The sequence below is a fragment of the Copidosoma floridanum genome, unplaced genomic scaffold (assembly GCF_036245765.1).
Source record: "Copidosoma floridanum isolate Cflo_tuat_1 unplaced genomic scaffold, Cflo_Japanese_pri ptg000007l, whole genome shotgun sequence".
Taxonomy (NCBI): Eukaryota; Metazoa; Arthropoda; class Insecta; order Hymenoptera; family Encyrtidae; genus Copidosoma; species Copidosoma floridanum.
Window position 1 is genome coordinate 1,573,896 of NW_028321884.1, and position 112,853 is coordinate 1,686,748.

At 43.0% G+C, this 112,853-nt stretch overlaps 6 protein-coding genes across 8 annotated transcripts; 3 read left to right on the plus strand and 3 right to left on the minus strand.

Annotated features, from left to right (window-relative positions):
* Positions 1-975: 975 nt before the first annotated feature.
* Positions 976-63,898, plus strand: LOC106636271 (Fanconi anemia group J protein homolog). 3 transcript variants are annotated; one of them, XM_014348626.2, is made up of 15 exons: positions 976-1,138; positions 9,242-9,542; positions 9,618-9,729; positions 50,514-50,558; positions 60,868-60,937; positions 61,024-61,116; positions 61,190-61,289; positions 61,387-61,584; positions 61,650-61,877; positions 61,961-62,296; positions 62,377-62,688; positions 62,760-63,092; positions 63,179-63,375; positions 63,453-63,498; positions 63,577-63,898. In XM_014348626.2, the coding sequence occupies exons 1-15, from the start codon at positions 1,053-1,055 to the stop codon at positions 63,676-63,678; spliced, it is 2,559 nt and encodes an 852-aa protein (XP_014204112.2). In that variant the 5' UTR covers positions 976-1,052; the 3' UTR covers positions 63,679-63,898. The 3 variants fall into 3 exon arrangements, with proteins under 3 accessions (XP_014204112.2, XP_014204113.2, XP_014204114.2); XM_014348627.2 differs by lacking the exon at positions 976-1,138 and adding an exon at positions 8,821-8,972; XM_014348628.2 differs by lacking the exon at positions 976-1,138 and adding an exon at positions 8,951-9,002 and having other exon boundaries at positions 63,577-63,897.
* A 90-nt stretch (positions 63,899-63,988) lies between these two features.
* LOC106636302 (coiled-coil domain-containing protein 86) lies at positions 63,989-64,760 on the minus strand. Its single transcript, XM_014348660.2, has 3 exons — positions 64,450-64,760; positions 64,179-64,383; positions 63,989-64,097 (listed from the first exon to the last, which is right to left on the minus strand). The coding sequence occupies exons 1-3, from the start codon at positions 64,659-64,661 to the stop codon at positions 64,017-64,019; spliced, it is 498 nt and encodes a 165-aa protein (XP_014204146.2). The 5' UTR covers positions 64,662-64,760; the 3' UTR covers positions 63,989-64,016.
* A 172-nt stretch (positions 64,761-64,932) lies between these two features.
* Positions 64,933-66,640, plus strand: LOC106636257 (co-chaperone protein HGH1 homolog). The gene is made up of 6 exons (XM_014348603.2): positions 64,933-65,123; positions 65,198-65,429; positions 65,518-65,751; positions 65,834-66,118; positions 66,202-66,363; positions 66,437-66,640. Exons 1-6 carry the CDS (start codon positions 65,039-65,041, stop codon positions 66,594-66,596), a joined length of 1,158 nt encoding a protein of 385 aa, XP_014204089.2. The 5' UTR covers positions 64,933-65,038; the 3' UTR covers positions 66,597-66,640.
* LOC106636167 (uncharacterized) lies at positions 65,914-72,423 on the minus strand. Its single transcript, XM_014348487.2, has 10 exons — positions 72,031-72,423; positions 70,503-70,742; positions 69,705-70,121; positions 69,352-69,621; positions 69,040-69,279; positions 68,766-68,977; positions 68,284-68,702; positions 67,838-68,224; positions 67,326-67,717; positions 65,914-67,264 (listed from the first exon to the last, which is right to left on the minus strand). Exons 1-10 carry the CDS (start codon positions 72,337-72,339, stop codon positions 66,869-66,871), a joined length of 3,282 nt encoding a protein of 1,093 aa, XP_014203973.2. The 5' UTR covers positions 72,340-72,423; the 3' UTR covers positions 65,914-66,868.
* A 6,756-nt stretch (positions 72,424-79,179) lies between these two features.
* LOC106636266 (uncharacterized) lies at positions 79,180-81,145 on the plus strand. The gene is made up of 6 exons (XM_014348615.3): positions 79,180-79,425; positions 79,508-79,618; positions 79,724-79,825; positions 79,946-80,062; positions 80,211-80,306; positions 80,389-81,145. Exons 1-6 carry the CDS (start codon positions 79,321-79,323, stop codon positions 81,055-81,057), a joined length of 1,200 nt encoding a protein of 399 aa, XP_014204101.2. The 5' UTR covers positions 79,180-79,320; the 3' UTR covers positions 81,058-81,145.
* Positions 81,146-89,271: 8,126 nt separating this feature from the next.
* On the minus strand, positions 89,272-91,172 carry LOC106636166 (uncharacterized). The gene has a single exon (XM_014348486.2). The coding sequence runs from the start codon at positions 91,135-91,137 to the stop codon at positions 89,272-89,274; it is 1,866 nt and encodes a 621-aa protein (XP_014203972.2). The 5' UTR covers positions 91,138-91,172.
* Between the last annotated feature and the right edge of the window lie 21,681 nt (positions 91,173-112,853).

Sequence of the window (112,853 nt, forward strand, 5' to 3'; positions counted from 1 at the left end):
TACAGCAACGAATAACGAATATACAACGATCAAAAAACAAGTAAGTACATGTATATCAAGTGTTTGAAGTCCCACGCGACAATGAAAAAAAAAAAAAAAAAAAAAAAAAAATTTGTCGATTGCAAAATCCTACGATATAATTTTTTCGTGCGATATCCTCACCGTAAATTTGGACGTTCGTATACAATGATAATATAAATTATTGTTTTGAGCACAATGTACTTGAATAACATGTATAGGTATACCCGTACGGATATCTGTATATCCTGTGCTCGATTTTTCAAAGAGTGTAACGCGTACGCGCACAATGTACAAACCATATGTTCCTCCTGCGACATTTTATACATAATACAACACCTTTGCGAGCCAAAATAAGCGAGGTCGAGCAAAGTGAGCTATAATTAAGTGTATATGCCTGTCTACTCGTATACACGTTGCATTGTATAACGACCGTACAGCAGTGGGTATGTAATTGACGAGTGGCATTACATTTGTCACGAGTATATTTCTGACGAAAGAAAGAAAAAAAATAAAAAGCGACAGAGACAGAGAATTAAGGACGACAGCACGCAACGTGAGCCGATCTAGTTAAATTGCACACGTACAAAATGTGTGATGCATGAATGTTGCATACACGTGCTGATTATAGAGTTAAAACGAGAACTTTTGCATCATACATGTATATAATACATAAGTGTACCTGTACTTCGTTCCTCGCACGAATGTTTTTCTATTCTTTCGAGTAAACTTACTCGATGTATACCAGAGGTCGACGACACCCAAGTATAGGTACGTCTATAAGTATAGTTGAAATGAAGGGTTGTCTCGAGGAAATTCAAAACAACGCGTCAATGAAAAAACATGGCTCAAGCAAATCTGAAATTCCAAACACGTGTAGATGTCACCCCAAGGTGGGGCGTGCCGAAGCATCGACTCAACGGGCTGACGCAGTATAATTACTGCAGTGGCAGAGGTTGCAGGACTCGTGTTAATTCACTCGTAAAATATTTTTCGACAGCAGCAGCGGTGACCTCGGAAAAGCTGAGAGGGAGATGAGGCAGTCAAAGGAAGCCCCGAAGACACCCGATGGGGCAAAACAAGCTGGCAGATCAGGCATGCGAGCAGCAGCTAAGCTCAGGTATGTGACAATCACGAATAGTATATATAGCTGCATGCAGATCTGGGGTCCCTGAGGTCAAGGTATACATGGATGCATTGTGACTCATGCACACAACTTATTTGCTAAGGCCTGCAGTCTCTCTCCCTCTATCTCTCATATGTCATCAATGCATGGTATACGACGTGTATACACCACTGTGCAAGGTGTATAGGTATACCTATAGGTGCCTTTGCTACTTCATCCAACTGTCCTGTGGTGACTTTATAGCAAACTTTTTAGTTTGTAAATTATGTTTAAAATCTACATACTTTACCGTGTCTATACCATATACTGAATGAACAAAAAAACTGCAAAACTATACGCTTTAAATCTTATTCGGTAGATTCTTATTCACTGATGTGCTGCATCAATTAAACTTTGAGTGCTGTTTACATAATGTTATCGTTTGTTTTCAACCAACTTGACAGTGCTTCGCTTGTCGTTTGAAACTAGTGACTTCAAGTATTGTATGAATTCACTGAAAAAGCAGTGACCAAATTTTCCACTCATTTACAGAGCACACTGAAACTACATGACATCGAATAGTAAAGTTTTCGTAAAATGCGATTCATATTATATGCACATAATACATGCATGGATCATAAAGCTGGTGTGACTTCCATCTGCCCCGTCGGACAATATCTCCAAATGGCAGGCATCTCGCGTCCGCAAAGTAATGACGCGCGTGTCCTAATGCTTTGGCGTCGTGGATGGAAAACAACGTGGAAAATACTTGCAACGATTAATCAAACCCGGGAAAAAGCCTCGTGGATAAAGAATATACATTAATGGCCCCTGCTGCAGTGAAAATCGTCCACTCTGAAAGTTTCACGGTGTGTCTAATCGAGCGTGGCTTATACGTGGCGCACTTATACAATATATATTATATTGCGTCAATATACAAGATCATATATTATATTTCCATATATATGTAAATACTCGCAAAACGTAGAGTATAGGTACGGCGTTTCTTTAAATTCCCAGAGGATTTCCGGACTTTCATTTAGTCGCTTGAGCACTTGCGGTCGTAACAACAATATACCTATCCCTTGTGTATGTTTACATTGGCACGCTGGTCTTTCCCTCCCGCTCTTTAGCTGCGCGCAAGCAGAAAACATATATATATGTGTGTGTGTGTGTGTGTGTGTGTGTGTGTGTGTGTGTGTGTATACATCGAAATTCGAACGAAATTCGTCCGTCACCGGCAATAACTTTACGAGTCGTTCGCGTGTGTGTTGTATCGAGAGGAGAAATCTTTAATTTCGAAAACCGTGCGAGTACATATAGGTATACGAGGCATTGGTATCTCCCGTGGCTTCGGACTCGCGTCCCGAAACGGATCGGAGGATGCGAAGCAACGGACCCTTGGCTCAGATGTAACTGCAGATAGTCGAGAGCCACGTTGTTCCGAGGGCGTTTATCGCTTCGCGGGGTGTGTGTATATATATATACATGGTGTACATATGTGTAAGGTATATGACGGAGGGATTTCCGAGGAAAACGGTCATCTCCGTGCAAAATTGATGCGGTCCCGTATCGCGCGACATCTCTCGCCGGCCGCGTCACGTCAGGGGGTTGGGTTGTTTGTTTTTCGGCGCTTTTACGAGTCCTCTGGCTCCCGAGTTTTCCCCGATAAGTAACTGGGATTCGACTCGGCCAAGATCCCGGCAATTAATCTGAAATTGGATAGGACCGATAGATGGACCACTGCGGAGCTCCGTTTTATTTTCTTCCTTTTTTCTTTCCCCCTCCCCCCTCTCCCTCTCTGCTCTCTCTCCTTTCCCCGTTTCAATACACATGTAGGTACGTCCGTATCTCTCACATTGCGCGTCCGATCGTTTCCTTCCCGATATATCAGCAGATACGCGTTTGTATATATGTATATCCATGTGTGTGGGTGTGTGTATACATGTACAGAGAGAGAGAGCACAGCAGCGGGGGTGGATCGGACACATCGGGGTCGAATACCCCCCAGCGCTTCGCTACTGTAACATATACATATACACACACACTGTGGGAGCGATTGTACGACAGTAACTTTGCTGCACGCGCTGATGCTTTCGGAAGCTATTTCATTTCTTTTTCTATTCTGCTCTTCTCTGCCGCCGTCGGGAGAGAAAAAAAAAGGAGAATTTGTGCATCGGGTATTACGCATGACATGTTGTATTGGATATAGTGTAGTGATTGAATAATCAACGCGTAAGTACCACTGCATGTCGGGCTCGCATGAGATACAATTTTCCACCCAATTTATCGGGCATATAATACATAGCTGTACGCATGAGTAATGAGAAATGGATAAAACGAAGAAAAGAAAAAAAAAAAAAAAAAAAATCTTGGTCAGTTGCGTGCCGCGTGTGAACGTGCATCATCGATGTTTGTACTCGTCAACGTAAATAAAAATGGCCCACGTAGTAATAAATGTAAGTGCACGAGTGATTCTTCATTGCTCGTTCTCGCAGATGCCTGCAGAGCCCAAAAGTGTCTGATCGCACACTACAGATGTATGGGGAAAAAATTGACAATTAAAATTAAAAAAAAAAAAGAGGGACAACAGCAGGAACACGTAAAGACTTTTTCTGTTTTATTCGGATGATTTGCATCATGTATGTCGTCTTAGCTTGTCATTCGTGGCACACTCTGCTGGATTGGTATAGGGGATGAAAACTTGACAAATACAGATATTGAGCCTACGTTGCAGTAACTGGTATTGTTTGGAATCGATGAGAAAAACATAAAACACAAGTGTATTATAATGACGAAAAACAAAAATCAGAATAAACAAAACGACAAAGTTTCCAAGGAGAAGAGAGAGGAAAAAAAAAAGTAGAAAAATTGCTGCTATGGCAGGGGGATGATGGTGGACAGGCGCTCGGGTCGGGGGAGGCGCAACACAACGGAGGAGTCAGCAACGGCAACGTTTAGTATATGTATGTACTGCAGAGGGGTAGTGTGCGTTCGGGCGAGAGTGCGATGATCACACGGGACATTGAACAGCGCGACGCCAAAGACTCTGGCTAAGCCAAATTATAACTTATTTTATGACTTTTTTGCACCGGTCATTTAACCATCTCATCCAGTTTAGCCGCGCGTCACCCCACTTATACACGATGCCTACAAGTATATATATACACACCTACACGACAACGGCGTATACCGTATTACAGCCATAAGAGGGAGTCACGGTGGTCTTGTAGCGACGTATTCGGAAATAAAATCTCACTCTAATAACTTCCAGGCGCGTGGAGAGCCGAGCCACACACAAGTGTATACGTTTAGCGCAGTAAGCCTCTCTCGACTTATCAAAAGCCGGGGAGCTTTGGGCTACGCTTACAACCCCCGCAAAACAGCAATCCCCTTAATATAATATACCCCATTAATCATATTTTCCCTGATTTTTCTTACTTCTACTTTCCATCTTTTTCGAAACAGGCTCGGATGTTTTTCTCTATGTACCGAATGCGTACACGTGCAATTGCCAAATTTCTGGTATGGACAACTGTACCGGGTTCTCCAGCAGAGGAGTAAGTATACTCGCAGGTAAACTTATCATGCGAAGTCTATACAGTCGTTTGTCAACCTACCCACCCTTCGGGTTACCAGATTTCCGCCCCGTTAATACTTTCTGCTTATATTGTAGGATAGGCATCGACAATCAGTTGTTAAAATTAATGTTTTGATTATCGGCCTGGAAGTTGCCACTTTTGGTTAAGAGCGCATTTACTATTTAGGCAAGACCAAGGCTATGATGGCCTTAATATTATGATATCAACGTAACAATGATTCATGTTAATCTGTACGCGCTCCGTTATTAGTATTGGATTATTTTTCAACAAAAAATAAAATGTCGTGTTGCTTTCATTGAGCAAAAAGTACGTGAAGGTAAATCCGACGCATATATCGGCCAAAATTTACAAAGTAACGTATTGTGTATGTAGGTGTACCCCTACGCGGCGGCGGTTCCTCTCTTCCCATCGAGAGAGAGAGAGAGAGAGAGGCGCCCTTTTGGCGAGCAAAAACAAGCGAAGAAAGAGAAATGGGTACAGCCAACGCTAGTGTGTGTGTGTTTATCGTCAGCGCGGGCCCGCGTGCACGGCCATTCAATGAGATTCCCACGGGCGAAAAAAATCCGACGAACTCGCGCGGGGCATTCTTGGCCCGGCATTTGCTTACCCACGTGAGAAGGGCTTTTTCGTCCTCCCCACCGCCACGGCATACCTACTTAGCGCAACTACCGACTGCCGGCGTGTTTATGAAATTTTTAGCCTACCGCTCCCAAAGGAACTCCCTTTTGGCTCGGCGCGCTCCTTCACCCAACAGAGACCCCCCGCACTTTTCCAGATGCCCTTTTTTTTCCAACCGGCCCAATTAACCGAGCTGGTCTACGTAACTACTACCCACTCACTAGCGTGAACGCTCCAATTTTAGATTTTTCTTTCCCATTGTACCTATACTCGCAGAGTCTGAACATTTCAAACTTTTCCCCGGTACTCGAGTCGAAAATGACTGGCGGAGAAAAACCAAGCAAAGGTTTCAAGACAAGTGCTTACAAAAATGGCCCTCGTAAGCTCCGAATGGTCCCTTTAACGTATGTATTGTTTCTCGACCGTCACACGTGACGCGTTGAAGTGAAAAAAAAAAAAAATACACGATTTCAACGGTGGATGCTATCGCTAATCACACTGCTCTCATTCCCTGGAGTATCCGCTTTAGCTTCGTGGATCGTCCCCATCGGTCCAACTTGTCTTCTTCAGCCTTTCAATAAGTAAGTGCACGTCTCTATATATGTACCATAGGTACGAGAGTCTCAAAGTTGGACTGCGACTATAATATGCGTATAGAATTTACCGATATCACCAACACGGGTGACGGGAACGCGTGTACGTACTCCAACAGTCGATTCCCCAGCCCCCGTGTTCTAAGCCCCGGGCTGTGCTACACTGCAAGGGACGGCTAATTCCAGCGCGACCGCTCCTGATCGATGTCCCGGCCGGGCGCCCCTCCATCCCTCCCCCCGCAGACCCTGACTCTCCTCGGAAAATTATTGTCCGAATCTGCGAGCTGTCTTATTGGATTGGCCGCGCCCGGATCATCCAAGCGTGAATAACAGCGCGGGCAGTGTGTGTGCGCGGGTAACTCACCGAGGAGCGTTTTACATTTTAATCGAGTCCTAATAGCTTCTTTTGCGCTCATACCTATAATATATAGCCCTGTACCTTGTGCCAGCTGTATACATATACCTATATAAGAAGCAAGAGTTTACAGGTATAGTACAAGGACGAAAATTTTGGACCAAACATTTCCCTTCCGTGCGCACGGTAGGTCTATGTATATGTATATATATAGCGTTCGTGCAACTATACAGAGGTGGGTTGGGGACTGCGCCGGCAGCAATTTCTTGGCGAGTGGCCAGCATGATTCTTTTGTTTTACTTGCCTTCCTCTCCTCGCGCATGGCCACCCCCATGTACTTCCTACTATACGACTCGTCTTCTCTCCAACTTCCCGCGCCTCGCTCAAGTGGACCTTCGAACCTTCACGTCCACTTACTTCCAGCGTCTTGTTCTCTCCCCCCCCCCACACTCTCCCTTATCGGCTCTATATAGCTCGTTCTTTCTTCTATCGGCTTTTCTGTAGTGTCCGAAAGTATAAGTATAGGGTAGTGGGAAGACAGGTCGCATGTGGCCCCTATCTTATCGGGTGGGCGATAGATTGATATACATATATATATGTGTGTATATGTACACCTACACGAGATCCAAAGCTATGGGGTGGATGTACCTAATTCGGCCGAGTGTAGGGGAGAGTCCAGGGTGACAGAAAAATTAGGTTGTTACTGTTGGCTTATGTCTTTTTCTGTGCTTTGTGTAGTACATCAGGTAAAGGAGGAACCACACCTCGATTAATCCGCGCGGAGTGTGGTGACAAGAGCCGCGTGGTGTATATATATATTTCATATAGATGCGTGTGACGGGCCAATTCAATTTCCACCCTGTACACGATGCAAGGAGGAGGTTGACGAATCCAACGTAAAAATATTCAACAGACTTTGTTAGTCAACGTCAAAGGGGCTTTTGGTTTTTTCTTTTTTTCATTTCAACATTTTTATACCGAGATATATCATCGAATGAATCGACCAAAGGGGGAAAATGAATGGAAAGTAGCGATAGTTCCTTCGACAAATGTACGTATATGTGTCAATTGTTGCCAAGCATTATTCATCATTTTTGTGTCGGACATCAACGAGTTTCACCCTCTTGTAGCTACTTCCTGAGCTTGAAAGTTAACAAATCTTAAAGTGGGTGTTGGCTATACCGATACACCTCGTAACAACGATAGGATATACTTAACATCAACTTCGCGCAACCCGTAAGAGGCTCGGGTCGACAACAGCAGCACGCAGTTGGCTACACACGCTCCTCCTCGCTCCTTCTTCAACTGACCGACTCCATGCACACGCTTTTATATTATAATTCACATCTGGTATCACGGGCCATCGCGACCACGACATGACGTCTCATACCTATCTACGTGGCCGTGCCTCCTTTTCTCTCTTCTTCGTCTGCACGTACATACACTTACCTGCTGCGTGCCCTCGAGAAGATCCGACACGATGAAATTCAATCACAAGGGGATCAGAGGCGCGCATATCATTGTGTGCAGTGTACGTATACGCGTACGCCCAGCATCTTCCTTATTATAAATTACCGGCACGTCACTGGGGCTTCTCGGAAATCCTTGCACCCCCCAAGAATGCATATATATATAGGATACGCGCAATTAATGTTAATTTTTCCCTCTTATTCCTGGTTCCCCCGTCGCCACCGAAACTGCTTAATCATATTATCAGCTCCCTATTGTGCTTTCATTTTTTTTTTTTTTTTTTTTTTTTTTTTTTCCCCCGTAGCCGCTCGACAAGGTGGCTTGCCAAGAGTTTTTACGTTGGATAATCATTTTCTGTATCCGTGAGGTTGGACCCAAAAAAATAGAGTGCAGTATATTGCCAACACCTGCACAATTGAAACATGAGGTATGATGTAGGTAATGGCTAGATATTTGACTCGCTGTTGCCACTTTACGCGACATATCTCTCACATGTACAGGGGGCTAAATATTTACAATGGCCCAAAGACGCGTTGCTGTGATTGGCCCCTATCATACGTACAGAGAATTCTTTTTTTTTTTTTTTTTTTTGTATTTACAGAATCGCCAAAAAAAATACGCGACAAGTAATAAAAGTGTTATAAAAACAATGTTTTCTTATTTTAAAATGTATGATTATTTTTTAATAATTCACGTAAACGCGTGTAAAAAAATAATTTTAGTTCACCTGAATTTTCTCTAATCATCAGGTTTAGGCTATTAATTTTTCTTTCTTTCTTTTTTTTTTATGTCAATAATATCAATATTGTGAAAATGATCGTGAATAATTGTATCCTATTCTCTTTGTGGTTTCATTATCAATTTTCGTATTCCATACGGTTTAAATATGCCGCCATGGCATAGGTACTGCAGATCGCGAGATTACCAGTGAGATGTACATGTAAAAGCGCCCATATGTTACTTGTATCCTTTTCCCACACTCTGTGTCGTTTCCGTCCTCTTCGTTTAAAGACCTTATTTGTTTTTTCTCTCTCTCTCTCTCTCTCTCTTATACTATCTCTCTCTTTGTGTACACAACAGGTCTGTACGCGCTTGTGCCGTTGAGATTTGTTTTTAAATTGTAAGATTAAAGCTTTCATGCTAATTTACTTGTTTATTGTACTACTATTTTGTGCTTATTACACCTACAAGTATCTGGACAATGACGAGCTGTAAGTTATCCGCACTTTATTCCTTTTGAGGTTAGCTTTTTAAAAAATATTTGAATATACAAGTTCATCCTTGCGTTTATGATGGATGTTAAACCCCTTTCCAGTACTTATTTCAAATGTAGAAAACGTGTACTGCAAACATCGTATCCTACATTTTTGAGCAGTTGATTGCATGTCAATTGTGTTGAAGATTTGATTCATTGTTTTTCAAATTATCCGTGTTTTTTTACTCAATCATCTCATTAAACTTGTGTACTCTCATGTTACAGATTTTCTCTAAAAAGTGAAAGCCCAAAACCAAGAGATATGAAGCGTGGAGGATTGTTTAAGTGGGAGCCTATGGAGCAGAAGCAAGCAGAGAAGAAAAGAAAGGTCGATCCTGCACCCATAGAAACAATAGATTTGTCAGAAGACGAACCAGACAACAAGTGGGAGGAGCGACCAGTACCTAGTCAGGTACTTGAAAAAAAAATACATACAGATAATCCTCTGCCTCCTAAAATGTGGGGTGGAGTGGCTGTGAAGTTTCCAGTGACTCCGTATAGTAGCCAAAAAACTGTTATGAGTTCGGTAAGCTTAAACAGTGTTGTACACTGTATCACCTTAATTAATAATGAATATCTTTTAAAAAATTTCTTGTCGTAGGTTGTCATGGGATGCAAGAATTCCCAGCACTGTCTGCTAGAAAGTCCAACTGGCAGTGGCAAAACTCTAGCCCTCCTGTGTGCAACTCTAGCCTGGCAACAGGAAGAGAAAGGTAAGTCTTTGATCAATTTAATAATAAATGTTCCTCGGGAGGCAAAAGGCCATTCCACTTGTAATGGCTAATCAAGCCATGCAGCAGTACGACAATGCGTCCCTCTCGTTTTCGCGATTGTCTCGTGCCAAGTGGTCGTTAGCGTTCATGGCTACCTTACCTGGCCGTTCTTTTTGCAGCAAACAATTTCTCTCGCTCCTCTTGGGCTGCTACGAATGCTACGATGGCCAATATCAGCGAGTACCTATATAGAGTTGAAAACGAGAGCGCGAACTACCCAAATTAGAAAGAGATCATCCGAGCTTGTCACGCAAAGCATCAGGTTTTTTTTTTTCTTTCTTTTGTTTAAATGATTCCCAAGCATTTTAGTTGTATCGTACTGTCTCAATTATTAATTTTCTTGTTTAATCAAATTACCACACTTTGAAAACTTGAAGAATAACATTTGGAAAACTATAATTTTTGAAGGAAAAAAAAAATCATACGCTGCGTGTTGCCGAAAGACATTGAATGATATCTCCCACCATCTTATCCGAGACATTAATCAGGAAAACGAGCCGTAGGGCAGTCGTTGATCGCACACAGCCGGATGGTTCCAGCAGCGCGCCAATATACTTACATTTCTTTTGATAAGGCGCCTCGCACACTCACATAGGCATCCTGTACGCGATGACTCATCGGTCAAGTTTCCCTTTGGCCCTGTGTGTGGGTGTCACTGTAACGATACAGCTAGAACAGTTTCCCCCGCATGTGGTGATATTTCGCATGATAATTTGACAGCAGTGATAAAGATCGCGGGGCGCGGGAGATAGCTCGGCGAGATTTATTATTTTATCACTTGGGCGTCGAGCGACGAGGCGAAAATCCAACATTTCGGGTGAACGTCGCTGGTAGAGCAGACGCATCGCGTGCGCGTGATTGCGCTTCCGGTAAATTGAACGTTTGCTCAGCGTTAACGTCAAATTTGCGTGAGCCATCTTGCGCGTTCAGCGTCGGAAATCAGTGCGACGACAGCTAAAAGTAAGTAGCAGAGCCGAAGAAGAGCACGAAAAGACGCCGAAGCGAGGGGTATACGGAAGATCCGGCCCCCCGACAGGGACACCCCGGCGCTATATAATATGTCGCGATGCGATTTTTCTGCTCCCGCTTTTTTCCGCTCGGCGCGTATAATGCGCAAGCTAGCGCGGTAGCTTTCTCTCTCTCTCTCCGCGTCCTGTCCCGGCTGTCATGACGTAATTTATCGCATAGTCGCGCGCCTCTCTTCTGTGGCACGCAACTCGAGCTCTCCTGTCGTTTTCCGAGGGTACAGTCTGGCTGTGCTCTGCCCAAGAAGGCAATCGGGCTTTTTGTGGTTTTTGTTGTTCTACCACTCACCATTAGGTATTTCGGCTGGTTGTGGACATACATTGATGAAATCGTCAAATTCGGGAAATTGACCACAATTGGAAAAAAAACATATTTATTATTGTTTACAGCAATAAAAATTCGTTAAAGGTAGGTGAAATTTTCAAATAATAATATTAACACAGTATAATTATAGATACATGAACAAGTTTTCATGAAACAGATTGGTTGTGCTTAAAAAAATTGTAGTTGAAGTCCGAACATTTTTGTTTTCTCCTTTTCTCTGTCAACGACCAAAGCGCGTACTAGTACTTGCGCATATACATTCAACCGAGTTGGGCACGCAATTCCTGTACAGGTAGGCTTCCCCGCGAGCGCCAACGAGATGTATAATTACGGGAGGCAAAATCGCGGGTGCGGGAAGAGAAGAAAGTCGAGCAGCAGCAGACACGGCAGACGGCACACACTCGAGCTGCAAAAATATACACCGCATGTTATGCAGCACAGTGATATAGTAGTAATAAGTAAGTATATAAGTAGTTGGGGCAAGTATATATATACCTGCATAACAGAAGGAGCGGTGCAGGCGGTAGCGCGTGCGTATATGATAATAATTTATGCTCGAAAGTCGACGTCACGCGCTGCTCGGCTACCCGAGCGTCCTTTTAATTTTAACAAGTCGGAGAAACGAGCCAACGGAAAGGGAAGAATGAATTAGCGTCACCGCCGCGGCCTCGGCGAGCTTCCACCGACCCCACGTTACAATATACATTAATATATACACAAAAATTGCCGTCAAAGGACACCGAGGCTCGGCTCTCGTTTAATCGATAAAACTGTTTTTCACTCCGTAGTCGTGATTTATCATGTACATCCCTTGCCCCGCCGACTTGGTCGAGAACACGCGTGTGCGCTCAAGTGTAAATTTGTCGTCCCGGTATATTTTCCATTGATATTTTACACTATGAATTGTTTTTTTTTCCCTTTCGATTCGCTTGGCGACTTGTTTAACCGAGTCCCTTCACCGCGATGCTCCTCTCATTATTCGGGTATCGGGTTGCAAACATAATTTGATGCTCAAAATTGCAGGTATACCTGGTACTTACAGGTACGCTTGCACGGAGAGAGCCATCACCCGCGTGACGAAAGTTCAGACGGCGTTTAATGTTGAAACGTCGTAAATTAGAGGGGTATATATGCACAAAAAAAAAAAAAAGAAAAAAAAAGAGCCCGCGACGCAACGTCATTTCAGCCCTCATGCAGCGCACGGCACATCCATCGGCTTTTGTTATACGCCTGCTTGCCGCGCAATGGTCTCCTCCTATTATGGCGCACGAATATAATAAATGCGAGTAGGTAGTTTATCGCGAAATCGCGTGGCCGGGGGACAAACGAGGGCACGTTCGGCAAAGCTCGCCCATCCACGACAATTAAGTATTGGCGAGGAGGAGGAGGAGGAGGAGAAAAAAAAGTGATACCTGCTGGGGTCGTCTGCATGCGACCGTGTGATTTTAAGGTTTGCATGCATCCGTTCTGCCGAGCAGGGTGAAGAGGTAATACCCATTGCTTTTCGTATGATACATATCGTTGCATTTAGAATCGCCTCCTCTTCCTCCATCCACCAAACATTTCACGTTCCCTTGTTCAATTAGTCGTGTACCTTCACTTGCAAGCCATTCTCGAAAATTTAACTTGCCGATGAGGGACAAATTTGTGCCATGAATAACGCTCTCTTCCTGTTGTCTATTAGGTATCATAAATACGATGTATATGACACGCATCACATAGTTTCTTGACTCCACATAGGTGTGTATGTGAGTACAAATGAGAATATTATAGCGAACTGTTCCCAAAAGACGCTCTGCTGGTCGTCTCGGGTCTTTCATCCGTCAGTGTAATATTCTCGAGTCGCGCGTATACGCGTCGGCTGTTGCTGTCAACTTGTCAACGTTGCTCCACGCATGACCTCCTGACGTTATTTGTCGTCGTAATGGACGAAAATTTGGTTTTCACTCCATCATTTACGGGTGGAAAACCGGCCCGGACTGGCTATTCTCGCTCGGTACTCAAAGCCAAATCGTGCTTTCAAGAGTCCCGCTAATTTGGCTAGACTCTCACATGTTTTTTAATTTTTTACTATATAAACCAAGTTTTTTTTTTTTTTTTTTTACCATTTGGAGAATGCTTTTCACCAAAGCTCGCAACTTGAAGAGCTTATTCCAAAAACAACTTTTTTCTTCTGTTTTTGCCCTTTTACGATCATCTTTAACTATTTTTGCTCGGCCAAAACGTGTACGTACAGGAAGTGAAGAAAAAATATGTAGGTAGTCGACTCTACTTAATAACTGATTAGAGAATGACTCGACACCTTGATTTTGAAAAATGTAAGTGTCCACGGACCTGATTATGAATAATTGTCCATATGATTGAAGTACATGTATAGTTAATCTGTGTCAACGAATAAATATTTGTTTTTATTGTTATTAATTGGAAAAAATGATAAATGTAACGCTCGGGAGGAAATATTTATTTTTTGTTTCCACAAGTACCAAATAATTCTCGAGGGTGAAAAAAATTGGCAAGCAGCCCCAGTCTTCCTACACCGTGTGGGGTAATGTATATATAATATTTGTCCTTGGAGATTCATGCCGTCCATCTATACCAAGCCGAGTTGAATAGCCAACTATAATCGACGGGCGACGAGCGTTTAAGGAGACAGGTATTGCGACGATTCGGGAAGGGCGGGCACTTTCACGCGCGATCTCACCCTGTCGTCTACCTGCCTGACCGACTGCACACCGGTGATCTGACCCCGTCGTGTATGCCCATCAAGTTTATACGGCGGAGGGAGGAGGCCGCGCGCCCGCGGTGTCGGAGCGGTTTTTTGTCAAATCTCGAATCTGGAGAAGCACGCTCGAGATCTCAAATGCGCCGCCTGCACCAAAGGAGCATGATGATGAGGGAGGGAGAGCCTCCCCGTAAGACGACGGAGAGTGGACGCTAAGCAAGGGGGTGACGGAGCGGGGTATGGGAAAATGTAGAGTATAGCCAAGCACGCGTTTATTGGGTGTGTATATATATATATATATATATATATATATATATATATATATATATATGGGTACACACATGGGTAAGAATACGAATCCGAGGAGGAGGAGAGAAAATACTCGTCTTGGGCTACCCGCAGAGCCGGAGAGGAGGAAGAAATAAAGCAAAAGAGGAAGGAGAGCGAAAAAGAGAGAGAGAAAGAGGAAGAAAGACAAAGGCCGTGGTGCGCTTTCATCCTCGCCGACGTTAGGAGTAGGGTCGCGCTACTTGCGCTCGTACATGACGCGTATGTACCTACGTATGGATCCAAAGATATACTTACGTATAGGTAGTAAGTAAGTAAGTAAGTAGTATATGGAAGAGATGATGGTGGTGGCAGTGGTATATATAGGTACACCCATGGATGCAACGTGCGCTCGAATCACCGCTGCTCGGGACAATGAGGTTTCCATGCGGGTCCAACGGATCACACTTGGCCACGAGAGATTCGCAAACTGGCCGTATAAGTATGTATACCTTGTACTCGCGCCGACGCAACTTTTTCCTTTTTTTTCCCTCCCTTTCTCCAATTCTCTGCCACATGAGTTGGTATATACACGTTGGCGACCTTCGCCCGTAAAAGACGCAGAGCGAAAATTGGTCGTTCGTTTATCACCACTGAGTAGATATAGACCTTGATTAGAAAACAAGGGAGGAAAAGCCTCGAGCGCGCAGTTGCAGCGCATAGCTGAAAGCACAATGTCGATGCTCGATGAGAGAATAAAAATGACGTGGCGCGAGTCAAACCGATCGGCGGATGTCGAATCGGAACCAAAGCCGATGCAAATTGAAGGGTAAAATTTTAACGAACAAAATTTCCCTCGCGAAGAGCGGCGGGGAAGGCCGTGGGTCCTCCATCCGGGAGGAGGAGGTTGGCGAGCGGAGAGATAAGAAGAGACCCCCCAAAGCCTCGGCAGCGGGCGCCAGCGGCTCGTACTCTCCGCCGCTCGCTCGGGTGGTCCGTCTCCAGGGACCCTCTCTCTCTCTCTCTCCTCCCTCCGCGGTTTTCCTCCTCCTACCCGCGTGGAGCCTCTCCTTGTCCTCCTGTACACCGCACATACCTCTGTATACGCGTGTATAAGCAGCCAGCTCGCTCATTCCCCCTTATCCTCATTTTTTAATCCTCCTCTCGCCTCGCGCTCTTCTTCCATACTTTCGTTTCGTTGCTCTCGCCTGTCTTCTCTCCACACCTTTTCCTATTTTGAATACAGCCGCTGGTTGTGGACCCATTTTTTTTTTTTTTTTTTCTTCACAATTACAATTCCATTGCCAATTCGAGTAAGGGACGATCGTTCATTTGAATGCACATATCCATAAAAGTCGGAGTAATGGAGAGCAAATACTTGGTCCGTGGCGAACGATTCCCTGAAAGTGAGCGGTTCGCGCTACTCCCCCCCCCCCGTGTGTACCCACCCGTTCGAAGAAGAACAAAGTCCATGCATCGGCCATCGACAAGGACGGACGGCAAAGCAAAGTTGGTATACGGTCTTCACCTCGGCGAAGGTCGTTTGCTCGAGAGGAAAAGAGAAGAGGATGGGCCCAGAGAAAGAGTAGCCTCTATACGCGTTCCGAGAAGGGAGCCGCGATGTCTCCTCGAAGGAGTGCACGCGCGCTCTCTCGTAATTTGCCCTGGCAGCGCCATCCCCGCGCTGACGCGAGTATTATAATGATTGATGGACGACCAGAAGCTATACTCCCCAAAGGATAATCACTCGGTGATATAGGTACCACCGAAGCTAACTTCTGCTTAATGATTACAATAATAATGATGATGAGCTCGACGGCAGTAGTAATTATTCCCGTGGACAGTGTTGTCTGTGTGTAAATATTGTTTGGATATATATATACACATATATATGTGTGTGTACTCGAGTGGAGGACAAGAAAATCGTGGAGGGACAAAAATGGCAAACATGAAAGTTAAGGAGAAAAGGGTACGGTGTAAAAAAGAACGGCTGCCGTCGGTGTTGGTCTTCCGATTCCCGGAGGAGGCGGTCGTTGTTGCTGGAGAGCGCGTTCCACAGATTCTGCGGGCGGACTCGACCACGAGGAAGCGACGACGAGATTCGGCCTACCCAATTTCGGGCTAATCTCGCGTGGGTTCCGGGGAGCGGCTTGCAAATTGCGAGGGGATATCGCACAAGTACACCTGGACGCTCCGAGGCGCGCGCCGGATCACCGAAAGCGACTCGTTGCCGAGCTGGTACAATTATATGTCATAAGTCCCGAGGTATAGTGTATAATAGTCGTACGTTACTAAATGGCTGCTATTAGCGGCGTGTAATTTGCATTGTCCAACGTACCTCGCTCCTCCTCCTTGCCCCCCCCCCCCGTCGTGACTCGGCGTTTTTCCGCTTCGTGTCGAGAGCGCGGCAATAATGAGGCTCAAATTTCTCTTTTATTGTCATCATTACCCCTACGTTTTCTGGAAAATCCCATCATCTCCATTGCGCTCCCCACTTTTTTTGCTCGCTCGCTCGAGGGTAGCTCATACGCCGAATCTTCTTCTTTTTTTTTTCTCTCTCTCTCTCCCCTTTTGATTCATCGAACGATCGGCCTTCCCAGAGTATAGGTACTTTTTACGTATACCAAACGAATTTACCCCGAACTTGTGTGCAATAAATTATTCAAAATTGACAAAATGCACGTGTATACAGTTACAATGTGATTAAGATACGATAGTTGGGTAATTGCGTGCTAAACGCACTGCTCTGTCCCCGCTATACGTACGAACTTTTTAATTGACGTGTCCCCCGAGTCCCGACGCTCGCTCGCCGAGAAATGAGTTAACAGTGTACAATGGGGGGCACGGAGCAGCGTCGCCGTGTCGTTGGCTCGTTTCGTGATGCAAATGTAAAATCCGAATCGTGAAATATGACAAGAGCAGCCGCACGAAGCTCACGAGCTCGGCTTGTTATAAAGTTTGCCGATGCCGATTCTCCCGCTTCTCGTTTCTCCGCTGTCTTTCTATACCACTTTATCACATAATGACCCGTGGATTTGAACGAATTTCTTCTTTTTCTTCCCCTCTTATTATTATTAGTACTTAATGGCACACGGTGTAATTATTATTGCCGGTTCGTTTAAACTCCGTTTAAAGCGCAGTTGAAACTAAAAAAACAGTCGACACGACCGTCAAGGCACTACTTGGCTAGTTTTTTTTTTTTTCCTTCGTTTTGCTTGATTTAGGGTTGAAATAATTTTAAGACAATTGGAGCTTGAAATCAATTCAGGAACAAAGGGCAAATCGAGGCAGAGCAGAGTATTAAGTGTATATATAATTACAGTAATTTATTTTACTATTGTTGTAGCGGGCCTGTTTGAAGAGGATCACGTAGTTTGAAAGAATAGCGTGTTGTCATTATTGGACAATCGGTTTATAATAACGGTAGCAATGGCAGACAGCTATCTGGGTGCGGTGTTTGGCAACTCGTGTGCCACATGAAAAACAACTACTTATACATTTTTGGCTGTATTTAACTACAATGTATGATAATGCCTATCACGTTAAGAGAAAAAAAAAATTACAGTGCTTAAATAGTAATCTGGTGTCATTTTGCAGTTTAGGGACTTTTTACTTTGGCCAAGCTCATTTTTACTATTTTGGATACTAATTTCTATTTTGTGTAGTAGTGTATATAGTATTTCTATTCAAATAGTAAAAATTACTGTTCTAAACATTAAAAATTATTGTTCCAATAGTAAAAAGTCTCTTGATGACCAAACACTATACCAGATAACCATTTTATCACAGTAATTTTTATTGTTCCTTTTTCTCAGTGCACGTACTATATCGGACGGAGATCATGAAGTAGTTGCGCGATGCGCTCGCATCGAATCCGATTGTTTCTCCATTGTTGACGCGCTTGCCATTTGGTCTTTGAGACCCGTAAACTGGAGTATTCCCTTCAGTGGCGCGTTTTTGCGGCTCGCTTTTGGAGAAGCGCAATTAGCATTCTCGGTAACACTTGGACGGATTTTTGCCAGGCGCGCGCCTAATGAATCGCCCGCGATTTGCAAGCCCCAGAAGCGCGCGGTAGGGTTTTGCGAAAAATCGGCCATTCGGGGCCCACTGCTTTTGTGGGAATCGCTGCGCCTCCCAGTTTTACGAATCGATTTCGCCTTTTGGCGTAAACACGCCCGGCCAGACCGTGTGTTACGTATACGCGGCTGAATTTAGTGGCCCCTCGTTCTACTCCCCTCGGGCCCACGGATGCGATTGTTTTTGCTCGCTATACCTAACCACCTATACCGTATGTGGTTACATTTGGTATATGTATACAGTGCGGCTCCGACTGCTGCTGATGTGTGCCCCGCTCGTTCGCATAATGAGTTCAGCTTAGGCTGACGCGATTCGACGGAAGAGAGAGGGCACATATCGCGACGTTTCGCATTTCAAATCGATTCCTCGGACAGGTAATGTCACCCCCCGCCTCTGCTTCGGCTTTCTTATTGGCGGTGAATAAATTCTCCGATGGGTCTACGACGAGGCCTTTTTTTCCATCCCATCGAATAGTCTCGCTCCTTGGCTTGCACGACTAGCTCATAAAATTTTTTTCGACACTTCCCATGATGGTTTAAGCTCGGCAAAAGTTGTTTTCAAGTTTTGTAAAATTTTTTCAGCGGCACTCTGCCAACCTTGGTCGAATTACCGAGTTAGAAATCCTTGGAAGCTCAGGTGCGACAATCAAATAAATCAAGTAGTGTTATTTTGTTAAATTGTTATTTTACAGCAGAGGACCTTAACCGAAAGATTGTATCAAACTTTTTTTCGCAGTCCCCACGCAACTTTGTTCAATACTGTTAATCGAAAGAAAAATTCCGAAGTTGCGAAACTTGGAAATTTCGACTGCACGTCAATGAAGTAACTATGGCTGAGACAACGATGCAGAATTGTTGTTATTGTTGTTATTGACGCACGGAAAGTTGATCGGTTGGGAACGTAGACCACAGAGACTCTCCCCAACGGTAGTCGGTGTCTCGATACGCGTGTGATTATTGAAAAAAAGAAGAAAAAAAAAAAAAAACGCGTTTCTATTGTACATTCATTATGCACGGGCAAAGTGGGAGAGCTCTGCTTTGCTCGCGTAGAAGCCAACTAATGCAATCCACAAACGCGCGCGTTTAGCCGTAAATATGCATGGCTGCGGTCAAATCGTTCCTCGGCACTTTTTTTTTTTTTTGTTTTTTTGTTTTGTTTTTTCTACTTCATTTTCGTCCGTTATCCACCATTCGGAAGACTCATTACGCGTGCACGGCGCGACTCGAATGTATTATTCCACGGCGTGTTGCAGTCGTGGAATATTTTATAGCGCAGCGGAAGGGGCGATGTAATGACTGTTTGACAAAGTTGGAAAAGGGTTGGTACAGTGTATCCCCCGCGGTACTTTGATGCATAATATACACAGGTGCAACTTTTATCATAAAGAAAAAAAAAACCCCAAAGTTGTCACACTCTGTAAATTTCATTTTTCAATTGTATTTTGAAAAACAAATCCCTACCATATGGTACGTTGTTATTATACCTGTACTTTCCGTAAAAACCTCAACAAAAGTATACCTTAAAGCTTGGTTATCCGCATGATGGTGCTTTTTGTCTGTACGGGTCAGCAAAACTGGTGATGAGTAGGTATGTATATGGATGCATCGCACGGTAATTTTTCACGAAAGTAGTGTTTACGGGTATAGCACGTCCACAGCGTGGCTATTGTTGCAATTCGCGGTGCAGGAGCATTTGCTTTCCCCTCTCCTTCCCCTTCAGCTATTTATGTATCACCCTTGCGTGCATACACGTATACTATTTTTATCCGATAATCCAATGGTTGTACGAGAAATATGAAATTAATGCAAAAAGAAAGTAACTATTTGATAGAGATTCGATGATGAACTAAATATCTCAGATGGATCATTATTTTCGAGGGCGATGAGGAGATCGGGGCAGTCAACAGGCAGGTATTACTCGAGATAGTGTAGTTATATTGAGAGTAGCAGGTTCTTTATGACAGTTGGGAGCGGTACGGCTATCTACACCCACACGTAAATCCACGCATAAATGTGGTACATCTGTAGAAATTTATAGCTCACTTTGAGCAGACGCGCGTAGAGCCACTATTATGGATAGGTATACCACTCGTGCTGTATACGTCGCATCGGTCAGTCCTGCAACAGAGCCATACGAATTGCTTCGCTGCTCACTTGCGGTAGTAGAGCTCACTCCGAGCGCGCGAGTGCACCCACGTTTGGGTGCGCGTATTTATGGGCGAATATGGAAGAGAAGAAGGAGGGATATTATATGGGAACAGTTAGAAGGGGAGATGGGCTTTGCGCGCGATATTCACGGGTATACCTGTGCGCCATACACGTATAGGTATAAATGTCCAGCGGCAGTATAGGTATACGCATAAAGAGTCCTTCCGAATCGCATATCGTGAAACTAGCTGTGTTTGCTCGTACCTAATATTTATACCTATAGGGGTACGACGAGAGAGAGAGAGAGAGCAAAAGAGCCTTGTGCATGCAGGCTCCATATACATACCGTGCAATAAGAGAAGAGAGTGGCTCTCTTTTGCTCTGTCTCGCGCATAACGTGTGGGCACGAGATCAAAGGAGCCGGCTTTCTTTCTTCCCCTTCCGCGCGCCCCTCCCTGCCAACCCCCTTTACCGTATCACCTCTCTCTCTCTCTCTCTTTGCCCATATACCCATACGTGCTCTTTCATGCCATGATTACATTTTTTTTTTTTTTAGTTTTCTCCTTTCTTTCCTAGACTCTTTCGCTTAACGCACGCGTGCGCGACACTATCGCAGCTCTATCCCCCGCACGTACGCGGCCGCTGCGGTAGCACGCACATATACCTGAACACGAGCTTGGACGTGTTTACGAGTTGTGTATAATACCTGTGTGTTATAATGTTTCTTCCATTTATCCGCGAATATATAAGTATAATAAACCCCTGCTTCGTTCGTTGCTATTTTGCGTGTGGGCGCAGCTGTACCTATACGTACTTTCTTCAACGGAATCAGGATTTTGTGATGAATATTAACACGTTGAAATAATTTTAGTCAAAGCTTGAAATCAAATCGGTGAAAATCTCAATTTATTTGATGAATTTGCACAAAAATTACGGGTATATATTATTATTGCCTAAGATTGGTTTTTACAGAAAGAAAGTGCAGCGAGTACCAATGTTTTTGGATCTTTGTACGCTTAAGTTCCATTCAGCGAGAGCACTCGTAGATACGTATACCTATATAAATATAAATTTTGTGACCAAAAATATACATCTTAACGTTGTGATGTGTATAGGTGAGCTCCCTTGAACCAAATCGGTAAGATCAATGAATGTTACATTTTATACCTGAGAATCGGTAAAACTCATCATTGATTTTTCTGTCAACTCTGATACCAATCATTAGTTAAACATTGAATGTACCACCGATTACACAAATTCTTTTGTAACTACTCTTTACCCCCCTCCCCCTTCTTCCCATTCATTTGTCTTCTCTGCCCTCTCGAGTGCATCTTCAAACTTGCAACTTCTATTTATTGCCTTTACATTTGTTTCAATGCGTATACATGCGTGCACAATGGCTGCAAATGTCAAATGAGATCGCGCCGGAGATGGACAAGAAAAAGAGAGAACAAATAGAAGTGCATTTGTAGTCCCGACAACTGCCTCGTACACGTATACGCAGCGTATATTTATATACTTGAGCATACAGTTCGCGAAATTCGGTATCGGCCCATTGCCCCGGGACGTTAATGTTTGACGACGGAGCTCGAGTCGCGCGACGACATATGCGCGGCGCGCGCGAGTCCGTTCTTCGATCTTCCGGTAACGCGTGCGTTTTCGATGATTTTTGATTGATCGGCCCTTTTTTTTCACGTTTCGCTGCATCCATTTAGCGCCCGTGGCTTTGTTTCATCCAGTCGGAGATTCAGCCGCTTTCAGTTTCCAAACTTCCCTTGAATGCGTCCCATTGCACGGGTTCGGTAAGTATACACTCGGAGACGTGCAGGACCTCTTTGTTTTTCTACCTACGGCATAATGGACGGACACTTTGTTCCACCGGCTAAATACTTGTAGGTACTGTTTACGAGCGACTTTTGTCTCGATATCAATACCACAACCCACATACTCACTCGTTTCAAGATCGCGTCGATCAACAACTTCGGCAAACTTCAGAAGAACCCGGTCTTATTATATTTCATTGGTGCATGCACTAAAGTCGAGCACCTCTCTCGATCGCGTTATTGGCACGGACATAAAAAATAAAAAAATAAATTGAAAATCTCTAGATTTTCCAAACGGAGGAAAGTAAGTCTTTACGGATAACAGAAGAATGCTCCGCTCGGGTAATTATTTAGGTGTGTATATATATATATACGAGGTACTCGCGGCTGCTACTGGAATATGCGCGCATGTATATTATATACCTGCGAGTAGCGCGACCTGCGGAAAAAAAATGGAGCCGAGATAAACTTGGGCTGACTGACTGCACTTTTACACGCCCGGAGTGCTCTACTAATATGCCTTTAATCAGCGAAATCCGAAGTATGCGCCGATGGCTCGCGCGACCGGGGCTTTGTCGGCGGCCGCCCTCCCATTGGATGCCTACCCGCGCGAGTTTTCAACTCTATATACATACGTACAATGGTTACAGCTCCCTCTCTTTTTTTTTCTTTTTCTTTTTTTTTGTCGCTGTGTGCCCTTCTATTATTCCGCAGCGACACTCTCGATCGGCGGAGGGGCGAAGCGCGGCGGGCCTCCTTCCTGGGAATACGTTTAAGAAAATTGCAGTATTGTGTACGGAATGGCCGCCGCCGATAAGTGCGCAGATAGCTTTCGCATAGGTGTAGCGGAGATTTTTTTTCTCTCTCTCTCTCTCTTTCTGGGAGCGCGTAAGTGCTCCAAACGGCGAGGAATAAGAGGCCCCGAGAATCGAAGCAGATAGGGGTTGGCTGGATAATTATACAATTAATGTATTTTTGAGGTATGAAATGCGCGTGAGACTGAAAACGGCCAGTCAGTGCTCATACGTGGAGGCCGCGGCGAAATATTCATCGCGCGCGGGTACAATGCGAGATATACCCATTGTTGCAGCCGGTGGAGTAATACCTCGCAGCCGTTCGCGCTCCATTGACGTGTACACGTCGTATCCAAGAGCGGAATATTAATTAATGGCTCTTAATTTGCTCTAATTGGTCCGGCGATGCTGCAATACTTGCGGGTCCCCTGTTCTCCGTCGACAATTCGCAATTCTTATTCTTCTTCGGTACAGTTCTAATTTGATTAATTCCGGCTAATTCGAGACGTCTTCGACGTACGGCGTGCATTGTTCGCGTATGCATAATATACGTCTGTAAGTCCGATCTAGCTCAATCAATTGTTTTTTTTTTTTTTTTTTTTTTCCTTGTACAATGGTTTATTTTTTACAAAGAAAAAGAGCTCAACGGTGATGAACATAAAATTATACAACACCATATTTGCCATAAGGTAAATTGAGGTGTATCGGGACACTTTTGACGGTGTGAAATTATCATCCTCGGTTTTTCAAAAACTATATCACAATAGTACGTAAAATCGTTTTCAACCGTTAGCGCACATTTTTTTCTATCAATTAAAAAAAAAATCATTGATTTGTTCCTTTATAAGTGTTTAAAAATCAAATTTTTAAACTTGTGTCTAATTCAGCTGTAACGGGACACATTTAATTTGTATTAAGGTAATTCGGGACATCGATTAAACTAATTCTGGACAAACGCCCAATTTCCAATTTAATTACATGTCATCCAGTCCATATTGCTATTACAGTGATTATTCCTAGATAAATTAACTATTTGTGGATAAAACAATAAGAACTGGAGCTTATTTTAGCCTACAAACTGATAAAAGTTGTTTGAAATGGAGAGAGTGTATCCTCACTTACGTTATGTATTGTCACGTTCTGAATCGAAATTTTAGTGATAAGTAGTCGAAAAATGTGAGATTCAATTTTTGAAATAGTTTTTATATTACAAATCCATATTTTCTCTGCCACTGCATGGACGACAATCGCGCACGAAAAATTTGAGGTTATGATTTAAATTCTCCGTGATATACATAACTTGGATTGATAATTCTACCAAACTTTAATGTTTGTGAAATCTCTAACTCCAGTAACATTAGAAAGTAAGAGAAAACGTTTACATTTGTGGAATTATTCGAAAAAAAGTACATACTCAATTTTGTCCCGGTAAAGCTGAAGGGATTTAACTTTTATGGTATAGTGGGACACATATGATTTGATCACCACATAAGAATAATTAATTTTTGTTAATTTACCACTTTAACACATACATTTTTTTTTGTTTTCCTTATGAAAGGTCTCGTAGAATAAAGAGAAATTTTTTATTTCAAATAATAATCTGTTTAATACTGTTTTCGATGCTGTCCCGAGTTAACTTAAACATTTTTCGTGTCCCGATACACCTCAATTTACCTTACTTACATCTTTGTTTCTCGAGTGAACTTTGTGGGTCTTTGATAACACCATAGATCGAGCACCGTAAACTGACTTGACGCGACATCTGTGCGAGTACCGTTGAAACCTGTAGAAACCGCGTGGATATGGGAGAACTTAGCCCAGACATGAACCCCTCTCTGTGTAACTTTTCTCCTCTTTATCTGCACTTGACAATTTTTTTTTTTTTTTTTTTCCTCAAAGAAAATCCACGTTTTAATATCCATGCACATTGTTGCCTTGAAAAAAGAAAATACGATTTATTTTGTTTAAAAAAAAAAAAAAAAAAAGTAACGATGTATAAAATGTAAAAGTAACTGTACCTACACGTTATTTTACATACAAACGTCTAATTTTTTAAAATAGATTTTCTTATTTTTTATGCAGAAATAACTTCTGTCAATATTAATTGTTTTATTGTAAAACAAATCTTTTTTTTTTCATAAAACAATGCAAAAAACATTCCACATTATTCTGCGTACACAAGAGTTTTATTGCACACTTGAGAAAAATTTTTATTACTCACTTTTTATTTTCAAATAATAAATGAACGATTTTAAAACAACGATTTTAAAGTAAAAAAAAAAAAAAAAAAAAAAAACAGAGTTCTCCGATTTTTTACAGCTTGATATAAAATCTGTAAAAATGAACAAGCAGATCAATCCACTAAAAAGCTTTTATTCCTTTTTCCGTTTGACTTCGATTTAACTTTTCCGTGTATTTACATTTTCTCAGTCTCGACCCGATCGAGTCAACAAGCACGTGGTTTTAAGTTTGAAGAAGAAGAAAAAAAATGGTAAAAAAACTGTATCGCCGAAGATCTTTTCAAGTTCCTACTCTTATATATAGATAGATACATTTATTCTTCTCGTACCATTTTGCGATATGTCTACATAGTTTATTAACTCAACGCTGGTTTCCCTTTAACTTCGTCTCAATTGAAGATCGTCTCAAAAGAATTAAAAAAATAATGCACTAGCAATTTTAAGTGTGCTATGATTTAAAAAAAAAATTATAACATAAAAGTAAGGAAAAAACTAGAGATGCTCACAAGGTCAGGCATACGAGCTCGATTAATTGCCGCAGGTGAGTTTTAATTGGTGACGCGACGGGCTCAACAGCAGCTGCCATACATCCTCTGACCACGGAAGAGCCTCTCGGCGCGTGGAGCCGCCATTTCCTTCGCGACTTCTCTCCTCGTGCCCAGTCCTATACCCACTACTACTACCAATGTTTCATAGCGCCTCCTCCTCCTTGGACTCTGCGCGCGCTCTCGTCGGCACCGCGTCGCCAGTCCCCGCGTCCCAATTGACCGGCGCTCATTACGCGAAGAAACGACGTCGGCGAAGAGGCGCCTCGCGTACGGGCAGATGCGTCTAATGAGACCACCGAGGTGACCCCGTGCAAGTACGAACAGCTTGGCACCACTTTGCATATACATGCATAGTTTTTCTTTTTTTATTCGTGCAAGCGTTGGATTTCGATTGCTTCCTATCGAAGGTTGTCCAAGTTGATGCGATTATCATAGATACTTATTTGATTTGCTGCAGTTTTTTGGATCATTTTTTTTTTTTTTTTAATAATAATAATTTACCTGCCTGAAAATACGTGCAATTATTTATGCAAAATTACGAAAAAAGTATTTTTAAATTAATGACGGCGTGTAACTTTTCACGCTTACATGATTTTTAGATATTTAAATAAAAATCAAAAAAACAATGAGAAATTTTTGTTGTTCTGCTGAAATAAGGTTTGATACTCTCATAAAATAAGCATAATCGCTTTGTAAGCGATGTACAATAATTATTTTTTTATGACAAATTTAATATGTAATTCTATTTGTTAGTATTTAAGCTTGCTCCTCGATTTTTTTTCAATGAACTATTATTACTTAATAGTTTTTAAATATTATAAAAATTACTTTTTTGCCATTAATTAATCCTTGTAGAGTTATGTTGTACATTCACAAAATTAAGATTTTATTCGTACAAAGTTTGTTTTCTCTTAAATTGTAACTCACAAGCTGGAACTTGAACAATTGACTTTTTTTTTTTTTTTTTTCATCAAAAAATAGTAATTAACTCATATAATAATGCATTTCAATAAAAAAATTTTCTTAAATACATCACACGTTTTTCTAAAGTTCATGTAAATACGTTCAAGATTTTTTTTTTTAATTTGGAGAAGATATTGCTTTTATTTAGTCATAATAGTCTTTGAAACGAAAAATATCTAGCTCTCCGTGATGCAAATTATAGATTACTCTCGAATTAATAATAATCATACGTGATACGATACACATGCACATATTGTATAACTAAATGCAAAATTGATTTTACCTTAAGAAGTTCTTGATTATGAATAAGTTATTAAAAATTAGGAGTTTACGAGCTCTCTGGATCCAGTATTTATGTTACTCACGTAATTTCACGTATCAATATTTTTAAATAACAATCTAAAATTTTAGAAAGCTTAAGCTTTCTTCGTAGGATGTTTGTGATGCTTTTTAGCCTACCTTCATGCTAATTTTGAATTTCGATTTCAAATTTTTTTATGTTTAGCGTGACATTATCAAAGTTTGACATATTCATATTAAAACTAATGTAATTATTTTAATGAATGAAAATAATTTATTTAAAACACGTAAACTCTGCTGCATATATTATACTGACTTGAATTATTTTTTGCAACACCCGTACATCATGCACTTTCTACTGCTAAAAAAAATTTTTTTAATCTGAAAAAATAAAAGCTTTCATATCTCATGAATACCTTCATCATTGCACAGTAAAATGAACGTTTATTTATTAACCAACGTTGCGTGAAAACGCGATAAACTCGATTATTCTCCGAAATTGATTTTACATTACATGTGGGTGCGGGTACCAAATATTTTCAATCCCCGCAGATACACGAAATGGATAATTTCGAATCAATGAGCACTTTATGTGCCCATCATCGACTCCTCTGATGTTTTAAAGCTATTTTCATTTTCGAATAACGAGTCAACAGATGTCATGTTTGGATTTTACAGCCGGTACTTTCGCGCCTGCATGTTGATATTCGTGTTGGCCACTGGATTGACAGTAATGATAACAAAAACGCGACAAATAGGTACAAGTTTTTATTCCTCGTAATCGGGTGAAAAGAAATTTTTACTTTATGAACTGTAAATTAACTTTCCTTGTACATTTATATGTTTTGTGAGAAATAACACAAATGGAGAAAATGTGAGGAACAGAGAGGGTACATTTTCAGGCAGCGGAAACAATTAAATTTTCTGGTGGAAGGGCTAGCAGTATTTTAGCAGGGCTCTCTTGGCTGAAAACAAAAAAAAAATGTCAATGAAAGAATGTTCATTTCGTCCCGACAACGACGATAACGACGATTTCTCTCTGGCTGCACGGCTTTTTTGTTTCCTTTTCTTTTTTTTTTTTTTGCAGCAACAGCGGCAGTAGTTCCATCATCCCTTGTTATTGGCTCTGTCGGGTTTCGCTCTCTTCACTCTGACTCTCGCACTCGGATATGGTGGTAGCGTTCGACGATCGAGTCTCTCTCCGCCGAGGGGTCGTACGTCATATATACAGACCTCTTCCGAAGAATATCTCGGCGACTCTCCGTCCCTCTCTGCCGGCGCTCTCCCCCGAGTCCCCCCCGGGCACATTGTCCTTCCTGGCCCGCTGGATTCCCATTGGACGCGCCCGCGCCACGCCCCGCCGACCCAAGCATCTATACAATCACCCGTGCACGACACGACCCTCTCTCTCTCCGTCTCGCTCCTCCGGCCCGCGTTACGTGGACCCTTGTCCCGGCGCCACGAGCGAGAGAGAAAATTGCCAGAGCCTCTCGCGTGCACCAACACCTACGCTCTTCGATTTGCCTTTCTCGACCGACTGCTGCTCTCGAGACCGAAACTCACTGTCGCGTCTGCCAAAACAAAATGACGGACAGAAATACATTTACATCTTTATATTTTTTTTTTTTTTTTCAACTCGTTCTACTCTTTTTTTTTTTTTTTTTTTTTTTATAATGCTCATTGTACCCCTTTCTACTTAAATTGACAAACGCAAAAAGGCACGGAGCTGTGCTCTTTCGGAGAGCCGAGAGAGTTGTGTAGCAGGAAAAGCTTAAAATAACTTTTGGATGAAAGAAAAGAGGGTAAGGAGTACTCGAGCAACTCCATCGTACCATGTACATAAATATATAGAGTATAACGCGTATCGCTTCACTTTCGCTTGTTTGCAGCGTATATTATTATATATATACCTAGTAACTCGCGGGGAGTAGTCCTCGAAGATTCACTTTTGTGCCTCTACACGCGCGATTCTCTCCGGCTTTTCAGCAAGAATATAGTATACGAGGACTTCTCTCTCTCTCTCTCTACGGTACTCCATTTTAATTTCAACCCTCGCTCTGGCTCGTCATTAACTCGCTCCTCCGTGATGCTATTTTTGCGCAAATGCGAACACGAAAGAGAAAGAGAGTAGGCACGGTACACCCTCCTTCGCATTAAATCGTACCATCGTGTACGTACATCTTCTTTGTTCTTTGCATGGCGCGTACACTCGTTGTACCTATAACTCTCTCTATACATTTAATCCTTGGATCCTGCCAGTGCTCGGCTGTTTTTTTGCATCTGAAATACTCTTGGCATTGTAAGCATTTGGTCTAATTGAACGAGAGGGCGGGTAATAAAAACGCTGTCGTGCACATTGTGGAATAACGAGTCAAAAGATGTACCCTCGAATATTACATGTATGTTGGTACTTTTCGTCTATGGGAGCTGGTTTATGTTTCATTTACGAGACGGCGTCCTCGAGTTATTTATGCAGCGGGGCATATTTTGTTCGGCCACTCCGGGCATCAACCAAGCGCCAACCGCTTCGTTAAGTCTCATGCGTCTTTGTGAATGAAAAATGCCTCGATGTTGCATGGTGCAACATATAACTTTGACCCTAATTACATGTGGGTGCAAAATTTTCATTTTACTGTAGTTTTAACTTTTAAATTACCATTATTGGTTTAAAGTGCCGGTTTTTTGTAAAAAGTTTTCAACGAAATATCATGTTTCTACTTATGATTTGCAGCCATTGGGTCAACCGTCAATTTTTTCCGATTTCTTTTTCTCATTGATTTTTCGATGTGTGAAAGTGCTACTTTTTTTCCATTAAAAATATTTGAAACTACTACAACGTAAGATAAATCGGAGTTGGTTTTCTTAGTGAACCGAGCGAGAACCGAGTATCCACAGATATGTATAAACCATTCGAAAAATTTGCAATCACTTTTTATCACCTTCGAAATAAATGGACCAAAAACAAGTATTTAAAAATTTCTTGAAAGTATAGGTGTACTGTTGAACGTCGAGGAGAAAATTTCCTTGTGACTTCCATTTGCCAAGTCTTAACATGCAGCCATACTCTCTCGCGCCAGAGAAGACGTCTAAGAGCGAAGTATCCAAGTTGGACCAGCGCGGGAGCTTCATTAGAGCTCGCTCAAAGTGCAGCGCGTGTGCAAGTTTTTCTCGTCTTTTTTCATTCTCCTCCCCTTTTTGGTCTCTCCCGTTGCTTCTGTCGCCGCCGCCTCCCATGTTGACGTAAGCCATACGCAGGTATATACGAGCGCTCGCGCGTAAGTGACGTGTGCGCGTATCTTTGCACAAGACGCGAGCTCAGCCAGTTCCGGCGAAATGAGTCGCAAAAGCCTCTCCGGAATTTAGTTGGCTCTACTTTGCGAACTGCTCGTGCACCAGTGTATATATAGGTATGCCGCCCACGCGACGCTATTTCGACTTCCCTTCTGCTTTTGGCGCTTAGCACCGAGACCTTTTCTAAACTCTTTTTATTGCCTTTTCGCTTACTTTTTTTTTTTCTCCTCTTTTGACTCGCTTCTCGCAACACGTTGATGCTCGCGACGAAACAGTCAACCCGCTTTGGCATCCCTACCCTCCAAGTCAAAATATGGTTACTAAAATGGTTGGATGCGAGCCTTCGTCATCAAATATTTTAACTTTTCATAATTTTTATTATGATTATTAAAAAAAAAAAAAAAAAAAAAAGTACATATGTGAATGTTCTGTCTCAAATTTCATTTTCATCATTTTCGTCTGGAAAGCGGTATACTTGGTGGGTTATCATGGCAAATGCGTGCACAACAACAATAGTAACTCCCTACATCTGCAGCTTCCGTTGGGAGGGTCGATTACGCGCTGCGTCCGCTAAAACTTGCGATCCTCGCGGCCGAGTAAGCGAAATCTCAAACTCTCCGCTCTACACCGCGTTGCCCAAGTTTTAATGTAATCCCGGGGGTATATATATCTCTCGTACATGCATTATATACGTGCCACGTGCGCGCGGAGCTATGCTGCTAAAGCCAAACTTGAGCCGTGGCCGTACCTATAAGAGTCCCCGGAGACATTTGCGATTCTCTCCGTGGATCGATTTTCGCCCTCCTTCGAGTTTACGCAAATTAAACGCTGCCCCCGTGCACTAATCTTTTTACACTCGGATTGCAAACAGCTCAATTACGCTACGCGTTTCCGCTGAGGTATCGTGGGAAACTTTTTTTTCTTTTTTTTTCTTTTTTTTTTTTTTTATCAATTTGAATTTTGTAAAGGAAATTATTATTGGTAAGTTATTTTATCCTCAGAATAACGGGCATACTTATTCATGTGCATCGTCGATGACACGAAGAAGTGCCCAGTTTGGTGCTGAGAGTTGCGAAGCGTCGCGACACACGTATATTAACATTTAAAAAAAAGGGAAAGAGAATAAGAGACACATGCGAGCCGAGCAGCGTTGTTATCCATCGCGTAATCTAGAAGACTGGGGGATCGCGGCACAGTCCGCATAGACATTGCGTGCACGCTCATCTGTATCTCGAAATGCAGACCGGCGTATACAATATTATATGGATCTCGTTTCTTTCTCTCTTTCCGGTATTGTCGGCGTAGCTGGGAGCTGTTCTGTAACACACACATATGTATGTATATATAGGTTTCCGTGAGCGTGTTTACGCAATAGCTGCCTCTGCTTTTGTCCATCCGGGCGATGAGCGGCATTGTCTGTTCTCTCCTCGCTCTTTCTTTTTCCTTTTTTTTTTTTTTTTCTTTTTTTTTTTCTTTCCTCCACTCGTGTACGTTCACTACCGTGTGTTTACCAAATAGATCGCCGAGAGGTACCTCTCTATCTTCTGGTGCTCGAGCAAGCGAGAGATGTACCTACTTTTGTGCTTTTATGAGAGAGAAAGACAGACGAGCGCCTCGAGAGCAGCTCGTTCCCTTTTGTTCTTTGCTCGGCTCTTCTTTTTTCGATTTCTCGGAGGCCCGAGAGGACGAGGATGTATAGCCTACAGATCAGTTGCCATATTAAAAAAAAAAAAAGTGTGCATACAGAGATCTCATACCTACACGCTCATGTAACCCACAGATAAAGAGCTTTAATTTACGTCTCCGAGTGTTGTTAGTGCTACTATACTTTTATTATATCATTATTACGCGTAGGCAGGATGAGGCACGCGTGTAAGGGTTGAATACCGAGCGCGAGAAGAGGTATGAAACGACGCGCGCGTGTGTAAGTATGAATTTCTTTGGCTGCACGCGCGTCGTTTTCATTATGTTTCTTTTTTTTCCCCCCCGAGTTGGTTCTTATGAATCGGGTCTCTCGCCACGATGCCCCTGCAGAGAGACATCTCCTTTCTTTATTTTGACAGCACAGGTGTAGCTAACTACTAGCTTCCTGAGGTACGTAATTGCGGCTGCAGATTATTCCTGGAACGACGGTACAGCTGTTTTTCCATACTTACATACATTCATGTTACATTTTCACGGTGACAATCAAATGAGCCGTATACGTTTACAAAGTATAAACCAAATTAATCGATTTAAAACGAAGAATAAATCAGTCCAAGAAAATATCGTACGTTTTTTGCAATCCGTAGCGCCTATCGATCGTTTCACAAAAAAAGCCCTTAAAAACCACACGAATTTTTTTTTTTTCTAGCACCACGAGCTTCGAATGGGTACTTGGGGATTGTACCGTTGACATAAATATCTTTGAGTATAAATGCTCATCCGCAGCGTGGGAATACTTTTCCGAAACGAATCATTTGGATTGTAAGTGATACTCTGTACTTGGAGTACCTATTCCTCTTCTTCTCCCGCCACCTACTTCTGTTTGTCCGTCTGTCTCCGCAAGGAAAAATTGATTTTGATCTGTCGTATACCGGCAGCAGCGCTTTATAGGGATACCGATGACCAGATAACCGGGTCGCCCGTCTCCATTCCCATGGCGATTCCGACGGATATTTTGGGTACATTGCGCCCTTCTTTGCTTTTCTTACCTCGGTTATTCGCCCTGGTGGAACTTTTGTGGTTTTTCTCTCCTTCCCGGCCACCGACGAAAATTAAATGCACGGGGAGCTAGTGAAATGCGATGCCGCGAGAGAGATGCACCCCGATTCGCGGCCTGCCTGCCTGCTACAGCCTTCTCGTTAGTTCGGTGCTCCCCCGGACAAAGCCCCGTTTTTTTACCCCTCGATGAGCCCGTTGTAGTTCACCTTTCCCCCTCTTTCTATTTTTCTATTTTTTTTTTGTTTTGTTTTTTTTTCCTCTTCGAGATAGCACGAGCGCCCGCGCTCTTATCCTCCCTGTATATATACCCAGTGCCGTGCACCGAACGAGAGAGAGAGAGAGGAAAACGCGAAATGTTGCGCTTCTTTTTTTTTTTTTTTTTTCTTTCCTTCCGGGTTGTGATTTTCTGAGAAAAACCCCCCTTCCCCTCGTTCCTTTGTTGGATGCGCTGCATACACGTACAAATACCCGATGTGTCTTGTACCTCCTGCTTTTTCTCTTTGGTCTGGGTACGAGTGCGTTAATAAACGGAAAATTGGAGTGCTTTTTTTTTTCATGTTTATTTCTTTCGTAAAAAATAAAGTAAACGAGCGAAACATCGACAGAAAATGTAAAACTATACACGATCGTCTCCTTCTCTCTCGTTTTGAACGAGAAACAGAAGAAACCTGTTTCCCAAGCGCAAATGGAAATATACATGAGATTTTTAATTATCTTTGCGGATGTTTTTCTTCCTCTAATTCTAGAACAATAATTATATTCAACATTGCACGAGAAGCAAATGTTATTTTCAATGTATAGCGATGGATAGGAGGAAGGACGCTCAGACGCCATTATTATACATAGTGGCCATGTTTGAAATTGCAGTGACGGAGCACTGTGTCAACAGCAGCAGTTGGTGTTGCGGACTAGTTCACAGGGGGTCTCTTCTCTCTCCCCCCTTTTTTTTTTTTTTTTTTTTTTTTTATATTCTGTACTCTGCGCTCACCGAAAGTGGGGACGCGAATGGCTGGCAACTAGTTTACTCTGTAGTGGCGTGCACACGGTAAAAAATACTAAATATTATTTTACCAGGGATCATTCAATAACTCTTAAAATAAAAACAAAGTGGAAATTGCGAAATAGTAAAGTCACCCGTTTTCACACCAAACTTTTGTGTAAGAACTTAATCATCCATAGAGCTTTTTCTTTTTAAACTAGAACTATACGTATAGTCCCATATTCTTCTTGAATTTACAATACTGATACCTACAACTTTTTAGAAATTGCCATTGACCTTAGCTTGAATCAAAATATGATTCCAGTTGTATTATGGAATTTCATGAAAAACTTATCTATTTTGTTTAGGAGCATCGCAAGGTGTCAAAATGCTTTCAATATTACTGACCACCTCACCCCTCCCCCCATTGCACTTTAAGTAATATTATGTATAGATGCTAAGTATGTAATTAATAGTTGTTTTATCTTCGAGTCTTGCTCTTTTGTCCATCACGGCGCGTACAACAGCCATCTCCAGCTATGTATATATAGAGTACAAAAAAACTACCCCCAAATCGCGCTAAAACTTGGAATAACCCATAAACTCGGGGTGAGGATGGGCACTTTGGCCAGTGCCTCCTGGTTCATGAAATATTTCCGGCACTCGCACTCCGCAAGTTTCCTTCCGCTATCCTGTGACGAGCCCGCGCCTGCGTGTGCGTGTTGTATATATATGTACGGCAAAAGGATACGTCCGACCTGGTTCTAGGTACACCTTAACACGCAATAGAGCCGGGCGTTCGCCATTAGAGCGACTCCCGCAACCCCGGCGTCGCCTATCTGATTCTATAGCTATACGGCCTTAGGGGTGTGTCGCGAGGTACAGTAATCTCTCCTCCAGCTTTCTCGCTCTGTTATCTTTTTATTTTTTCTGCCCGCTACTGCTGCAGGAGAGTAGATACGCGTAGCGTTCAAGCGCAGGGGAGGGAAACGAGGAGGTAACAAACGGACGCAGCTCGTTAGTGATGCTCGATATGCGCTATGCGCTAGCTCGCCTCGTTAGCCGGAGGTGGAGGCCACTCGGGGCTGTGCAGGGCAGCGTAGGTACACAGCGCGCTCGTGTGTACCGGCTGAGCAAAGAAGTCGACCCCTCCGGAGCCTAAAATTCATACCGAGCTCCGCTGGTTGCATCGTCCTAGCTGATGGCGATGCAGTAACGGCAGACAAACTCGAGAGCTAGAAACTTCCTTTTTGGCGCTCGAGCCTCTTGCCTATATGTAGCCGCTCTGCGAGTGGAGGACCGTAACGAGGCTAGTTGCGCTGGGGCTCTTCTCGGTATTAGGAGAGGAAAGCGCTGCCGAAAGAGACGTCGAGTGCCGGAGATATATGGGGAAGAGAAGTCGGCTTCTTTCGCTCTCTTCCCCTTTGCATGCCTCATCTCTGTACATGTATATATATGTACCTCTTTACGTCCGAGATGACGACGACGTAGCTGGCGTTTTTTTTTTTTTCTGTAAGGGTAGAAGAAGCATCAGCGTGTCTTTTGAGGGTCGGAACTCGACGCTTAGAGAGACCGGAGGAACTTTTCTTTGGAGCGCTTGCACGCGCAGCAGCTATGGGCTATTGGCTCCTCCTTTGTTTCCCGGAGCTCTCCTCTCGTGCGATGAAATTTTGAAGCTTCTCTTGCAACGCCGCGTGTACACGCGCAAAGAGCTAATGGCCGGCTGATGAACCCTTCAGATGATGATGATAATAATAGTTTATTTTCCGGGATGACGGTGGCGCGGGTCAAGAGGTGCTCCATACGAGCCAGTTGACAAAATTGGGTGGGGAAACAAAATTTGTAGGTACGTCGCGATGGACGATTTTTTACGTCAATGACGCTGAAACAATAAAAAAAAGTTAAAAAAAAGAAAAACACCCGGTCGAGACTTCCGATCGGCGTACTCTGAAATTCAATCGTTCTTGTACTTGCAGAAACAATCTGATCAAAGGAGAAACGCAGTGGTTAATACTCAAGTCTGGTGGTGATGAATGGCTGGGAAAAAAAAAAAAAAAAAACAGCATAGCGGAAGTTGTTGCAGTGTCTCGGTCGAGCGTCGATTTGCAAGGCGGCACACAATTGAAAGGGAATCCAAATTCGAATTGGCTCTCGTACATTTGCACAAATGGCCTTGCTGATGGGGATTCGATAATATTCGCAAGCTCGTAACGTGTAGCTAAAGTATATTACTATGATATTCTCAACATTAGTTTAGAGATACGGTACAACTTGGAACTTGGAGACACATTTTTCGAGTGGATACGAGTGATCGATAACAATACATTGCACGCATCGAATGCTCCGATTGGGCCCCATTGTTTGGCCCCGATCGAATTACTTTGCTTCCGATCGCAGATGCACCTCTTTTGTGTTCTACCGCGGCTCGTGTACAATACAGACCGAGAGTTGCAATCGGATTGGCGACACTGTTCCCAAGGTCCGTCTCTGTCATTAGCTCGTGCGACTTTGAGTGACATTTGCCATAAAAATGGTCCCTTCCTGCCCAAAAGATAAAACTTGAGCAAAAAAAAAAAAAAAAAAAAAAAGAAAGAAAAGAAAAAAAAAGGGACGAGGTAGTTTGCACATGTGCACGTATCGCGTGGGTTGATGATCACAGCGCGGCGGCGGTGTAGGTGTAGGTGGTCCCTGAAGAGTCGGGGAGGCAGAGAGCGGGGCCTATTAGCGCGCTGAAAGCGGCTAGACGCTTGAAACCGGAGATGAGGAAAAGAAGCGAGCCGCCGCGGTCGTGTATACGTGCAAGGCGCTTGCCCGTTCGCCGCCACCCGTCCTCGTCGGGCCGATCTACACACACAATTCGCAATTCAAAAGGCCAACCATCGCCACCGTCCGCGCCTCCCTCCCGAGGTATGAATTTTCTCATCTCCCGCGGCTAGACCAGCCATACAGAGGCTGACACCACCAAACAGCTCGACTGCTTTCAACCCAAGAGACGTCTTTTTTTGAATTTAGATCGAGATATGACTTTTTGATTTTTCCCCTCTTCTCATTGTTGCCGTGACTCATTCGGCACGTGATCCTAAAACCATGAACGTTTCCCTCCACGTCCGCGTGCTTCGATTGCCTGTTGAACAATCAATATTTTCGATATCACATACGGGGAAAAAGAAAGAGGGACACGAGAATGTGGAGTCGAAACGAAACGACTCTCGGTTATAATCAACGCGAGCGTTTCCCCGTTAACGGCTTCATCTCGCGTAAAACGCGTCGACGTACGAAAACGAATAAAAAAATTTTCTAAAAGCCGCTAAAAAAAAAGAGCGACAGGCAATGGTCAGTGGAAAAAAAAAAAATGGAAAAAAATAAAGCGAGCTCGCGATCCCGCGGAGCTTTTCGACGGGTTTTGTGTCGGCTCGCAAGCACCTACGCGAGAGCGAAATAAAGCGAAGCGCCCGTGTACAATGAAAGCGAGCACTTGTGTGGCACAGCTATATAGCCGCCTCCTCACCCCATCTTGTACAAATATATAGGTGCAGTATACGCGCCCACCTATACCCATATGTATCCGTTGTGTTGGTTATGTACATGGTATGTACTGGGCAAACTAAATCAAATTGCTCGGAGCGAAGGATTAAACTCGCGCCCATCGTAACAGAGTTTTTAGCAATACAGCCCGCGGTCTCTTTGTGCACCTGAGGTCGGCCCAATACAGTAGAGCTTTCAATGCCCGCATCCATACGCGCACACGGAAATAAATCCATCGCTGCCGTTGCGGGGGGGGGGGGGATTATTCCATATTTGGAGCGACATTGTCGGGTGTGCTCCCAATGCGTTTGCGCTGCCAATCTCGAGTGGTACAAGGACGCGAGGGGGTGAGAAACACGCATCATCTGTGCCGAAGGAAAGCACGAGCGCGCATGAAACTGTCAACCAGGAAATATTTATTCTTGTAGGTATAATATATTGTGTAGGTGAAGCGAGTAGCCGATAATGTGGTTATAATTGACGTTCGCGTGGCGCAAAATTAATTTGATGAAGTTCAACGTTAGCTCATCCGTCCAGTCACATATTATATATGCGAAGGTTATAATTTAATTTCGCTGATGTTTGCCGTGAATTTTCCATCTCGCCAACAAGTTGCGCGCGGTGTGTGTGTGTACAACAGAAAAAGAGAAAAAAGTCCCAGAGGGGAGGAAATTGAGTTGGCTCTCGCCGAGAGTTCGCACAGACACCAGCGGCCAAAGGACACGTGAGGGGGTGTCGTTGCGCGTCTGTCCACTATATTGATCGCCTCGAGTCGTCCTCTCTCTCTGTTCGTGTGTAAACGCGCAGGCACTCGTAGCTTCGGGATGGCTTTAGGTGGTTTCGAGCCTCGGGGCAGGAGGAGGTAGCGAGCGGAACAACAGCGAGGCAGAGAGAGAGACGAGAACGACAAAGGAGGAGGAGGAGGGATTCGGCTGGCGTTGGAGCCGACACTAGCGGGTGCCGGCGTTACCATGGCTACCCACCACCCTCGCTGTGAACAAGCCCTCGACGTTATATTGGCACACCTATAGGTATATATACATACATCCCTCACCGTCGCCACCATCACCAACCCTGCGTCCCACCTCTCCCCTTGCCCTGTACCTTTTGCTCGCAAGCCCGAGCCAAATGTTGCGTGAGCTAGGCCGACTTTATTACCGGACATTTTTAACGTGCTTTTATACAACATGTGTGTTGTATGTGCTCGATCCTAATGCGAATAACCCATACATTGTTAAGGTATATGTACGCTTTTTACTCATCGATAATATATTCACGTTTAATACAAGTTTTACGCGTGTAGTGTGACGAAAACGCATTCATAATAATTAATAGTTTTTGTGGTTAAAAACAAAACAAAACAAAACAAACAAAAAAAATCTCGTCCCCCAGCTGATGCGGAAAAGTCGTATCGTGCAGATCGTAAGACGAGATTAGATTTGCAGCACGTGTCGCGAATAATATTGCATCTCAACGATTGTCTTTGTTCGAGGCTTGAACAACCCGAGATAAGATCTTCATTCTGCAGAGTCAAACGTTGTACTTATTGTTCATTCCGAAATTGCATGTACCGTTTGGCCGATGATGCGATATGGCACGCTCCTCGCGTGATTTTTTTTTTTACCATTTGTACTTTACAATTTAAACTGTGCTCAAACCAATGATATGCAGGTGAACGTTGGAGTAATCCATTTTCATGAGTGCAGAGTTTTACAAGTTGAGAAATATTAATTGATCCTCGCACTTTGTGCTATCGGACTGGAATAATATTTCCCGACCCTCTTTTAAACAAGCAAATTCAACGGATTCACCGCCTCTGCGTTTATTTAGTTTATTTGTCTTCGCGCTTTTCGTGTTCAAACAGGTGCTCGCGCTTTCCGTTTCCGAATCATTTCCTGTAAAATCATTTTCACACGAATGTTTTAATATTAACATTTTATTGCCTGATGTCCATACATTTACGTGCTCCATTTGTTTTTTGTCATGAAAAAAAAAAGAGTCATCCAGTTCATTGTTTAACACTATCATTTTTCAATTGTTAAATAAAAAAAACACTGAGATGGCGCCTTTTTTCCAAAGAAATGTTTTGTAGACATCGTCAGCTGTATATCCTTTCTTGACTCGATTTCGACAGTTGTGCGAACGATAGGAATTAGATTGCAAGAACAAAGAAAAACAGCTATTAGAGAGGTAGCAGAGGTGCCCGTGGAATCAATAATCAAATGAATCGATGGCCCAGTGAGTTCCGTTCGACTCTACCATCAAATATCTGCTGTTAATTTTTTATTTCTCGTACAACGTATAACATATCGTGTGGAGGGAAAGGAAAAAAGCGACAATCCAAAAGCGCCGTCGATGGTACCTATTAGGTACATACCATGTGAATAATATAGGTACACTGCTGTCTCCGCACTGCATGGAGACTCTTTTGTTTCGACAACGACTCGTGGAAACCGAAATGAACGATAACAGAGCCACTCGAGCGTGCTTGGAAACTTTTGCTCGATAAAGGAGTGCGGTGCTGATTCGTTCGAATCTACTTTTTTCTTTTTCTTTAATTTCATCGCCAGATAACTAGTGCACTCCAATGTTAATGGTTAATAAAAAGAAAATGTCCAGAAAAGATTCAGAGATACGTCGTCATCAGCGACAGTGTTGTTCTGGTTGCAACCCGCCGTTCTTCTGTTACCACTTCTCTTGTAACTGCAGGTCGAACGAAAGAAGAGCCAAAAAAAGAGTATAACCCGGGAAAACTAGCGAGCAGCTATGGATAAAGGAAGTAAGCATTACAGACTCGGGTCCAACGAGCTCTCCTCGGTAAAGTTCTGCTCGCACTGCACAGAACAGCAGCAGCAATTGTACCGCGGGTGTATGGCGCGGCTGGATGAGCAGGAAGAGGAGAAGGAGCAGCGGAAAAAGGCAAAAATGAGAGCGAGTTTAAGGAGAGAAGAAGCGACGAGGGAGACAGCTCGTGCTGGCGCTGCGAAAAAGCTCGCAAGCTCCGCTCCCCCGAGAGCTAGCTGTATATGGCTGTGCAAGGGGTATACTTGTATGCAGAGAGAGAAGAGAGCGAAAAAAAAGGAAAGAAAAAAAAAAAAGAGAGCATTGCTGCAAAGTTGAGTCGTGAGAAAGAGAGAGGATCAGAGGGTGGATATTCTCCCGTAGAGAAAAGAAAGAAAGAGCCTGCATAGAAAATTCATCTCCCCGCGCGCCTCGTACCTTCTCTTCTCATTACTCCGGTGCTGCTCGACTACGTTCCCGAGGCCAGAGTCAGCCTCATCTCCACCCCGGCACAACCCCCTTTGCTTCTCCCTGGCGTCCCATCTTTCGGGGGCGTCTAATAATGTCGCCAGCCAGGCGTTTTACGTAGCGCGCCGTGCGCCACCCTCCTCCTCCTCCTCCTCCCCCATCCCAGCCTCGACGCTGGTGACGCTACTCTATCCTCCTCTCGACCCCCCGAGCGCCGGCAAAATGAGCCTCGCCTCACTGCCAGCAGCGGTATAACTCCTAGCCGTCCTTTCTTTCCGCTTACCTCGGCTTTTCTCCTCTTATTTTTCGCTCTTTCTTCCCGCGAGCGGTACCGTACACCACCTCCTACCTTTTCTTGTCTCCCTCCTCCCACTTTTCTTTTTTTTTTTTTTTCTTTTTTTTTCTTTTTTTTTTTTTTTTGTTTTGTTCGAGAGAAAAGACCTGCTCGGGGGGTGCTCGCCGCGGAGTCGGAGAATCGTTTACGAAACATCGGAAATTACAAATATAGCACGGGGGAGAGAGAGAAAGAGAGAAAAAAAAAGAAAAAACAAAAACTGTAAATCCGTTGCCTCGGCTGGCTCAAGGGAGGAGAAAAAGGACTCTTGAGTCTTGGAAAATTAAATGCCATCCATCCATCCAGCACTCGCAGAGGGGGCGCGCACATGTGCGAGCTTTCATTCGATTTGAAACACGAGCGAATAGCTGGGTGTATACGCATAGTGAGAAGGGGAGGCTCGAAAGGCCAATATTCCATCAGCAGGAGCTATATATACTATACAGGGGATGAAAACCAGAGTGGCCTCGAGGGGCGGACAGACCAACTAAAATGGCTGTCACACGCAGCGAGCGGCGCCTCTCTCTCTCTCTCTTTATTTGCCTGCACGAAGCCTGTGTATTTTATAACAAATACAGTGCCTGTATGCTGCGCGCTATGGTTGCCTCGGTGCGCGCGAACGAGCCGCACTTTTGATGAACTGCAAAATATTTTGCTTTCACTCCACAGACAATTTTTAATAATAATAATAAAATTGGATTTGTTTCGCAATGTATGAGGTTCAATCAAGGGTATAAAATTGCTTTCATGGCTCCGACGAATGATGATTAAAAAACGTTCCGAGCAAAAATAGAAAAAAAAAAAAGCTCTGTCGCGCCTCACGCGTGTGTTACTACTTGTTTTTTTCGGCGCGCCTGCTCGGCTCTCTGAATCAGTGCAAGGTACATACGTTGCACTGTGGCGTTGTCTGGGAGCAAAGATTAAAAATTCCGGAATAAAAGAATTTAGGTAGGAAAAGAGGGAGAACGAGGGAAATGCAGTATATAATGGGGTAGCCAGCGGCGGGCGTGTGTATTATGCAGTACACGAGTCGACGTAGGATCTCGGCAAGGATGAGGAGACAAGCTCGGGTTTGTTGTTTATTTTTTTTTCTCCCTCTCTCTCTCTTCGCGAGAGTGCCGCCGGCAGTGAGTTTTCAAACTGCAGCGACAGTAGCTACTTAATCTCGCGAATACCGCGCGCAACGCCCGGGTAGGGGAGAGATGGTTGCAAGCAGTATAAATACACCTACCTATATACCGAGGGTATACTTGTACACCGGAGAAGTGGAGATGCTGCCTTCGGGAACTCGAAATTAAAATGACAATGAGACTCGATCCGGCCGAAGGGTGCAAGCAGCCCGAGCCAGCCAATCGGGGGCCTCGTGCACGCTCGCCCAGCGCCATCGCGCCGCTTCCCCTTCCCCCCTGTCTTCGCTCGCCTTTGTACCGCTCCTGTTGTTGTCGGCGTCGTTGTCGCCCTGCCTTCTTCCTCCACCCTCCCCCCCCCCCCCCCGATACATCATCGCCTACAGCATCGCAGCCGAGCAGAACGTGAGTGGAGTATGCGTATGCCAACGCAGCACGGCTTAATGAAATTCTTCAGACCGAGATGGTACACTAGATAGGTACTGCCATTTAATTACGAGTCGAATGGGGCTGCAGGGACGCATTTTGCCTCCTGCGTGTCTCTTCTTTTTGTTCTACACGCTATACTTACCCCACGGCACGGCTTGACTATGGGTTGTTGGCTTCATATGTCGCCAATGGCTGCCACCCTCGATATTTCGAGCTCCATCGTAGGTTGATCTTCTTTTTTTTTCCTTCTTGGCGTATTCAAAATGAATACCCATCGTTACTGTCATATGTTTTTTTTTTTTTTTCTCAAATGTCGCTTTTGGGTATAAAATATCCCAAATTCATCGCTGATCTGGAAAATTTTGGCGCAGTTTAATCGTATACCCACGATTGTCGCAAAAATTTCGGGGTAATAAGAACAATGGATCAACTCGAGCCATTGTACATAACTTTTGTCACTTTTTTTACCGTGATATTACCATACCCATTTTTCTTCTTTCTTGGAAAAAAAAAAAAAAAAGGAAAGGAAAGAAAAAGAAAAGGGGAAAAAAAATCAGGACAAATGGAGCACAAACAGCCGCTTAGGACAGTTTAAGACGGTGAGAGTCTTAAGTAAGTAGTTCGGCAGCATAAAGATGGAAAAAAAGAAGAAGAAAAGGGGGTAGGTAAGCGCGCCAGAGAAAAGAAAAAAAAAAAAAAAAAGAAAAAGAACCAGCTGAGAATAAGAGAAAAGGAGGCGGAGAAGGTGGAGTTGCGCGCCGCTGGCGCAGATAAAAAACAGAGAAAACGGAGAATTCAATCTACGTGTGCAGCAGCGAGCAGTCGTGCTTTCAATTGTAACGTTTCGGCCCTCGAGCGGGAGGCCACGTATATATATATATATATATATATATATATATATATATATATATATATATATATATATATACACATACGCACGCACACACAGGCTCTCCTCTTTCTGTACTCCGGACTCGAAAAGAGACCGAGTCGGGGCATCTCGAAGTCCTCCTCTTCTCCCGCGATCCCTCGCGCTTCGCCCTACGCCCACTCGAAGCACCCCCGTCCCCAATCCCGTTCATTCTATTCGTTCTCCCAGCAGATACTCGGGCGGTTTTTCAAGTCCTCCTTGCACCGCCCCGCCGCGTCCTAATCAGCAGCTTCGAGTAGTATAATTACTCTCCCGAGCGCGCCGAGGGAGGATCGGTGGCGAAAGGGGTGCAACGCGGTAAATGGAACCCTTGAGACGCAGCCCCTCACTGACTGCTGCTTTTAATCCTCGCGTTCTCGCAGATATGTTCTAATGCACGGATTTTTAGTATTACTGTATATTGTGTATACGTATATACACAAATCGAGGGAGGTAGAGGGTTGCGTGTTTTTACGCTCAAATCGCTCGATTCTTTCAAACTCCTCTGATTTTTCTTTTATCCTTTCTTCCTCCTCCTCCTCCTCCTTTTTTTCCATTTGTCGAGTGCTGTTGCGACATTGCACAAATTGTAGGGGGCTGCAGCTCTCTCAACTAATGAAAATTCATCAGACCGTGATATCCTCGTAGTATAGATATGTAAAAGGTTTTTTTTTTTTTTTTTATTCTCAATTATTTTACTTGTGAGTATACCTTACGTATACGTCCCGTTTGTTTTGAATCAAAGTGCTCTTCACCATGTACACCTACACGTACCATGCTTACAGAAATATTTGAAAAGATCCTACAAGTCTTTTTTTTTTTTTTTTTTTTATTTCATTTTCGCTGGTGTCTTCCCCCGTGACTCGGTCTATTTTGCTTATCGTCTGAATGCTGATAATTTTTTTGCTCTTGTTCACAAGCAGCACTGCCTACTCGGCTAAAACGAAGCCTTACGAGTCGAAAAGGAGAGCCCCAGTCTACGTGCATCATGCTACAGCTCTTTCTCGGATGATATTAAAAGAGGTACTTCGGGGCTGCAAATGAGGATGAAAAAACCTTTTCGTCGCAGCCTATCGTTGTTTGCCCATTGCATTGGATTTCTGTCCTCATGTACTTTTTCTCTCCTCTATTCGCAAACTCTCGGGCTTGCAGGCAGCTCAGTTGAATTTCTCGAGGGGGTTTTTTTAAACAAGGACAGGAAAAGATTTAATCGCGGTAATCCAATACCCCATACGTTTTCCATGTTGACTTTTTTACAATTGGCTCGAGTGTTTTTTAATTTTTTTCCATGGCAAATGGCCCCATCTTTGGAGTCCACGGAGCGCTTGGAGTGTTTTCGAGACACATCAATCTCCGATCATATTTCTGCGGCGCGGACAAAGGATTAAAATTGAAAAAAAAAAGGCAGGAAGAAAAAACAAAAGGCAAAACGCGGGGGCGAGATCGAAGCGCGGCTGGAGCATCTCGGGACCGATTGCCACGGGGCCTCGCCCTCGTCATCGTCGAGTGGCGGTTTCTCTCTCCCCGTTTCCCTCTTGTCTGTCACTACGCCCACTCCGTGGCAATAACATGACGGAAACGTCAGTCAATTAATAAGCATACACACACGGAACCTGACTGATTTCCGGCTCCGGTGGCGCGGCTCTCGAGGGTCCGGTGGTACACCATAGCGCGGCGCGCAGGAGGCCCGGGTGGGCACGTGAAGTGGTCGTTACGATATAAATGTTGTACCGCGGCGGAGTACACTCGAGGTACCGGCGTCCACGATTGGCCAGATCCATATCTCGACAGCCGGCTCCGCGCTTTTCAATCGCGCCACAAACCACCACACGCGCCCGCGCTCGTAATGCACGTGCCGCGGCAAATCGCTCCTTCGCCGCTACACCCAAGTACGATTAGCTCTTTGTCTTTCTTTTTATATATACATGCGCACGCCGTGCTATCGAGCTCTGGGCACCAGGCTTTTTCGTCGACTGTTACGTTCATCGGTTCTTGGCTTTCTGAGTATTGCAGCTAAATTGCGGTATGCATTGTTTTAACAAAAGTTAATGCCATCGAACATTCAATCTGCTCTTTGGGGACGAATAATATGTATTGGAGTGTCTCATTATTTTTTTTTTTTTTTATAAGAGCAAAACGTTTCACTCCTTGCAATTAAAACTTTTGTATCGAGGTTGGTTCGAGATGTATCACGTGCGTTTGTGTAAAAAATCGGCTTCTTATTATTGCATTCCCATTAGGCTGAAATGTAGAAGAGAACTTCCAGTTTATGAACTTAAATTTGAGTACAAAAATTTGGAGAAACAAAACTGTATTTTTCTTTACTGTAGCGTTTCACTCGTACATTTCGTACAAGTCGTGAATCTTTATGCAATAGTTTTCCATTCCTTATCACAGAAATCAGACATTCTTGAACAAGGGGTTGAATATACAATTTTTAGATCTCAATAAATTCTTATTCAACATTTCAAAATAAAGTATAAGACAAAAAAGTTATGCATTTTATAACAAAATTTTTTTTTGTGATTTTCACTGAAGAAAAAAGAATTATTTGATAAAGTTATAATTAACACAAACTGTAAGATATGTACGAAAAAAATGTTTCACGTCCTAAATAATTTACATTTGTATTGAACATCGACATCGTAAAAAAACATTATGAAATTTGGTCTAGTTATGAATATGTAAAATATACATCGTTCATAAGAAAATCTCAAACGGGAAATATCCCCATTGTTCGGAAAAGAAAAAAAAGTACTTTAAAATGTTGCAAATTTTACTGTCACGATGAACATTAAGCAGAGTATTATTAATACAGAGTCGATTAAAAATTCCTTTAAAAAAATTAATGCAAGCAGTTAACTGAAAAAAAGAGTGGCATCCCTTTGAAAAGTGAAAGTTAGCACAGTTATTCCGCAGTGAGAGCTTACATGACCTTTTTTGAAATTTTTTTTCTTTCTTTAATTATATTGTCCTTATGCTACTCTCTTCGTAAATATTTGTTACCAACTTTACATAGCCCCACTATCAAAGGTCGAAATAATTTTAAATAATACCGCAAATAAAACACGTTGAATAATTAATTATTTAAATGCTCCACATCTTTTGAAAGAAACGATACTTTACAAGATTCAACTACAAACTTTGTCAACTACAGTCCTACAATGGCTGAAAGTTTTTTTTTTTTAAATTGAAATTATGTGTCAGTGCGCGTGAAAAAAAAAAAGTGACGTTTGACCAGTTGCAAACATGAGAAAAACTGTAATCATACCCACTAGTCGTTTGTTAAATATGCACAGAGCGAAAAAAAAATAGTCGATTCAGTGCGAGTCGAGAAATATAGATCGAGTCCATGGGGGTCGGTCGGCAGCGGATTATTTATGCGTATCAGCGAGCCGGATCACCCTCTTCTTCTACATCTCCTTTTATCGCTCAGCGCAGATGGAAAGAGAGAGAGAGAGCTGCTGATACCACTGCGCCATCATCTCAATCAATTATTGCCACTCGGGCGAGTGAGCGAGTCTTCCCTCGGGGAGTGGGGTGGCTTTCCTTAAAAAATGGCGAATGCACTCGCCCCGTCCCCCCAGCTGGGCCACTCAAAGGGTCCGACCAGAGAGAGAGAGTAGGGGCCGAAGCAATTATGCGGGGATTCGCCCGCCATGCCATACAACCCTCGCGTCCCTCCCCTCGATCCCGGCTCGCCCCTGGCTTAATGACAGGGGAGCCACCCTCTACAGAGAGGAGAGCGCATTGGGGGGGGGGTGCCATGGTGTTACCTATATGCGACGCGAATACACACCGCAACCAGCCCCCCGTGACAATTTCAACGTCCTCCTCCACCTCTATATATGTACACGTGACGTGTATAATACCTCTCCTTCCCGAGCGTCCGTCGTCTCCATTTCGCTTATTCGCTCTGCCATAGCGGATCATGCGTGCCATTCGTTGTTGCTATATACCCAGTGCAGTTTGGCCCTATAGCCATTGTATATTATGATCCCGTCAAAATAGCTTCTCGTGTACCTATATACATATCATTTGTACGGATAGGGCGTTTATTTGTTCGCTCGCCTCCGGCAAACAATATCTGCCAGATGTCGAATCCAGTGCCATCATTTTAATTAATCAAACTCATCTTGGGCATAGAGAATACAGTAGCTCCGCTGTGCTCGCGTGTCCGTCATCGAAAAGTGTTGTCCTCAAAGATGCAACCAAATTTCGTGCGCCAGGGTCAATTTCCTTGAATTTCCCTTCGTTGGCCTAATCGGTAGATCGATCAGAAGGATAGCAGGTTGGAAAGAAAGCACCCTTCTCGCGGTACACCTCGAGTGGGTACCTTATCCCCCCCGCGAGCACTTACCGTATCGGCGTATCTCATCCATCTTTTTCAGAGATTCCTCCGTGGAGATACGGTCCGGATTTTCAGCAGCTCGGAGGCCCTCGAGAAAAAATTAATTTCGAGCTACCTGCCCCATCAGGGGCTCTGCCCACCCTCGTTTGCTTGCGAGTTAGATCTAATCGGCGCTGCTAACGAAATCTTGCCCTCGCTTTTTCCCCTGTGATTTTTTTTTTTTTTTTTTTTTTCAAAAATCTTATACATGCGTACACGCGTGACACGAAATTATCGCGATACGAAAATACGCAAAAAATCGCAGCGATGACGACAAGGTATCGACATTTCCGCCAACTTCTCAGCTTCCCTGGCTAGAAGTAGCGCGTGTCGGGTTGCAAGTTACGTAGGTATTATATCCTATACCATCAGGCTGGATGGCCCATAGGAGTGCACGTGCGTGCAAATCGCAATTGGCGAGGTCAAAATGAAGCCGTACGAACAATGTACACCTACTTGGGGGAGGATCGAAATGGTTTCATTATAGGCAGCCTCGCGAGAGATAATGGCGTGTACATATATTGTTATCGCTGTATACCCAGCTCAGTTTGGGATACGAACGTGCGTGTGCTGTTGCGTAGTCAACAACTCTTGAAAGGGGTTTACACACTAACATCGGATTGTACCAGCAACGGCAAATAAGCACATTACAATTTATTTCTCACGGTTCTTCGACTGATTTTCTCGCTCGGTGATCTTTTTGTTAAATTTTCATTTACCTACTCTACTTGTTTTGGTCCAACCAATTCTATATAATACTCATTTTCATTATACTTTCACTTGAATGAGACAAGTTGATTTATATATAACGCGAGAACGCTTTGGTTGTATGAGCAAACAACTTTTGCCGCAACACAAAATTTCGTACAAAGTATATACATTGTACTCAGCAGACGACCACTGGGTTACCCACAAATGAAAGGCTGTTCATAGAGGTACAATATAGTGTGGGTATTTACATTAGTTGAATGTATATTTGTAAGTAAAGCACAAAAAGGCCACTCGAGGAAATATTTTTTCCTGATCGCGAGCGGCTGATAATCATACATCATAGGACGTTTTGAGCTGCTCGCCGCCCCCACCGCCTCTTGTCCGCATACTTGATTCTGTCGTGCCGGTCGTCGCAGTCCTCGTCCGGTGCACGCACGTGTGCTCTTTAAAAACTCGAGCGGCTACTACAATTCGCTATACACGAGCACAATATACAGGCTCCCTTTGAATCTACGGCAAGTGATAAACTTTGGTACAACAATGGGTGGTACAGTGGGTCCACGCTTACGTGACATGTGTCCATTTAACTTGAGCAGCATTTATTACACGATACAATTACATTTATACTACGCGCACTTACGAAGCACCAATACGAAGCTGTAATATACATGTGGATCGAGGATACACGCGTATGTTTATGAGTAACTTTGTATCGCTGATAGGTACTCGCGGGTATATACGATCAAAGTGACCGAATCGCTCGTGTCACGGCTGTAGGTGTATATATACGCGGCTATTCCCTTTGATCGGATCAGAGGAGAGGCACTGCAGCTCCTCCGGGCCTTGCAACTACACTGCAGGCTCTTGGCTAATACCTACACATCGTACAAACTTAGGTACATGTATCAAGAAGAAACAGCACCGTATTGGTAGTATAGAACTATACTTATATACATAGAGGAAGTGAAGAAGCTATACGGTGATTAGTTTGTGTATATATGTATGTATTATGCATACATACCTACGCGTATAAACCCAAATGCTGTAAGAATGAATATGCTGGCAGGTACACATTTATGAGCGACACACGCACACGCGCGGACATTCTTAAGCAGTAGAGTTTTGCAGCCTATCGGTATCAACGCTGCTTATGCTGCTGCTGTTATACTATACAGCGCGGAAGGAGAGCAGCAGCCAGTCTTTAAAACCAGTTATTAGGCCGGTAGCATGACAGGACCCATAATAATCCCTCGGCTCGTACTATAATGCCGGCTCTCCCATGTATAAGTCCTATTAACGGGCGCGGATCCTTTCAAATCGCCGTTTACGCTGAGCCTGCCCGCCCTCCTCACTTGTCTGCATGCCTGTTGGAAAAGTACAGAGAGATACAGAGGGTACTGCATCAGCCCGGGATATTATATATATATATTTTTTTTTTATTCTCCCACCCCACCCCTCTTTGATTCGCCTTGCCGGTATCGGATGATGCTTACAAACTTTTTTTACGTGTATAAGCTATAGGTGGATCTTTTTCCTCGTCTCTTCTGGTTGCGCGTCACATTAATTATTTTATTTTTCTCCTGCTTTTTTTTTCTTCTTCTTTTTTTGTTACATCGATCCCGTAGGTTTGACAATTATATTTCAATCAGATGTGCTTCGATTAATTAGCTCTGCTTCACGAAATACCCACACATCATGAAATTAATTGAACCGTGAATCAAACAGCTATTAAATAATAAAATAATAATCTACAATGTAATTATTAGGTACTATGTCATAAATATATTATTAAAATTTTGTGTTGGTCTATGATTGACAGTTCTCTTTTTTTATTTTTTGTTGCAGCGAAACTGTACGACGCCGCGTGCGAGGAATCCTTGAAAAACCAAGGTAAGTTGAACATTATGGATACATTTTTTTTTTTTTTTTATCGTCAAGTTGGTATAAATAAGTTATACCGGATGAACTGATAACCACCCTTTTCCTCCGATGCACGCACTCTCGGGCTTTTCGTCCTTTCTATAAATCATTCAAGAGCCACTCGCAGGCAAAGTGACCAAAATCAAACGAACCCATTACGCCGTTATCCCATTCCCCCCGTACATACATGTCTCCTGCTCGGTGTCGCCTTCATACTCTCTACTTCCAAAACCTAGTACCTTTAGTACCTCAAAGGCTCGGTACGCTAATCTTGACGTCTATTATAGGTATACCAAATATATGTACGTATAATACCCCCTGGTAAAGTGCAACGTGTATCGTATCAACAGATGTGGAAAGTACGTACATATGTACACAAGCGACCCTGAGATGCATAATTTCACGTCACTCGCATGAAAGGAGTTTTCCGTGGCAGCCATAATACGCAGGCTTCGGCGTAGCTGTAAATATTAGTATATCCCCAATAATTATCACTTCCAAACTGAAACAACTGTACCTAATTTTTTTATACGAAACATAGTTCGAGTACGAAATATTTGTACGCCACGTGGTGATTTTTGATTCGTTCACGCGAATTCGTAACAATCATCAGCTTTCCAGGATTATATGATGTAATACGTGAGGTAGCGTCATTTCAACGAGCATCGGATGAATCCAGTGGAAGCTCGAGCACACGCCACAGCTGGCGCGTAAAAAGCTCATCGTATCACGCCCCAAACTTAATTATCCCAGCATTGAGGGGCTGAAGGGGTGGAGGTAAATAACGCCCCGGCGAGCGTGAATACCCATCACTGTAACGCACCATTTGAGCGTACGGAGAGTGCGAGCCAGTGCACACACGCTGAACCGAACCGCCAGGTGCCAAATTTCGCGTCGGGCTCGGACGTAATGTAAACTGCCGAGGGAAAAGCGAGAAATTCGCTGGTGGGCCTCTGATGCGCGGCGTCGAATTTCCAGGCGCCCGAATCCATTGTGCGCTCGCGAGAGATGGACAGGCAGATACATATATATATATATATATATATATATATATATATATATATATATATATATATATATATATATATATACATCTAGTGTGCACACGCATATTTGAGCGTAAAAACTGGCGGTGGGAGGTTGTCCATATAATATATTGTACATAGGTAGCTGTTGGGAAAGTAACGTGGATGCGCCGATAAAGTTTGCCGCATTATGTCCGTCCGTTTGAACGTCAGTTCATGGTGTAGCTCTACCACCAAACAGATGAGTTATTTGTGTACTGTATACAATATTATGTTTAAACAGTGCCAGGAGGATAAACATTTTCAAAAATTAAGGGACATCCGTCCAGTTGCTACATTTATCAGTTGAAAAATGGTCAAAATATGTACAAAATAACTGTTGGTTATAATAAAAAAGTACACATTTGATACTTATTCAATGGTGACAGTTTTTTTTTTCATATAGAGATTTTTCAAATAGTTTTTCTACAATTGCTCAATTCCCACAGCCAGTGTATACGCGTTCCATGTATTCATGATTTATAGACTTGTTTCCATGTTCTTATATCGTACATATATATTTGCATAGAAACGTATTAGTTTGAGCAGTACAGTTTTAATGTATTCTGATGTTCGATACAATGAAGTACGGACATAGATGTAATTAAAGTGAAATTTCAATCTTCATCGCCAGGTCGAAGCTTCAAAAATCCTGGCACATATTTTACTTGATTATACCAATGAATATGATAGGTATAGGGTACAAAGTAAGAAAGTATTATTACCTCGGATAACACAAAGTACAATATTGACGTGGTTCACTTAATTAGAGTAAATTTATAATTGACCAACTGTTACAAGTCCCACGTTGATCCCGCGCGTCCCTATGCCTATATCAAGTGTGCTGTAGTGTAGGGTTACAGGAAATATAATCGTAAGTGTGGTTACAATCGTGTGTGCAAGTATTTATGTATACACTATATCCTATTGTCATTGGTACATCGGTGATTCTGCGCGATGACGGCATAATATGATATTCTCGGACAAAATTTCAAACGGAAAAAGACAAATATGAGGTACGTCGGGGAGAGTTTGGGATCGTCACCGAGATTCTCGCTCACGATTCACGTGACGCTCCAAAACCCCCGACTAATTATCTCATTCTCGTTTGCCGTAAAAATAAAACTCGAATGATCCGGGTGATATCTGCAGAGTCCCTCTTTGAAGCGTCGAGAACACAAGTACAGAGAGCGAGGAAGAAGAGTCGCTGCATACACAGGACTTTAAGGAGAGCCGTGCACACCTACACAGGTTGCCTATATATATATATACCCATAATGATACAAACGACGCGATTTCGCGTGCTTGGATCAAAGGGGGAGGTGGTGGTAGGTCGGGGGGGGGGGGGGTTAGCGCGCCCGAGCGAGCGACAGAGACGGTACGAGGGTCGTGGGGTCGCCATGGCGACAGGCAGCCCCTGGGAGCCAGCCGGGGTTGGCTCAAAGGGTGCCTCTCTCTCTCTCTCTCTGGTCTCCTCCACGGTATACATACATACATAAAGGTATAATACGCCCGTGCAGAATTGGTTGCCTCGCCCGTACTCTCTCTCTCTCTCTCTTTTTCATCCCCCTGGGAGTAGCGAGTGTCACCGCACACGGAGGCTATGGCGACGCTGCCACACGCGCAGGCGAGATATATGTGTATATATGGTCGTGGCCCCGCAGACACTGGAGCCGACACTCGCCAAGATGGCCGCCCTGACACCATCATGTCAATAACACTGCCGAGCCAGCTATATATACATATACGTATAAACCCTTCGGGGCACTCTTGTATACGTGCAGCCCATGGTTTCCTCAGAGCAGACATACAGGAGGAAGAGAGAGGTGTAAGACCGAGGGGCCGCGTTTGGCTAATTAACGTCCCTGTATAGCGCCCTCCGAGTCGATCGTACGAACGCGACTTTGGAGAAGCGACGGAAAGAGGATGCGAGCCAACATCGCTTGTCCCTCGCAACTTTTGGTTCAACACATTAGCACAATAAATAATCAATTGTGGATATACGGTGTAGGTGCATTGGCATATACATGTATGCCTTACGGGTACTATAATTTATTGTTCACATCGGTACAATTTATCTATACGTGGGGTATGCACAGGTTACGGATCATCATGTTTTTTGTTTACCCACGCTGGAGCGGTATGTGCTGCACGAGAGAGAGAAAGAGGTAGGTATAGTTGCGGGAGTTTGTCGGCAAAAGTTTCGAGTGAGAGCTCTGCGCGCTCATACTCATCTCAAGTTTGCTCTCTTCAAACTATTTGGAGCAGCTTTACGGACAACTTGTCTGTCAGCAGCTCTGATTATTCCGCCCGAAAAATAATGTTACCAGTTTCGTTGATTTTCAAAACTTTGGCGCGACTATATACTTGACTCGTGCAAGATGCGTACCTGCAGTATATACAAACGAGCCGAGACGAAAAACTAATTTAGGTGCTATGGACGATTGTGACAGTATAGGTGGATATAGAAGCTACAAGTTCCGCTGTGTCAAAGTATACGATAGGGTAGAGGCGCGGCCACCACACCACCGATGACTGAACACTATAGTAGACCCGGAGAGGGGCGCAATATTTCTCTTGATTAATTGCCACTCGATTTCTCTCGGCCAGACCACTCGACGGCCACGCTCCTCTCTTTCTTCTCGCGAGCCCCTGAATCAATTTTACCCCAAGCCTGCCCCCCCCCCCCTCACCATTATCAGCAAACTCTGATTTTTCTCGAGGGTATACATTTCATCGGCCGACACGCGTCTCTAGAACTACCACGAGCAATTGTCCAAGTCAAGGTCGATGTTGCTACGGTTGGATTTGTAAAAATCGTGTGGTGGAGTCTTTCGAAAGGAAACTTTCGTGCTCGTAGTGTCAATTTAACGGTAGCCGATTGCGAACCGATGATCATTTATGTCAAGCATTAGATGTTTTAGCTGAAAGTAATGGGAGTCGAAATGTGCCCTGCCATGTTATTATAAGTATATAGGTACGGTAGAAAGGAGCCGTCGGTGGTTCGCCAATGTTTATACATGGGCGCGTAAATTTTACACCCCGATGGCCCACGGCCATCAGAGAGAGGGAGAGTACGCCCGTGAGTGCCTAATAAGCAAAGCAAAATGGTGCGAAGCCTCGGGCGATCGATGCACAACTGTACGGGGAAATAATGTCGCGCAACGCAATTAGCGATTCGACTCGCGCCGCGGCACCGAATATGTTTGCCATCGCAGGTATATGCCTATATACATCACCTATAAATCTATACATTTATGTGCGTGAATGTATATGGGTATGCGTACAAACACAAATACGTACGCGCAGTGGCACCGAGCGAGCAGTGGTTTGCTCTTTCCTCTCTTTTCTCCTTTCGGCGCTTTTTTTTTGCAGCCAAAGCGCGGCCGCGCATATAATTGTCTCGAGCGCCACGGGCCGTGTGTTCGCAGAATGATGTGTGTATCGTATACGTGTGTATAGGGTGCCTGCATAATGATAATGTACGGGCTGTATAGTGCAGCGATGTTTGCGAACGAGCGGTCGTGCGTGTCATAAGCGCCACGTGAATAATAATGAAACGACACGCTCCCCCGCCAGTTGGACAGGTATATGAGTATATATACGCGTATGTGTGTCCGATTCGGGGCGCTCTTTTGTTCGCCGTGATTGGGTGATTCGGCCGAGTATTAATTAGTTACGCGAGATGAAAAAAAATGCTCGCGCTCGTTTTTTTTTTTTTTTTTTCCACTTTGCTGGAGAAAAAAAAATCATTCCGTTTTGGGTTACTGTTGCGATGCGGTTCTGGTGTACCATTAATTGCGACGAGCGAGTCGAGAGTTAAAAAGTCAGGCATTGTTTTGAAGTAGGGCTGCTCCACGGGAGCTCTTTCTACTTTCGAATGAGCTAAAAAAACATGCACCCAACTCTCTAAAAATCTACTACTTGTTTTAGGATTAAAAAAAAAAGAACAAAATCCGTGTTATGATGAAACTTGGATGTAAGCAGATGCGATATTTGTTATTTTTTTAGAATCACGTAAAGCTTTGGATTACGAGTTTACAGTTAGGAGACAATCGAAATTGAAGAAATCTGGAATCAAGAAATGTGACGTCTTAAACTCCGAACACGAGTGTAGGTGTGTAATTTGGCTGGGAGGCTGAAATAGTCAGTATATAAGGTCGGAGTTAATTTCTCATTTCTCAAATCGTAACATGTGCGCATATGCATGTAGGTGTACGCTCACTGCCCAAATGGTTATTATATCTCAGAAATAAAAATAAAAAAAAAATGATTATCAATCCAAGCCTGGAGTGACATCGTGCACCAACGGCCGATACTCGAATCGATTGGCTCGCACATCAACTTTGCAAATTGAGTCTTTCGTATACGCTGCATCCACACGCATGGACAATTGCATCCTACGTTACATGTGTATACGCACGAGTTGTGCGCTCGTCCGCCGATGCGGCAGCTGCGCGTCGCACACACGATGCGCTCCGGTTATAAACATATGTATAGGCACATAGCTATCCCGCGAATGTAATTAAACTCCTACCACTAGCCGACGGACAATGATACTCGAGCGAGAGACGCTCTCTTGCCTATATTAATTAACAGTATCAGCGACAGCGTTCGTTTGTTTGTCTGTGCTATTCCGCACTTTATATAATATAAGAACGTGCTCAACGTGAACGTGTATGTGGGGTAGGTATTATGGTACATACGTGCTGCGAGGACAAATTAATCATCGCGTATGATACATGAGAGTAATTTGCTGGTGATTTTTTTTGCTTTGCTTTTTATTAAATTCATCGTGCACATCAAAACAGGGGCGTTCGATCGGAATGGTATACAGAGCGAAATATGTGCGTACGAAAAAAAAAAAAAAAAAAAAAAAAAAATTAATTGCGCGCATGAAAGAGTCAAGCCCCGTCCCACCCCACCACGTTTTGATTGCTATTGATGCTTGTTGCGTGGCCTGGCGTGAATTTCAGGGAAAATTCGGAACATCGATCCTTTTTTTCATGCCTCCTCGCCCATCATTCGCGGAGACCTTTGGTTTTTATTGTACCTTCCCCCTGCCAGATGTAATAGACTGACGTTTTTACGTAAACTGTACCAATTTATCTTTTTTAAACATTGGCTGCTAATTGACGTGATTTGTATTTTTTTGTCTCATTTGTTCATAGACTATATACTTACTTAAACACTGTATGTACATATATTATGTATGTATTAGTCTCGTCAGTCACGTATTTGGTACACTTTTGACTGATTTGGTTTGGGATGATATTTTTGTACTTCGGATTTTCATTGTGTCCCTGTAGTTAAATTTCGTTCAAGTGCACCATCCACTTTATTTTTCGTTTCAATATTTTCTTTCCTTTTTTTCGTTGTGAACTTTCCGTTTTCAAATAGTTACACTTATAGTTCAGTAGTTATTCAGTCATTAATAATTATTATTATTTTTCAAAAATTCACGCGTCGGTTACTTTTCAATAAATGAAAAACTTTGGAATACGATCTCTGTCATGAGGCAATAAAAAAAAGTAAAGGCCCTCACACTCAATTCACCGCACGTCTAAGTTAATTTTCCTAGTACATTCGTTAAATTATAGAATACCTCGATTAGTTTAACATAACAATTATTAATGAGAATTTTTCATCCAAAAGGATTTTGTTTATTTGCTTCCTATTAAAAATGCGTGGAAATAAATAACGAAGCTTTGATGAAACTTACGATGAAGAGCATCAGGCCGATACCAAAATATTTACTCTGGCCGTTACTTAGCTCAAGATAACCAAGCCACTTAATCGTTCACTGCGGCTCAAGCTGTGAGCCTAAAAAATAACACCGATACACCTCGAAAATCAAATTGGACGTACGGTGTCGCGAGCATATAGGTCCCGTGGAATACTTATGAGGGTATTCGTTTTTTCATTGTAAAATATCTGAAACTATTTCGAAAAGCACCATCATCATTTACTCGTCTTGTTGGTGATCCGTTTGTTTAAAATGTTTACCAGATAAATACATGTAATGATGAAAGTTCAAATAATTTAATTAATATTTTTATAAGCGGGAAGTATCTTGTATATTCTTTACTGAGAGAGATTAAGATAATATTGGGGGTACAAAATCTCTTTATCAGAATGAAAACAACAAAGTAAAAACCTATACTGTTGATACAATTATTGATAAATTAGAAAAAAATATCTCATGTTGGAATAAAAAATGAAAAAAAAACAGCGTCAAACAAGGGTGGAAGTTTGACAAAGTTATGCCAATAGGGAGGACATGGTGTTTTTTTTTTTATTTATTATTATTTTCATGTTCGCTGTTAAGCAGTTGATTAGCCAAAAACTATGGAATAAAATGAAAAGTACGTAACATGAGGAAATAGCAGAGAGTTGGTGGGTATAGCTCCCGGGCACGACAAGAGTGTGCGCTCGGGTGTATGGGATGAGTCGAAGAGTACACATGTATACACCTATAGAAGTCAGCAGCAACGATGATACACCGTACATACATGCCATATACAATATAGGCGATAGGAGAGCGAGAGAGGCTCCACACGGCTCAAGGGAGAAAACTCTCCCCTCGGGTGTCAGGCTCTCTCTCTCTCTCTCTTTGCTCCTCTTGTGTGATGCGCGCGTGTGGCTCGGGGTTGCCAGGCAACGACACCCTCCGGCCGCGCGCCCATACGCTCACACTCCGATTGGCCCCCGCCCCCTATTCACTTTCTCCCTTTTTCTTTCATTCTTTTCTTCTCTCCTTCTCCCGTCCGTCCATCCATCACGCGCTGCTCTTGCTTGTACGTGTACACGTATATAGGCTGGTATACACACACACACACATATATATATATATAACCGCCCAAAGAGTACACGAGTGCCAATTCTACTTTTTCTTTTGCTCAACCCTGTCTCTTTCTCTATACGTACGTACGTGCACACGTGTGTGTGTGTGAGTTCCAATCAAGTCGCACATTTGCTGGAAGACTCGAGCAACCCCCTCGGCATTAGATCGGCCACGCAGAGCAGCCATGCCGAGACCCTCTTATTGCACTTTACCGTCGTCCTCGTCGTCTCTGCCAACTCGGCTCTCACCCCCTTTCTTTATTTATCTATTTATTCCTCTCTCTCTCTCTCTAGCCCCTTTTTCGTCCTCCCGCCGCTCTATGTGTGATGTCTTGCCTCCTTTTTCTCCTCTTCCCTAGGGTTATACAGGTATATATATAACCTATACGCAACCAACACAGCCAATATTATTTTTTGTCCGTTTCCGTCGAATTTTCTCCTCTTCGGAGGTGAGCTTATCGATAGCCCTCTCTCTTGCGTCTACTCCCCCATTCTCCCTCGGTCGCCGAGCCAAGTTCGCCCCCCCCTCCCCCCGGACTTGCAGCTTTCCTTTGAAGCCATGCATATTTCATTTCTCCTCCTCGCAGCTCCGCGTGTCGCCTCTCGACCTCTCCCACCCACCGCGTCCTCCTGAATCCACCTCTTCATCTCTCTCTTTGTCATATTTCCTGCCCTGCGAAGCACTTCATGCGTGCAAATCCTCGATGATCCGTAAGTCCACCCCCGCCCTCCCCTTCGAACGTGCATGTAAACGTGGCGCTATCCTCCCTTTCGTCCACCCGGTCTATAGATCTGATGTACCCGAGATGGAGGAGAGGTGTAATACACCACGTGATGCTTCGCTTTGAAATTCATGCATCGAAAAGAAGGTTTCTTAAATCGAGAGAATATTCAGTTTAATGACTCGAGGTTATTAATAGTATTTTTTTCAAACGACAATATACTTATTCACGATGTAAAAAAATCATAGCCTCTTGTTTCAAAGAAATATTAATACTTTGAACTATACACTAGTAAATGTTTTCTTGATTCTGAGCAATTTTTTTTTTTTTTTTTTTTTTTTTCATCGGGGTAAGATTATACGAGGCATTTGAAATAAGTATTTAAGTATTGTTTACCTGATGCTGAAAGCAGATCAATTCGCCAGTCGGTCTGATGCTTCTTCTCCTCTTCCGATCATTGCACTTCTTTCGACTTTTCCCAACAACTCACAACAATAAGTATTCTTTCGACCCTTGCCTCTTAAACTCTTTTTCTCCCTCCACGGTCTTTTGTACCTACACTTAAGATCGATGCACCGTGTCCCCATAATACTTGGAGTTACACACAGATGACACAATGTACCTATACTTGCAAGGATGATGCGTCCTTTTCACGGGCGGCTTTATCCCATCCGGGCCAAGTGGTGACATTTGACTCGACTAAAAGCGGATCACAGCATCAGCTGTCCGGAGAATGCACCTCCTTGCTCTCTCTCTCTTTCTCTACCCTAGAGCCGAAGCTTCCTCCAAAAATTTACAAACCATGTCCGAGTTTCATGTAGTTTTTTTTTCTTTCATTCGTAAAAGTTCGTACTTTTTCGAGGTCAACTTGCAAAGAGAGAGAGAGAGAGAGAGAGAGAAAATAGGTAACGAACGTTGCGGGTAGAGGAGATTGACGCGAGGTAACGTGTGGCTAATATACCTATTGTGTATCGTTTCAATCGTCCCTCTGTGTGCTTTACTGCAGCGTACATAGGTATACATAATACGAAGCCATTGAGCAAACCACGGGGCGATTAGCCTGCTCTCTTTTTTCAATTCCTCGCTTCTCCCCGTCGAGCGTCTTGGGCACGCTGCATCGGCGTCTTTTCTTCCCCCCCCCCCCCCGTCATCTTTTTCTCGATCGTTTTGTTCGCCCCGTGACAGCGGCAACAAACTCACAATGGGCCGACGACGTGGAGCTGTTGTTGAGATCAATGTTTTGACGTGACGAGCTGTTTTGGCGCTACCGAGCACACCTCCATCAGTACCTTATATATCTACCCTCGTGCACACAATACATCAAAATGTGGGTACTTTTTCCCTGCACCCATTACTCGCTTAGAGATTTTTTTTTTTTTTTTTTTTTTTTTTTTTCATTCGACTACTTACCTTCCCTTTCTGTCTTAAATAAGAAACATTTTTTAAATACATTTTTCTTCCTATAAATGAGAATACAGAGCAACCAGTGTTGATACTTGGTGTATGGGTCACTTCCTTTTTTTATATTTTATTATTTATTAGAACCCTTGTTTTATGATGAATTAAGAAGCTTTTCTCGAGCTTTTGTTCTCGTGTCGGCATGAGAGTGCCAGCAATCAATGAGCTCATGGATTAAAATTTTTGTTGAAGGAGATGCTGACAATTTTAAAGAGGATGTCTTCGACCCTGAAAAGTTTAATGTCAAACAGAAAGACATACCGTGAGTACTATCGCTATCATCGTTATTAATTCGTATGATTGTCGTTGTTTGCGTATCTAGTAATGATTTACTTATTTTACGCGCAGAATCACACCAAAAATATTTTACGGAACCAGAACGCACAAGCAGATCGAGCAAGTAATCAGAGAGTTGAAAAAAACCGCCTATTCCAACGTTGGGTCGGTATTTCCTGTATAAGTATTTTTATTGCAGAAATAAACAGCAAAAAAATAACTTGCTATTAATTTTCAGAATGACCATCCTAAGTAGTCGGGAGCACACGTGTATCCAGCCAAAGGAGAACGGCGTTAGTTTAACTCAGCTCTGCAATAATTTGCTCGACCCAAAATTGGTAAGCCGTCTATGCGAGGGATTGTACCTGTTCACATCAACATGTGCACGATGTTCTTTCATTTTATTTATTTATTTATTTATTATTTTTTTTTTAGAAAAAGGGTTGTCAGTACTACGGTAGTAAAAACTCAAGGTGGAACGAACTCAATTCGCCCTGGGACATCGAGGACTTGGTAGCTTTCGGTAGAGATGAAGGTTCTTGTCCCTACTTTGCTGCGCGGAGTATGATGGATACGGCGGACATTATTTTCTGCCCGTACAATTACCTGATAGATCCAGTGATCAGAGATACTGTGAGTTTCGACGACTCTTACAAATGGTTGTAAACGTTGTTTAATTTTTTTTTTTCTTTTTCCAGATGCAAATTAAACTGAAGGGTCACATTGTGATAATAGACGAGGCTCACAATATAGAAAATTCATGCAGAGATGTCGCGAGCACCAGTTTTAGGGAGGATCACCTTGAAGAGGTTTCTGAAGACTGTAAATTTGTATTCAGCGTAACAAAGCACGAGGCTTACCAAGATATCCAATATTATATCGATGCCCTGATCAACGTTATACACAACCAAACACTACCGTCTAATGTAAATATATTGAAAACAGGACTCTGGAGTTATAAGTTTTTGCCATTCGTCATCTAATCTGTTACGAAAAAAATTTTCTTTAGAATTTGCAGCAGCCCTTTGATGAGGTAACGAGTAAATGGTTGTGCGGTAGCACAGCCTGGATGCAGCTTAAGGAAATCCATAAATTGGGCCCTCCACGTTATACTCATTTCCATACGGCGTGCCAGTATGCCTTTAAAGCTTACAACGACATGAAAGAGAATGTTCCAGTAGGCAAGGAAAACCAAAAAAAAAAACATTCGTCAACCATCACCTTTGCGTCCAAAAAGCTTCTGGAAGAGCTACTTTTATCGCTCGAAGCTATCCAGAATGCGACTTATCAAAATGACTTTCGTGTCGTGACGGCTTTGTCGTACCACAAAGATGCTAAAACTAAGGTAAACATATTTAGCTGCCGCGTCTGTTTGTATTTCTTGTATTTCTAACTAAAAGTTAACAAAAACTTTATCACATTTAGACCAAGGAGAACGAGTGGATTCAGACTAAGAATAGAAAACCAGTAGCTCTTCGTACACTGAAATTTGAATGTATGAACTCTGCGATGATTTTTCGGCAACTTTCAAGGTCCTGTCGAAGCATGATCCTCGCCTCGGGTACACTGACGCCCACTTCGACTTTTGAAAGTGAGCTCGGAACTAAATTCACATTTAAGCTGCATGCCAACCACGTCATAAATCCCCAGCAAGTATACGCGCGCATTGTACCTCGAGGTCCTACGGGTCATCCCCTCAAAGCGATTTACTCGGAGATACAGACTCTGCCCTTCAAGGTATGCTTTTTTTTTTATTTCATCAACTTTTTCTCCGTAAATTATAAATACATGGCGTTTTCTGTTGGTAGGATGAATTGGGACGTCTTTTAATTGACGTGTGTCAATCAGTACCACACGGGGTGCTATGCTTTTTTTCTTCATACAATGTTTTGAACGAAATGCTAGAGCGCTGGAAAAGTACGGAAGTGTATGACAACCTCGAAATGGTCAAGCGAATTATTTTAGAGCCGCGTTTTAGCACCAACTATGATCAAGTTATGGACGAATTTCGCAGTGTCATTTTGGAAACGAGCGATGGACCCGTACACGGTGTGACCGGTGCTCTGTTGCTTGGCGTTTTTCGTGGAAAAATGGCAGAAGGAATAGACTTCAGTGATAACGAGGCTCGCTGTGTGGTAACAGTAAGTTGAAAAAAAAAAAATTTTGTAACTCATTTGTAGTTCGTGCTATTCTTGTAACTACATCAATGTATATTTTCTGTTCATAGGTGGGCATTCCATATCCTAATACTCTTGATGCCAAAATCAAAATGAAGCGGGAGTACAATGATCAGCATCAAGATATAGGTTTAATGAAAGGAAGCAAGTGGTACGATGTACAAGCTTACCGTGCCTTAAATCAAGCCTTAGGACGATGCATAAGGCACAAAAACGACTGGGGAGCAGTTTTGCTTGTAGATGCTAGGTTTGTCCATTACTCAATATTTTAAAATTATTTTATAAGCAACAATGTTCTCTACAATCTGTATGTTTCTACTTTAGGTTAAACGAATCCTCAGAGTATCTTCCAAAATGGATATGTGCAACAGTAAGTTATATTTTATCAATTCTCGTTGGAAAATATAAAATTTATATAAAATATTAACTTTTTCGTTTGTTATTACAGATGAAAAATCAGAAAAACTACGATCCTAATGATCTTAAAAAATTTGTTCAAAACCGAAAGCAACATGATGGACAGACAGCTCTGAGAATAAGCTCAAGCTAATTTATGCGAGGTAGTAAATTAAAATATAGTTTATTATACGATCATGCATAAGCAGATTTAGCCAGTTAGATTTAATACTGCTCTGTGTATATTTGACCGTATATAAGTCGGAATGTGCCTTTGGATGTTAATAGGATAGAATGTCTCAGTGTAAATTATGCATAAAGCATTTAAGTAGTTGACTAAAATTTTTTGTACGTTGAATGTCTTTAAAGTAATATTTTTTTATAATTTAACGATAGTACATCAATTAAGTAATATCAATCTTGTTTTACATCAATAAAACTATTTTTATTACGAAAAACCTGTACAAAAATTATCATTATTCAAAATCATAATCATGTCTTTATAGTGTCACGCTTTTCAATCATTCGTAGTTGTTTTTTCTTCATTCTTTTTATCTTGGCTGGATTTTTAATCTAAAAAAAAGCATTTTTTTTATTATACTAATAATGAAAATTATTACATGGTTTCATAAAACCTGTAGAATATATACTCACCACTTGTACGATTTCGCTCTTTTTTTGATTTTCCTCCTGTCTCTTCAGATTCTGCTTTCTTCTTTCTTTTTTTGCTTGTTTTTCAGCTTCTTTTTGTGCTTTTATTTCCCTTGACAGTTCCTTGGCTCTTTTTAAATCTTCTCTTAATTTTTGTTTTTTCTCGAGGGACAATTGAAGGCCCTTGGTTTTAATTATTGATTTAAACCTATCAACCAATACTTTAGTCAATGAAAATTACAAATACTTGTGAAATTAAAAGACAGGGCCTTACCTCTGTTTAGGTTCTTTCCATACTCGACCAGACTTTGGTTTACCTCTGGGAATCACTTTACTTGGCTTTGGTTTTCCATGTGTTTTGTTCTTAGTGTCATCTGCTGATGTAGACTTTTTATTGGAATCAGAATCACTTTTATCATTCTGTGAACCAGTGCAAACTGCTAACAAATCCTCGGCTTTTGTTATTTTTTCTTGTGTCTCCACCATTTTCACATGAATAAAACCCTGCACTCCAGATATTTACGGCAAGACTAACCGTTGAGGTTAGAAAAACAACGTGACAATTTGTTTATATTTCGTCAGCATTCGACTGATGTGTTATATATATATCGACAAAAAGCCCCGACTGAAGGTAAATTACTCGGTACGATCGGAGTACTGAGCAGTGAGCAGAGTTACCGATTATCGATAAGGCCGATGTCGGCTGTTTCCACAACTGTTACTCCGCGCACTGCAGAATTTGATTTAGAAAAATGAAAACGCGTGGTTCAATAGGTACTACTTATTAGTTTGGTGTATTTTTGTGTTTATAGAAGGTTTTTTATTATCATGCCTTCATTGTTGAGATATTTTTATTAGTAGTTATGGAGTCTCTAAAAGAGATCAGTCCCTTTTTAGACCCAACATCCAGATTAGATTTAAAAGCAGTAGCTCTTGAACACGTGTTGGGTAAGATTGTTCATAAATTTCTTGTTTAACACTAAAAAAGATTTTCACGTCTTGATGAAACGATTATTTACTAGGTGTAACTGGCACACCGGAGGGTAGACAGCTGTTGTTAGGAATCCCGGAAATCGTAAGACAGTTGATATTACTATTGCAAGACGAGTCCTTTGCGATAGCAAAAGATGCTTCTTTAGCTTTGATAAACATTTCTGGCGATGAGGAGGGAGCTAGTGCTTTGCTAATTATTTCTGAAACCTCCAAGTGCTCATCTGATAAAAAGACTGATAATTTAATATCATTATGTTTCAAGTAAGTAATTTATATTTGTATTCAGTAGCTATGAATTTTCTTTATTCCACTTCAAACCATGAATAATCATACAAATGGATGTTTTTAGATACATAACAGACAAGGGAAGCAAATTAGCTGATCCTTGCTGTATGATTTTGTCGAACATGACGCGTCCCAAAATTTTTGTTGATAGGATAATCATATTAGTAGAGAAATTAGAGTTAAGCTGGAACGATCTTTTGAATGCACTAACAAAAAACAATTACAATTCTGTTGGAGCCAAATTGCACTATTTGGGACCAATTTTTAGCAATATCACTCAATCAAGAAGAATGAGAGAGTATGATTTTTACTGCTTATATTTTAGTTTTATATTACTTTGATTATTCGGCTACTGTAACTATAAAATACAATTTTTTTAGCTTTTTATTGAACAAAGATCAAAAAATAATTCAACGATTACTACCTTTTGTAGAATATAAGGATAGCATAGTGAGAAGAGGTGGTGTTGTTGGGACTTTGAGGAACTGTTGTTTTGAGGAAGATAATCATGAGTGGCTCCTGAGTCCAGACGTTGACATCTTAACGTATTTACTATTACCTCTGGCTGGACCAGAGGAATTCACAGACGAGGAAAATAACAAGTTACCGATTGATTTACAATATTTACCAGAAACTAAAGAAAGAGAAAGAGACCCTGACATTAAGTAAAAAAAAATTTCGAGCTATTTTTTACAAGATATCGTATTATAATATGCATACTTAATGAATTAATGAAATGTATTTTCAGAACTATGCTTTTAGAAGCTTTAGCACAGTTGTGCGCTACAAAAAGTGGCCGAGAATTAATGAGAGAAAATAATGCATACATAATTCTCAGAGAGTTGCACAAATGTGAACGAGATAAGGCGATACTTCTGGCGTGCGAAAATGTTGTAGATATTTTAATCAAGTAAGGAGAAATTTGTCATAACAAGCTCACGTTATTTTTTAACGTTAATTTTTACACTTGTTTATTACCACAGGACCGAGGAAGAAATAGGATTGGACAATTTGAAAAAAGTTGAAGTTCCAGAAGAATACAAAGAGAAATTTCTGCAAATGGATCGGTTATACTTGGAGGATGAGGAAGGTGCAAGAGAGCAGGAAGATAACGAGAAGAAAGCTGTTAAAGTAGATAAGTAATAAAAAGATTTTACATGGAGCGTAATAAACTTTTGATAATTTTACACGTGTTTCTAGAAATTGTTTCATTTTATATAACGTGTCTGGATTATAAATTGACGATTTTCACGGACAATACCCACATCAGTACAAGTTTAACAGCTGGATTCAAATGAAAAACTAAAAGCGATATCATTATAGCGTCTTATAAATACTTGGTAGCAAATGGAATATAAAATTTTCAATATAAATACATATATATGTACAAAGTAGAGCCTTGGTTGAGCCGGGCATCAAGGCAAGTACCCCAAGCCGGCCTCGAGGCTAACCGAACTCCTGAGGCTCGAAGCGCTGCTAGTTTTCCTGCCAAGCCTGGCGAGAGGCCCTGCTCCGAACACCGCCGCTATCTCGGCGCTCTTCTTGATCGAGAGGGCCTCGTGGTGCCCAGCCGCTGCAGCCGAACCGCGCCTGTGCCTCCCAGCCTGCCCGTGGCGCGACGAGCGCTTACCATCCCTAATGCCAGGGCGCTCCGTGCCACCCACGTAGATCAGCCGACCCTGGGGATCGCGGGCACTGACCACCAGCACCTTTTCGCTTCCGGACGAGCACTGCGAGGATCGCCGGGCCCCAGGCCGGAAGAGGTCGTAGTCAAGCGCCAAGTTATCCGCGCTGCCCCGTGGCGAGTGCACCTGTCGTCACGAAAGAACCTCTTTACGTGGAAAGTATACGTCGCGCTTACGTTTATCGTACCTTGAGGTACTCGAGGCTCTTGGAGGTGGCGAGGTGGCTCCTGCTGGCCCTGGCACTGCGTCGCGACCTGTCGGGGCTGTCGTCCCGGCTGAGGGTGCTCTCGGAGGGCACGATGCCCTTCTGGCGCAGCTGCTCGAGGATGCTGGGCTGCTGCGCGTTGGGCTTGCGCGCGCAGTAACACTTGTTGCTCTCGGAGCAGCTGTCGGTGTCGCAGGAGCAGACGATGAGCGCCGGGGCCTCCGGCTGGGCCGGTCTGCGGGATAACGAGCAGTAGCACTTGTCCGCCGAGATGCACGTGCAAGATTCCGAGTCGTAGCTGCACTCGCTGCAACTGACGTAGCCGCTGCTGCTGCGGTTCGCAGCTACGACCAGGCCCCGCTCAGCCCGCCTGCCTGCACAGCATCAACAACCGATCCATCATTCGTCATGTGCGTCCAAGGCGAGATAAAAAAAAAATTGCAGAGATATACCACCACACAATAGGTGTATTATGATGTCTGTAAAAAACGTACAGGTGTCGCTGTCCTCGGAGGTGGTCTGGCCGAGCCTGCTCTTGGCCGGGTCGTGTTTCCCAGTCGGCACGGGAGTAGCACCGACCCTCACCACGTCGCAGGACGATGAGCTGCCGAAGCTGCTGCGCTCGTTGAGCTTGCGAGCTGGAAATATGACGGAGTGGAACTCGGTGGGGCCACTGCTGCCGCTGCGAAGCCGCGACACCGAGCGCTTGATCGCCCTGCGGAGGAGGCCACGGCTGGACCTGCGCCTCTGAGGCCGACGCCGGCGGCGCATTATGCTCGCCGAGCGCTGGTAGAGCTCGTCCTGGGTCAGGGTTGCCGCTAGTTTCAGAAGGAACTCCTTGTAGAGGGGCTTCAGCTCGTTGAACGACATGCCCTCGGGATCTGCGAGGTCGTCAATTCGTGTGAGTGTGGAAAATGCGAGGAAAGCAAGATCCACGTACCTATGATGGCAGCCAGGATGTCGTCGACGCTCGTGAGGCCTTCTTGGTTGCGAAACTCGTCAAAGAGCTCGGTAAAGCCGAGCGGGGTGCCGGCCCCTCCGCCTTCGGAGCCCTCCCTCTTGCGCACGCTGCCCGGCTTGTTGAGGAAGCTACTCCGTCTGGGCAACTCGACCCTCGTGAGTAGATCCCCCCTGTCCAAATCCACGTCGCTTTGGGAGCGCTTGAGCGCTGCCGCTGCCGCCGCCGCAGCCGCCGCCGCCTCGGTTCTCGTGGTCGGAGGCTCGCTGCCGGCCCTGCTACGGCGCCTCGACGTTACCTGCTGTTGGCGCAACGGCCGATCCATCGTGTCGACGCGCGTCAACCTACGGGTTGAGCGCTCTGATGGCTGATGCCCGGATGCTCTGGACACTTGCCTGCTACTGGAATCACAACCGTTAGCACAGGATGACTGGTGCTCTGTAGTGCACGTAGTGGAGGCTCACCTGCCGTAGGGCGGGTCGAGGTTCCGGATTTCGTCGACGTCGCGAAAGTGCTCGCGGTACCGAGCCGCGCCACCGGCCAGGGCCCGACGTCTCTGTTCCGCGTGGACGGGCTCGTTGGTCCGGCGCTGCGCCCTTCCGGAGGAGGAGCCCGTCGTCGTGGAGCTGCTCGGCGCTCGACTGCTTCCCTCGCAGGACCTCCTATCGCCCTCAACCTGTGCACGATTTGGGTTTATGGCGTTACATAAGACGTATACGCGCGTATATCTTCTTGTACCTTCTGGCCGATTGAGCAAGCCTTGGCGTAGATGCGGCTGCTCTCGTAGAGCGAGTTCTCGGTGCAGCACTCAAAGTCGTAGGAGCCGCTCGAGGACTTGTCGTTGCCCGCCCGGGACCGCCGGCCGTCGTAGATGCTCTCGATCACCTGGAGCCCACCCGAGACCGCCTCCTGGCAGCTGCTGCCGCTTGACCCGTACACCCGGTTTTTCGCGTTCATTCGCTTTTCCACGCTAGCCTGCTGTGGGACACGGAGCGAAGGGTCAAGTGAACGACACTCGGGTAGTGTACAACGTACAAGCCGCGCACCCACCTCTAGACGCGAGGACCCGGAACTCGAGCGGTTGTCCGGTCCCGCGCCGGCAAACACCCCGGGATCGCCGGGGCAGAGCCGCCGACCGCGAGCCTCGAGGACGTCGTCCTCGTCCAGCGCGTCCGAGCCCTTTTTCTTCTTCTTCTTGCGCTGCGCCAGCTTGTCCGCGCTGACCATCGCGCGGATGGACGAGCAGCTCCGGTTGTCCTCGGTGTTGGCGATGCTGCCGCTGCTCGCCGAGCCGATCTTCTTCAGCCGGGGTGGTCTCACCTGTCGATTCGCACACACACACACCATTGGTCCCTCGTGGGAAATAAAAAAGGAGGTAGGGAAACACGATGGGGTTAACTCACCGGCGGGAGGGGGGGCAGGGACTCGTTCTCCTCGAAGCAGCACCGGCTGCCGGTGGGACTCAGTTCCCTGGTGATGGCGCTGGAGACGACCGAGGCGAGGCTGGCGCAGCCCAGCCCGTTGCGCTGCAGCCTGGGCCTCCTGGCGGTGGCGTCGAGGTCGGCGAGTAGAGCCCGGTACAGGGTGGCCGCCGCGGCGATCGCGTCCTCGTCGCATTGGCAGGCGAACGCGTGGCACTCGAGTAGCCGGGCAGCGCCCGGCCGGCGCATGACCACCGCGAAGATCGGCGGGTAGTCGTCGGTGTCCCTGGGAATGCCTCGCATCGAGCGGAAGAGCTCGGCGTGTCGGTCCTCGCTGTTGCCCGGATCGTAGGCCCGATCGTCCGCGACCAGCGGCACGAACGCGTGCACCACGTCCTGCTGTGCATCAGAAGCTCATATATAGAGCTGATATATACCATAGGGTGGGTATAAACTGGCGAGAAAAATTTTGGCACTTTAAGCCCCACTGCATGGCCGGTGCGCTTTTCACCAGAGCGTTTTCTCAAAACATTTCTCTAAACCGTTTGCACAGCTTCTTTGCGAGGAAACGAAAGAACAAAAATAGAAATGTTCAAGAGCCAGCACTTTTGTGCACAAAATATAAATACTAAATGTAACGATTTATAAATAATATAAAAAAAGGGAAAAAAAAACTTGATTCTCTAGCTTTTTTGCTCCGATGAAAGTGTGCAGCGCACCGTCCTGGCTAAAAAAAAAAAAAAAAAAAAAAAAAAAAAAAAACATGATTGTTATAGTTACAGGGTCGGAGCCGTGGCGTCTCCGGGCCTGGAGCTTGAGGGCACTCCAGACGGCGATGCGCCGAAACGGATTGTTCTTCTCGTGGAGCTCGCTCGTGCGGTAGGTGAGTCCGCGCCGGGAGACCTCGAGTTCCGCGCCTACCGCATCCTGGATGTGCTCCAAGAGCTGACGCAGCGGCTCCTGGAGTCCGCGCACGGAGGCCACGCGACCGCCCACGGGCGCCGCGCCCAAGTACTTTACCTGCGCATTACATCCGGAGGACCATTTTATCGAATATTTTCATAATTTTTTGATACAATTATTCATCTTGAATTTTCAATCGAGTGTATGAAGCTGTCCGTGTGTACTTACGAGTGTAGCGCGTGAGCATCAGGGAAAGTCGATGGGTAAAATGAAAATACCATTAGAAACGGAACGGAAGGCGTATGTGTACGCGCACACGCATGGAAAATAAGTTAGCTAAGCTTAAAATAAGGTCGTCGATGACAATTGATTTGGAAAATGCATCGAATACCATATACGATTATATCTTTGCACCTGATAATCATCTTTTACAACGTTTCGTTTCTCTGATTGCTGCAGCGGAACATGTTCTCCGCGCGTATACATCGAACTGACGAGCATTTAAATTTCTAGAGCTGTTTTTTTTTTTACATTTGCAGATTTCGAATCGAGGATTAGATTCAAATTAATTTTACAGCTACTTGGATGAGCCCTCGCAAATTACTGAGAAAAGAAAAACAATACCCAAGATATATTATTCTTTGTCGAATTCATATATGAAGTATATATAGTCAACTAATTAAGGTGGAGGTGGATTTGTTTTGTTTACTCATACCCAAAGAATCAATATTTGCAGTGGCACCACGAATCACCACAAATTACTGGGGTACGATGCGCGAAGAGATAAGATAAAAGCCAGCAACACACGCTCGAGGTGCGCGTGCCGCGAGACTTTCCATTATACACAAATGTATACATCACCGAGGCCGATCGGCTAATTACACATATCTACTCTTGATTTCGATTATAAGAATAAAGAAAAAAAAGAAACACAGATGAACTTACCGGTCACGTACATCGCAAATGCCAATGTATGTATACATGTGTAGCGTATAATACGTGAGAAAAACCTCGAGTTTGGTGTATACATATACAAAATATATACCTAGGAAGTCAAGCGAGATGGTCACCCTTGATCTTCCTACACTAGATTGCAGTTATGTTCTTTATATGGGTATAGGTATAAGCTGCGCGCGTGCCAGCTGTCACGATAATATATGTATGTATAATATTAGACTGAATGACGGTGCACGAATAAGATTGACAAATAACAGGGTACTTTTGTTATTAATTCAATAGGAGCAAATAATATAAAAGCCACGCTCCATCAACAATCCTCTCCTCTAATCTGTATTGCCTATAATATAATATGTATATGTGATTGAAATCATTCGTACAGCTTTGGTGTATTATGTATGGGCGTATTTATTGTCTTCCACGGGGTAGTTGAAAAACTCCAACTCACCGGCAGGAGGGCAGCTGCGCACTCGCCTGGTGCCGCGCTCTCGGCCTCGACTGACGCGAACATGGCCTCGATGCGCGCCTGAACGGCGCTGTTGACCCTCCGCTGTTGGTCGTCGTCCGGCGAGCCGCAGCACACCCCGACGGCACCCGTCTCGGCCATCGCGCCCTGCACCGCGGTCCAACTGCTCGAGCATACGGAGCGCGAGTCCCCGAAGAGGGCGTCGATGCGCGCCTTGCTGTTGCTGCGTAGGGAGCACTCCGAGGCCGTCGCCAGCCGGAACCCGGCGCCGTAATTCTCGCAACACGACATCCTTCCTGGTGCTCGAGCGATCGATCGACGCTGTGTGGACCGTACCGCGATGTAGCTCAAGACTCGACGGTCACCTTCCTGATATTGTCCCTGTACACCAACGAGCATTTATTAAAAAAGGTTTTTTTTTTTTTTTTCCGCGAAGGGACGATTTATCGGGCGAAATGGACACTGCTTTCTAAAAACGCTGCAGTACAGCCGATCCGTTGCGTTTTTTTCAAAGATCTCTCTTGCTTTTTTTTTTTTTTCAAGCTTATCTCCTGCACGCACGCTGGTTTCAATGGCCACGCGTGCCCGATTTAATATTTGCAAACTCTCGCGCTTTGATTTACGGCTGGCTCTCGAGTTTTCTCCCACTGAACGAACACGACATATTTCATTTGTACCTTTGTTGCGAAATTGTTGGGAGTTTTGTCGATAATCTTTATACGCTTACTTTTCGTTTTTTTTCTTGAAAAATGGAAATACACGGTTCCATCGGAAGCATGTAATCCGACACTTTGCGTGTAAGCAAAATAAGGGCTTCTATTTGGTAAAACGATGCGACCCCATGCATGGGTCATGGAAACTATTAAAGTGTGTACCAATGGGCTTCATTGCATCCTTATATTTTTCACGCATACCAAGACAGTGTATATATATATATAAAGACTTGTTTCGAGTTTTCAGCCGAACGATTTTTAATGCAGGTATTCGGTACCGTTGGCGATAAAAAGAAGTTGCGAGAGGAATACCCGAGCCCCTATAAAATCTTACTCGCAAGAATCGGACTGGAGTCTGACGGCTTAAAGAAAAAAAAAAAAAAAGTGCGAGAAGTGTAACGAGCGACTGCGCCCGAAAATCCGAAAATAAAATGAAACTGGACCCCGACGTTATTACATTTTCTTCGAATGAAAAAAAAAAAAGCAAATGAACGGCCGCGTTATCTGGCGTAAAAAAAAAGGGTGCCAAAACGCTACTGCACTCGAACGGTACATATATACTGTAAATGTTACAGGAGCAGCAGCGGAAACAGAGTCGTAAAGGCGACTTAATTAAAGAAGCCGGGATCGTCATCATCATTATCACCACGTAAAAGTCGCCGCCACCTTATATATGTATGTACAACGTTAGATTACACATGTGCCGCGGCACGCGTGAGCGAATGAGCGACAGTTATGTAGGTATTATATATTACTCGGAAGTTGTACATATTATATCTGTGTAGGGATTACATATAAGTATAGGTACGTGGGAGATTATGTTGCGCGAGGGGGGGTTGGGGATAGCACTGATAATATAGGTGCTCGTAATGGAGCATCATCGGGAGGCAGAGGGATTCACCACACATACCAGACAGACCTGATCTCATCAAGCAAGCGCGCAAATCAATTTTAAGACGCGATCCTACTGACGCGGCCGTTCGAGCGCTACCGTATATATGCATAGGGATGCATATCACCAGCTACGTCTGCTCTTATGGCTCATTACACGTTCTACAGTAATGATTTTATCATCGCGGAAATCGTAGGTAGGTATATTACAACTCCCATAGAGCCGGCCCGCCAACAGTATATTATATTATATTATCTCACTACCTTATTGCGTGTCACGTAACTCTCGCGTTTTTTACGCAATGCCACTTTGAGGCTTACGTTATCTCCATGGTATATAATATTGTCAACGTCTCATGATATTGCTATACACCTACTGCCTCTCGCGCATATGTATATATATATATATATATATATGATATTATTAATGCATATAAATATACCGATGAACATTGATTGTGCATACATTGTGTTGTATGTTTGCGTATTCGGAAGGAAAGGAGGACGTGGTGTGTAGCACGTATGGATTGATCTATCGAACGCGTAGCGCGCGTGCACTTGTGGTGCCTCCGATGTATGTGTATACTCGCATAAACAGCGGGGGCACGGGGGCGTATCGGGCGCAGCGGGATGTGCCGGTGCATGAAAATCGTAACACACACACACACGAGGGGGGAAGGGGAGCTATACATACGTGGATGGGTGGAGGATGTATATCTGCAATGTACACGGTCGATGAGCGTCCGCGAGAGGATTTTCTAAAACCCGATCCGCGGCCTTGATTTTTACGCGTCCGCGTAAAGGAAAGTTGTAGACTTTTTCCAATTAAAAGCCCCCCACCCCCTTACGGATGCACGTGTGGGCACCATGGAGGCCTAATGTATACATCTGGGTCTCGAGTAACCATATAGTCACGGCTCTTTGTATACATGCGCGCATACACCCAACATATCACGCGCTCGTCCGTCTCGATTTTTCAAAAAAAGATTTCATTTAACGCAGCTCTCTCGCGCGAATAATCAACGTACCTACTTGTATCCACTTCTTGGCTTTTATAGAAATCCTGCATTGTATGGGTATACTTACGCATGCAACTCAAGCCCAATGACTGACGTAAAATTATACACCGCGACTCTGTTTGCTCTAATGGTACAATCTCGTTTGAGCGCGTATATTTTACATGCACGCGTTGGCGGACAATTTGGTTCATCTGATTTTAATTGGTATACGCGAATCGACCCGATCGTATGGGGTATAAATTTATACACATTACAGTACCACGGGATGGTTGAATCGATGCTGGTGAAAAGATCGTGCTCATCCGTACATGGACAATTTATAAGTGTACGTGGTGTATTTGAAATATTTGACGGGGGGGTGTTACTTCAGTGGAGGTACCCTGGTCCTCGTCCACGTGTTGGTGTGTAGATATAGTTTGCGCACCTTCACGCTTCCGGGACCACCGCATATATATATATATATATATATATATATGTGCAAACTTGTATGTATGTAAGGCGAAAGGCACTTACTCGATTTGGAGTCCGTGACGGCTGGGATTATTTTTTTACAGTGCCTCGGCGGGTGGTACACTTGAAACGATGAATCCTCCACCTCCTCTTGTTCCTCGGTCAGGCCCGGAGAGCTGAAATCCAACATCTCCCGAAGGCTCGTCCGCGGATGAATTAGCGCGCTGCATCACCGGGTGTGTGTATGATAAGCGTCGAGTGCAGGGAAACGAAAGAAAAAAAAAAAAGGAAAAGGAGACACAGCACACGGAGAAACTTGTTAATCGACTTTCTTTCGCGCTTCCTGTCGCCCCATCCTCTTTTCCGATCCGCGGACAAGGTAGAAATCATCGATCTCCCCCTGCATCGTGCAACCTCCTTCTCGAGCTCCCCTTTCCAACGCGAGCTCTGTCTCCTCGTCGCGATGACGGAATCCTTTAGAAAAAAAAGACTCCGGTCTCTTCTGCCTCGCGAAGTTATATACGAGTCCGCAGACACCGCCGCTCTATGTGGCTCTCTACAGCGCAGGGCCGCGCGCGTCTGGCGAGTCGGCTCCCGGGGAAGATGAGCAGCCAGAGAAGCGGGAGCGCATCTGCCGCCGTGAGTACTTGGCGCTTCCGACTCGCGCTTAACGGTATCGCGCCGTGCACCACTGTGGATGTGGGATGGTATAGGTACTTTGGTGTGCGGGTATATATATATATATATAAACACTGTTACGCTCGTGCACCGTCGGTGTGCGCGTCTCGTCTACTTCCACTCCGGCTGTGCCTACTCCGAGGTGATGGGTATCTCCTTCTTTCCCCGCACTCGGGCTTTTTTTCCAACGAGCATCGTCGTCCCGCGTATGCAGACGGTCCACAGCGCGAGTGGGAGGCTCCGAGAGGATTGGGCGCCCGATTTCGATTTTAACGCTCGAGAGGGAAACGCGCTCGCGTTGGGGGGAGATACATACCGAACCATCATGACACGGAGCTTACGATAAAGATGCAAGCTCGTTGAGGATAGGGGCTCATATGTGAACATTTTCAATCAACAAACGTAGATTTATGCGTAGAAAATTACCGTTTAAAGAGAAGAGATACAAATAAATCGGCGGTATGTTTGAATTATTACTGAGAGGAGACTCTGTGCATGAAAAAGAATCAATAAAAATATGTAATAATTTAATTTTTTTTTTTTTTTTTTTTTTTTTAATGAAGCAAGAAAAGAAACCCAAGTTCACTGTATTCCTGAACACGAATTAAATTAATTTTAAACATTTTAAAAATTCTAGACAAGCTATATTTCTACATCGAATATATAATATCTCAACGGTCAATTTTTATTTAAAAAAATCATAAAAATCGAAACCCATATTATTACAATAGTCTTCTTACAAAGGTATAAATTTGGTATAAGCTGAGTGGTAGATCAACTTACTGATTGAATTACTCGGAATGATCGTCTCTCGAAATCCAATTGGCTCGCGGACGCAGCAATCTGGTGCTGCTCAAGGCAAACGAGGATGCGCTCGGTCGCAGGTATGCAATTCACGCCTCATATATTTATGTATATCCGTGAGTGTGTGTGTGTGTACAACATACACAAAGGCGTTACCGTAAATTTCCAAAGTAGGTGACTCAAAACTCGAATTTGTATAATTGCGCGGAAACAGTTAAGTCACACACATACACCGGAGCAAAGAGAGAAAAGAGACTCGGACTGGTTTATTTAGGCTCCGGTAAGTATATATATACACCGCTGCTACTTACAGGTGCTTCAAAGTGAAAAGGGAATAACGTCAACCCGGACAACAGTCACCTGTGCGAATTATCATAGCGGATTGGCTCCGGCCAAAATAAACTCTCGCGTGTCCACCGATGGTAAAACGAAAATGACACCATAAACTTTATACGTGCTTGTTGTCATTATCATTATTATTGTTGAGCGGTCGACCAACACTCGAGCGCTCGCAGAGTAAACCTCCTCGAGTGTATGTACACCTACATTTATCCCAATTGCGGGTCAAGGCAAGGCGGGGGCGTGGATCGACCGCCACTCGAGGGGGCTTATAATTAACGGCCCAACCGGGAAATCTCCGGGTGGGCCGTGTTGCGTACCCATGGACACACAGGGCGTGCCCTGATCTCTTGGGAAACAATAATAATGATAATCAGGGCGATGACGCTCGTGCGTGGTACAATACCTATACCAACCTCCAATGCAAACGGCCAGCAGCAGGAATGCCGGATGACGTGTGCGGAGCGCGCGAGATGAAGTCTTATCTGGGACCTATATGTAATGATAGAGGAGAGTACGTATGGTAGCCCCTTTTTGAATCCGCGTGTACGTATATGCCATGTTAAGGCACTTGCGCTATGCACAATGAACAATGGGACCATTTCAGCCATTTACCGGGAACGCCGGCGGCGCGTTGGAAATTCCGAAACGCCCCTCTCCTCGCTCGCGGTCGTACTTGTATTCGCGTTGCATAACAACAACAACGAAAATCGAGCAGATCGGAGCAGACGATTTCTTCGATCATATAAAGTTAATGTTTTGTCGCGACCTCGAAAAAAGCTTACTTGGGTAAATTTACTCTCGTGTGCAGGTATTTTTTTACACTCGCCTGCACGTCTCGCGTACTTGAAAAAAGTTAAGCTAGCGGAAAAAGCAGTAAAGCAAAATAGGTGCATGGATATGGCCCCTTTGGCACCTGTCGTGCGGCTCTATATATGTGTGTGTGTGTATATATGCTACTGCGGGTTAACGATCTCGTTTACTAAAACCTCAAGAAATCGCGAAATACGACTTTTCAAACAAAAGCGTACCTACTTTACTGCTGCGTATATATGTATATCGTGTGTGTCTATAGGTACTCGGAACAAACTCTGTAAAATGGCACAACGGACGCGACGACAGGACGACAAGTTACGACCCATCGAATGCATCGGCGTTATACTCTTTTTCCAAAAACTAATCCACGAAATTTAGACAACTTTTTTCCCGCTTTGGCGATTGTTCGCGCGAATAAATCACCTAAACCGAAGCAGGCGCATAGTACCAGGTGCCGATATACCGTTGAAAATCCATCGAGGCCGCTGTTGCAGCGTCTCAAAGTTCATTGTCCCTCTCCCGGCTACGGAAATCTCCGTTTTCGCAATCACGTGTCCGAGCATGCATACGTAGGTATATGTTCACGCAGGTTGCAGTGAGGCGCGATTATACGACAACAGCTGTTGTGCGTTACCTGCCTGCGAGCGACGACCCTATATAGTTTTAGCGGCTATTTGCCGAAGATGCCGGAAGAGGGGACTTTTTAGCACCTGTTGCTTACCTCCGTACTCGCGGCTCCCCGAGATTGAAACGCTCGACCGTGGCTGTCGTTAACGTCTTCATGACCGTCTGATAATTATTTTCTCGAACCTCTGCTGAGAGCTTTGTTCATCGCGGCTGGGTATATTATTTGTCGATCGAGCCCCCGACAGGTGGGTCTGGAACAATTGTTGCATAACGTGGAACTTTCCCGATGCGTATACGCGTTACGAACGTTGTCTATAGATAGAAATCGATCGGGTGATTATCTTTTCTTCTTCTTCCCGGTGACGGTACGTTGCACGTGCAGTTTGGCCACCCGCGATGGGATTATCGGGGATGAAGTCATGATCGTAATGTGATCGATAACATCTAATCAATCACGAGCGATTCGATTCGAGTGAGTTTTAACATCCAGTTCCTAATAACGATTTTTTGCGAGTAAACAAGATCGGCGCTGAAGATAAAATTATCGTCTTGATATCGTCGAGGATTTTTCAATCTTACCAATTACCGTCATAATTGTTGCGTTATATTTTGAAACTTGAACTGAATGTACCTGTGTGCAGCAGTACCGATGCACACGTTGCAACTGTGGAAAAAAAAAGAGACTTCCCCCGTTGTTTATTCGATTGCTTATCGATTCTCGGCAAAGCTCGGCGTTTTATCCAAAGGTGACGCCAAGATAGTCGATATGTATAAAAGCTCGAGTGCATCTAAGAACTCGTCAGACGCAATCAAATCTGAGTTGGAGCATCAGCGAGCAACGATCATTATTATTTATTTATTTTTTGACGACGCGACATTTTTAATACCTCTCTTGGTGGATTCGTTCGAAGTTTAGTTAATCTTCGTTTCCAACCATGGGAATGTCAAAGATTTTGCTGTTCGCGTGTTTCGCCCTTGTTGGCTTTTCGTCGTCCTCGGCTGACTTATTCGAGCCATCCTGCACCCCTCCGGGTGCCCTTGTAAGTCCAACTTTTTTCTACATGGCGTTAAAATTTCACCATTTACCGGGTGATAATCATAAAATTAACAACTATTTCCCAGTGCGATAAAGCCGATCAATGCTGCTGGCCCTTCACCTGCGATCCCTACCGAGCACGTTGCAAAATACGTTGGCCATTTCCACCGCCAACATGTGTTCCACTCAACTCAACGGTAATTTATTATTGTCACAACTAATCATCCCTGACATAATATAAATAGCATCCCTGTGTGTTTTACTGCGTTGTGCTCATTCTTTTTCTTTTTGTCAACTAACAGTGCGCAACTAGCACAGATTGCTGCAAGCCCATGAAATGCGATGAGACGACCAGCACCTGCAAACTGATCGTAAACGAAAGGTGCAGACCTGGAGGATCAATCGTGAGTTTTTACCAATTTCGAGTCGTATTGTTACAATTAACCCGAAACGACAACAATGTGCGTTGCGCGTGCATACAAGTACATGCATATATACATAAGGGAACTCGTGGGTGTTTGTAGTGCTCTAGAGACGACCAGTGCTGCCTGCAATTGTATTGCGACCCCTACAAGGCTCGCTGCAAGTCTCGCCCAAACAAGCCAAAGCCACCTCCGAAATGCCGTCCAATGAACGCTACTGTAAGTCATTTTTAATACATCGCGTATAGGTATACTGACGGGACAAGCTATTTTTTTCATTTTTTTTTTTTTTCATCTTTAATTAAATGCATTTTCAAACGTTTCTCGCTGAATGGTAAAAATTGAACGATTGTCACCGTAATATTAGTGCTCGGCTGGAGAAAAGTGCTGCAAGCTCCTCAGTTGTGACGCGGGAGTGTGCAAGATGTTCGAAGAACGATTTTGTCGTCCAGCCGGATCTCCTGTAAGCTTCACCAAGTAACCATGTATAAAGTACGCGTTATCCACGAAAAAATGTGGTATTTAATATTTGGTTCGTCGTTTAGTGTATCGATGACGAGCAGTGCTGCGGCGAAGCGGAATGCGACGCGGCGATAGATGTCTGCCGTTTACCAGCCCCCACGTCTACCGTTACCTCGACAATTGGCACCACGACCGAAGGAAGTTCGACTTCGAGCGAAGGAGGCACCACATCCACGGGCACCGGCACAACCGAAGGAGTGAGCTCAACACCTTCGGCTGGTAGTACAAGCGAAGGAGGCACCACATCCACGGGCACCGGCACAACCGAAGGAGTAAGCTCAACACCTTCGGCTGGCACTACGAGCGAAGGAAGTTCGACTTCGAGCGAAGGAGGCACCGGCACAACCGAAGGAGTAAGCTCAACACCCTCGGCTGGCACTACGAGCGAAGGAGGCACCACATCCACGGGCACCGGCACAACCAAAGGAGTGAGCTCAACACCCTCGGCTGGCACTACGAGTGAAGGAAGTTCTACAAACGAACAAGGTTCCAGCACTTTGGGTTGGAGTACAAGCGAAGGAGTAAGCTCAACATCCCCGGCTGGCACTACGAGCGAAGGAGGTTCTGCGATCACAGGTGCCAGTGAAAGCGAAGAAAGCTCTATTTCTGAAAGTTTGAGCACAGTTAGTGACGAAAAAGAAGAAGTCGTACCCGAAAAAGAAAGCTTCAATGAATTTTATATCTTCAACTGACTGTTGGTTTTAAAACCATTTATTTCACAGTGTTGAAACATTCATAATCTCTCGTCTTTTAATATACAATATTAAAAATAGTACATGATGCATGCCTTTTTAATGCTTTACCTACACTTTATTAATGAATAATTACCCGAAACTCGCACTGAACTACATTTATGCCCATGTATACCCATATTTTTTTTTCCATAATGGAAATCGACTAATTATCCAAAAGTATTTAGAAAAATTGATTTCCAACAAATAATAGTGTAAAATGTTTTAAGGGAATTAGGGTTATTATGAAATCGATGATAGATACTGTTTGCATGAAAAAAAAACAAACAAAAAACTGCTCGAATGTTGCACACACGACATGATGTTTGTGCAGGTAAAGATCGCACCAATTACACACTCTGATTCATTCGAAAAGTACTGTCCTATTGGGCTGACTACTGTCACTTTTGTGACGCAATGACCAACGGTACGTTCACTTGCACTGGTTTCACATTATACTCGTATGACATTGGACTCCTTTTTTTTTATGAATCATTACACTCGTGTGTGAATTGTTGTAGTGATCGTCAACATAGATAAGTATTTTATCTGGATAACCTTATCGTGGCTGTGTGAGAAGTTGAAAACAAGTTACTTGTGTTTTGTGCGTGACGCATTTGTTTATTAATCTTTATTCTTTTGACAGAGTTATTTACAATGACAATAGTTGGATTTAAGACAAGGCATACGTACAAGTTTGATTCGTCAACGTAACGAAAAAATTCCCATGTGTTGTGTAGGTGAAAAAATTGCCGTACCAATAAATTGGCACACAGATTTTTTACTTTTTAATTGGCACAGCTGTAAGCTTTAAATTTTAATCATAAATGCATTAATCACGAAATTCTGATAACCAAGTTTGCTAATTAAAGAAAAAAAAAAATTGATTGAACTTGTGATGTTTATTAACAAAACCTATCGTACGTTTTCGTTGAAACTTAACAATGTCTTCACTAAATTTCGAGTTTGTGTAAAAGCATCGAACCCCAACATGTGAAATTATAGTATCAATTTAGTCTGCGACACATTAGTAAAAATCAACTTGCGCACGAAACAATCGCGTGGGTGAAAAATGAAAATGAGCTGCCCATCTCGAGTGTAGGGAAACAAACAATAAGTTATACAATTCGAAAAGAAACGAAGGCAGCTGTACTGTTTCTATTATTTTAGTCTAGAATTTCTCCTGGCCTCAACCCACGTTAAGCAGGTCAGCTACTTTCAATTGCTCTTTTCACTGCTTATTATCTTGTGCGAAGTATGAGCGAATCCACCTGTGCGTATCAGCAAAACAAAACAAAAAAAAAAAGAATTGAAACTTGGCCACTGCTACGTTTATATACTACACATTTACAGGTAAGATGTAACACTATATTTATTAACTTAATATTATACACGTAGCAAATCAGCAACGGGTAAATGGTGACCGGCTAATTGGACTTTAATAAGTGATTGCTGATGGAAAGGATCGCGCGTGCAGCGGATGAAATTGAGTGAACGATGTGTAACACATAATATAAGTATATACTTATATTAAATGTATCGCGAGCTCGACCTAATTTTTCGGCAAAGCGTAACCGTGAAACGAGGCGTTGCTCGATACATTTAATACGGTATATATATATACATATATGTACGTACATACATGCACGTCAACTCGTAAGATTGTGCGGGTATGGATGTATATTTAACTCGCATAACGGGAGCTTTTCACGTTCAATGACACGTTAGTGTCCTCGTCGTCCTCACCACCGTGATATTATACATATTTTACACTCATCCGGTACAGGGTTACTCGTCTATATACGTGCACACCGCGTGTATGAAATGTTTATGATAACACACGAGTAACGAACACTGTACTGTGACGTTACATTGTGACAGAGATTATATATACATACATGGACAACATACGCGAATTGCAAAAAGTTTTATTAGTAGGTAACCTACATGCGTCTCATTTTCTTGGCGATAATTTTCAGTCGAGCAATGCTATACACGTACCTTTATCCCACATGTAATCGTATAGTTATTTCGTCATGTTCAACACGACTATAGCCAAAGAAAATCGTCCACCTTACCATTATTACATGATAATATATGTATAATATGATCTAGCCCTGTCCATGTCGTCTCAATCCAGCGAGTACGGGTAATTCAACAATTCGATTTCGCTCTTGTTGCATGTTTGCCTATATTAGAAAGTCCCGTCTCGGGTAACCTGATAAAAGTTGTATGTGACACGCGTTACGGCAACAGAGCAAGTGCTGCACATACCGGCGTAATAACAATGATCATTATATGTATAGTAGCTAAGATATAGCCTTACGCCGATTGGGCAAGAAAAGCAAATTTGATCTTGCAACTGCGTCACGCGCGAAAGCCCATGATATGCCATGTTGCATACTTCGATTCCGTGTCTGTAAGTATCCTTTTACGTAACTCGGGGGGCAGGACAAAAGGAAAGCGGACCACTCGATGCAAACTATGCGTAACAGCTGGCAAGTGTAATATCGGTAGCAACCTTGAATAACGATATTACCTCGTCGACGTATTCGAAGCGTGACGAGCTCTCCTTCGGCTAACTGTACAACGAATACTGTTTTTCATATGCTCAGGCTGTACCGTTTATGGTAACTGCGAAGGGTAAAAATTTTGTCTCGTAACGTCAAAATGTGTCGAACGATTTCATGAAATAACCGATTAATATAACATGAGGATAGAAAGTAAATATTATATGTTGCAGGATATTAACTGTTGTGTTATTTGATACGAAAACCGCGTGAATACGATTCGCCGGCATGGAAGTAATCTATACCGTCGGTAAGAAAAAAAAAAAAAAACTGTTTTTTTTTTTCCTGCACCTGATATGTGATGGCAAATGTGGATTTGGAGGATTGGAAAGTAAGAAAGACACCAAGTGGTCATTAGTTGTTTAATTATGTACATACTACTCTCCTTTATTTCTGCACAAAGACCTTTACAATAATTAACATGCCTATATTCACAAGTAATATAAGTTCGCTTTGTATGTTATCTTTTTGATATCTTTTTTCACAATGTATATATAAGTATACACGTATGTATAATAATGATAATTTATATATTCATCTATTTATAACGTAATATACTATAACTATGATCGCAGCGCATGGTACAATGTAAACTTGTTCATTTGGCGGTGCGATGAACGAGGAAGGCACTTGCGGTTTTCCTTTCTTACTTCGGTTCCCATCTGTCGCGCAGACACACACGTAATATCGTGTCATTTACTGACGTAACGATTTCTTTCAATCAGAGGCACATGACAATGTATTGTGGTGTGGGTGCCACGTGATTTATTGCTTATAAATGATAATCATAAAGGAGAGAAAACAAAAAATTTATCGAAAGGCTTAGCTTACGTATCTTTGTAACTCGCTAACTTACGCTCGCGAAGATTTTAATCGGTCAAAATGTTTTTTATCGTGAAAAAAATGAGTTGTTATTACTTGTCCCTTCCATACCGAGGATACACAGTTTTGTTAGTTCAACGAAAATTTGCCGCATGCAATCGAAATTTAGAACAAAAAATACATTGGCATTAAATAAAAAGTTTTTAGCAAAATTTATAAAATGGAGTTAAGGTATAGAAAAAATTTTACAAAATTTCGATTGCATCGGTGACAACAATAGTCGTATATTATCTAAACATATATTTTCGGCTACACAAAAAAACAACAATAGAATACACAAAATAGAGATTCGCACTCCACATCACACTTTCGCTCAATGAAAAATACAAATTAATATACTATAACAATTATCTGTTCTACGATTATATCTTTGAGTCTACTATTCGCAAAAATACTCCATAAATGGCACATCCCTGATCGCATGTATAAATGTATTTGTATCCTTTTTTTCACACCTTTCAATCAATTAATTCTGATGAGACATGGACGGTATTCGCTTCTCAATGTACGCATTCACGCAAACATGTATACCTTAAACGACGTACTGTAAAAGCATGTAGATAAATATGAAAAAAAAAGTTACCCTCGACAAATTGCACTTGCAACGTTTGGAAGCCGATTCGGAGGTGTCGCCAAGCTTGCAGGTCCACACTTACGCAATATTACGCGCTATTGTGCTCGCGTGAGCGCGTAAACTAACGAGAGGCACTTTTGCGGCTCCTTTCTTTCTCTATACTAACGAGCTTCGCGGGGAGCAGAAAAGGACAAAAGTGCGTTGGGTGACGACTACCGGGGCACAAATTGTCTCGCGTCGCGTGGGTATACATACTTATTTGTAAGCACATACCTAAGTGTACGAGTATTGTATGCAACACACAAAAAGAAATAACGATCGAGCGCTCGTGGTGCGAGAGAAAAATCGCGTTACACATAATATATTACATATATATATGGCTTTGCACGGGATTTACAGATCCACGCTCGCGCTTGCTGTGCGAGACAATTTGAGCTGTCGCCCATAACATATTTTCAATTTATGCGTTGTTACCATATTTGTTTTTTTTTTTTTTTTTTTTTTTTTCGTCGGGTTAAGTACCGCTATGCGACAGAAGCTGTATACATACCGACGCGGGCAGAACACCCGGCAATCTCGCACGCATGTTTATTTTATTTTCACGCTTATTTTTCTCTCTCCGGTAAAATGTACAGTACCTGATAGTATACATTTTTATATGCTGTATGAATAATTACAGTCGAGTTTACTCTCTTTTTTACTTTTTTTTGTTAATTATAATAATTATTACAAAAAATTACTCCGACGCGTACGTTACAGTGTACATATGTTTATATAATATGATAAATCGCGTACATGATGATAACTTTATCGTTGGGACGTTTTACACTTAATGATTGTTTTCATTCGTTTTTCTGGCACGTGCTAAATAAATGACGATTACCGTCGAATAACATGGAAAACAAACAAATTCTATATTCTTAGACTTTTGCCGAAACTAGGGTAAGTAAGTATGTGCTTGTGGAGTTATTCGATGGGAGAAATGTGTTATTCGTACATATCATTACCGAATCCAACGAAATGATACCGAGTGAGTCTGATGATGTGGATCAGTCGTTGTGGTCTACAGCAGTTACGTATAGGGAAACAGATGTATGTGGGTGCTCCAGCGATTACCTACTCTGTTTGAACAAGTGCAACTGTGTTCCACTAATGTATGGAGTGTGCCTTTGGGAAATTCGATTTTCGATTGGGTAAAAGAAGTATGAGAGCGATTAAAAAAAAACTGTTTGACTTGATTCACCGGGAAATGATCGATTGAGCCAACAGAAGGAAAGAGAGAGAGAATATGAAAGGTATGCGTAACAATTTCAGCAGCATTGAGCGCAACGAGTCCCGAGATATAGGTATACATAATGTCTGTAACGCTCTAACAGAGACGCATTGCGTCACGCAATATCCTTGCTAGCCGGACGATATCGGCATCTCTGTTTCCCTCCCCCCTCATGATACGTGCTGCAACAACTTCTGGTCTCGCGCGGCTGTACAGCAAATTTTGCACTATCGAGATCGCCGAGGCGCATCCAAGCAGCTGTAACACAGCCGCGGTACGTTTGAAAGGACACGAGCACACGCGAAACCTTTCCCTCTTTCACAATGCATATGTATATACGGAGCCCGGCGGGTATTATAGTTGGGAGATGGATGCAGCAGCGCTGAAGATCGAAATTGGAAAGTCGGGTGTATATACATCATGTGTTGTAGGTATATATGCGCGGTGAGGGAGTCTATGTATTTATGTATTGTAGCGGAGCCGATCGGTAAAATTAACGAATATTACATTGGGATGCTACGGGTAAAGGAGCTACGGTAGGACTAACACTTTGTACATGCATGCACTTGTACGCTATCGCAATTGAAACAATAAAATCGGATAAGCGAGTGTATAGGGTTTCTTTTTGTGCAGCATCCCTGCAAGCGTTTCCGGGTCCTCGTGCAGGGAAAGGCAATGCAATTTTACAAAAGTTACGTACCAGCCGGCTTGTCTGCTTGTTTTACCCCGTGTTTTTTTTTTTTCTCCGACACCGAGCCCGATACGGCAGGCTAATTTTACCGATTCTACGAGCAAAGTGAATTCGATCTGTAGCACATTTTTTTTTTTTTTTTGTATCCTTGCTTTTGCTTGGTTTTAACGTATCATGTGTGTATAGGTACGGTTTCTGTGGGGCTGTAAATTTCAGAAAAGGTATAATACAACACATGCAGTAAAGTACAGCTGTAGCACTCTCTTTTACACTCATGGGTGTATAAATGTATACAGGTTACTTATATAAAGGAATGGCCCGGCGAATGGGGCGCACTTTCTATCCTTCCTCTCTGTCAACGTGACCTTTCGCGCATCATCTCCTGTACATCGGCTACATCGGCTGCATCAGCTCTTGGTACATAGGTGCTTTTTCGTAATTTTGGATCATCAAAACTTTAAAATCATCCGCGCGCTTTGGATTTATTGTAAAAATAAACAATCGCCTTTAATGGATCCAAGTTAAACAAAATATAAAAATGATTTCACCGCAGGCCAGGAACCGAAATATCCTGCGTGGACGAATCACATCATTTTACAGATATATTATACAAATAAATCTATAAAATATAAATTACAACGCGGATCCGTTATATGTAAATACACTGTTTCGAGCTGCCAATTTTCATTAGGCTATTCATGATTCGCATACTTGTATCAACTCAATTTACTCCGCGGCGCTCGAGTCTTTTTGCGTAACGTACATTGCACGAACCGTGTGATATTTTCAAAAATCTAATAATTACCCTCCTATTGTTTAGCCTCCACTTTGGAATGAATAATCGAATTCTCCGATAAATTTTTAGTTTCGCAACAACCAACCGGTACCTCTCATGTACCTATGTGGGCCCCCGAAGGAATGTGGGTATGAAATTCCATCACAAAAAAAAAAAGAAATAAAAAATTCGATCGAGCAAGTATATAGCCGTGAACGTTATTTATATCGAATGGAAAGCAGGGCAGCAGTGACGCGTATATGATCTCGTGACGTGACCAATGGATCTCGAGTTTGGCTGTTGTGTTTATGTAGGTACCTACAACCCGTAAAATCTAGCCGCAGCGTTATTGGCTCTCTATCGGTTTCCCGGTCGAAAAATTCCGCGATCGGCCGCGCGCTGATCGAAAAAGGGGGTCGGTGGGGGGAAAAAAATAAAAAAAAAGCAATGCCAGTCGTGACTCGCGCGCTCGCCAGCAGCTGTACACGGGGGATCTATCTATAAAAAGGTCCGCCGTTAAAAAATCACCGTTAGCCTAACGTTATTCCGCAAAAGAAGTGGCCGTGTGCGCGATCGATTGAATTGTATACCTGTATTTGTATTTGTATGAGATGCGATTTTACTCGGTCCCGTGATAGAATGGCTGTGCTGGTCGGAGGTGAGAGGCAATAACGAACGGAGCGTCCATTAGAGCCGATCACGCCTCTGGCTTTTTCGAGATCTGTGTATACCTACTATCTCTCTCTCTCTCTCTCTCTCTCTTTCTCGTCTTTGGATCGAATCGAATGTGAGAGGGGCGAGGACGGTCCCATCCGCGGATGGACGTGTTGCCGCTTCAAAAAAAGAAGCTGAGAAAAAGTTTATGAGAAACATCTGAAATTTCCATTGACAAATAACGTGTCAAGGATGTAATATTGAAAAAAGAAGAAAAAAAAAAAAAAAAAAACCCATTTTATACGCGGCGGGTTGTTACGACAGGGGCTCCAAACAAGTTGAATTTATTCAAATTTTCTCGTATTGCTCGCGTACCTATACTTATTTCGAAAGATGGCATGTATATGAGTTATTTTTAAATCGACTTCTACGTGGGCCCTGCGCGGTTTAATCGGACGAGTATACATAATATACGTAATTGAAAGATAAAAATCTTACGCTTCGCTGATGTGTACAAAGCAGCAGCACGCACGCGTACCTATATATAATAAATCATCATATGTTACGCACTATTCGGCGATTACATAAAAAACGCAAGGTCGGGGTATGTCGACGCAGATAATACACCTATGTATGTACCTACGATTTACGGTTAATGGTATCGATGGTATGAAAAATAATTGCCACAATCATGATGGTAGTTGTTTTTCCGTAAAAATGACGCGAACAAAAAAGATGAATCTAAGAAAGAGAGCCTTAGCGGGCCTTGGGCCTGGGTAAGGGCTGCGGGTGGTAATTGCCGTTCCGCTGGCCGAGACCGTCGTCGAGGCTCAGACCCGCCACCAGATGGGCCATCTCCCTGTCCTTCTTCTCCTCCTTGGGCATGACCCCGCCGTTCTGGTGGTGCTGTTGTTGTGGCTGCTGCCCGGCAAAGCCCAGCGAAGCGAGACTGCCGTGGCTCCGGCTCCTGTGCTCCGCCCTGATGCTGTACGAGAAGGCCCGCTCGTTCAAGTGACCCTTGCGCCGGTAGATGCCCGTGCCAAAGTGCGACTCGTTGTTGTTGTCCGGGCTCTCGGGGGAGGCCCGCTCCGCGTGCTGGGCCACGGGCCCATTAGTCGACGAGAGATCAGCGTGCGAGGCCGCCATGCGCCGCGACTGGTGCAGCCCGAGGCTCGAGCCGTACTCGAGTTGCTGCTGGTCCACCAGGTGGAGGTTGTGCCGGCGGCTGTGGCCCCGGTTGCCCGTCGTCCCGTAGCCGTAGATCACGGTTGGAGGTACGGGGGGCACGACGGGCAGGGGCGCGTACAGGGGCACGATGGGCGCGGCAGCTCGGATGGCACGGTGGGGCGGTGGGGGCGGGTGCAAGGGATGATGGTGGAGCTTGCGGGGCAACGTGGCCGCCGGGACGAGGAGGATGGGCGCCGGTCGGGCCAGAGTTCCCGCCACCGAGCGACTCTGGGGGTGGTGGGGATGGTAACCGGGTCCACCCTGACGAGCCGGGTGCCCGAGCGTGTGGTGGTGGTGGTGGTGGTGGTGCGGGTGGGGATGGGGATGGCCGTTCGCGTAGACCGGCTGCATCTGCAGTTGTTGATCCTCTTGGCGCTGCTTCGAGCGCTTCTGCAGCTTACTCTTGGGGGGCTTCTTGCCACCGTTGCCGCGCGGCTCCTCGGTACCCATGAGGGGCTGACTGGGCGGGGGTGGCGGCGGGGGTGGGGGCGCAATCATTTGACGCAACCGGGAGCCCCGTGTACTGCGCATGGTCCCCTGCTCCTGGTACAGCCCGTCCAGCTCGTCCCGACCACGGGCCCACACCTTGTGATTCTCGTCGCCGTTGTACACGAGGCTGGTGGTGTCGTCGTCGTTGCCACCATCGACGAGCTTCAGGCCGCCGTTTTGCTGCTGCTGATTGTTGTGATTGTTGTGCGCCTCGGCCAGGGTCGTGCTCGAACCCCCGAGCGTGTGGTAAAGGCTGCCCGTCGACTGGTGGTAGTGGTGTTGGTCGTTGTTGTGATTGTTGTGGTTGACCGTGGTCGGGCTGCTGCTGTTGCTGCTGTCGTTGTTGTTGTTGTTGTTGTTGGTACCGGCGTTGGGAGGGGGTTCGAGGCCCTTGGCGAAGCGACTGTCGGCGTAAGCGTGAAAGCAGCAGCGCACGAGGGCATTGGCCGCCATGTCGCGCTTGCAAATGAAGGCGTGGCACTCGAGGACCTTGATGCCGGTGGTGCGCCTAAGGACGGCGGCGAACAGGGGCGGGTGATTGGCGCTGGGGGTGCGGGCGAAGGGCGAGTCGAGGGGAAAGAAGCGGGTCGTGGCCGCCGCGTCGGGTCCGGCACCGGCCTTGACGTGGCGCACCGCCGCGCAATAGTGGAGCGACTCGATGGGAAAGAAGCGAGTGACCTTTTTCCGGTGCTCGTCGACGTTCTCGAGTAGAAGCCCGTTGCTCCAGACGCTCAGCCACGAGTCGATGCCCCGTGCCCCGAGGGCCCCCTGTTCCGGGTAGAGCTCCCTCAGGGGCTCCTGGACCCCCAAGAGGCCCTCCTTGCTCGCGTGGGGCACCGCGCTGCCGAGGTAGAGCACCCGGCAGCGGCAGTACGGTGTCGAGCTCTCCTGGCTCGAGCCCCGCATCTTGAAAACTCCTCGTTGAGATGACGATGCTCGCCGGCTGCTTCGACGGAACGGTCGTTCACACTGTCTCCTCCTACTCCTGTATTCTCGGTGTCCCTATATAGCTATGCCCCCCTCCTCCCGTTAACCGCGATCGGTTCCTACGCGCGGATACCTCTCGGCGACCTGGCTCCTTTCACCTTCCGCTCCGTCCTCGCACTAACCACCACCACCACCACCACCGCCACCGTCACCTGCACTTGCACTCCTCTCACAAACATGCGCGCACGTACACTTGGCTAAATCGTCGCCGAGGACAGCTGGATCCTCTCATATCCGGCTCATACGTCACCAGGACCTATGGCGAGCTGAGCTAACTCGACTCGTTGAGCCAGCAGCATGACCCGAGACGAGACTCGAGTTTTATTTATACATTTCCATCGTTTGTTCACGTACTTAGCGCTCCAAAAGAAAAAAACCACTCTGTCACTTTATGTCAAAGGTGGTCCAGCGACTTTGACAGGGAACAGATGCACACACGCACACACGCGCGCGCGCGCGAGAGCACTTTCGCGATCTGTGGCGAAATAAATCGGTATAAGTGTGGCCGGTTGCTGTAGCACCGCTGCGGCAACTGCGACTGGCCTCCCGTACGGGCTTCGAGGCGCTGCCGGAGAACCGTGTGTTGCGTTCACCGGCTCCTTCTCTCTCTCTCTCTCTTTTATTCTACACTTGTAGGTATCTCTCTCCTCCTGCGCTTCGCCCACAATATAACGTTAGTATACGGCGAGGGCCTCCTCCTCCTCCTCCTTTCTTCTGGCCTCGCTCGGTTCCTTCGCTCCTAGGTATATTATCTGCGTCCCTTCCCCTCGCCGTGTATTCCTTTTCCCAGGCAGGCCACGGTCCCACCGAGCGACCACGGGGACGACGGGGACGGTTGGCAACGATAGCACGAGGTATTCGCCGCGGGGAAATTATTACAGTTCATACTCGGCATATGCGTGCGCGAGCGTATTGCACACATACGTATACACGTATAGTTGGTTGGCGGATCGCGAGGAATTCAGCGGAGATGAAGGTGCGCCGCACATAGGTAATACGTACGTAGGTGGAGGGCCAAAAGTTCGGCAACGCGTCTTTCGCTTGTAGATCGGGTTGTTGGTGGCGTTTGAGCTCCACCTGCCCCACAAAATAATCGTACGACTTTGTGCACTGTGTAACTTTGACACGCACGAAGGGCCCAAAGTTCTGACTTTTGGCCCTATGGACGGTATATCGGTACCGATCTACACTTATGTTTTTATAGATCGTATGCCCCCAAAAACGACACGACACGGAGATGGTCCGCTCCGGACTGAGTCATGCACACAGCACACTCTCTTGTGCCCAGTGTATAGGTACGACTTTGCACAGGGGCCCGCCGATCCAGGGAGAAATTACGACGCGACGCCGCGAGCGTATAGGTATATATTGCTGATGAGGCTGTTTGTGTGTTAACCTTATACCTCGGCTGCTCTCGACTCTCCTGCGCAGGAGAGGTGGATAACACAGCAGTAAGTAACGTGGACTGTGGAGTCGGCCCGACTCTCCTTCTCGCTGTCTTTCTCCCGTTCCTCCTCTGCTCGGCTCTGTATAGGTGTGCATGTATGTGCCTCTTACCTCTGCTGCCACCGTCTATAGAGGAGCTCCTCTCTCTTTTCCTCCTCCGGGTGAAACGAGCGCGTATATGTATAATATATACCCGTAGAGGCACTGTTGCGCGCAGGTATGTAGCGAGAGCCTTTACTTGTACTCCGTGGGGCACCCGAGACTCGGGGATAAGATACATTGTATACCTGTGTACTTTGGTACGCTCGTTTCTTGCATCCGGTGACGCGCGACACCTATTACCTGAACTCTACCGGGGTATGCCGATCGTACATACCGATATGCTCCGAACGGTCCATTTGGGAGTAACTATATTATGAGTGTACGACCGAGTATTTCCCAATTTCTCCTGACCTCGAACCCGCGAGCCGAGTCGGGAGAGCGCAAGGGCACCGAGGATCCCGTGAACCTTCGTACTCGAGGCTGCGAATCGGCTCGTAACTACGGCTATAATACATATATATATATATGTGCTCTGTTGGAATTATTCAAATGCCACTCGCCGCCACTCGCTGATATACCTGGCGCGTAATATCAGAGAAAGTCATGCTCGCGGTGCAAATTGTCGCTATCCGGTTTTAACATGATTATTGTTTAAACAACGATTTCCGCGTTTAGAAAGCCATTTCCACGTTTATACAATGTAAGAATATATATATATATATATATATATATATATATATATATATACTCGCTACAACAATAATTGTCAAACGGAAGTGGCAAGTATTTTAACTTGTATACATTATTATTATACGTTTACAGTGTCTATACGTATATAATATATTATACACCGGAGTGATCTCTCTTCCTGAGGTTTGGCTTTTTTTACAACATTTTTTGCTTCCAAGGGAAAAGAAGTAAGCATGCGGGTTCGCACGCGGACAATAAAAGGACAAAAAAAAGCTTACCGATCCTCGAGTAGTATGTATAGGCATACACATGGGAAAGAAAACGCTGGGGCACGGAAAAATTCGAGGTCTCGAGGTCAGGGCGTCTCGTGCGGTGCGCACCTGTGTTTCATTATCGAGGGGGGGCAGGACCCGAGACTCGTCCGGCTCTTTCTTTCTTTCCGTACGGGTGTAGGTAGTATATCCTGCTCTTTTCTCTATCTCTTTTTTTTTTTTTTCCCCCACCATTCTTTTGGCTTTAAACCTGATTCCTTGACCCCCTCGCTGCCGGATGGAGACAACGGCCTCCGTGCTCTTCCTCAAATTTTTTTTTTTTTTTTTTTTTTTTTTCCCTGTGATTCTACATTTCTTCCACTTGACACTTGTCACGGAGCATCGAATCTTTGATTTCTGTTGCTCGTGACGAGATATATTAAAAGTGGTTTCCGTGTGGCATAAAACTGCACTAAAAAGGGCCATTGTACGTCCAATGGTCAAAGGACTCTCGCTTCCTCGTCATCAATATAATAGGTACCACGGGCAATAAATACTACATATTTATTAGGTATAAGCAATGGGTAGGTGTGGGTAGTTGGTTGTGTGTAGGCAAATGCGCGTAACTGCGAGCGATCGCGTGTGACGTAAGAGAGCAAGTACCCACAGCTTTCTAAAATGAACTGGGAAAAATCAATCGTTTAGCCGTCGTAGCTGTAACTACATAACATCATGGAAAACATGTGTGCAATACTTATGGGTGAACGCATAATATATACCTGCAGGCAAGCAACGAGCGGTGGAATATATTTATTGAATTAATGGTTAACCCTACGAGCTCTCGAAGGGCATATCCCAGCCGTGGGCACATTTGGTGGATCGTTTCATGAAATGCGCAAGTAGGGGAGCAGGTATACCTATATACTCGCTGTCACGTAACGGAAGCAGCTTGTAGAGATGTTTCGATTCACAAAGAGCCACGCGTGCGAAAATTCTCCATCACCGGACGAGTCGCGTGACCGAAAAAGTCCCTGACCGCGCGACCACGAGCCTTCTCCGTTCAATGCCGTGCGTGTTTTAATACATATTGTCACGCGCCACGGCGCATCGTGGAAAATAAAGAGTACGCCTAAGTAAATATGTATATATATACATGCGCCGAGGCAACGAGCCGATCCAGGACGCGCTTGTAATAAATATTGTCTCTCGCCGTGGCGTTACAATGAGTAATAACCGCGCTCAATGGGTACTTTATTATTATTGACAAAATTACGGACTCTGTGTAACATGATCAAAGATGATGGACACATCCTGATGGGGAAGTCATTTCAGGGCCAGAGCTTCGACGACAATCGTCGAACTACGCGGAGAAGCGGACTCTTTCTCTCCGTGGGTGTCACAGCCGGAAAATGTAGCTTAGAAAGCTGCTGGAAAGAAAAAAAAACAAAAAAAAAAAAAACAAGCTGTTCTCTCGCCATCAAGTGCAACCTCTTTCGCGATAAATACAATACATCCACAGCTTCATCGGCCACGTTGTAGCGATCATGACTTTGCTAACCGGCGTTGCGCGTGTGACGCAGCGTAGGCGATAAAGGACGCGAGGAATATGAGGGTATTGTTGCGGTGTATAACGGGGACCCTTGTGGGAATACGGAGGAGACCTTGTGTACGTCTTTCTGGCTCTAAGCTCTAATTGCTTAGACATTACTCGGTAGGCGTTGGTAATCATGCGTATCAACGGTTGTTCGATCAGGTGCGCGTTGAAGGGCGCCGACTTGGTAGGAATTTTCAATTTTCGCTATAGATGATAGATCGGCGCTGCATAGCACTGATAAAAAAAAAAAAAAAAAAAAAAAAAATTCAAACAAGATATAATTTGCTCACGGTCGGAGCGAATATAGGTAGTTTCCTGCTGCAGCTGTAATCAGAGGCGCGCCAAACTTGCCCGGTATGCTGGCCGTTTGCCTATATTACCCACACCACTGTGGTTATATGCACATACATGTATATATATTATAATATTGTACGCTGTCGTCGAACCCGGGTGTACCGTTACACGCAACGAGTCAAGGTATCGCACCGCTGCCATACGCGTGTGAGAATGCATATATATATATACTTTACAATTAGAGAACCAAGCTCTCGGATACCTACGCATACGCAAATATATATTTATTTGATTTATCTGTGCCAAAGTGCATCCAACATCGAAAATTTCACTAATTTGCACGCACAACTCTTTTTACCATTTCACTATACTATTGTCAACAATCGGTGGGTGTATAATCTATCCATTTTCAACAGTGACATATAGACTTAAAGTTTTGAACAAGTTTAAAGCGGAAAGAATCGATTTTTAAAAGAGCCTCTGCTCCGTGGGTGTTAGTAACCGATGGATTATTTTCTCTAAGCTATAGAAGAGTAACAATGATTTTTTTTAACAAGTTATGATTTTTAAGAAAAGCTTCTGCATTGTAGGTGTTCAAGACAAGTGCAATATATATTCTGAACAATTCTACAGTATCTAGAACTATTTGTCCGAAGTTAGTTAATGCTAATTGTCAAACATTACCGCCAAATAATTTTTCCAAATATTCTGATCTCTAAATAACGTCCTTTTGGCGATATCTCCATTATTTACGGAGATACGGGCGATTTAAGTTTTAAACAATTTTTGAGCCAAAAAATTGATTTTAGAGGAAAGTTTCTGAGTCGTAGGAGTTTGTAAAATACGTTCTACGTCTCTTAAAAAGTTCTAGGGTACGTAGCAGTATTTGTACAAAGTTGGCAAGCACCTATTGTCGAACATTACCGCCAATAATTTAATCAAATTTTCTGAGCTCTCAATAACGTCCTTTTGGCGATATCTCCATTATTTACGGAGATACGGATGATTTAAGTTTTAAACAATTTTTGGGCCAAAATATTGATTTTAGAAGAAAGCCTCTGTGTCGTGAGAGTTTGTAAAATACTTTCTACGTCTGTTAAATAATTCTACGGTACCTAGAAATATTTGTATGATGTTAGTTAGTGCTATTTCTCGAACATTACCGCCAAAAATTTTTCCAAATTTTTTGATCTCTAAATAACGTCCTTTTGGCGATATCTCCATTATTTACGGAGATACGGGCAATTTAAGTTTTCAACAATTTTTGGGCCAAAAAATCGGTTTTAGAGGAAAGCCTCTGTGTTGTGCGAGTTTGTAAAATACGTTCTACGTCTGTTGAACAATTCTACGGTACCTAAAAATATTTGTATAAAGTAAGTTAGAGCTATTTCTCGAACATTACCGCCAAAAAATTTTTCAGAATTTTCTGATCTCTAAATAACGTCCTTTTGGCGATATCTCCATTATTTACGGAGATACGGGCGATTTCAGTTTTAAACAATTTTTGGGCCAAAAAATTGGTTTTAGAGGAAAGCCTCTGTGTTGTGAGAGTTTGTAAAATACGTTCTACGTCTGTTAAATAATTCTACGGTACCTAGAAATATTTGTATGAAGTAGGTTAGTGCTACTTTACAAACACTACCGCCAAAAAATTTTTCCAAATTTTCTGATCTCTAAATAACGTCCTTTTGGCGATATCTCCATTATTTACGGAGATACGGGTGATTTAAGTTTTAAACAATTTTTGGGCCACAAAATTGATTTTAGAAGAAAGCCTTTGAGTCGTGGGAGTTTGTAAAATACGTTCTACGTCTGTTAAACAATTCTACGGTACCTAGAAATATTTGTATGAAGTAAGTTAGAGCTATTTCTCGAACATTACCGCCAAAAAATTTTTCAGAATTTTCTGATCTCTAAATAACGTCCTTTTTGCGATATCTCCATTATTTACGGAGATACGGGTGATTTAAGTTTTAAACAATTTTTGGGCCACAAAATTGGTTTTAGAGGAAAGCCTTTGAGTCGTGGGAGTTTGTAAAATACGTTCTACGTCTGTTAAGCAATTCTACGGTTCCTAAATATATTTGTACAAAGTTAGTTAGTGCTAATAGTCAAGCATAACCGCCCAATAATCCTTCCAATTTTTCTGATCTCTAAATAACGTCCTTTTCGCGATATCTCTATTATTTACGGAGATACGGTCGATTTAAGTTTTAAACAATTTTTGGGCAAAAATATTGATTTTAGAAGAAAGCCTTTGTGTCGTGAGAGTTTGTAAAATACGTTCTACGTCTGTTAAATAATTCTACGGTACCTAGAAATATTTGTATGATGTTGGTTAGTGCTATTTCTCGAACATTACTGCCAAAAAATTTTTCAGAATTTTCTGATCTCTAAATAACGTCCTTTTTGCGATATCTCCATTATTTACGGAGATACGGGTGATTTAAGTTTTAAACAATTTTTGAGGCAAAAAATTGATTTTAGAGGAAAGTCTCTGAGTCGTGGGAGTTTATAAAATACGTTCTACGTCTGTTAAACAATTCTACGGTTCCTAAATATATTTGTACAAAGTTAGTTAGTGCTAATTGTCAAGCATTACCGCACAGTAATCCTTCCAATTTTTCTGATCTCTAAATAACGTCCTTTTGGCGATATCTCTATTATTTACGGAGATACGGGTGATTTAAGTTTTAAACAATTTTTGGGCCAAAAAATTAATTTAAGAGGAGAGCCATTGTGTCGTGAAAAATCGTAAAATACGTTCTACGTCTGTTAAACAATTCTACGGTACCTAGAAATATTTGTATGAAGTTGGTTAGTGCTATTTCTCGATCATTAGCGCCAAAAAATTTTTCCAAATTTTTTGAGCTCTAAATAACGTCCTTTTGGCGATATCTCCATTATTTACGGAGATACGGGTGATTTAAGTTTTAAACAATTTTTGGGCCAAAACATTGATTTTAGAAGAAAGCCTCTGTGTCGTGAGAGTTTGTAAAATACGTTCTACGTCTGTTAAACAATTCCACGGTAACCATATATATTTGTGCAAAGTTAGTTAGTGCTAATTGTCAAACATTACCGCCAAATAATTTTTTCAAATTTTCTGATTTCTAAATGACGTCCTTTTTGCGATATCTCCATTATTTAGGGAGATACGGGCGATTTAAGTTTTAAACAATTTTTGAGCCAAAAAATTGATTTTAGAGGAAAGTCTCTGAGTCGTGGGAGTTCGTAAAATACGTTCTACGTCTGTTAAACAATTCTACGGTACCTAGAAATATTTGTATAGAAGTAAGTTAGAGCTATTTCTCGAACATTACCGCCAAAAAATTTTTCAGAATTTTCTGATCTCTAAATAACGTCCTTTTGGCGATATCTCCATTATTTACGGAGATACGGGCGATTTCAGTTTTAAACAATTTTTGGGCCAAAAAATTGGTTTTAGAGGAAAGCCTCTGTGTTGTGAGAGTTTGTAAAATACGTTCTACGTCTGTTAAACAATTCTACGGTACATATAAATATTTGTATGAAGTAGGTTAGTGCTACTTTACAAACACTACCGCCAAAAAATTTTTCCAAATTTTCTGATCTCTAAATAACGTCCTTTTTGCGATATCTCCATTATTTACGGAGATACGGGCGATTTAAGTTTTAAACAATTTTTGAGCCAAAAAATTGATTTTAGAGGAAAGTCTCTGAGTTGTAGGAGTTTGTAAAATACGTTCTACGTCTCTTAAAAAGTTCTAGGGTACGTAGCAGTATTTGTACAAAGTTGGCAAGCACCTATTGTCGAATATTACCGCCAAATAATTTTTTCAAATTTTGTGATCTCTAAATAACGTCCTTTTCGTGATATCTTTATTATTTACGGAGATACGGGCGATTTAAGTTTTCAACAATTTAAGGGCCAAAAAATTGATTTTAGAGGAAAGCCTCTGTGTTGTGAGAGTTTGTAAAATACGTTCTACGTCTGTTAAACAATTCTACGGTACCTAGAAATATTTGTATGATGTTGGTTAGTGCTATTTCTCGATCATTAGCGCCAAAAAATTTTTCCAAATTTTTTGATCTCTAAATAACGTCCTTTTGGCGATATCTCCATTATTTACGGAGATACGGGCGATTTAAGTTTTAAACAATTTTTGGGCCAAAAAATTAATTTAAGAGGAGAGCCATTGGGTCGTGAGAAATCGTAAAATACGTTCTACGTCTGTTAAACAATTCTACGGTACCTAGAAATATTTGTATGAAGTTGGTTAGTGCTATTTCTCGATCATTAGCGCCAAAAAATTTTTCCAAATTTTTTGAGCTCTAAATAACGTCCTTTTGGCGATATCTCCATTATTTACGGAGATACGGGTGATTTAAGTTTTAAACAATTTTTGGGCCAAAACATTGATTTTAGAAGAAAGCCTCTGTGTCGTGAGAGTTTGTAAAATACGTTCTACGTCTGTTAAACAATTCCACGGTAACCATATATATTTGTGCAAAGTTAGTTAGTGCTAATTGTCAAACATTACCGCCAAATAATTTTTTCAAATTTTCTGATTTCTAAATGACGTCCTTTTTGCGATATCTCCATTATTTAGGGAGATACGGGCGATTTAAGTTTTAAACAATTTTTGAGCCAAAAAATTGATTTTAGAGGAAAGTCTCTGAGTCGTGGGAGTTCGTAAAATACGTTCTACGTCTGTTAAACAATTCTACGGTACCTAGAAATATTTGTATAGAAGTAAGTTAGAGCTATTTCTCAAACATTACCGCCAAAAAATTTTGCAGAATTTTCTGATCTCTAAATAACGTCCTTTTGGCGATATCTCCATTATTTACGGAGATACGGGCGATTTAAGTTTTAAACAATTTTTGGGCCAAAAAATTGGTTTTAGAGGAAAGCCTCTGTGTTGTGAGAGTTTGTAAAATACGTTCTACGTCTGTTAAACAATTCTACGGTACATATAAATATTTGTATGAAGTAGGTTAGTGCTACTTTACAAACACTACCGCCAAAAAATTTTTCCAAATTTTCTGATCTCTAAATAACGTCCTTTTTGCGATATCTCCATTATTTACGGAGATACGGGCGATTTAAGTTTTAAACAATTTTTGAGCCAAAAAATTGATTTTAGAGGAAAGTCTCTGAGTTGTAGGAGTTTGTAAAATACGTTCTACGTCTCTTAAAAAGTTCTAGGGTACGTAGCAGTATTTGTACAAAGTTGGCAAGCACCTATTGTCGAATATTACCGCCAAATAATTTTTTCAAATTTTGTGATCTCTAAATAACGTCCTTTTCGTGATATCTTTATTATTTACGGAGATACGGGCGATTTAAGTTTTCAACAATTTAAGGGCCAAAAAATTGATTTTAGAGGAAAGCCTCTGTGTTGTGAGAGTTTGTAAAATACGTTCTACGTCTGTTAAACAATTCTACGGTACCTAGAAATATTTGTATGATGTTGGTTAGTGCTATTTCTCGATCATTAGCGCCAAAAAATTTTTCCAAATTTTTTGATCTCTAAATAACGTCCTTTTGGCGATATCTCCATTATTTACGGAGATACGGGCGATTTAAGTTTTAAACAATTTTTGGGCCAAAAAATTAATTTAAGAGGAGAGCCATTGGGTCGTGAGAAATCGTAAAATACGTTCTACGTCTGTTAAACAATTCTACGGTACCTAGAAATATTTGTATGAAGTTGGTTAGTGCTATTTCTCGAACATTACCGCCAAAAAATTTTTCCAAATTTTTTGATCTCTAAATAACGTCCTTTTGGCGATATCTCCATTATTTACGGAGATACGGGTGATTTAAGTTTTAAACAATTTTTGGGCCAAAATATTGATTTTAGAGAAAAGTCTCTGAGTCGTGGGAGTTTGTAAAATACGTTCTACGTCTGTTAAACAATTCTATGGTACCTAGAAATATTTGTACAAAGTTAATTAGTGCTAATTGTCAAGCATTACCGCCCAATAATCCTTCCAATTTTTCTGATCTCTAAATAACGTCCTTTTGGCGATATCTCTATTATTTACGGAGATACGGGCAATTTAAGTTTAAAACAATTTTTGGGCCAAAAAATTAATTTTAGAGGAAAGTCTTTGAGTCGTGGGAGTTTGTAAAATACGTTCTACGTCTCTTAAACAGTTCTAGGATACGTAGCAATAATTGTACAAAGTTGGCAAGCACCTATTGTCGAACATTACCGCCAAATAATTTTTCCAAATTTTCTGATCTCTAAATAACGCCCTTTTCGCGATATCTCCATTATTTACGGAGATACGGGCGATTGAAGTTTTAAACAATTTTTGGGTCAAAAAATTGATTTTGGAGGAAAGCTTCTGTGTTGTGGGAGTTTGTAAAATACTTTCCACGTCTGTTAAACAATTCTACGGTACCTAAATATATTTGTAGAAAGTTGGTAAGTGCCAAACATCATATATTATCGCTGGTAAATTATTTTTTATATTCTGATTACTACATAACGTCCTTTTCGCGATATCATTATTATTGAAGGAGATACGTGCACTAATAAATGACAACTTTTTTCAGACAAAACTTATTGATTTTTTAGCATAGCCTCTACTTCGCCAGTGTATGTAGCAGACGGATTACCCCTTCTAAACAATAATTGAATAAGCGGAATTATTTTAGTGAAGCTGTAGGCTGGGTTTAAGTGTTTTATACATACTTGCACGTATAGTTTACGCTTTTAAGCTAAAGGCATTATTTGCTCCGTTCACAAACGGCAAAAATTGGAACTTCTTTACCCAAATCCGATTAAAAATAGATTTAAATGGGATATTGGTATCGAAGCTCCAATTTTTGCCGTTTGTGTGAGGAGCGAATTTTTAATATTCATATATGCATGAGAGAAGCGGGAAATTTACCGCAATATCTAGCATTATTATTATTACTATCATAAACTTATTTGTTAGCTATACCTCAACCTACCACACGCTCGTGGGAGCTGAGTTTTTACTATATGCGTAACTATTATGTGCATATTCAAATGCTGATAAATTGAAATCATCGTCGTAGAAACGGAAAGCTCGAGTTGAAAGAAAGAGGGCCCTGATGCAGTGCTTGGCGATCGGTTGAAGGGAAAACTTGTACGGGTATATATCCTCAGTTGTAAAATAATTCGGGAATCCGCAAGCCATGCCCTTCTTTCGTTCATACAGTAGTGCAGGTACATCAGGACGCAATGTCACTAATTGGCAATAATGTATATACAAATATATACATACAATGTCCTCTTGTAGTCAGTTAGAGGCCGCAGATAGGTCGGTATGGATACATATAGGTATAAGGTTATGGCGACTTGAAAATTGCACTTGCATGGCCGTGGGAACGGAATTCCTGACTGTCGTTGGATGTTGATCCTGCCTTGTATGTACACGCATATTCTCTCTGCTCTGATGGCCGAATTCAAAGTTCGTAGATGTGTGTATGTATATGTGGGTCACTGGGTCGTGGATATAATAATGATGATAATCATTACGTGCCGATTCCCCGGCGCGCGAGCGAATGGCGGATATATATAATATTATACCCCCATCCCTGGCAGTCACACATAATATATACCTACACCTACTATACGTATATATATATATACACCCTCAGGTGAATGCGATACCTTATATATATATATATATATATATATATATATATATATATATATACCCGATGTATATATACAACGTGCGCAAGCCTTATATATTTCTTCTTTCTCTTATTTCTCCCTGCATGCTATTCATTATCAGGCGCACGCGGGGCCCTCTCTTTCCTTCTCTCTGTTTTTTGTTGCCGCTGCTTTCGTTTATTACAATAATGCCTCCATTGTCTTGCGCTGAAACACATTTTTCGCCTTTTAAAAGTAAGTTCTTGTAAAATCATAGTTGTTAATATTGCACGTACATCGCAACCACACGACTATACCTATATTATTATTAAAAATCATTTTGACGAGTAGCCGATGAACAAGAAAATCACAGCATCTTTTTTGCGTTCTTTCAATATTTTGTCATTATTGGTTTTTTTTTTTTTTTTTTTTTTTTTTTTTTTTTCTAATCCGTAAGGCAAATTTTGACCAATGCGCATTATCTGTATGTATTCAGCCACAGGTGCTTTTTGGCACAAAAATAATTAATTTTGCAATTTCATCGATTTTAACGTTAAAAATTATCGTTAAAAGTGTTTTTTTTTGTTCCTCGAGAACTTTAGGTGACTTTTTCAGGCCCTTCTCATGTTGTGTTTGTTTGACAGCCTAAACAGTGGTTTCATAAAGTGTTATACTTTTTGCTCCGGTATCATCGATCAGCCGCGTCGAAGAAGCTAGTCCATCGCTCGAATGGATCATATCATATCCACAATCAAAAAAACTTGGTCCCGCATGCTTCGCTACATTTATGTAACATTACGAGTATTCATCCTGTAGGGCCTACCTTTGCACAGCTGTTGCTCGCGTTCACGCATTATTATTATTCCTCTTCTATATACCTATAATTATATAAGATATACCCATATTTGTGACCCTCGTTACAATAGGTGATCGATACATCTACGATTATTCTAAAATCCCTTGAAACTTGTTCGTCATCCATCAATGTTACCATCATAGAATGAATACATAATATGATGGAAAAAAAAAAAAAAAAAAAAGTATAAGAAGAGATTCTTCCAAGAGCGGAAAAACAAGATCACGTCATCCGACGAGTGTGTGTGTGCGTGTGTAAGTGTTAAGAGGAAGAGAGAGAAGCAAAGGATAGCTGTAAAAGTCCACGGCAACAGGATGATCGAGGCGCCGTCGGTGCGTGTGCATGTATATAGGTATGATATATGTGAGTGCAGGCAAATTCCAGCGGAGGATTGCCACATCCTCGTCACATGAGCAAGTAGCCGCAAGGTGTGCGCCGTTCTCGTCCGAATTCCGCTAGATATGCTCTCTCTAGCACATTACTTCATGTAGCCCGTACATACTCACGTACTGTTAAGTATATGGTCGTTTTTTTTTTTTTTTTCCTTTTTCTTTTTCTTCTCTCGTGCTCGAATTGACTGCACACAAGTTATTTGTGCCGACGAAAGGATATCTACATCTCACGCGCATACATAATTTGTAATATACCTACATTTTATGTATGCGGAATGAAATAGTATGACCCCTCTGAGGTGGCCTTTTGTCAAAAGCATCGCTCAAAGTTTCATCGATAAAAAAAAAAAAAAAAAAAAAAAGTCGTGAAACCCGTTTACACTGAGAAGTCTTCGCGCGGGCTTCGTAAGCTCATTCGAGAGTAAGAAAATACCTGTACAGAGGCGTATGCCTATATTCACGACGAAACAAGTAGAGGTGCAAGCATCTCTCGGAGCACAATCAACGACAACCGATTAGGTACATTACACATTAATTTTTGTGTTGAACGCGTTGCCATGACGAAAAAACGTCTCTTTTTCACTCTCGGTAATGTTTTTCCTTCGAGAGTTTTTCCTGAGTTGGTGCAAGGTAAAATATATATCTTCCCCCACAACGGTGTACACATATAAATATGTACACGAGGATAATGTCATATAAGAGTCATCGAGGCAAAAGGAGAAGAGTTGGAAAGTCGCGCGCGATGGAATCCAGCGGAGACTCGCTTTTACGGGAAGAAAAGGCGCTTCGAAAATCGGTGCGGTCAACGATTCATTACACGCGAGTCGAGAGAGAGACTGGCTCAGCTCGACTGGCATACTTATCTTATGCTTCTTATACTTACATACCTTCGACTTACCTTTTCCTTCAAGGAAGTTTCGCGCGCTCTCTGACTCTTTGCACGCGGATACGTGTACCACGAGATATACTTATTTGCGTGTATGCGTAACGGCAAATGTTCATTAGATTTTTCTACATCTGCAATACTTTTTCCGTCGAACTTCACCTCGGCTTTGGAAGTTTTTATTTGATGTCCATCACTGATACACGGGGAATAAATTTCCCTGCCAATGGATCTGTGAAAATTTCGTCACTTCGTTTTCTATTTAAATAGTTACGTCCGAGTTTTTTTAAAGGTATACTTTTCTACTCCGTATTTCTTCGCTGGATAGTCTCGATGTATTCGCATTTATCGATGACATACGGGAGGGGCACCTATTTGACCGGAAAATTACGTGAGCCTCGATACGAGTTTCGTAACAATTTTTAGTTATCATGATCCAAGTAATAAGAGCCATTAAGTGGCTTGGCTGTCCTTCCTGCGCACTATGCATATACGTCAAAATATAAAAATGGTGTCACACGTTTGCCTTCGTCACTGGTGTAAGTAGGTATTACATTAGTACTACATGCAAAATAGACAGCCACTGTATACAGTACAGTAAATATGACTATGTTGTTACCTATATACGTATGTATCTGCAATTTAGTTCTTGGTCAGGCACTCCTGTTTCTTTATTTGATTTCAACATCAATTATTTCATCACCAAATGACAATACAGTGTTTTTTCAACTTTTTCCTAAGTTTTATAATTCTTTGTTCACTGTGGAACTATAATTCCACGTTCTGTCAAGAGAATGATGCAAATAAACGACTTTTGTAATCTCTTTGAATATTTACAGTCGCGTATGGAGAAATGTTAATTAATATTGTGCACTACCAATGCATGGGTTGGCCGTATATTTTTGTCAGAGCAAAAAATGTAACCACTTGTAAAGCGTTTTTTGCACACGAAAGAAGAAAATTAAGTTTTTTTTATAAATACCCTCGAAATGGTAAAAATCGTTACGAAAAGGCCAAAAATTTGTTGTATAGTATCTATGGCTTTTCTTGTATTCTTCATTTTTGTTAATATTGTCGACTTACCACTTTAAACTAAAAATATATTTTCATACGTAACATTTTCATCTATAATGTCATCCACATAATATTATAATGTAATTTTATTATTCGACGTTTGCTGTAAAAAACATTAGTACAAAACTTACACGCAAGACACAATGTTTTGCATAAAAAATAATCCTCTTGTTTACAGTATGCTCATGTTTGACCTTTTTTCCCCCAAGTTAGAAATTATCTAGCGGTTTCGTAGAAATGTTTATCCTCCCATAAACATAATCTAGATGATAATATATAACGAACTGCGTATAGGCATAATTTATCAACTGATTTACAGCATTGAAATAACAGCAGCGTATAGGTAATTAGATTTGAAATGTAAACTAGTTTTGTGCGCGAAAATCTTATAAAGTCAAAGGACAGTAGTAAAATAATCCGAGCCGATAAGAGCCAACTATCGCTTTGGCCGTGGACGAGTTATGTTTGCACATATATACATCGTCATGAAAGTCGCTTCACTTCCCGCAAGCGTTCATCCGTTATTCTAATCGTTGCGAATATGCAGTCATGCCACTTCTGTCCTAAGCCTCGCAACGTAACATTGAAGGTGGCTACCTGTGCATATAATATGTTGTATGCGTGCACTTGCGTCGCGGAAGTCACGCGCGAGCACTGCAACCTCATTACTATTATTATTATCATCATCTTTATCATTATTATTATTATTACCATTGTCATGAATTCACATCAGGTGACTAATAACTCAGAAGCTTGAGCATCGACTTTATGTCATTGGCACCGATAGATTTTTTCAAAAAAGTACGGTAGAAAAATATTATTTAACCGTAGAAATATTTAAGGTGATTCAATGATAGGTATACATCATGTCAGGTATACCTACTTATTATGGACTCGTTTAAAGATCGATCTCGCGTTATTTTATCGTCATCTCACAAATATGCGGCACATGCGAGATTTTTTGGACATCATACTTATAACGTTACGTATAATATTTAACACTTGCCTACCTCTCCCATTGCACTTTTGTATTTTTCTTTCTCTACATGTTATTAAAATAAATTACCTTCGACTTGCCAAGATTTAAAAACAACCATCGAAATAACTAGGTATTACGAGAAAACGTTTGGGAGTAAAAAAAATCCTACAAGTGCAGTGTTGGCGCTGTTTAGCGCGCCGCTACCTATAGTCAAACTCGCGGTGGGCGGAAATGCTGACACGGAGTATCCGCTTTTCCATCGCGTGGCACGTTATACCTATACGTAAACGCGCGTAATACGTGCACTCGCATCTATTATACGCCCCATCGAATGCTCATGTAAGTAGGTATACACCTGCCCATTACGTCTGTTATAACCAGTGAACTTTGGACCTTTCAAGTTGTTACTTTTCACTTGATGCCCGTGGAGTCTAACTACGGAAAAATCTGTTATTGTACACACCAACACCCTTACCGATGACGTAGACCTTTGTATATAATATATAGGCACCTACGTGCACTTATTACGTATACTTATCCCACCGTTTGCGAGCCAGCCTCAATCTAAATCAAACCGAACAATACGCCGTCGACTTGAAGAAAAAAGAAAATGCAGCTCTGCTCCCGCTGGTATAGGCATGCACAATGAGCAGGATCAGCGCGTTACAGCACAGGCCTCTGGAAAAACACTGCGCCCACGTGGAATTCCATCGCCCGTAAATACGTACTCGGCGAATACACCCGAGTCGATTTGCAACAATACCATTCACACGCATATACATGTACAGAGCACTTGATATGTATGTATTGTGGGCTAATTTTTTTTCCGACCCTTGTAAATACGTGGTTTAATCATAAATTTTATGAAATCAAGAATTGTACAATATCATTATCTATTGGGAGTGCACAATAATGCTGCTTGGATGGAACTCATATTAATGCTTACAAAAAATTAAACGTGTTTTAAATCGCAGTTTCGTTGATGATGCATTGTTGTTATGAATAGGGTGTCCGTTAAAGTGAGAAAAAAGTGTTTACCCTATATTTGTACTTGCGTAAGATCATTGACATTATTTATCTCGAATTTCATGTGATTACCGGTGTATCTATATATTATCAATTGAATTAACTTTATCGGTCATTTGAAAATTGTTCTCTATTCCCACTAGCTAGTTACTCCCTTTTATTTCGTCTTTCTCTCTCTTGGGCGATTTTATTTTTTTCAATATAACTTCAGGCAATGATTTAATGACAGTACTACGTACGCGTGCGAACACGCGCAATTGAAAGTAATTTGATAGCTAGAAAACAATGATATACGTTAGATATTTTTACAGCGAGTATCAAAACATAAGACTACGACCAACTTATTCATTTTTTTTTTTTTTTTTAATTACTATCGGCTCGAGCTACTTTATGTATAACGGTTCTACTTGACCTAAAAATCTTTTAATTAATAAATGTGTGACAGACTAGGTACAAGCCCCAGGGTATATAAAGACGTCAATATTTTGGACTCGTAATTTGGCTTTAGCCACTTTCCGTAGCTACAACAAGCTGAACTTACTGTTTTTGCCGTTTTTATCTAACAGTTGAATCTACCGAAAATTTTCCATGTATCCGTTAAAACATTGTCATTACAACGACTAAACGTTGTATTTTTAGGCTGAGAAATCAGTATTTATATGAAAAAAATGTTTTGTATCGTTGGCTTGCTAAAATTCCCGTTAGCTCAGGAGACACATTATACGTTGTGCCCGCGCATGGCCACTATTAAAGAAGGAAAGAGAAGATGAAACAAGCAAGGAATCCTATACGCGAATGCACAAAAGAAATGAGTGCAACTTGAGAGGAAAAAAAAATAGCGTCAAATGCGAGTAAAGAAAAGCTTTGCTCGTAATGATGGAGAGGGGGTGTTATTCTTTTGTTGTAAATAAGCCTCGCGTGTGTATATAAATAATCCTTTGTGTCCCGAGAGCACTCATTCCCTTTCCAACGGGGCAGCGAGCGTGGGAGTAACACAAGGAGAGCTACCGCAGATGCGACGCTAATAGCAGAGCCCCGAGCTCGAGGAACTCCTGCCGCTGTCTTGGTTGCTTTCTTTGCCCCTCCGCGCGAAATTACATACACGCGCCTCTGATACACACACCGCGAGCGCTCATCCACCGTGCAATTTTTTTTTTTTCTTTTCCTTTTTTCTTCTCATTTTGAATCCAATGCAATTACTTCAGCGCCGTACGGTTCGGGTGGCATTCCTCGCGATCGCAACGATTTTCCGATCGGAAAAACCGCTTGACTCCGGACATGATCAACGCTATATATGCCCACTCCTCGGCGTGAACAGGACCACTGGGGGGGAGTCATCTCGATCAAGAGCACTCGGCCGTTCAGAGCCGAGCTATTTCGCAACCAGGGGAGCGCTTACAAAACCACGGCGTAACGCTCGCAATCCGATTTCGCGATTCCTCGATTGTCTATCGTGCATATTATACACAGCTATAGGACTCCGTCTCTGTCGTATCGGCTGTACGTTGGCAAAAGTACGGCTCGCGATTTCCATAACAATGACGCCCGTAATTATACCTCTACATATACACACGCGTATCGTCTCGGTGCTCCCGCGGACGGCTCGAATACTTAAGTGGCCGTTTGTTTCATCGTCCGGCCCTGCAGCCGTTATTAATTGAGAGCTCATATTTATCTCATCTGCGCACGCTCCGTGCCTCCATTGTACATTGTTTTTCCCTTTCTAAGGATTTTTTTAACGATATTCATCTTTCGTGACTGTTGTTACCCATTGTGGAAGTGACATACCGACGAGTAAAGTTTTGGTAACCATTACGAGCTAAACTCATTATGAAACCATCACCACCCCCCCAACGAGATGGCGTCATCTAGATGATACACTCGCGCTTTGGTTAGCCATGCACTCGACCGATTAAAAAAAATCACGAGAGAGGTTGGCGGCTCAATTAGAAATTGCACCGAGCCGGAACTATATACTTTGCGACAACTCTGTCGTCGGGGCATGGAGGTATTTGCCGGTGCACTCGGAACAAGGGACAAAAAATTATACAGCTTCACAAGGTGTACTTACGCCGATGCGTTTGAAAAAGGCAGTCTCGAAAGCGACGCAATAACTGCAAACTCGCACATGCAGAAGACAGCGGATGGACTGGAATTCGAGCGAGAGCCAAGGTTTACCTCCGTTCGCGGAAAACGCTCTCATACGCAAGTTTGGCACTAATTGCGCCACTGCGTCTTCTATGCTAAGAGATATACCTACTTACACATATTACACATATGCATACATTTCTCTGGCTGAATTATATGTTTTAACTTCGACGAATACCCCGGAGTTTGAGTATCGCGTGCATTTTTCTCAATGGCACCGCCCATCTAGCCGTACAGCTGAGGAAAACAAAAAAAGTTTGGTCAGGAATGGCTCTTTTTTATCGAAGGTCTCTGCAAGCAGGCGATTGAACACCTATACCAGGGCAAAAAACGGAGAACACCGAAAAAGCATTAGCCATCGAGACAAAGGCACGGAGGAAGCAATTGTCTCCATACTCGCGCTTGCACGGCACTGATACTTACCATACCTGCATGTACTATAAAAGATGCACAACGAACCATCAGCATCATATATAGGTTTCGGCCGGCTTGGCGTCAACTAACTTGCCTCGAAAGTGTTATTTGGAATCTGCAGCTCTTTGGCACGCTAAACGTGGAACTTTTAATTAATGGCCCTTACTTCGGGAATTTCGCGTACGCATTTTTTTTTTCTCCTTATGGTTTCCACTTTGGGACCAGACGCAACTCATTAACCGACTCTCGAGGTTTTGTTGCGTTAGAGGTTTCGGTGTTGGAAAATTCCTTAGAAATCGCCCCTGAGGATAATAAATGGCACGCGGGCCGTAATTTCAACGAATCGTAAAAAAACACGCGTTTACAATATCGCAGCAGCGAAGCTAAGACGAAATCAACCATTCCCTCCCCATTAACGATTTCTCGTCTTTTTTCGCGCAGTTCGCCGAGAGTTGATGATGATCTGCGGTGACGATACCAAGTACACCCGTGCAATTTCCAAAGAGACGAGCGCGCGGTTGGCCCCCCTCGCCCTCATGCCGTCGTCATTACTAACAATTGAGAAAATCTTTAATAGCGTTTCTGATGTCCCGGCAAATCACTGTTATTTCGCCTCTTCGCTTAGCCGTCGTATTATACAAGCGCTTTCTCGCGAACTATCCCCAAGAGTTCATTTGCCATACATATATATCCTACTCTTGCGGCGCCGGAGTGACGTATTACGAACACCATTACCACGTTGTTTTTGACGTTGGAAAAAAAAACCTTATATTTAGGGTGGATACAAAAAAAAGTAGGACAACGATGTACAACAACATATTATTGTCCCTTTTATTATCATACAATCGTTTATATTAGTTGATAGTTGTCGTAGCGCCATAACTCGTCGTAATTCACGTTCGGCACGAAAATCGCCATTACACGCTCGCTCTGCAGTGTACAAGTATGCATGTATTTTTATAAGACATAATAAACTCCTGTTTGTTGGGCGATTGATTTTCGTTAAAAGTGAATTCGACCAAAGTATTTTGTCGCTGCAAAACGTTTTGCACCATTATTTATTTATTTATTTATTATTATTATTATTTTTTTTTTCATTTGTTGCGTTAAAAAAGTTAATCGATATTTTTCATTCGCTTTTATCACAAGCGTTCGATTATTGTATTATGTCGTAATCGCAAGTATTTTTTTTTCTTTTACATTAGATTAAGGTATACAAAAATATTTTCACCGTCGCAATAATGTTGACGCATGTACGTGATAGTATTGAAAAACAGAATAACATTATGGATATCCGTATGTACAACAATATATATTATATAGTCTTTCTGAGCAAGTACGAAAAAAATTTTTTTTAATTGAATTGTTCCTATTAATCAAACAAATTTGAAATTCCGTGCATTTTTTTTTGTTGTTCAGAAAGCATAATAATTATATCTTTACTCTTGAAATTTCATGTTGATAATTGTCAATAAAACATCTTCATTAATGTATTGTCGTGTAAATATTTACAAGTCAGAACTTTTTAACTATAAAAGTAACTAATTTTTTTTTCAAAAGCTTGAATATTTTAAGCATTATAATTATTTGGTTGTTTAAAATATTAAAAAAAAGCACGTTTTCAGCTTAAAATAATGGCACTGAAATTTCGTAGTTCCACGTAAACATGTATTTCAATAATCGTTTGTATGTTACAGCATAAGAATAATTCATGAAATAAGTTTTTATTTTCGTCAAAAGTCATCTGGAAAAATATTGCCGACACTCAGCACGCCATTTAGCACATCAAACAATAATAAGATTGTACAAAAGATTTATCTTACAAATATCGAAAACAATAAGCTTACAGTGGTGTATAAAAATAGAAAAAAAAAAAAAAAAAAAAGTACGATGACACACGTATAATAGTCATTCGAGAAGTATA

Coding starts and splice junctions, on each gene's coding strand:
- LOC106636271 (XM_014348626.2), top strand. CDS start 1,053: ATGAGGCAGTCAAAGGAAGCCCCGAAGACACCCGATGGGGCAAAACAA. Junction 9,543..9,617: donor AAAAAACTGTTATGAGTTCG/GTAAGCTTAAAC, acceptor TTCTTGTCGTAG/GTTGTCATGGGATGCAAGAA. Junction 60,938..61,023: donor GTCAAACAGAAAGACATACC/GTGAGTACTATC, acceptor TTTTACGCGCAG/AATCACACCAAAAATATTTT.
- LOC106636302 (XM_014348660.2), bottom strand. CDS start 64,661: ATGGTGGAGACACAAGAAAAAATAACAAAAGCCGAGGATTTGTTAGCA. Junction 64,384..64,449: donor TGGAAAGAACCTAAACAGAG/GTAAGGCCCTGT, acceptor ATTGGTTGATAG/GTTTAAATCAATAATTAAAA. Junction 64,098..64,178: donor AGAGCGAAATCGTACAAGTG/GTGAGTATATAT, acceptor GCTTTTTTTTAG/ATTAAAAATCCAGCCAAGAT.
- LOC106636257 (XM_014348603.2), top strand. CDS start 65,039: ATGGAGTCTCTAAAAGAGATCAGTCCCTTTTTAGACCCAACATCCAGA. Junction 65,752..65,833: donor CAATCAAGAAGAATGAGAGA/GTATGATTTTTA, acceptor CAATTTTTTTAG/CTTTTTATTGAACAAAGATC. Junction 66,119..66,201: donor GAAAGAGACCCTGACATTAA/GTAAAAAAAAAT, acceptor ATGTATTTTCAG/AACTATGCTTTTAGAAGCTT.
- LOC106636167 (XM_014348487.2), bottom strand. CDS start 72,339: ATGTCGTGTTGCGAGAATTACGGCGCCGGGTTCCGGCTGGCGACGGCC. Junction 70,743..72,030: donor GCGCAGCTGCCCTCCTGCCG/GTGAGTTGGAGT, acceptor TGTAATGCGCAG/GTAAAGTACTTGGGCGCGGC. Junction 68,703..68,765: donor CTCGACCCGCCCTACGGCAG/GTGAGCCTCCAC, acceptor TTGTGATTCCAG/TAGCAGGCAAGTGTCCAGAG.
- LOC106636266 (XM_014348615.3), top strand. CDS start 79,321: ATGGGAATGTCAAAGATTTTGCTGTTCGCGTGTTTCGCCCTTGTTGGC. Junction 79,826..79,945: donor GCAGACCTGGAGGATCAATC/GTGAGTTTTTAC, acceptor GGGTGTTTGTAG/TGCTCTAGAGACGACCAGTG. Junction 80,307..80,388: donor GTCGTCCAGCCGGATCTCCT/GTAAGCTTCACC, acceptor TTCGTCGTTTAG/TGTATCGATGACGAGCAGTG.
- LOC106636166 (XM_014348486.2), bottom strand. CDS start 91,137: ATGCGGGGCTCGAGCCAGGAGAGCTCGACACCGTACTGCCGCTGCCGG.